A 144,179-nucleotide genomic window follows, 5' to 3' on the forward strand; every position below is an offset into this window, starting at 1 on the left:
AAAAAATAATTTATGAGTTTAAAAATTAGTACTTTCCTAAATTATTTATAGTTTGTCCCAATTAATTTGCAATTACTACTATATTATATATATATATTTAAAAACTTAATCATTAATGTATAACAAATGACTAGGTAACAAGATAATGAACTAATGAGTAATGACTGCTAACAGTGACATCTTGGGTGTTTGACAAACCTAAAGAAAGGTACTTAAATTTTTTTTTATTGCAACCAAACTTTTGAATGTATAAGGGACCTTTAAAAGTCATTATGCTAGCAGTAAAACTGACACTGAAGCTAAATATCTTCACTTAAAATTTTCAAAAGTAAAATCACTATAATTTTAAAATAACAAATATTTTATCTTTAAATTATAAAATAAAAAAATCGAGCATTTGCAATTACTTTAGTATAATTTTATATGTGCTGCTTTAACAAGAAATATAAGTAACAAATATGATTAAGATAAGGAGACAACTATACATGAAACATTTTAAGGAAATAATTTCATATCTATACATTTTTATTGCAAATAAATCTAAAGGTTATTTAAACATAAGTTACATAACAATGAATATAAAAACATAAAATTGTTTACCTGCTATAACAGATTTTTTTATAGGTATACAATAAATTAATACCAAATGGTGTTATTTATTGCACTTAAATACTATTAGGTATACAAATACAATTGTAGTAATTTATTTTTATATCACTATGGTCTATGATGCATTATATTATTTAAGTTGTATGCATTAATCTTTGATAAATTAGAGCTAATGGTTAAGTCATGTTATAATATTATACATGAATATCTTATAATATCTATAACCAACTTACAATAAGTATTGTTTTAAAACACTTATTAAATATTATCTAAAGAATAAAAAAATTAAGAATCTACATATTATTTTTGAATATATGTATAATAAAAGGTAATATATTGTAAACATATCTGAATTTTAAATTTTCAAGATAAAAGCTTTAAGGTTAGTAGTAAACATAATAATGTTGACTAGATGTTATGAATACTGTTAAAATGATTAAATAGAAATACTGAATTATAATTATTTGAAATTGATAAAAAGTTTTTAACTATTTCTTTTTTTTTTGATAAATAACCTTAGTGTTTTTTTAGATGATCTCCTGTAAGATCATGAATGGATTTGGATTTTATAGGTTCAGTTTCTTCTGGCCAGCTATATTTTGGTGGAAGTGGGTTATCGTAGTTAAAATCATACATCTGTGATTCAATAAACTTCTTTTTATCCTTTGGCTCTGGATAATGGGATGCGATTCCTAAGTAATTTAAATAATTTGGTAAATATAATTGTTTATATTAAAATAATTTCTAGCTACCTTTTTCATAAGCATACTCTGCTATTTTGATTGCGATTTGTAAAGAACAATCTTTAATCAGATTTAGTGGAGGATAAATGCTGCCTTTTTCCAAATCTTCTTCAGTAACAAAATTAGCCAATTCCTAAATTAAATTGGAAATTAATGCTATATTTTTCTACATAAAATTCAAAATTTAGATTGTAATTTAAATACCTGTGATGCTATTAAAAATAAATCTTCAGTAATGTGATGTATTCCAGTACTGATAACACCAAGAGCTACTCCAGGAAATATATAAGCATTGTTTCCTTGTCCAGGTGTAATAGTACGTCCATTTATATTAACAGGTGGAAATGGTGAACCACTTGCAAAAATACAACGACCCTAAAAATTTTTTAATTAATAACATGACTTGCACATTTTTTTTTCTGTATTTTACTTGAGTATGGGTATATGCTTGTTCAGCAGTACACTCAGCTTTTGCTGTTGGATTACTAAGAGCAAAAATAATGGGTTTTTCGCAATAAGAAGCAACATGCTCAAGCACATCTTTATTGAAAGCTCCTGCTGCTGCAGCAGCACCAATCAACACAGTTGGTTGTATTTCCTTGACAACTTCAAGGAGACTCTTCATAACTTTGTGGTCTTTAGCATAAAATGCTTTATCACCTTGTAGGTTTCCTTCAGGTCGATTTTGCACCAAAAGACCATCAATATCCATCATCCATATTTTACTACGTGCTTCTTCTAGTGAACACCCCTCAGTTAACATAGCTCGTACAGTTAAATTTGCAATACCAATGGCTGCCTGAATATTACATAGATACATTTTTATTGATAAATATAAATTTTAATATTAATAAATAAATAATATTTACTTCTCCTGCTCCCAAAAATAAAAATGTTGATTCTGAGATACGTCTTTTAGTCAAACGGCGTGAAGTTAGAAGACCTCCAACTGCAACAGATGCAGTGCCTTGAATATCATCATTGAATGTGCAATATTTGTTACGAAACATGTCCAAGAATCTAAAAGCATTATGGTTTCCAAAATCTTCAAATTGTATCAATACATTTTGTCCATATCGTTTAACTAAAGCTTCCATAAATTCATTAATAAATTCATCGTATAAAGGTCCCAAAATGCGCTTTTGTCGAAGACCAATATACAAAGGATCTTCTAAAAGTTGCTAAAAACATTTAATCAAACATGAAAATAAGAGTTATTTAATTAGAAAAATGATGTTATATGAATTAATATAATGCTAACTTCATTATTGGTTCCCACGTCCAGTGTTATTGGTAAACATTGATGAGGTTTGATTCCTGCTAAAGCAGTATATAATGATAATTTACCAACTGGTATACCCATACCACATGCTCCAAGATCCCCTAGGCCAAGGATACGTTCCCCATCAGTTACTACTATTGCACGAACATTTGGTTCTGGCCTATACCCAAAAAAACGTCCGTGCAAGTGTTAAATATCAAATTGAATTATAAATAATTAAATAGAATTAATATTAATTTAAACAAAATAAAAAAATCTAATAATTTTAAAAATAAAAGCTGTTAGAGTATTATAGTATTATAATTATTTATCAATTCTAATTGGAAAAAAAATTTTAAATAATAATAGTTTTGATTAATAAGCCCAACATTTTCACAGGTTATTACACATTTATATTTATACTACTTACATTTTTTAGTCTTTGTTAATAACTAAATAAATAATAAAATATACAATTCCATAAAAAATTAATATTGTGCCTCAAATAAGAGTAACCTTAGGAGGTAAACTTATGCATACAGTAGAGGAAATGGGTATGGCTAACATGCACCAAACCTTAAAAATGTAACTTTATTATTCAAACAACTTCCTAACTTCCATTTTGCTTGAGTTAATATAGTAAAAAAAATGTTTGGTCATGCAAACTGATTTGCAAACTGATTTAATTGATGGGTGTAATTTGACAAAAATTAACCACCACATGAGGTTATTTTTATTTAAGATGGAATATAGAAATATTAAATGTAGGTAGACAACAATTTTTAATATCACAGTGACTACCAACTTTTCTATTTTTTTAAGTTATTATAATATAAAAACTTAAATCTAAAAGCAACACAAATGCAAGAAATTAATTTATATAAAGTGTAATCTTGATTTAAGGTATCACTAATAACTCACATGGATGCTCTTATATTGAAATGGGGTTTTAAGTGAGTAAAAGGGGTACACATTACACATTTTCAGAAAATTTTAAATTGTTTTATGCATATACACACCAAAAAGGATAAAAAATTTGAAATTTGTCTGAAAATATGTATTTCTTGAATCCCTTTCTTTTCCAAAAATTCTATTTCAATACAAAATCATCCAGGTGAGATAATTATTTGTACCTGCAATCGTGATCAATTAAATCTATATATTAATTTACAATATATTTTACCAATACATAAATTATATATTCATAATATTTTTAATATTTTATTATTAATATGTCACATATTTCAACATCTAATTATTTTGAATCGTTTTGCATTTATACTAAATTAATTATTCTCAATTATAAATGGTTTTGGTTATTCTTTAGATTTAATATATATATATATATTGATTTTTATTGATATTTGAAGTATGTAGTATTAAATAGTATTAATTTATTATTTTTTTTTATTTCTTAGGTAGATAAGCAATAAAAATATATTCATTTATGAATATGAATTCTTATGTAAAACACAAAATATTAAGTAGTTTATATAGCTTCATAGGTAAATTATGATTATAAACAACTCATAATACACTAACTATATAATTTTAATTATGTCAGTGTTTATAAATGTCATAAATACACTTCAAATTACGTAAACAAAAAAAAATAATAATGTACATTAACTTTAGCGATTAGAATTAATATATTAATCTCGACACTTTTATACATTAGACATATACCACTATTCAAATTTTGGCTAAATGACGTCAGTACATCAAAGAATAAATGAAATTTATTTAATTTCATTGACGTTTCACGCATATTGCGAAATGTATTTAATTTATTAAATATTATAGTTAAAGTGTGAGACCCACTCCATATTTTTTTAGAATATAACATACTAAAATTTAAAAGTTTGTTTTAGTGTTTTTATCTCCTTAATATATTTAAAAAGAATTAAATAAATATTTTTTTTAATGAAATTATTACATTATGCAGTTTTAAATCAAATATTATGTTATTATATTATATGTAAATGTAATAATTCTGACGTATTGCGTGTATATCAAATAGTATACTAATAATTATGGAATGATATCTAATAAAAATATTAAATACTATGGAATAAAATCATACTGGTTAATCATTATGGTAAAAATTAGTCAAGTAGAATGTATAATGAATGAACTTTTTTGAAAAAATAAATTAATTATAAAACTATTTGATTTAAACATTTAAAATACGGTAAATAAAAAATATTTGTTTATAAAAAAAATTAAGATACTTAATCAAAAAAAATTGTATTTGTAGGTATATAAAAGATTCTTTTATATTCTTTTAAGTTATTAATGCATTTTTAAAAACCCTAATATTTATAATTTATTATTATATGTATATATTAATAAGCAACTGTAATTGTTATGAAAAAATTTTAAGCAAGTATTAAAAAAACTTTTTTAGGTGTACACCCAATAACGTTTTTACTAAAAATATTATTTAAAATTAATTCTATTTGCCATATAATGTAAGAAAATGTTGGTCAACAGCCAATAAATGTACCACAATAGCTTAGCCATTAATTTTTTTTTTCAACTGACCTACTTCATTAATATAGTTTTAAGCAGAATTAAAAAATGAAATAATGATGGTATTGTTAATACGTTATCTATAAGAAATATCAATTGTCGTGTTAATGATAATATATATATATTTCTTGAAATATGAGATATATTTAATAATGTATAAATACATCAACAGCTAAGTTCAATGACTACATTTTAAGATTAATTAATATAAAGTTATTAACAATGTAGGTATTATTGAAAATATTAATTTATGATTAATACTACATGTTTTTTTTCTAATAAAATTAATAAATAGGTAATTACCAATTTTTCAACAAGTCATAAATATGTCCTTTGTCATTAATAGTGATAAATAATCCTCTAGGACGGCGGAATATCAAGCCAAACTTTTGACATGCTAATCCAACAGTTGGAGTATAAACAATTGGTAATAACATATGAATATTTTCAGATAAAAGCCTAAAATAAAGCCTTTCATTTCGATCCTGCAAATCAGTTTTAAATCAAAGTCAGGTATATGCATAAATGAAGCAAATTGATTACTTGTAATTCAGCCAAGTATAAAAACTTATTCAAATCTTCCTGATACTTCATGACACTGAATCGACATACTTCAAGTTGCTCTTCTTGTGTTTTAAACTTTGGTGGCATCAAACCATGTATACCAAGTGCTTGTCGTTCTTCCAAAGTGAAAGCAAGGCCTTTGTTTAATCGAGGGTCACGAATATAATCAATTCCTTGAACTAAAGAAGGACATATGATATCTCCAGGCGTGCGTGAGGGTGATGAAAAATGAAATTTGCGGCATTTTGATCGATCAATACACGAAGAACTGGCACAGTATAAGGCTAAATTTCTTGAAGCCAATGATGTACTAGAGCTAAAAAATAAAAGTATAAGTTAGCATATACATAAAAAAATGATAAAAATCATTTGGATATTAAAATAGATTTATTGGAAAATTTATACTAATATTATCCAAAATATTTTGGGATATCTTACTATATAGATTTTGGTAAAAAGTTCATTTTGATTTATTTGCAAGACTTTTAAATCGTTAGCATTAGAAGGTATACAAAATAGTGTAGATCAAAGTAGTCTAAAGACAACGATGACTAAAACGAATAGCAGATAAAATAAAACTAAAGGATTTAACTATTTATCATATTATTAGAATTAGGTATATTTAAGTACTAAGTCTATATGAGTATATAGTAAAACAAGAAAAAATTAAAATTAAAATCAATTTGTTATCATTATTATATCATAATCAACCTGCTTGATGGGTTGGGATCAGTAAAGTTACCTTAGTTTGAAAACAGGCTAGCCACCGTGATAAGAATATAATGACAAGAAGCAAAGATAGATTACCGGCAAGCATAGAGATCGCGACTGGATTTACCTTGGTATTTATTATTTATCCAAAGCGGTATAACCTAAAAGATTTTAAATTTTGATTTTTGACATTTAAAATTTTATTTCAATTTTTTAGTTTCTAATGTTTCTAGTTTTCTATTAAAGTTAACCTGTTTAAAGTTAATAGTTAACAATTATTACTAGTAGCCATTTAATTAAACATTAAAAATGTGTATAAATTATGATAATTTATTGGTAAATTTTGGCCATTGTTATTAATGAAGATCTGTTTATTGAATACTTGAAAATTGATGTATGTATTTTGGTTTGTGTTAATATGATAAATATTATGAAAATTTTAATTTGAAGAGCTGTTTAATGTTTTAATATTAATGTTACATTTATGCATTAGGTTTTATTCCATCAAAAATATTAAAAATTGATATCCATTATACAGTTCTACTTGTCTTATTTCAATGTTAATATTGTATAAATTTGTATAGAATATTGTTATTGAATAATTAATCTCTGTAAATGTTATAAATAAATAGTAAACATATTGATCTGATATATATTATTTAATAGCCCATGATTGAGTCATTAAATAAATCAATTTTTATTTACATAGATATTTTTATGTGAGATAGTTTATTTGCCTCTTCAAGATTGTTTAGAAAAATTACATTATAAAAAAAAAAAAAATTTGATTTTATAACTATAATAATGTTTATAATATCTAATTAATATAAAATAACGAATCCGTAAAATTATTTTATTAAAATCAAAGTATAATGAGACCATTTAATACATATTTGATAATCTAATATTGTACCTGTATCTTACAGCAAACAAATAAATAAAGAAATGATTTGTTTTAAAGTAGTTTTTGTTCAATTTGAACTTAATTCAACACCTATTTGATAATCTAATTATCTATACTATTACAAAAATCAGTATCACATTAGCTATTTTCAAGGCTGGGCTTTAACGAGTTAAAAGTTAAAACGTTAAGTTAATTAACTCATTACATTTTTTTCAAATTAACTTTTAACTTAATAAGTTACTTTTTTTTAGATTAACGTGTTAACTTCAAGTTAATTTTATTCAAAAGTATCTAAATTAAGTTAATTTTTTTCATTAGAATAATGCAAGAATAATTCAAAATTTTAGGGTCTATTTTAGAAAAACACAATTTTTGATAGCTAATGGGTACTAAGATGTATTATTTTAAATTTTCCTGGTAATTTTCTCGAGCGTAAGAAAAACTATCTAATTAAAAAGATTATGTGTCTGGAATTTATTATTTTTGTATATTAGAAAATTTTAACTTTAAACTAAGTTAAGTTACTTTTTTTAAAAAAGTAAACTTTTAATTTAACTTGATTCTTTTTAAATTAACCTAACGAGTTAAAAAAAATCGTTAACTTGCCCAGCCTTGGCTATTTTAGCTAAGTGTTTTTATTTAGTGCATATTAAATATACAGGGTAATATTCCTAACATGCTTACGGATCACGACCATAAAATGGAAAATTTAATCATTTAACTATAAATTTATTAAATTTTTGATTTTTGGTATTATTAACTCGACATTGATTGTATAATGAGATATTTTCTTATTACCATATATCACTACTTATTTATTATCTTAAATTCATAATATACCTTATAATAACTTATCTTCTGTAATTGTACATCAAAGTAAATTTTAAACAATTATTGATTTTCAGTTTTCATTTAACATAATCAGTATTTACATATCGACAATCAGAGAAAAATTTCCTTTATCGAATAAATAATAATAACAATAATATGAACGATGAATAATTTAATTTTAAAGTTATCATAAAAACAAACTGAGAGAATTTCTTACTGTGTAATCAATTAAGTTTAAAATACTGGCTAATAATGAGTTATGTACATCTTAAAACAATACTATTGTTTTCTAATACTTAGATTTTGTTGGTCATTAAAATATTGTCTTATAGGCAATCAACAAATTAGGGGATACAATTTTTTGTTCAAATGAGAACTGGCCTTTTTATGATTGATTGTTATTTTTAATAAATTTGTTATTTTGCTGATAATGATTACAATTTGATTGAATAATTTAAATATTTTTTTTATGATAAAAATTTTTATTATTTATAGATTTTGATTGAATTAAGATTACATCTATCATGAAAGACTTTCAAGTAAAATTGAAAAAATGTATTGAAAAAAAAAAATACCTGGATGATCAATCATTCAAAAAATTTATAGAATATATTTGTGAAAATATTGTGCCCTATGAATTATTGGATCTTCTTTTAAAATACCTTGAAATTTATTCTCAGCAAATTTCACTTATTCCAAAAAGTAATGTATAACATTAAGTTTTTAAATTTTTTTTGTATGATTTTCAAGTATTTATTTGATTTTTTTTTTAAAGGTTTATTTATTCATCTTCTTTCAAACACAAAGAAAAGAACATTACATCCTTTAGTTTTATTTTTGGTATTACGACACGGTGATATTCACTATGATTTAAACTTTGATGATTTACCTGTAGAAAAATGGACTTACCTTTTGTCAGCGTTTTATCAAAGGTTCCCAGAAATGTTATGTGATCCAGTTATTGTAAAAAATATGAAGAATAAAATAAATGCATATAATATGTTGATAGACAGTCCACAGTGGTTTAATGAAAATGGAGATATTTTTATGGGTCTACATTTAATTGAATTTGGTAAGTTTAAATCAATGTTATATACTATTAAAATACATTTTAAAAATATCAATATTTTTTGATAAAATTAATTGACATAGAATTATTTTACCATCTAACTGCTTTATATTTAACAATATACAAATGGCCATTTACATCAGTTATGTAAATATGGTTTGGATTAGCTTTTACAAATGATGCGTCCACAGGAAAATAACTTTGTTTGACATATACTCTTCTCCTAGGTACTTTAACACAGTCACTTAAAGAGGATGAATCTCGTCTCTTGTGCTGTTCTTCCTTATCATACTGTTCAAAACTATGTAGAAATTCTTTAAAAATTTTTGAGGTTCGATTAAATGTTTGAGCGTTATCCAAATATTCATCCTTAAAATGTAATAAAATAAAATAAACTTTTAACAACATTTTTATAAAATAAACTACATACTTTTGTTGGAATTACACTTGATCTTCTAAATGGATCCATTATAGCTAAAAACTAGTAATTACAATTATTAAATTAAATTTATATTAATTTTACTGATTAAAGACGATAAAATAATATTTAAAAATGAATGAATATAACTCATGTAACAACAAACTGACGTGTTAAAGTCTGCCTAAGCCTTTTGTATTTTCATTGAAATCAATTTAGGGAAGGTTAAAGTATCTCATAATAAATAAATTGTTATTCTCTGTTTAAGATTATTTGATGAATCTAATAGGCATAACATTATGTTCTAGCTATGCATTATTTTTTTTATTTAATTTCCTGATTAGGAGCCAAATTATCATTTAAATTGTTATTAAATTGATTTTATCTTTTATACTTTGGTCTTAAACTAAAATACAAAATATTTTAATGATTACACTTTAGTCAGCCAATTTCTTTATAACTAAGAAGCTCTGTAACAATTTTTCTCCTATTATTACTTCCTTATTAAATATTACATGTTTATTTAATCTGTTTTTCTCCTACCATTTTTTTCTTTCGTTCTCAAACAAGGTTATAATTATTTAGTCTATTAGATTAAATATAAAACATTTTATTAATAATATTGTTTAGTTTTTTACTATAGTTTATTTACTAATATTAGGCAATTTATAATAAATAAACAAAACATATTATTAGCTTAATTTAATGATTATTCTCATGTTGTTAAATAAATAAATTCCTACTGTAGAATTAAGTGATTTTTGATTAAGATGTACAGTATACTGAAAATAAATAATAAAATATAAGTATTTAACATATTTTTCTATTTAATTCATATAATTCTTTATGGTTTTTTTATTCTTTAGATGAAAACGAATGTGATGAATTATTTACTAAATTAAAAACCAATTGGTCAATATTTAAAATCACAAAAACAGCAGTTTCTTTTGTAGATTTAGTTGCTGCAAAATGTAATAAAGAACTTGAATTCACTGAGTTTTTAATTACAACTCTTTTCTCTTTTCCTCCTGAAAGGTATAAATAACATATTTTATTATTGTAAACACATAGTAGGTATTATATTTTGCTTAACTTAATATTTATTATTTGTATTTTTTTCAGTGATGATGTTGCTTGGTTATCTAATCAAATCATTAATAATCTCAAATTGTTAGAAATCAACTGTCCGATACAAATTAGTGATTGGGATGCTATAATTATGAAAGCTATAAAATATGGTTTAATTGAAGAAAACCCTGAGTATAGTTTTATTAGAGTCTTGAGGAAGTTAGTTAAAAGAGCTAATATAAATAAATCTATTATAATAAAATCTTTTGAATTGCTTGCTGGCCATTCACAGTTCAGTAATATTATGTTAAATCGAGATGCTAAACAAATTCAAAAAGGTAATTAATTTTTAATATTAATTGGTTATAAATAAGGCTTAGAAGTCGATGGCCTAAAAAAATAATTAAAAAAATACTTCAATAATTATACTTTTTCTATTTATTTTAATGTGATTAATTTTAATCACAATTGTGTAAAAGTTAATATTTATTAATGATGTAAAAAATACGTAAATTTAACATAATTTTTTTAATGAGTAGTTTTTAAATTATTTTAATTAATTTTAAACATAAGAGAAATGCATTAAGAATAAACAGATGCAACTCAGGAGAAAATTAGAAATAGAAAATAGAAAACATATAATAAATTTGTGTATGGTGTGATGACAAGCTGAGATTAATAAAAATATGTATGTATGTCTATGCTCTAAAATATTTCTAAATGTCAAAAAGTTATACCAAAAACTACAAAATAGAAATTATCTTTATAAATACGTGTTATTGAAATACATTTTAAGTTTGAAAAAAAATGAAAAAGTTATCAATTTTTGATCTCTTATCATCAAATATTAATGTAACTTTTTTTATATGCAGAAGAAGTATTGCGATTGATTGAAACCTTAGTTAAGAAAGAACCATCAATAATGGCTGTGAGTCATGTTCCACTTTTTCTCTGTTCTTACAATGCATCATTATCAGTTGTTGATCAAATATTATTAAGGGTAAATTGTTATATTAAAAACCAAAACTACCAATTGGTTATAATACTTTTCTATGATTTTAGATTCTTTTTCATTATGAAGAAAATTCTATACCAATGTCTAATTATAGACCTTACTTGTGGGGATCATTTGCCATATCACATTATCAAGTGAAAAACCATCTTATATCAAAAACATTAAACAGTTTTCCATCTACTACTGAAGTGCTTTCTTACATACCTTTAAAAAGACTAAAAGAAACTATATCTTGTTTTCCTATTAACAGAACTTTACACATTAAAGTAAGTATTTAACTAATAACATTATAACAAAACAAAAATTGTATTTTAAAATTAAAAAATGTATAGGACCAAAAAATTGTACAGTACACTACCAAAGATCCGAGCCAAATGTTTGACCCTTCATTTTTTTTACCAATGATTAGCAGTTTGTTGGCCACTGAAGCACCATTAAGTATAGAAAAGTTTAATAGAAGTGGTTGTCTGTCAATGGTTTTGGCTTGTTTAGGCAGTTACGACTGCGCGATGCGTTCAGCTGCATATCATGTATTAACATTACTGCGATCTCATTTATTTTGGTAAATTATAAAACACTATATATCAATATACATATTTTATTGTTATCTCATTTTTTTTTTAACTTCCACAGTAGAAGAGCTGAAAATTTGTTTTGGGATCATTTTAGTTCTTGGGTTGCACAAGGCATCCAAGATTTGCATTTGAAACCTCCGCCTCAACTTTCAATGATTCAAGCATTATTTTTAGGTAGAATGGTTTTAAGTATGGCTAATCATGAAAAAGGCATTGAATCTACTTGCTGTAGAATACTATTGGCTCGACCAGCTGCTCGGCTCAATCATATTCCAGAGTTGAAAACATTTTTGACTGCATAGTATGTATCCTATTGCATTTTTGATGATAATGTGGTATTAATTATTCTATTTTCTGTGTTTATTAGTTCTGGATTTAAAGATAAATCACTTCACATGCGTTGGTTTTTTGAAATACTCGTGATGGTACACGTTCTTCGAGTGATTGGCAAGTCTTAAAAAATATGGATTTGTTCAATTTATTTTTGGTTATTTTCAAATGTGGCCATCAAAAGGATCGGGTAATTTTGAAAAATATTACCACCATTTTTATATCCATGTTTATAATGTTCTTGGTTTTATTTTAGTTATTGATTTTAAATATTATGGAAGCTACATTTCGGATTCATCCTGCAACGAATGGAGGAACTGGCCCTTGGGCCTTAAGCTTAATGGTTGCAATAAGTAAATACCCAAAAGAATTGTCTACTGAAGAAATACTTTTGACATTTAAATGTTTACAATCATTGAGTGGAAGCTCATACATAAGTTTACCAGCAGTTGACTTTTGGCTTTTCTTATTTTTAAAGTACGGAAAAAATTCTGATATTAGTCTTGAAGGGTTTAGTACTTTAAATAACCTTGTTTCCAAATTCCAAAATGTAAGCGAATTATTTGATGATGACAATCTTAAAGATATATTAAATTGTGGAACAGTTTCAAATGTTATATCTAATGATGAAGCTTTTAAATGCCAATCCGTTTTAGAATATGGAGTGGGTGGTATTCTAGTACAAGAATCAAATAACTATTTATTTTTACCTGCCTTGTTGAAAATATTGAAAGCAAGAGTTTAATATCATGTTTTATTATTTTTTATGAATATAAATGTATAATTTATTTATAAAGACAATGTGTTTGAAAAATAAATGAGTCCATGTTTATATAATTAATATATCTTCTATAATTGGCTAAAATATGAAAATTTGTATATCAAGTTTAAAAAAAAAAAAAAAAAAAATGATTTTTGTTGTTAAACTTTTTGAGTGATATTGAACTTCAATGATATTGTGTAAGTCAAATTTTAGTTCATGAAATGGACATATATTTGGAAACTCTTATTTTTACACTTTGTGTAATATTTTAAATTAATTACATCAATAGGTAATTTTTTGTGAAATCGTAATAATAACATTGATACGATAACATGAATCTAGTACCTTCAAATTGTAGGCTTTAAGATACTAAATAGGTATTATAGAACTTACTGTAGTACTGTTCTACATAGGTGTGCGCACGGAAGGCGTTTCGGGTGTTGTTGGGCACCCCCCGACATGTAATTGGGGCCCTAATATTTAAATCCTATAGTATATGTATGGATCCGTATTTTAACTAATGTTACTAAAATAAAAATGGTATTTTTTCTAAAATATGTCGTAAAAAAAATAATACAACGTAAACTATTTTAAATTTACGTGGTAAAACTTATTATGATTATAACAGCTAGATGTTATTGACTTACAAAAGTAAAAATAATAAATAAATATTGCAATTATCTTGAAAATAGATTTTAAATCCAACTATCTAATGAAATATATTATATGACTTGGTACTAGTAATACCATTGATTAATATGTGATATAATGTAAGTAATGTTTATTTGTGCATTATAATTTATTAATATATGTTCATGTCTTTTTAAGAGTGGGCCCAAATTAAGAAAAGGAGCCGAAAAAATTGTAGGCACCCCCCGAAATTACTAGTACCACATTCTCATTAGTTCACATTTAGTTTCGTTAACTTTAATATTAAAATAATTAATTGACTCACTAATTTGTTATGAAACTTATTAATAAGAACTGTATCTGTGTTCGTATACGATGGTTTCTTACAATAATTCTATTTTTAAACAAATTATATGATTATTTTTAAACTGCACTATTTTATTTAAGCAAAAGTTATTGAAAAATTGAATATCGTAAAAAACCAACATAAGAACACACATAAAATTCTTACAATTAAGTTTCATGATATGTTAATTCACTAATATTAAAGGTAACGAGCTAAACATCATGAACTACTAAGCGTAGATTTGTTATGTTACGCACTTATAAGACTGAGAAAATATAAATACAGGTGTCCTTTTATTTATTATAATTATTAATGAGTAATTATACTACTGATTAAATATTCGTTCGAGATTCTGTTTTTTGAATCGAAATGCTCTAAAAATATTCTAATTTAAAACGTCATTTAAAAAAGTTAAAACATGATATTTTACAATGAAATAGAATAAAAAAAAAAAAAAATGTTAAACTTTTCGATATAATTAGGTAATGTAGACTCTTAAATGGACCGCCTTGATAGGTTTTAGGTAAAAATCGGATTTATATGCATTTTAAATATTAAAATATGCATGCAAACATGTACTAAAAATAGTCAAAATATGCAAGAAAAAAGTGTAATTTAATTTTGAATCATTATCTAGGTAATACATTGTAAAAAATATTTTATTAAAATTAAATAGTAGGTATGTACCTACACTGGTGATATAAATAGGAAAAAGTATGATTTAGTACCTGTATAGTACGTTAATTTGAAAAACAATAACTTATCAAAGTATGTTCCATGTTTATTTCTTTATAGATATTATTTAAAAATTTTAAAACCTCATTAGAATTCAGAAATATTGTATGGCTCAATTCATTTTCTAAGCCAGTTATGAATTTGAAATTTTGGGTATTTTAACTGTTTAAAAATTAATTGGTAAATTATAAAATAATTTTTAGCAAAAAAACACGTACACTCAAACTACATTTAACTTGGCTACAACTTAATTCTTACTAACAAAAATTGTCTTGTATAAACGTATATAGCAGTACCGCAGTAGTTGTAATGATGTACCTATATGTACCTATTTATGTTTTTTCGGGTATTTTATCAACAAGAGTAAATAAATTAGGTAAAGCCACGTCTCCACTATAAAACTCGTACCTATATAACCAATGAACCAACCTATATGGAAGTTTAGTAACTTATTTTTAGCGTCTAAATATTTTTTGAGACGTAAAATATTTGATATTATACAAACGTACCTATAATCTTTTTCTTTTTGCTTAATACTTTTTGGATCGTTAGGTGTATATTGTACGTTTTTTTGTTAAAATATACAAACATTATCAGAAAATGCAAAAATATGCAGTATAAAATTTTGATATTTAATCAATCAATTAATGATTTGTGGTCTTGTGGACACTCATTAACTGAAACTGAATGTATATATGATGTTGAAAATAGCAACATGCATTTTATACAAAATCCGGTCTTTAGTTATAGGTTTTCGCCTACGTTCGGTTTTAACACAAATCCATCACATTTCTATAATGCGAAAACTAATATAATAAGTTGTGTTATAGTGTTATAAGTTATAAGTTATAACTTAATCTTATAAAAAATGTCTTTTATACTATATATAATAAATAAATAAATATATATTAACATAAATTATGTATTTGATACATATAAAATGTTATATTTATTATTAATTATTACCTATTTAAATTGTATATCCGAGAAAGTGAATAAGACATAGGTGTAAATGGTATAATAATGTATTAGTTAATAGTTGATATGTTGTTGGCAAACGTTAAAACAATAAATATGTTCGTAATTTCCAAATTTCACTAGTTGCTATATAAATATAGCTATGTGGTAATAAAATTTAAATCTAAGACAATAAAATATTTTACTGTAATGGTGTAGGTAATATTAGATTTTGATCTTATACCTACTTTATTAATTATTATCCTAACATAAAATAAAGTAAAATTATTTAAATACTTAACTTTTACTTTGAATGTAAATTGTAACCAATTAGGTATTAATATAGATAATATATATATATATACATATATTCAAGCTTTTTCCTAATAAAATTGTTGTTATTCATATTTACGTTTCTAAATTAATTTCTTAAACTGTAAATGTCCCATAAATATAATAATAGTATCCGGTTAGTCCTCAATATAAATACGATTTCGATTACTTTCAAAAAATGTTTTGTTTTTTTTTCTCTCGTTAAATAAGTAGATAAGAAGAATTCTAAGGTATCTAGTAACTAAATAAATAAAATTTATCTATCATCTAAAATTAATAGTTAAGTAATTATTTATTTTTAAATAAAGTTACTAGTAATTAGGTATGGTTTTAAAATTTAATACAAGTTTCCTCCTAAGATTTTTTCAGCAACTGAAATTAAAAAAAAATAGTGTGAAAACATTTACCTAGATTTTCTACGAACGATTGAAGTTCAAATTTTGATATAAACGGAAGTTTAAATTAAAATAATGATTTTAGTTATTTTTGATTAATGCTGTAATTAAAAAAAATATTAATCGTAGGACTCGTAACTCCATCACGCCATTACGTATAGTCTGTATAGAATATAGATGATACATTATTAATTTTTATACACAATGAAATTTTGAAAATATTTAGACTATAATTTATTGTAAGCTTTAGCTATGTACAAAACTGACAACGTATCTTTATAAAAGGACCATTGTTTGTGTGCAATGATATAATAATTAATAGGTATATATATTGAACTCAATGTCCAATGACGAAGTACACTCAAAACCTATACAGGTCCTGGTTTTTTTTTAATACGGACGCTTGATATAATGCAGCAGCAGTTCAAGCTTATACGGTTTTCATTCTTTGGCGTCTTGGCGACTATAATACGTATACCTATCCTCTTATAGATATGTGTACCTAGTGGCTAGTACCATTGATTATAAATACTAGTATTTATAATCAATGCTAGTACCTACACATATAATGTATAATATATAAGTATATATGTATTACAATATTATTAATATTAAACATATCATTTTCCTCGATTTAATGATTGTTATAATAAACCTTAACGTATCAATTAAAATCATTTTTTTTAATAATCGCCCGCATCACGTTAAAAAAAAAAACGCACGCATATAACCAGTTCAACCGCACGTATATATATAATAATATATGTATTTATTGTACGTACGGCGGCATTAAACCGGGGCATTGGCGATTATTGTTGTATATTTTATAGTTTATATTAATATTATATATGTTATGTACCTCCCGTCGATCTCGCGGCGACGACTCGACAGGACGTGCGGCAGCAGCGTATCTGCGCGGCACTGCTGGAACGTACGGGCGGCGGTGTACGGCGACGGCGTCGTCCCCTCACCGAAATTCTTTATGTTATTATTATCTTTTTACCTGTTTCCTCCCCCCCCTCTAATCACTCTCCCAGACGCCAACACCGGCACCGGCAGTCGGCACCTGTACGCGTATGCACCACAACGGGTATATACCATCGCCACTATTATACACTCGTATAATACAGTATAATACATCATATATTATTATTATTATTATTATACTCATTCCTGTTCAGCAGTTCCAGTGCCACTCGGCAGTCATATACGTACGCCACACTCCAGCGCACCACGCACGTAACCGTCTCTTTAGACCTCGATACGACCGTACCGGACCATGATGATGGTCATCGCTGCGAGTCTGTCGCACCGCAGTTGTTGTGTACACACATCGTCGCTGTAGTTTTTATTACTCGGTAATCAGCCAGTGTACCTATATGGTTTACCTTGGTCCTACCGTCGCCCGATCATCGTAATACGCCGACAATAACAATAACAGCAAAAACAATATTGCGCCTACCGTTTGCGTGTCCGTTGTAAAAATCGCGCGTTTTACTCGCGGTCTGTGTTATTGTCTCGAAGTGATCGCCACGATAATATATCGTTTAATATCATAACGACAAGCCATCGTCGCGATTTTCTCGTTTCGAAAAGTGTATCGCGCCCGCCAAATCCGCCGGCTACATATTATAAACACATAATAGTAAGTACGCGTCGTACATCGCAACATCGGAAATATGTGATTTCGTGGTGTACCTAATATACTATGCCAATCCGTCGTCCTTATTTCGTCGACCTCCGGATTTCTGACGCCGACGACGCTGCCGCCGCCGAACCGACGTGTGTGCACCACGCATTTGGATTTTTCTCCAACAGGTAGGTGCGTTGCACTCATACGACTATCGTTTGACATGTATTATCTTATAGTATTGTATCCGCCCGCTACACACAAGTTTCTCGTTTTCTGTCGAAAGTCCGCGTATCATTATAATATATACCTAATATAATTTGAATGTGAATACACCGCACGTTAATCCATCGCACGCGCACGTCGATCCACGACGAAATCTTTTCATTTATGCCGCGTACTTTCTAAAAATAGTAAAACAATATGATACCTAACGGTTATGTAAATATGATGTATAATAGTGCATTTTAACACAGAGAGTCCATAATAATTAAAAAAAGAACAAAGCGTTTGATTATGCACTATATAGGTATGTGGAATAAATGTAGGTATAATCAGTATAATATTAAACTGAATATGATGGGCATAATATGTAACACTATAATGCCTGCAGAATACTAACAACGGTATTGGTTTCAACAAAATCGAATACTATATATATTTTACACAGATGTGTCATATTAAATATATTTTATACGATATAGGCAATACACAGGTAAATAAAATGTATTGAATTACAGATATTTTTTCAATAATGACACTAGCTACGACAGGTATATAACTTAATTCTCAAAAACTAGTATTTTAATATGGTAGTTTAAATTCAAAATGGAATTGTTTCGTTGTTTATTTATTATAATAGATATATACAATATTGTATTTGATGACATTTATATATATATATATTTCTGTAACTTGATTTCATATAGGATGTTAATTTTTTAGAAATATTCGGTCCCAATGTGTGTAAGTGTGTATATATATAGTTAAATATTTTATAATTTATTTTAATTGCTTAACATTCAATGGTACTGAATAGTCTGAATACCTGAAATAGTTCAATTAACGTAGTACTTTAGAATAAAAATTAAATGAAATTAAAATAATAATTTATTTTTGTTTTTACACATGATTTTTGATATTAACTCATATTTCAACCGAAATTTCAACAAAGAAGTTATATTGTGTGTTCATATTTGATTTATCGATAAAATTATACTTAGGTACTTGATTATATAGTTTCTTCTAAGTTTGACCTTATACGAAAAGATTGTTCTCGTTCATAGCAATTATAAGTGCAATGTAATTTTCTTGTTATTAAACAAATTCTGAAGAGGTGTATATAATGAAATAAGGTTGACCTAAAGAAGTAAAACAACATGATTGAAACTGCATGCAGACTTATTATTTAAAAAACTAGTTTTTAAATTAAATGTTATTTTTAATGATTATAAACGTAGCTAATAATAAGGTCATGCATGTCTTGTATAAATATGTAACAACATAATTGACAAAATTTAAAATGTTTAATCATCGCAGTTTAAATAATTACTCACCTAAAGTAAATACTATGATATTTGAAACAACTAAGAGCTATTGTTTTATCAATTTTTTATACACGTTGTACAAACAACAATAATTGATTAAAACCTCGTTCTTATTGTTTAAGTTTTAAATTTTAAATTATGTATAGTACCTATAATATAGTATATAATATGAATTACAGCTTGAGAATTATCTAGTTTTCACTCATTAAATATTTATATTTCTTTTATTGTTCAAAACTTAAAACTGTTTTTAAAACGTTAAGTTCGATAATATGTATCTATGTTATATTATAGTAATAAACTATTAAATAATTATAGTTTATGTTGCATCAAATCCCACGTTTTTTTCGTCTTAATAATTATTATTTTTTGCCCGTATCGGTGCGATGTATATTATAGGAGACCGTTAGTTTCCCATCTATACTTTTCAATACTGTTAATCAATTCTTCCAATAACAATCGTTATAATGCCTATACTTAACAACCTAGACCAAGTCACAGAATATAACCAAGCTGTATCCCTATCATGGATTCGTTTCGTATGGGCGTCGTGTGGCGTCAGATCAATCTCTTGGCGCCAATGTTCTTATTCACATATTTATATTTTATACTATGGTAAAAGTACGAATATTGGGAAAATTTTGGTTTAATCAGTAAAATATAAAATTTACATACTACTGCCGGCGAAATCCGAATTTCAGGCTTTTACTAATTGATTTTGTTAACTGGTAAACTCTTAACTCTAAACTCTAAAGCATAAAAATTAATTTGGTCAAGCAAATGAGTAATTATTTATTATTTATTAGTCATATTAAATTTAAAAGCCATTTAATATTATCATTCGAGTAACATTAATAAACATATAATTACTAATCGATAGAAAGACCTATATAAATTAGGATCAGAAGGTTAGGTTAAACATTAGAAAAATAGATAAATTACAATTATATTTTTAATTATGTTAAATGTCTTGGATAAATACTATAATTAGTGTCGCTAATTGTTAATTAATTTAATTATTGTATAATAATAATGAATAATAATATCAAATTCACGTATACATTTTATATATTGTTATACTTGTATTTATAAATTAGGTATTTTTTAAATATAAAATAATGCAAATATATTTTATATATATATATATTTTTATTGATGCTTTAAATCCAAAAATAAATAAATATACTGAAATTAAAACGTTTATTTTTTACATGTAGGTACAATGCATGTACCTTATCATAGAGTAATATGTTGTATGATTTTATTGATTTAGTTGTAAATTTTATTAAACACTTCTACAGACTTAAATACTAAAGTACAGTATAGTATAGTATTATATATTATATATATATACACCACAGTATTTAAGTCTGTAATATACCTAACTATTATTATTATATATTATACATGTGAATCATTTTAAATTCATAATATGACACACAATTAATGTTTTTTTTATTGTAATATTATAATTAAACATTACTCTAGCATATTTATAAAACATAGTCATAAACCTAGATGATTTAGACCCATTTCTCCGAATACTATCTCGCCGAAATAAATCATAATAAAATATAATTTTGTTTCATTTTTTTTTAAAAAATATTTATTTTATTTTATCATTTTAAATATTCAGTAAAATTATATAAACATTCATCAAACATTGTTTGAAAAATCGCGGATTTAACACCCTTTTAAAAATGTGTCATAGCAAAAAGTTTCTCTAATAGAAACAATCATGCCAATTTCAAAGTCAATTTGAAATGTATTTGGGCTAAATACTAAGTATTTTTTGTACAGCAGCATCTTTTATTATTTTAAAAATTCTTGAATAAATTGATGTATTTTTCTTCGGTCGCAATGCATAAGTCTTAAAAGTAAATTTAATATGATTTGTTAATAATTATATACTAAAAAGTAATAATAAATTACTTTTATAGCAATAATTACCAATGGTATCATTATTCCTACGAAATAACTGTGCAATGTATAAATTTGAGTTAATAACTGAGGTGCTGGTGATTTAAATGTCCCGCATAAATAAAATTATTTTTATTACATGCACATTGCACATGCAGTCTTCTTAAAAATCTTTCCATTTCAAGTATAACAATTTTATTAATATTCTATGTAGTGTCTGCTTACCTAACTAAGCTCAATTGAATAAATCTTGGGCTTTATAAGCAAAATGGGACGAAAGACTTAGACATCACAATAAGCACTAATTAGATAATTATAGATATACCTATAATGGCTATAATTTATTAAATAAAATCAACGTATACAATACTCCTCCTGTATGACAAATTAAATGTGTGTCTCGTAGCTTATGGCTCTCAATGGGCTCATGATTACCCTACTGAAAATATGTACTTGAATAATTTCTAATTATACTTTTGCGTGTATAAGAGTATATTAAGACATATATATCTTATACACGCTAAAGTATATTTAAAATTTCATTTTTTACAGTTTATTTATTTTTATTCTACTTTAAATTTAATAATACAAAATTATATAAAAGTATTCATACACTAATACATTTTTGTAAATAGTTTTTATTAGTTATGAATTATAATTGTTTTAATATCAAATAAAAAAAGTACATCGAAGTTATAAATAAGACATTTATTATGTTACCAATGTTACCATCACTATGTTTGTCATTATTAAAATTAAACTACGTTAGCAATTATATTTATATAGATACCTATATGATAATTCATTCTATAATTCATTTTTAAATTAAAAACTAAAATTAAATTATAATTTAATACTTTACTATTTAACGTAATAATAATACTTTTTGTTTTTATTTAGAAGATACCTACATGATTATTTTAGTTGCATTATGAAACATCTTATACCACCCAAGTTGTTTTTTTTGATACAATTATTATCTGTATCTGTATGATAACTGATTGGTACAGATGGACTCACATATACATGTAGAAACGAGTATATACTAATTATTTAGTATATTATGTATAATAGTATACGAAATTATTAAAATTATGAGTCTGACACCCAATGTGTAGCATAATACTAATACATATAAGTATAATGTGTGTAATATAGGTACTATTAGTTATCGTTTATGTTACATTATTTAATGCATCATTTAAAATATATCTAACCCACGAGTGTGTACGTATACATTATTTTTTACTACAAGCTACATATTTAATAAAATAAAAAAGTAAGAACGATGCATGTTTACGCATATAAATAGATAATATGATATATATTTTTATATTTTTTTTTTTACAAACTATTATCATTATTCATTGTCATCTCAATACTCTTAAAAAAAAATCACTGTAGTGTTGTAACTTATATTAACTTATCTTGTATTAAGTATGAGACATTTCTTAAATATTTTTGTATTTGAATTATGATGAGCTTTAATTTTGATCGTAGTAAAAAAAAATAATATAAAATATTCTATTACACGTTTCTGTCAACTCTCTGATCACGTAAATTTATTTTACCATTGATGTTCAAATTGCGCGTATATGTACAACGCCCTGCGGTGACTTTCGAGTTTCAATCGCTTATAATCTCACCTAAAATACTTAAACGGTAACACGAAATACGAAAATATAGCTATTGTTCTCGTTAAAAAAAAATAAAGAATCTTTCTCTTCATAAAGTATTTTAACGCATTTCCAATTGTTTGACTGGGTATGATTATTCCAATTTCGAGCACATAGGCAATATATTATATTGCTGAATAATGAGAAAGTCGTGTTTTTTCAAACACAATATAAAATAAAATAATATAAAATCATTATTGCCTTATGTCATTACTCGTTGTGATGAACGCAGATAATGGTTAGGTATGTTATAGCGGATTTTGCGAGAAAATTAATAACTGTACAACAACTTACTATACAATATAGTGTTAAATGTTATCATTTTGCTCATCTGTTCCGCCAGTCAAACGCCTTCGATACAATATAATGTTTAGGCGTCCTGGGAAAATAGAAACGGAGTACATAACATTATACATAGTTATACCGTATACATACAAATGTACAATACATAATATTATATAGAATATATAGGTATAAACGTATCACATATATATATAGTATAACACATTTCCAATTTCCATAACAGCATTCAAATATTAGAGAAATTGAGCGAGAAATTATGTTATACTTATACACAGCATTTACATTATCCATAGACGTATGTCCATATGTGTGTTGTATATTCTAAGTACATTAATGTACTTAATATATATTTACTACATATTATTATTCATTAATTTTCTTTTAATAATATTTTAGTGAGTGGTTAATATTTCCATTATGTCGAAATTACCGTAAATGAAATTTACCAATCGTTACGCCTTATACGTATACATATTTTATAATATATTTTTCTTTAATCCTTGCTAATACATTTTAAAATTCACATTTCACAATACTTAGGTACTAACTATATGGCTAGGTATACGATTATCTATTCTCTCCCACTCGTTAATCTAAGCCTAAGGGACTTCATGACTAGACAATTTTCTACAAGTCTCATTATTTCTAAAACTTTATTTTAAGTCCGTAACCAGTTTCTATCAAATCGTTAAGTTCTGTGGTTTATTTTATAATCGAAATTACCATAGTTTGATAGTAATATAGTGATCAATTTTTCCAAGCTGCAGATACACAATAATATATAGGTATGGATTATGGTTTAAAAAAATGATTTTACAATGGCTATTATAAATATTTCATAAAAAATTACAAAATGTTATCGCGTTATAGTAGTATAATATTAAAATTAATAACATTTCAATTGTACGTGAATTTGTAATAATAACACACACGTACTGTTTGAATATATTTATATCATTAAGGAAAATCTATAAGCAAACAAACTTGGTACGTTTCTTTTTATTAAACACGCCGATGACCGACGATATCCACCTACGTTCACATTATAACTTCACATTCCCCACATCCCGATGACCTGATATTGTTATTCAAAATTGCATCAGCTCGCCATAGTTTCTGTCGATTGCCGATCGCTTTCTTTTCAGCATCAATTTACATTTATTTACCCAATGTTGTTCGTCTATCGCGAGTCGTATTAGACGTATAATTACATTAATTATTTCTCATATTTAAAGAGATAATTGGTTATACTTATGGGCGCTGCGAGAGGGGTGCAAGGGAGTGCACTTGCTCCCTTGGCTTTACAAAAAATTAAATTAAAACAATTGAATGGTATTGAAACTATTTTATTTTGCATAATTATCTACATTATATTATATTATATTACGTATTTAACTATTATTATTATTATTATTATTATTACGTATATAAGCATTATTTAGAAATTAGCGTATACCTACTTGCACGATGCACCCCCCTGATAAAATTCCTGGTGGCGCCTATGGTTATACTTAATCATATAATGTGTAACTAATGCTTTAATATTATATACATATATATTTGTATTGTAATGAGATATCCATTGATAGTATTATTATAATACTATCATTACTATCTGTTATTTAAAATAGGCATAACCTATATAGATGGCTGGATTGTTTCTCTTATAACCTTGATTTCACGACACATTATTTTAGTTAGTAGTTACTGTTTATTGATAATTTTCTTAAATATCATCAAAAAGTAGGTATATTATACCATTAATTTATGGTAAAATTAAAATAAATGTATTAAATACTTGTTTTATTTACCTAATAATAGATACACTTATTTTATATTCATTTTATGATAGAATGCTGTATAGTTGTTTTTTGATAAGATGATAATTATTATAGATGTAATTTAGAGATTTGTAACAGTTAAGTTTTTTATGTGTAAAATAGTTAAAACAAAACAATGTATTATACATATACACCATTAAGCGATATAGCCATATACTATATAGGTATTGTAGATACATCATAAACCGTAAATATAATACAAATTAATAAAACCTCCCAATGACTTTCATCGTTTACTTAAAAATAGTTTTAATATATTATTGTGATAAATGATTTTAACTGACAATAAAGAAATAAGTAAATATACTTTTAAGTAAATTATACTCTTTAATACTGATATTAAGTTCATATCATTATATTTTAGTATTTAATGACTGAGAAAAACTGAAAATGAATAAAATAGTCCACTTAAGAAGTTGAGACTCCAGACACTGTTTAAGTCCAAGTATGTTAATTTCCATAAGACCTAAGCCATTCATTTAATTTTAACACACTATTAATCAAATATAGTATCATAATGTTTTCACCTGTAATAGAGTCCATTCCTTGACTTCACAGCCTCATTTTCCTTGTAAATAACTAATAAGAACGCATTTTTAATATTTTTATATTCACATGTGTTTTAGTGCATAAAAACATGTTTAATTGTTTTAGGTGTGTACAATGTACATTATAAAATATATAGTCAAGTCACAAATTTCATTTTTAATAGTTAAAATAATAATTTAAAAAAATAACTATATTTAGTATTATGAGTACATGCACATAATATACATAAAAACATACTTACATAGTTTAGAAGTAACTAGGAAGATACCGTAAAAACATGTTGGTATGCGGCGATGTCGAGATAATAAATAAGTCCCCATTATTATTTAGACATCACATATTCATATCGGATAATATAATACTTTTTTATAAGTATCTAGGTAAAATGTATTTCTATGTCAATTTAAATTTTTACAACAGTTGTTTGTAGACACTGACAACTAAATTATATGAACGTTATTTTTTTATTTTCGCGCATTTTTATTACTATATTGTATTATTATTTTTATTATTATTTCACAGTAAGCTTGTTAAATTATACAGTTATAATGTAAATTATTATACTTAAACCTTAAACCATAATAATAAACATAATATTTTTTAAGATTAATATAAATTATATAATATACATAAATCAATGTTGATAATTAATATTTAAAAAAAGTATAAAAACAAACTTCCTCGTTTGAATTTATTTTCAAATGATTATTCATAGTTTTTTATTTCTATAGTTTTTACTTTTACATTTTATAAGACGCGCATAAACTTTACGTATCTGTTATATCATAGTTATTATAAATTACAGATAATAAAACATAAACCTATTCATATGGATTTACATTATGGTAAAATTTGCATATTGATACAATAGATATTTATTGTAGGAATGTACAATATATTATTGTTAGTCAAATTTAAACAGAATATGACTAATAGGTGTATAATACAGGTATATAGTATTAGTATAGGTGTTCCTTATTATATTATATACATATATATATATATATATAGGTTTATAATATTATAATAAGATCAATGAAGGTATATATCATGGTTTATTGCAAAAGCATTATAGCCTATAGGTACCCAACTAAAATACCTATCTAAAAAAACGTGCGCTAGTTGTGATAATAACGTTGGTATTTATACATGCGTGTCCAAATTTATTATTGATCACGTTCTTCTTTTAAACATACTAATCGAATTTGCCAGTCACTAGCGTTAATCTATCGTAAATTCGATTAATTTTTTTCCCGATAATAAATATTTGGTAGTTATACTTAGGTACGATTTTTTTACCTTGTAAAAAAAGAACAAATAAATTCACGCAAACGCACGTCGCATCCACTATTTGCATAGAAAATGATTGTGTGATTTTTTTCTCATTATATTTTACACACAATTATTAAACCTACGATCCCCCGAATAGGTACACATCATCTGCATATCCGTTATGTAATTTAAAAATATGCCGTGTGCCCTGGATACATAGAAAGAATAAAATGTACAAACAACGAGACATGAATGCCATCTACAATTTGTCACGCTACATCAACCGTGCGCATATAAGTACATAGGTACATATAGTTCATAAATATGTACAATACAATAAAAACATTTGCCGTCCACCCATGGATATTTTGAATCCGCTAAGAACCGTAAAAAGTATTATTGTTTACACACGTGAGTATAATGGAACGAAGAATAAATATAAACTCAAACGCACAAATGGTAGTTACCTATATTATAGGTATAGTTAATCAAATTGCTCACGCATTTATCGGTTTGACATTCATTTTGCTCGTCACATTTATCGGTTTGACAGTTTATATTTATATCTATATTTCTTAATAAAATGATTTGATTTGGTAATTAGTACAATTCAATTCAAAAGAAATTGTTCAAGTTCGGTACGTGTGTTCGTTCCAGATGGATTTTTCAACAGGAAACGCGATATAACATTATGCTTGACGAGTCACGGGTTTGAAATGAGAGTATATAACATGAATTGTAGTGGTTTCTCGAGAAAATAAAATAAATACGGATGTTTGGTTATGTTAAATCTAGAAGAAAAAATTTCTTATTGCAATTTATTACAATAAATAACATGAAATTAAGTACAATATTTGTATGATTTAAAGTTTATCTATTATTAATTCTAATTGAAACAAAAATTGACAATAGTAAAATTATTATATTATACAATGAGTAATATAACTTATGAAAAAATAAAATTGAAAAGAGAATATAAAAACGTAAATCCAATATTATGTAAATGTATATACATAATATGAGAAAATGTACAATTTAATATTTTATACATTTCAACATAGATATTGTTTTTTCTTGTATGTATTCCAAGTAATAATACATAGTTATATGCATAGAATTTAGTGTTATTTATATTTATGTATATACGACTCCTTTAAATTATTCCTTTTATTTAGTTATTTATAATATTGAATGTAAAATATTATTTAAATTAAAAGTATAAGTATTTATACTTATAAATGAAGTATATATTTACATATAATACTGTAGCATTTAATAGATACCTATAATTCATAATTCAGTGGTCATTTTATAGGTACCTCGTTTCTACGTAATTTATCTATAAACAAATCATAATTACAATTATTCATGAATTGAAATTTTACTTTTTTTGTATATTGAGAAGTTATACAGAAGTATAGGACGTTCGCATATGAGTAATAACTAATAGATACCTATACATTATATATGGCTATATGAAATATATTTATATAAATATTGAAAAAAGAGAAATTTAAACATAATCAGAATGGCAAAGTTGAACTATAAATCATAAATAGTATACATTTTATACAAATATAAGATACATCATATAGATCGTATTAGTATAATATTATAATCTCCGTCAGGCGTGTACACCGGAGTACCTATAGATATAACTAACGCCCGAGTCCCGAATACCCTATATACCAACGGTTCTTAAACTTTTTTGTTCACGCATCTCTAAAAATAATAATAAATAATCGCGCTTCCCACGAATAAAAAAATTACGATTTCATATTATTTAAATATTTAAATATTTTTAGTTTTATGACAAAAATCCAGCTATACATATTATTTAGTATAACAAAAATTATTTAAAAAAAAACGATATAATGAAAAATTTAATATGAATAATGTTTAATGTTTCCCGTTTATTAATTCTTCAAAATTAGGCATCAACGTTGTTACTGGCATTCGCATTTCATTTTCAACATTAAGTTTGAACCAATGCTTAAAATAATACTGTAACTGTCGAAATTTGTTGATCTAAAAATATCAATATTTACCTCGTGCCTCCCCTGCTATATTCTTGCACCTCACAGTTTGGGCACCGCTATTATTACTATATTGTTATACTGTGTGTAGCATACTTACCAGTTATTAATTGAATACAAAACGAATTAGGAACCCAATGACTACTACAGTACTACCTTATATATAACATTTATCTGTTCCCAAGGCTAATTCAAATAAATTAAAAGTAAATAATTAAACAATTTCCTACTGTATAAACTGCAGTGTTTAGGGATGTACAAATGCGATATTTTCCGTCAGTCATCAGTGTATTATAGAGAAACACTGAATCGAACTAGGACTATATAGAGTAGTTTACAATACAGTTTGTTATTATATAGTTGAAAGTCTTATTATCACATTGAGGTATAATGGCCCACTAACGTTTGAAATTTGATTCAATTTTCAATTATCTTTTACAAATAGGTGCACTAGAATAGTAGAATATATAATTTTGCTTGACACAAAATCTGAAATAAGCTTTTAAATGTTATTAGTTCTATTACATGTATAAATTATAACACAATTAAGCAAGCATAGAGATTCAAATTTAAGTGTAATCCATAATTGTATTGTTGTATTAGCCTCATCATATTTTTTATTATATTATATTGAGATACAGATGACATACATTATTTTAATTATATTTCATTGTTATGACTTTTTTTACATCGCCTACATCTATTAACAGTACAGACGTACCTAAATATAATGTAGACAAATATTTTTTCATCCCTGAACTATTTCTATAACTCTGCCTTCACAAATCATTATAATAAAATATTCAATATATGGCGTATTAATAACTAAAATAATATTTCATTTTAATAATATGTATATTATAAAAAGCATGATACTTATAAATATTAGAAATAAAAATCACAGACGTTTATATTTAAAAAAAATACATAATTTTTTAAAGTATTAATATAATTTCAACATAAAATTATGTTATAATAATTTGTCAAGTATAATACCTAAAGATAATTATTTAATGAGAAACGAAACATAAATTGTAATTAATATACAAAATTTAATTTTCATCTGTTTATTTTTCTGATGATAATATCATTCAATGATTTCCTAAATTCCTGTTTATTTATATATAGTAGCTCTAATCCATTTCACCATTGATTAAATATTGTATTTAATCAATGATTTCACTTAAGTCTTCGTAGCCGTAGAGGCGTGTCCAGCGGGCATGCCTGGTAGGCCCGGACCTACCCTGATTTTTAACCCTTAATTGTAGGTACCTACCCAGAATATGCATTTTAAAATTAAAAACAAGAATTATTTTATTTATATATAAGCACACTAAATACTGAATGTAACCAGGCCTGTCCTGAATTTTGGTCCTATATATATATATCAGTCCTCTCGGTGGGGTCCAATAATAAATATGTTTATAAAATTAAATTAAATTAAATAAAAATAAATAAATACACAACATAAAATCAAATATTAAATTAAATGACTAAAATGCAATACTAAATGACTATTTTAATATGTTTTTTGAAATAGCTATTTAAATCATTTATTTAACTTTAAGTATTATAATAGGTTAACACAATTTTTTCTGAAAATATGCATTTATTATAAATTAGTAGTACCTTATTATTATAATAAAATAAATTTATAACATATTATATTAATTTATATAACTCTAAATTTAATAATATTTTAATGTAAATAGCTACCGTAAAACAGCAAAAATAGATTCATAGTAATATAGTATATAAATAGATAATAATATCTTAAAAGAAATCAGAAATGTAATTGCCTATAGTAAAATATATAATAATAGGTACACGTAAAAGTTTCAAGTTTCCACGAGTAATGTCTTAAAACCATAATAAAATAATATTAACATAATTATTTATCTTTAAATAAGTAATTTTGACCAAATTTTAATTTAAAATATCTATAAAAAATTATTAACTTTATATATTTATTTTTATAAGATTTTATGGTTTCAGTAAGAACTACTTATGATTTATAATGAATCATGTATTTAATTTTCATAACTTATAATAGATAGTTAGATATAAAAAGAAAAGTTTTCATGAATTTCTAATTAAAAATTTACAAATAAGTTAGCAAATTTTTCGTTTTTGACGAATTTCGTCAACAATTATAAGAAAAAGAATTAAACATTTGTCATACACATAAAAAGCTTAAAAAAAGTTAAAATATTTTTAAACATTTTAATTTTAAATGTTAATACAGTGGATGCCGCTTATAAGACTTACGGATATAAGGTCTAATCACTTATTAGACTCAAAATCGTCTGGATGTATCCAAATATATTATAAAAAATTTGATTATAAGACTCAAATTTCGTAAAAAAAAATGGTAAAAAATAAACATTTTTGGTTAAAATTTAGAAATAGATTGGTTTTCAAAAATTACATTTTTTTGGGGGTTATTTCTGGTTTCGATTCATACTTTATAATGTGTGTATGTACAATACATTTTATCGCATTTCACATTTTTCGCAATTATCGTTATTGTAATATGAGTAGAAGAAATATATTTTCGGAATATTAGTTTATATTATTTATAACTCAAAACAAACCAAAATTACAAATGTTTTTCATAAATAATAAAAACATCATACATCTTTTATTATTTTTTATTAATATGTAATAATTTTTATAATATGTATTTTAATTTTAATTTTTTTAACAGAATTTTTAAATTTATTCAATAATATGTATGTAATATGTAATATTGACATTTTGTGAAAATTAGAGTAAAGTAAAAATTAAAAAAATAAAAGTATTTAGTATTTACGTTTACCTATTTCTTTTTGAGTTATACCTAATCTTGTGGAAGTAATGCGCAATCGATTCACTATATAAAAAAAAGTTACATCCAAAAAGATAAAATCAATTTTTTCAAAAATCTAATTTTGCGTAAAAAAATTTTTTTACCGTTTATAAAAATAAGTGCTAGGTTTTTTTACTTTTAGCTACCTAAAGTACCAACTAGATAATCTTTGCCACCAGAAACCACCATCATTTTTGAAAATTGAAACACTTTTACTTTCCTCAAAGGCAGTGGCGCATGCTCAGCATTTTTGAAAGGGGGATATTCATTTTTGATTTGTCATAGACCCTAATTTTTTTTTTCACACCCTGATCTCCTCTCGTTAGCACGCCACTGCACAAAGGTGATGTCAGATTGAAAAATAAAAACACACATCATTGTAAATTCAATACATTTATCGCTCCGCTCTGAATCTAAAAATGTAATATATAACATATTTTTCTCAATGTAACTTACTTAAATAATTTATCATACAAACCATGGGAGATGACATCTTATCCTCCATCCATAGAGCAGGTTTGCAACTGGGCCAACTGGCTACTAATAGGATATAAGTAATTCGTATTAAACAATAAATGATAATGGTTTTCAAAACATATAACTATATTAAGCATTATTACTATTATAATTTATAACGAAAGGTCGAAATATATTTATTTATTACTACCTATATATAGAAATAGACACTATTAAATATTTAAGTATCACTTATTTATGCATGTCATAAAATTAATAAGTAAAATAATAATGTTGTCTATAAAATAATTAAAGCTGATTCATTAATTTAAATTAATTATAACGAGTAAATATTATTAAAATAAAAATAAACATCTTTGTCATATAGCAATCTACATTCATGTCACATATACGCGCGTGATGCTTTCACTCATCGACTGTAGGTTACCGCCCCCTGGTATTTTCGGTATTCACTGGTTAAATACTGATGCTCTTTCAACTAAAATTATATCAAGTGTTTACAATCCATTAAACCGTCGAATACTTTTATACACAGAATGTTTAGTAGTTAATCGATAATATAACATATTATATTAATATAAATAATAATTTATTAGGTATATGTTATTCTTTATTATGCATCATAATCATTCTAAATAACATTAATTTTAGTACGTCATACTTATACTTGTTATAATATATTGTTATGATAATTGGCAACCTTCGTGATCGACCAACTATATTGTTTTATAAATATAATTAAAGTATACCTACATGAATATTCATCTACGTCACGTCATGGACTTCAAATTTGGAACTTTTGTAAGAAACTTTCTCAAGATTTTGTAACAAAGTACAACTACATTTACTTAGTTTGTAACTTACTAAGAAATTCTCTAGCGTAACGTAGCTTAAAATAAATATGCAAGTCTCATACTTTTGTAATCTTGTGTAGTTGTGTATCTATATATACAACAAACCTAGGCGCCGACTCAAAGGGGGCGATCGCCTTCGTGCATTGATTTAATGAGGGCAAAAGTATTATTTCGCCCCCGTTGTGTACAACAATAACTATTTGGTTAAAATACCAGATTATGACATGAAAATATTCATCAGAACGACAGAACATCGACGACTGTATATTTGTATATTACCTAAATAATATGATCATTGATAATGATTATAAACACTATAGATCGCTCACTATTATTTGGTTTTATAATTGGTCTAAAAATACATCTGTTATTTCAATTTTTCCCGGAATGTAGAGACGGAATTGATTTTATTATATAAAATTAAAATAACATACATGCATAATATTTCATTTTACACCCTAGAGAAGAATTAAAAGAGGGTTACCGGAAAATCCGGTAATTACTCCTCTTGATCAGCAAAATCCAATATACTTCAGAATTTTTTTTCGCTTAATAGAGGAAAAGGAGGTTGCCCCCGCTTTAATATATAAAAGTCGGCGCCTATGACAACAAATATATATTACAGTGTATAGTCATAGTGTTTAAGTATATAATTTTAATTTAAAGTTAATATCTTAAATTTTAATAACTAGAATCTTTCTAAATAATGAATATTAATTTTAAATACAACAATAACTTTAATTAGATATAAGATTAGCATTAACAATTGTTTGACCTTAATAATATTTAACTTGTTTACGAGACTTATGTCAGATTCTGTATCAAACTAAAATACTTTTATTTTAGTCGAATTATAGCTATACGATTCTAGTATGACTGTATAAGGTCAGGATATATATTATGAGAGAATAACAGATAAATGATTCAAATATACATTCATAATTCAAAATAAAATTAAGCCATTTAGTTAAAAAGTAAAACTAATAAATTATTTGAAAATAACATTACAATATAATATTACACAGTTTTCAAATATGCCACTATTAAATGACCGAATAAAAACTATTTATATATGAAAAAACTTATCTATAAATTTCCAATCTCCCTTTATATAAACTCTTCTTTTTGTATTTTAGAATAAACCTATATGAAGAAAAGGGATACTAATTACTAATTAATCACACCGTGTTCCGTTGTTCTGCAGATAATGCCAAAATCTTGGAATGGTGGATCTGAACCCGGTTAAGGAACCGATGCTAGACGATGGCCGAACGGCCCTGCATTACGCCGCGTCGACAGGCGACAGTGGCTCGATCGCCGAACTGTTGGCCACTGGATCTGTGGATGCCAACGCCCAGGACGCGGTTGGTTATTCGGCCGTACAAATCGCGGCGGCTGAAGGCCACCTGGATGTGCTCCGACTACTGTTGCGACACGACGCCAACGTCAACCTGCACGACAACCTGGTGAGCTTAAGTTGAGGTATTTGTATTAGCGGAAGGTGGGGAGAGAAACTTTGCTTAACTCCATATTATTTGCGGGATTTTTACTGCCATGCGTTATGGCACTTGCACAGTATATATTTCTATTTACTCGTATGTCCTGGCACAGTAATTAATTAACAGCAACAAGCCGGCAAAGATATTATATGAGTTAAGAAAAAAAAAAAAAAACAAATCCATGAACGAGCGCTATACGCTTAATAAAGTTTGATAGAAAATTTTGGGGTGTTAGTGGTGTTACTCTCATTTATATGTATTTATGTATATTTATTTTGGTATAGGTTTTATAGGTGAATCACTAACATAGTAATTTAATATATGACATTAATGTCTACTTTGAGGAAGGGGATCCAAACAAAAATCAGTCTCAAGTCAATACATACATGTTATACTCGTGTTACATGTTTTACAATGACATAGACAACTATTATATTTATAATAATTTTATTAAATCTGTAGTGGAATACAATTTTCTTGGACAATTTAAAATCGATCTCTAACAAATTTTGTTTTTTTTTTGAATGTACATATTTATAGTTATTTTTCAGAATCCAATCACGTACCATTCGTCAATAATTAATATCTAATATTCTTGAATATATAATTTAATACTTATTGTTACGTATCTGTACTATACCTTTATTGTATAATAATTAATAGTTCATATTTGTTATGACGCTGATTGTATTAATAGTTTATTGTATTTTATGTAGCATGGTAATACGGCCCTACACGAGGCTAGCTGGAAAGGTTATAGCAAAACAGTGTCGTTGCTCGCATCTTCCGGCAGCGACTTGGACCGTAAAAATTATGGAGGATCGTCTGCATTGCATTTGTGTTGCCAAAACGGACACAACCAAAGCTGCCGGGAACTCCTACTCGCCGGCTGTGATCCGGATGTCCAAAATAACGTATGCAAAGTTAATAATATATTAAAACTTATTTTGTATGCTCGTCAAAAAAAGTCGGGCTTTATTCACATATTTATATAAATATAAAAAACAGATAAATATTGCAAATGAATAATTACATTATAATATTGTAAAAATTATTTTTTATTCTCTATATAATTCCTATGCGCGTGTTCTTTATATATTTGATTTAACTGCATGGTGGTTTATGGCTTTGTATGCCTTATTGTCTTAGATTGTAATATACTGTACATGTTTTGTAACAATGGTCATCTTTATAAAGATGATATACTCACTGCGGGTTAGGTACAGTTGCCATTAGCTTATACATTTCGATTAATATACGCCTATATTATATTCGAACGATCGTGATTCTATGCTTTTGATTTATATTTTATATAATACCATAAACCGGAATTAAATGATTTCATAGCTCATACCGGTTCTTCTAGTTAATATGTCATATTATTTTAACCGAGTATATACTCCTCCACCAGTCTTTGCATCTATATACTATATACAGCATAATGCATCATATTCTTGTTTTCTTTTTCCATTTTCCTTTTGAACTTGTTCTGCATATCATACTATAATGATCGGCCAATTGTCGTTTAGCTCAAAATATTCAACAATCGTTATGTATTGATTAATTTTATAAGACAAACAATTTATTTTTTTCAAATCAATGATACATTTAATTTAAATAATTTAAATATGTATACAATTATTATATGTTGACTACAAAAATATGTACATTGTTAGTAGTAAGTACCTACTTCAATTTTCTGGAACAAATCCAACAGGAACTCAATTATTGATTCAAGTATCTCGGTTAATGTCTTCTATTTTCACTTATCCCCTCAGAGTATAGTATACCATTATAAACGCTTTGATAACCGTAATGAATGTTTTTGTTTCGCAGATTATAAAAAAACCGTTAAATGAGTTTAGACACGCCTGTGTTAATTCTGTACGCTGGGTGTGATTTTGTTGACATAATGTTTAAAATACTTTTGAACAGTATCTAGTACACTATTATTTATGTTTCTTAAAATGATATTTAAAAACGTACAGTTAAAATTGTTTTTTAATTGAAACCTAAAGGGCTAAAGATAAAATAATAACTATAAGTATATTTATATTAATAAATATATGAATCCAGATCTAATTGTTTAAAACTACCTATAAAAATGTAAATGTGATTTTACTATAGTAAATATTTTTGTTACTTTGCAATGTTTTAGTATGGTGATACGCCGCTTCACACAAGCGCCAGGTATGGACATGCCGGAGTACTGAGAATATTAATAAGTGCTCAATGTAAAGTTTCTGAACAAAATAAAGTTAGTATAAATTTATTATTTTTAATAAACACATGCACGCTTGAAATTGTAGATTGTAATACACTATAAACAGTAAAAGTCTTAAGTCAATAAATTAATATTTGTTTTTAATGTGGAACAGAATGGTGATACGGTATTGCACATTGCCGCAGCTATGGCCAGAAAGAAATTAACTAAAATAATTTTGCAAGCTAAGTGTAATACTGCATTAAAAAATAAGGTAATTTATTATTGTGTATATATATTTTTTTTTTGTTCATTCAAGCGAAACATCATATAATTATTTAATGATATTAATTCAGTACCTATTTGTTCAGTAAATCACATACTATTATAGTGTTATTATTAAACTGTATACCACCTAATGTTTAAAATATTATATTCAATGTTTTTATATCATGTATATATATAATTTTAAAACATTAAATTCTACAGTAACCTAATTGAATAATATTATATTATATAGTTATGTGGAAAAGTCATTAACAAATTTAATATTATTTTTAAATATAATTGTATAACCTTATTTTATTTTAGCAAAATGAAACTGCCAGAGATATAGCAGAACGTAAAAATTTGACTGATATTTTAGACATTTTAAAGAATCCCACTTATAAAAAGAAAGGTAGCAGTTCAAAAACGAAAAATGATTCAAAGGACGTATGTGCATTTATATACAATTAATCAAAACAAATATAATTAATTTTATAATAATAATGGTTTTAGAGTAAAAAACGAACCGATACGAGTATTAAAAAACAATGGTCACCTTACGGTTGCCATTATTTTCCGGATACTAAGGAATTTCCGAAACCAAAGTTGAACTCTTTGCCTGAAGAACCATTACATGCAGGTGAACAATATTATCTAGACTTGGCTGGAAATATAAGAAAAGGACCAGTAGGAGTAGGGTACACATGTTATTGTGCGCCATTTTTCAAAGAATTAGAAGCTCGGTTAGACCATAATACGAAAAAATTGAAACGGCAGATTTGTCGTACCGAGGATAATATTAATAGGAGATTGTGTTCCGTTGAGAAACAGCTGAAGCGATCAAATGAAAAACTTCAACAGGTAAACAATAATTATATTTATTTTACAAATTTCAATGTATAAATTATTTTTATAATGTTGGAAAAAAAGAGTAAATAAATTTCTGAATATTAAAAAATATAGATCAGAGCAGAAGATAATTTTGATAAAGATATATTTTTCGTGTAAATTACTATTGTGTAGTTATCTAACATCTAACGTATATTTTTTCAACTGGCCAATCTATAATTTTATCAATATTATTGTAGTCGTATATTTGGTCTTTAAGGACACGATGAGAGGTATATACTATATAATACCAACAATATATAGATTTGACGAAAGGTTTAAACAAGTATTGCCATTTCAAGGCCTAATTTTATGTAACTGTCATATAAATACATATAATACATATATAAATATAGGCAGTATCGTCTACTTTTACATACGAAATGATCTTCCTTTTACAATATCCAACTTAAGTGCTGAATTACACCCGTGGACAAATCAATTGAAGAGCAGATAATGAGATAAAATGAGCTACTGATTACAATAGAAGCAATGCAACGCTGTAAAGATCTTTTATCGAACATTAAAACACTTTCACAATAATTGTTCTTCACACTACCAGATGTTATTAGGAACTCGAAAACACACGTTTTATGCCCTCATAAGAATTAAAATTTAACTTAGGTAAACATTTCAACAATATCATAAGAAAATTGTATGACTTAGTTTTAACAAACATAAATCAGGGAAAAAATTTAATAGTAAGGGAAATAACACACGTTTTTATAACAAATTATATTAGAATAAGGCAACTACAATAAGACTGGTTAAAAAACAGATAATACATACTTATTTTCATAAAATTAATTTACCTATTTATTGTGTAAATTAATATATTTAAATATATGAATTTAATGTTTTCTTTGGCACTTCCCTCCCATTTATAGAGATATGCTACTGCCCTGCTATATTAGGTATGAATGTTTATTATATATTTATATTTATTATTTTATTTAAAGTAAAAGATAATTGTTTTATTCGATTTTTAAAATAGATTTAATATCATCAATCATCATGTATTTATATGGATTTGTTTAAATTTAAATATATAACAATTAAATTTACTTTTTTATCAATCAACTTCAATTCTAAAAAAAAAATTATTTTGAGTTACGTAAACGTAATACGTATCTATAATTTAAATAAAATGGTTTATGTTTTATTTAACAGTTAGGTTGAAACAATAATAATAGGTTAAAATAAATTATAACCATATTTTGTGTTAAATGAAAAATAACTGTACAATTTCAATAAATGACAAATTACCGTGTCTACATATAATCGATATTAGTTGACCGGAAACTTCTTATGAACTTGTAGTAAACAGTGGTACATAGGTAGCACTATATGAAAACTTGTGTTATGCAGGTGTCTGAAGAAGTGAGCGACAACGATAGTGAGTTGGAGAACCGGTTTCGAACAGAATGTGCTATTGATACCACGGTCATGGACCCAAACTTACGATGGCGATTGGACTATCTGACAGCTCGACGTCACGATGATATACCATGCAATGATTCTGGATATAGCACCAAAATGTTTAGTAACTCCCAAGGCCCATCACCTTCATTATCTAGTAAGTGAAATATATTTTATCATCAGCAGCACTTTAATTCGTTTAATACCTTTACGAAGATTACTTAAATTGGAATTAATAAAATAATGGGGATTGAAAAAAGCAAATGATTATCACCTTCGCTCCTATATTAATTTAATTGGCCATAATAAATACTGATTTTATACTAGCCAAATCTAATAACTTATAAACATAGGCGTGTCCAGAACTTTTTCGCTGGGGGTACAATATTAACCATTACCATTATAGAATTCAACCCACTCAATAAATTGTCTGTGTAGTATAAGTGGTTATGCCTGATCTCGCAAGGAACAAGTGCATACCCCCCCCCCGCCCCCGTGGACACATGCTTAAACTTATAAAACCTAGTCAAATGTTGTGTATGATTTACTGGGTACGTATTACTAATTAGTAATTACCTAAACTAATTAGTATAATACTATTGTCTTTTAAAAATTCCAAAAATTATACTTGAAATAAATAATAAAACTTTTTTTAGACGGTCCATATATAATGCAATGCAGTATAAAGCTGATTTACCAATATATCATTTTAAAACATTAGTGACAACATATTATTTTTATAACAATATTATTTTATATAATTGATAAACAATATCTTACTCCTATTATATACCTATGATATAAACTAAAACTAAAAAATATACTATTTAATTCTAAATAGATGTACATTTTTATGATTTTAGATTTAATGGAGAATGGTGCATTACCTGTCATAGAAAACAGTAAAATGCCAAAATCTTTAAGTGTATTACCTGACAATAACAACATGGAAAGTATTGTATGATCAAAACGTGCCAAAGCTATCTAAAAACTTTTATATTTCAATAAAACAATTAACTATAAGAATTATAATTTATCATAAGTTTTTTTATATTTTTGTATCTTAAATAGTTATTCAGTGCAATATACATTATATTTTGTTAATTTATTAATATATTTCCTGTTAATAAAATTATTCAATAACTATGTATTTTAAACATGATTTATTTAACAAAATACTATATTATTTAAAGGTGCAAAATAAATTATATTAGTTATATTTTTAGGGATAGGGTTAGATTATCATAGTATTATAGATAAAAATGTTATTTAAAATGAAAACACAATATTGTGATTACAAAATGATAGTTCACAATTTCATTTTGTTTTTTTTTTTTTTAGAAAAATATCAGATCATTTATTACACAACATAAAAGACTAAAAAATAAAAAATGTGTCATAAAAATTAGGATATAATTAACAAAAATGTTTACATCAACATACAATCAGTGGCGAATCCAGAATTGAAGTTTGGTGAATAATGGGGGCCTTCTAAAAAAAAAACTTCTGACTTTCTGAAACATATATACACTATTATGATATTTATGTTGATTATTTTGATCTTAATTTTATCTGTTTTCATTCCAATAATGGCAATAACATTCCCAGTGGTTTCCAAAATAGATATTATCTAATCAATTATAATTATTAAATTACCACATAATTTAAAATATCTGTTGTAAGTAAAAAGAATATCGAAGAGGTCTGGGGAGAGCGAGGTTCCTAGGCCTCCCCCCCCCCGGGATCTGCAACTGCATACAATATTAATATATTTCAAATTTACAAAGATAGAATATTTAATTAGTTGCATTATTCCTTATTATTATAAATCTGTTAATGACAGTATATTAATGAAATCAATATTCAACCATATGAAGAGACGTATGCAGACTACTTTAATATTATATGTCAAAGTAAAAAAAATAATAAAATTGCATTTTTTTACAAAAACACTCAACAATTTATATTAAAAAATGAATGATCTTAGAATGTACAATATTCACATGCAAAATAAATTCAACCTCGAAACTAATAATAATAATTGAATCCCCATGACCCCCCCCCCCAACAATATATTTTAAAAGTCCTTAGAATTATATTTGACTATAAAAATGCAAAAATTCCTTTAATTAAAAATTGAAAAAGCATGTTCCTCAATTAATCTTAAATATTCCAAGGTTAAAATTCTAACTCATATTAAGTAGGGAGTATCTTTCTCCACTTATTCTACAATACACAAATTATTATAAATAAATCATATTTCTTATAATTGAGTACAATACTTTTCTTATGATAAACGCAGAAGGAATAATAGCAACCGGAAGATTTTTTTTTGTAATTTTCAAGCCCTTATAAACCTGCAGATATGGTAATAAAAATATACCATTTTATTTCCGCAGATTAAGGGAAACCAACAAACCAAAATACTTCCTTAGTAATTTCTCATGATACTAAACGGATAATCATACTTATTACTTGATAAATCCATGGGCGAAAACAAAAAACCAAATTTTATCTAATTCAAATAAAATTAACTATTTTTTATTGACTTAACGAGAGTTATTTGTCATTTGCACCATGGTACGTTATCGAAAAAGGGATTGTAATTTGCACCAAAATGAGTAATCTATGTATTAGATTATTTGTTCCCTCGTTGACGTCGAGACAAAGAAATTACAATAATTTTATTATTTTGTTAAAAATAGCAACTAAGCACTAACTAAACTGATTTTTAATAAATGGAGAAAAAAAAATATATTTTATGTAATAATAATAATTAAACGTATATAAGTATATTAGAATTTTATTTTTTATATCAATATTAGTACATTTATTATAAAGGTACATATAATGGGTTAAAGTGCCGCCACACCAACATTTGTTTTCTTTGTCTATCTCCCACATAATATAGGTACAAAGAATAAACATATTCCGTATTTCGATGATTACGACTCTCTGGTTCAGTTTAGGGCAATTTACCTATTATATATTTTATTATTTTATAAAAAAGAATATTTCTTATGCATTGACTGAATAGATTTTTAATATTTACATGTTTTATAAATATATAAGCATGTTTAAATTTAAAATTATTTTTATTATTTTAACCATTAAACCATTAATAACTTATTCAAAATGTTGGCTTAAGGTTAATCGATTTATTGTAGAGTATTATAAAACAAACCCAACACTATAATGAACAGAAAAATTAGATAATAGAAATATTTATAGTATAAATAAATAGAGTAAAACCAAAATTCAGCTATTATTTTTTACTATTATTAATTATTAGTATTATTTAAGTTTATTACTCTCTGTCCAGCGAGAGAGCGTGCTGCAGACCTATCAAAATCAGTTTTTCTGCGCATTCCCCAATAATGCCCATCCATAAGCGAGCCAGTTTTGATAGCATGGTGATGCGGGGGGTTGAGCAGAAACGGCGCGTTTCCTCGCTGGACAGACTATTTTAAGTGTGTTATAATTATAAATTTTAAAATAATTAATATTAATAAAACATATATATTTATGACGGCGCGTAAGATAGGCAATTTAGAGACACCATATTATATTATCATATTTTTTTTTGGTTTTTCCTAATTTCAAATATAAAATCGCAGTTTTCGTTAGTTTATCAAGAAAAACAGAAAATTTAGCTGAAAACAGAAATTGCAGTACCCACTTATTACGTGTATGTTTCAAAAACTTGTTATAAAAATTACGACAAAAATCTTAATTATAGTTGCTTTTTTACAATGTAAATCAGGATGCTACTACTTTAAAAATGATGACTAAGCATGTATCTATGATTTGAACCTATATGGCTATATATTATATTCAAATAAATTAAATATACGAATACTCTAGTCGTCAAAGTATTAGAAACCAAATAGAGGAATTTCATTAAAATCGTCATAGCACAATATTTATATAATCCATAACAATAAATTAATAACAATAATCAAAATTCAGTTAAAAAGCGTAAGCAAAGAGTATTGAAAAATTAAAAAATGTGATACTAACGATATTGGATCGTCTTTTTTTACATAAATTACCCATTAATAAATCACAAAACAGAAATTAAATCTAATGAAATGGTTACCAGCCACGATAACGCCAGTAAATAGTTTCAGTATCTCTTATAGACTATAGAGCAAATAAGAAAAATTGAAATACCTAAATAAAATAGATAATATATTTTGTTGAAACATTTGTTATGTACAGAGCGGATAAGCTGTAAATTATTATTAGAAAACAATAAATGTATAAAAAACAGATAAATTTAAAAAGTAATTTAAAAAATTGGATGAAATTCGGTACCTAATAAAAAGTAATAACATCATAAAAAATATTGTATAACATAAATACAACAAATGATTACATTAAATACGTATCTAAATTAAATATAAACAAAGAAACAATTAACAATATTATATCAAATATTTCTATAGCGCTAAATTCAAGGCTAAACCTCCATGTATGGAGGACTACTCCCCGTCTCACTTTACCTTTACTGATACTAACTAGTTTCATGTGATTCACTATTCTGTTAATCGTTAATCCATCTCTTGTTCAGTCTTCAACTCCTTTTCTTTTCCTTAGCTTATACTTCCAATACCCATCTCACAGCTTCCGAGTTGCTCTCCTTATAACATGATCAAATCTTTCGAACCTTCTCAATCTATTCTTCTCATTAATAAGGTATAAACTGATTAATAGGGTATAAACTCAAAATTGCAAAAATTAATATTAGACATCGAGTAGGTACACGAGGCATGCGATAAACATAGTACATACTACATAATATATAGATAATAAATTATTTATTATAATATTTTTCTATAAATGTACACATTTATTCTGAATTTTTTATTTTCATTTTTGGAGGATTCATAGAGTAACTATAGGAAGATCAAACCATAGAACATATTATGATACAATATATATTACGTATTTTCTATGATTAAACGTCTTATCTACAGCGCCTAATACAGGCCAACCATGTTTACGGAACATTATTATGTATGGATAATATGGATTATCGATTAATAACACGAAACTGATTTTTTCCTCCATGAAATGTGTAATTCATCGCTACCAATCAGCCAATTTTTACTTTTTGTTAGGTTATGAGTTAAGTCGTCCATTCGATTTCTAGTCCTTTTATGTTGACGGGGTACGTTCGTTTTACATTTTACGTTTATCTTTAAAGTTTTTCATCCTTAAATCGACGTCAAAATGGTAAGTAAACTTAAATCAAATTATTACAATTAAGTGGTTTTTGAATTTTAATAATAACTTTTATAAGTATTCGGTTGTGTTGTGAATATAATACGAATAGTTGGATAACTTAAATGTCCATGTGTTCTGTTTTACATAACGTGCCATTTTATAGATTGTTTTATTATTAAATTATCTAGATACAACTCATCTTAAGTATTGTAACATTTTAAACTTTAGACTCGCAAGCGCCGTAATGGAGGAAGATCAAAACACGGCCGTGGTCATGTTAAGCCTGTACGTTGCACCAATTGCGCACGCTGCGTACCCAAAGACAAGGCTATCAAGAAATTTGTTATCCGTAATATTGTTGAAGCTGCCGCTGTCCGTGATATAACTGATGCTAGTGTATATACATGTATGTATCAAACAGTTGATGTTAAAAATCTTAAACATTTTAACTTCCACTAATTAATGTTTTCTTTGTAGCATACCAATTGCCAAAATTATATGCTAAATTGCACTACTGTGTTTCTTGCGCCATCCATTCCAAAGTGGTCAGGAACAGATCAAAGGCTGACCGTCGCATCAGGACACCACCAAGCCGTAACTTCCCACGTGGGGTAAGATTTACTCTGAATTGTTCATTTATTCAATAATTTAATAAAATTTCATTATTTAATAATAAAAATAGTAATAATAATTATAATAAACCTCTGTAATTTGATATAAAATATTAGTATAATTGTTTTAAACAATAAAAAGACATATTATAGGTTTATACTAATAAGTGTATATTAGGTTCAAGATTACTTTTAATGTATTGTGTTTAACAACCACTTATGATTTATCTTTTGTGTTTCAGGATAACAATCGTCAAGGAGGACAACCTCAAAGAAAAACGTAATTCTCATTGTATTATGGGGATACAAAATTATATTATACCTTCATTTAAGATATAAAAATACATTTTGATTCTGACGAAAATAAAAAATTGTATTTATGTTATCCTAACCTTCCTTAAAAGCTATATGATGGGTACCACAATTATTTTAATTATTTGTTTTGGTAAGTTTATATTCATGATATTTATAAATCATTGATTCTTATTGCCTGATTTAATATGATTCTGTAATCAACTCATCAAATTTACTAGACAATGGTATATCTCTTAAGCTTTTTCTTATAATTTTAATTTTAATGTGAGAACTAATACGTTATGATTTTAAATACACTTTATTTATTTTTAAATTTAAAAATCAATAATTTATTATAGTCTGTCCAGTGAGACAACGCGCTGATTCTGCTCGATCACCATGCTAATACAAAAATTAAATTGATTAATTTGTATGTTGCAACATTAATTTAAATACATAATAAGACTTAATACTTAGCATTTTTACTGTTGTAACATGATTACTTGATTTTATAACCACAACAACAAAAATTTACATCTATAAATTGAATCACAATTTTATTATTGATTCATAAAGATAGAAAGGTAGAAATTGAAAAAACAATAATAACTGTTAAATGTATATTTGAATATGGTTATTTATTATTTTATTCATAAACTGTATATATAGTGTGTTCAACCTAATACTGCTTTAGTTTGTACTGTTTCCCATTAATTGCTAGAAACAGTGGGTATGTAAAAATTGTGTTATATATACAATTTATATTAATATATAAAATGTACACCTGACTTTGGTGTCGGATTACCCTACAGGCTATGTAATTAGGTGATACGAGCAGCAAATTTGCCATACTTAATATTTTATTATAATTTGAGATTGTTTAATTCGTCACTGCCTAACCTATAAAATACCATTTCCTTGTGATACTAAGTTCTACTTGGCTTTTAAACCTTTTTAGGTTTTCATTAATAATAATTGCTACATTTTAGCATTGTTTTGAATGGAGTCAAGTAATAAACAGCATTGAAAGCTCTAGCTATATCTAGAAAAACGATTTTTACTTTTTTAGCCAATTAGGTTATTGAATAAAAGATATACTTATTGATCTATTTTTGACTTTTTTTCAAATATCGAACAAACATTTTATATTGATATTTTAAATATTTTACAGTTGGATAATTCTAAATTTCTTGATTTCAATAACAGTCTTGATAACTACCTTGAATGTATCAGAAAAGTCTTTGTACATATTCTTTGGAATAAGAGAAGTTTTATAACTTAAGGTCCAACAATAATTGGTTTTGATTTCTAGAATTTTGAATTTAAATGGTTAGATAATTTTTCATAAATCATTATAAATTATTAAGTATTTTCAGGGATATGTAGTATCAATATAAATCAATTTTAACTTAATTAAAAAATGTACCTATTATATTTTGTTGAATATAACAAAAAAAAATAGTAGAGGTTAGTTTGTATTAGTTACTATGAGAGATAAATTTGTATATGGTGGTAATTTATTAGTTTGACTAAAATATCCAGTTGCTTCAATATTTTCCATTGGTTTTAAATGTTTAATAGTAGAATCGATTTGACTGAAAAGCACATATTATTCAGAGAATAAAAATAAACAGTTCACATAACATAGATTGTAATGTTTACCTGATGAAACTATTAATATCATTAATACTTATAGAACAAAATATATTATGTAATATGTATTGCTTGTATATTTTATACACTTTACAGTTACATGAATAAAAAAAGGGTCAATTGATTGGACTAAGTGATAAATATCCTTTCAATAATTCTTTATAAATACACAGTCATGGTTATCTTAATTAATATTTAAAACTAATTCTGTGCAAAAAATGTAAATACAACATTCACAATAATTGTGAAAAAAAAATAATAACTATTTTTTATCATCAATTAGTGCATTTGTAGCTTCTTTAAGTGTCTTCTCCATAAGTTTGCCAGTATTGCAGAAACCATGCTTAGTTTTGCCAAATGAATTAGGTCCAGCTGACGTTGGCGTATCCCTACCAATATTTCTCATACGCATTCTAGCTTCTTTAGGCATTTCTTCAGGTTCGTCATCACTAACATCGCCAAATACTGCCGCGACAGACTTTGATGCTGGTTTTGGTAGAATAGGTGGTTCTTTCTAAAAGCACACATTGTGTAATCAAAATATGTATAGAAATAAAAAAATTCTAAGATTTTTAACATTAACTTAAATCTAAGAATGTATTCATAACATTTCACATTAATGAATATACTTACAGTGGCAGGGCTGTTAAGAGTTATCTTAATGCCGGATTTTGCTGGAAGACTTTTTTTCATCATTCCAAATGATAACTTTGGTTTCTTGTCCGGTTGTTGTTTTTCTTTGTCAATTCCATCTACGAGGAAAAGAATAAAATAAAATATATTGGTATTTTGTAACATGCAATTCTTTCAAACAAATATATACCTTTGGTGGAAATCTCGATTTCATTTGAAAGTCGTTTTGACATGGTTAAAAGCCAATACAGTTTCACAGACGCATATGAATAAAATTGTGTAAAAACACAATAAAAATAAAACCAAGTATTCTTAAACTTTAATCTGAACTGTTAGCTTACAAATGAAGGTTTTAAATATTAGCTAAGTACAATAAAAATTAAAAATAACCAGCGTTCAAATTTGAAATTTGAAATGTTATACTACTTTGTACTTATAATCGGTATTTACCATTTAGTGCTTCGTGTTCCCAGTTCCCACTTCCAAATCCAAACATTGTTATCAACAACTCACAACGTTATCATTAGACGTTGGATAGAAACGAAAAACAAAATCGTGTTCATATACCAAATAACTGGTGTTTGGTTAATACTTAAATAGTTCACTTTTAAAAAATTATTTTCTTTGTTTAATGTTTACATTTTTACGTCTACGTTAAATATACGTACGATCAACGTAGAATAAACGTTTTTTTATAACAAAAAATGTACGAATAAGTTTATACCTATCATCAACGTAGACTATACCATTATTATAGACCATAGAGTAAAATTACTAAAAAAACCCTATACTTTATACTATTATACTACTACTAGCATACCGCTATATTTTAAATGAAATTTTGTATTTTTATGATATGCCAGTATAGGACCAGTAGGTAGTAATTCTTTCCTCGCGTTAAATTTGTTGTCAATCATAAAATAGTAAATAAATAATTTATTAAACATTAATTTTGTTTCAAATTTCTATAACTAATTATATTGTTGATTTAACTGATATTTTGTAAAGATTTTGTTTTGTTACAATTTCAATAATAATAGACATAAACAACTCTCACAAAGTCGTCTATAAATTAAAATAAACTTCACGTTATGAAAATGATAACTAAATCGGGAATAGAATTGAAACTATAATAATTATCATTATATTTTATATATTAGAACATAGGTAACGTATATCTTGCACCCATTTTGACATCTATTGTACAAAGTGTTTTAAAAGTCTTCATCCGATTACAAATTTATATAAATCGGCAATCGTTAGCCGCAGGTAAATTACCCATATACTAATCTAAAGATAACTTAAAATAAACTTGATTATCTAATCTTTTCATTAGTATATAGGTCGTTTACTAGTGGCTAAGGTTTGCCGAGCTATATAAATTTTTAATCTGATGAAGACTTTTGATACACTCTGTAGTATACCTCCACAAATTCAATCAAAAATGTAAAAATTATATATCTTATAGTAAGAAATAGTAAGACCTGATTTTTTAAAAATAAAATGGCTAGGTTTACCTACACAATAATGCTACATTTTGTTTACAAGCCAAATATGCCCATGACTACTGTTAAATACATAATATATTATCATGAACTTAATTGAGCAACTGATGTATCTTATATTCTTATATATTTCAGTATGCCATCAAAGCACTCGTTTAATTAGTCAGAAGTCACTGTCCTTACCAATATTATAGATTATATGTACATTTTAGATTAAAAAAATATAACTAATAAATTAAACTATACAATATATTTTTTGGTAAAATGTTGCATAATATACAAATAAAATTGGATAAACCTGAGTATTCTAATAACTTACTTCATAAATACATTTAAAACCTTTGTTAGCTAACAAAATCCAAGACACAAATTTAAATGTATAGTTTATCTTAATTTGTTTATAATAATGCTTCATACCTAAAGATGTATATAATATTATTAGGAAAGTAGTTATAAATAATTAAGATTAAAAAAAAAAAAAAAAACAATATTCAAAATTTAATCCTTATGTTCAAACAGCCAAAAAGAGTCACAACACACGTCGTCGTACTCATTAACTGTGCGTCATTTAGGAGGTTCCAATGTAGCTGAACCAAAATCGGTCATATGAGGGAATTTTACTTTTTTCCTATCCAACTCATCTTGTGCCCACATTATTAGCTTCATGAGATTGTAAAGTTTTGGAGTAATTGTTGGTTGATTGTGAAATCTCAAAATAGCTGCATTCAGCTCACTAGAAACCTATTAAATATAATAAAAAATTATTAGATATAATATATAATTTTATAACATTTAATTTTACTTTTTGTCTATGTGTAGTTTGAAGAAGGTCAGCAAAAGGACTCTTTTGAGGTTCCTCAAATGCTAATAATGCAAGTGTTCTTTCTAGTTCTGTAAGTATAGTAGGATTTCCTTCTCCTACTTCTGATAGTTTAGCTTGGGCGAATACAAGAGCTTCTTCAATATTACCTTCTTTGATAAGTTCAATTAGATGCAGTTGCTTTAAAAATAAATATAAACATATTAAATAAAAAATTGCTATTGTCTTTTTAATTAGGATTTATATAGCTTAAGATAAATAATAAATTAATCATACTTCAAATGAGTGTGTCATTTAGAACATAACAATTTAATATCTATAATTTTAATAACATAACTATTCATCTAAACATGGCTTTACATTTTTAAATTACTACTGATACTTGAGACATTTTTAACATTGTACCTAATTTCATTTTTTTTTTTTTTTACAAGTGTAATCAGTACGTCAATCATTCCTCCCTCTCCCCCCCCCAAGAAACATTGTTTATTTATAAAATATTTTTATATAAGTGGTGTTAGAGAGCACCAAGCTAAACATTCCCATTATTCGTATCCTTAAAAATATTAACATATAGTGACATTTTAAGCATGACTAAATAAAATTATTTTTACACTACTAAGCCATAATTTTAGGTACAATAGAAACTTTCAAATATAAATAGTATGACTAAATTAACTAAATTATATGTTATATAAAGTATTAAAATACGAAACAAAATTTAAATATCTGTTAAATTGATTTAACAAAAACCAATAATTGTAAACTTTGACAGAAGTGAAGCTGAGAAAATTATATTTTAAGAGTATTTAAAATTGAAATGAGTATAAGGTTGCTTCAAAAGTCTAAAATGAATACCCCCAAGGCATCAGCATACCAAAATTATGAAGGATTCTAGAAAGCATACTTATCAGCTACTACTAAAGAAAAATCATAACTATGGCATTGTTTGAAACTATTTAATTTTAAAACATTTAACAAGGAAAATTCAAATTTTAGATCATTCTTTCAATCATACTTATTTTTTATTAGACATTTAGAATAAATTGTGATTATACCTATGGCTTATATGAGTTTCAATGATAATATTGCAGTATTTATTATTTTACAAGCAAATATATTTATACTTTTCATAAACTTTTTAGAAATACTATTTCTTAAAAAAAAAAATTAATTAAATTATACAATTCCTTTTGGTCAGTTTTTTTTTTTTAAAAAGTTATTTTAAAACAAAATAAAAACTAGATCATTTTTAATCTTAACAGTTACAAATAAATGATAAACTGGTACTTATAATTCTATTAGACAGAATATAAATTGTTATAAATACAAACGCAATTTAATTAAATTAAAAAGCTATAATACGCATTGAAAAAAATTAACCTGTAAATGAAAGTATAAATCACGATCATCATCTAAAAGACCAGGGTACAATTGATTGATAAGTGTAATGGCTTCTTGCATTTTTCCTGATTGTACAGACTCTATCACTTTAATACGGTTTCCCAAGGTATTTAACTTGAGGGGAGAACTAATACCAGCTTCTTGTTCAAATTTTTCGGCCGCTTCTTTGAATCCTTCTACAATACATAACACAATTCGCACCCATTGTTAAGATGTACCAGTGGACAAAAGGCATTTGTTTATACATACCAGACACCAAGTAGTTCATAATAAGTTTGTTCATGTCTTTACGGTTGACTTTCATATTTTCGATTCGACTCAGCCAATCTGGCTTGGTAACATTGGGCTGTGTTGATGGTGAATAGCTCATGATTGCTATACCAATTAGTTAACGCACAATTTACGTACAAGTCAAAAACACCGGGAAACAATAAATGTAATTAGACGGCAGAAACAACTAAAAATATTGTTAAGTGTCACGAGAATTGTAAAAAAATAATAATATGATGTCAAAAGCTATGATATCAATATTATATTATAGTCATATGGTCATATGGTTACTTTTCTAGATTTTAATCTCAGTAGTGGTAACAGTGAGATAATGCTATCACATTTGTATCCTCAAATAATATTAATTATTATTACTCTATGAATAATATCCATATTGTTGTCCCCCAACTCGAAACTGGTCGAACTTCACACACGTTGAAAACAATGGGAAAAAAAATAAAAATTATTATAGGTAGATTCGTGAAGTTTGTGCATATTCTATCACCATCATTCACCAATAGTCACGATTCACGATTGATTATGGTAGTTATGTAATGTATATTAGTGTCTGTGATTTGTGGATCGTAAATGATCACCTTAAGCCATTGACTTAAAGTTTTAATTAGTATAAAGTCAATGCCTTAAACGGTTAACAGTACGAACTCTCGAGACAACAGGTCCACAGACCATAACATTTTGCAATATGTACAGTTGAGGTATATATTATTATTATAAGTCTGTGCCTAATAAGTACCACAGAATAGAACATTATAAATAATATAATATAACCTTCCATAATGCTTATACCAATGACATAAAAATACATAAATAATATTATAAATATAAAGTTAATAAATAATACATATTCATAGTTTATATTATCTATAAATAAAGTCCGCCTTCAAAGTGGATTTACATCATGATAAAATATTATATATTTATATAATATTTTGTCATGGGCCTACATAAAATATTGTTTTGTGATACAATAGACCTTAACTAAGTATTGTTCTGTGGTATAAGGCTATGTAGGCTTTATGTCGCTTATAATAACTACAGAATATAATATAGATAATATCTGTGATAATAATTGATAACAATTTTTCTTCAAATTTCTCTGCGAGTTTTAGCATTTTGATATTTAAATGAAGTGTTTAGTAATAGAGTTATATAATGTTATAGTACCATAGAAAAGTGTTAAGAGATAAATAGTGTAACACTTAACTGTGAGAGTAATTGTAGTGTTATATTGACTTCCAAAATCGAAAATATATATAGTGTATGTGTTTAAATTTGTGATATTTAACCAATAGGATTCAAAAATAATGTAAGTGATCATTTATTTTAAAACTATTAGGTATTTCATATTGGATGTCAAAACCGCAAAGATGAGTAATAATCTCAATAGCACTTTTAACTATGTGTATAGTTGTTCATTAGAGACAAATGTTCAGATAAAAATTGGAACCCTTGAAGGTATCAAGCATAACATTGATTATGAAAAAATACTTAATGATCCAATGAAAAAATTTTCTGGCTTGTACCAAAAACAAATTTCTGATCTGGTAGTATACTGTCAAGTATACAGTGACAGTAAACCACTTAGTTTACCAGTTTCGACTTCCTACAAACATTTTACTAACCGTTGGAGTTGGAATGAATGGGTTATATTACCGATTCAGTTTAGTGATCTGCCGAGAAATGCTTTATTAACACTGACAGTATATGACTGTGCTGGACCAGCTTCTATGACGGCAGTTGGTGGTACATCTATATCACTATTTGGCAAACACGGTGTTTTTCGACAAGGTATGATTGATCTCAGAGTATGGCCTGATAGAGAAGCTGATGGTAATGTATCTTCTACACCAGGAAAGTGCTTGTCCGACACTAATCGTATGCAATCGCTTGCTAAATTAGCCAAACAGCATAGAAATGGCAATATTCCTGAAGTTGACTGGTTGGACAGGTTAACATTTAGAGAGATTGAACTTATTAATGAAAAAGAAAAAAAGACCTCCAATTATCCTTATTTAATGATAGAATTTCCAGAAATTATATCTAATGGTACTGTCTATAGTGTTGTGCATTATGAACAAGATGGTGATGAAATATATCCATTTAGAGTTAACCCAGATATAGTTACTGTACCGGATGCTGAAGTAATGCAAGAAAATTTGGTAGAAAGTAAACATCATAAACTTGCCAGAAGTCTAAGAAGTGGAATATCTGACAAGGATGCAAAACCAACTGCAACAATAAGAGATATGTTAAACACTATTGTTGGATATCCGCCTACAAAAATTTTAACAACTGAGGAACAAGATCTTATATGGAAGTACAGATTTTACCTATGTAATCAAAAAAAAGCTCTAACAAAATTTCTAGAGTGTGTAAACTGGAAATTGCATGGAGAGGCTATGCAGGCATTAGATATGATGTATCAATGGGCTCCAATGGACGTAGATGACTCATTGCGTTTATTAAGTCCAGCTTTCAAACATTCATCAGTACGCAAATATGCAGTAGAACGATTACAACAAGCAACTGATGAAGATTTACTCTTGTATTTACTACAGTTGGTTCAAGCTCTTAAGTACGAAAACTTTGAACATATTAACAATAGTTTAAAGCTAATGGAAGATAAATATCCTGTAACTGATAGTCTGACAGAGTCAGTATCCGGATTAAGTTTGAAAGACAGCAGTGACAGTAATATTGTTTGTACAATTAATCATTTTGAAATGTGTAAGCCTGAAGATATGGACTTGGCGCGATTTTTAATTCACAGAGCAAGTAAAAACTTTAGTTTAGCTAATTATTTTTATTGGTATTTGATGATTGAATGTGAAGATCAAGACTCGACTATTAAACAAGATATACGTGTTCGTAACATGTATTTAAGTGTTATGAAAACATTTTTGATGACTTTGTATAATGGTAGTGTTGAATGTCAAAGAATACATGGAATGTTGACACGTCAACAAAACTTTATTGATCGTTTGGTTAGAATAATTAAAACTGTTGCTAGGGAGAGTGGTAACCGTAAAAAGAAAACCGATAAGCTGCAAGCATTATTAGGTGAAACAGATACAAAATTTAGTTTTATGTCTTTCGAACCTTTACATTTACCACTTGATCCAAGTATTCATATTACTGGAATAGTTCCTGAGAAAGCAGTCCTTTTTAAGTCTGCTTTAATGCCTTCAAGACTCACATTCACGGTACAAGACAACAAAGAGTATGTAGCTATTTTTAAACATGGCGATGATTTACGACAAGATCAACTCATATTACAGATCATAACGCTTATGGATAAACTTTTAAGAAGTGAAAACTTAGATTTAAAACTTACTCCATACAGAGTGTTAGCAACAAGCACTCGACATGGTTTTGTCCAGTTTGTAAATTCACTACCTGTTGCTGAAATATTAGCTACTGAAGGTTCAATACAAAATTATTTCCGTAAGACCCATCCAAATGAGAATGCACCCTTTGGAATATCTTCAGATATTATGGAAAATTATATAAAAAGTTGTGCTGGTTATTGTGTTATTACTTACTTATTGGGAGTCGGTGATCGTCATTTTGATAATTTATTATTAACTTCAACGGGTAAACTGTTTCACATAGATTTTGGATACATACTGGGTAGAGACCCTAAACCATTGCCCCCGCCAATGAAATTAAGCAAAGAAATGGTGGAAGCAATGGGTGGTGTTAACAGTGAACATTATCATGAATTCAGAAAATTATGTTATACTGCATTTTTACACTTAAGGCGCCATGCTAATCTTATATTAAATCTTTTCTCATTGATGGTAGATGCCAGTGTTCCAGATATTGCACTAGAACCAGATAAGACTGTTAATAAAGTTCAAGACAAATTCAGATTGGACTTGGGCGATGAAGAAGCTGTTCATTATTTCCAAAATTTATTGGATGTGTCTGTTACAGCTGTGATGGCAGTACTTGTTGAACAGTTGCATAAATTTGCTCAATATTGGAGAAAATAAAATATAAAATTACACAATTAATTGTTGATTATTTATTATGCTATTTTTATTTAATTAATTATATTAAATATATATATATATATCTTTTTTAATGATCTATGTTTTTTTTCTATATCTTAAGACAAATGTTGTTTATGAATTGATAATTAACTATATCATATTATTGTTATCTTATCTTTAAAAATGTGTAAACTTTAAAACTACGTCAGTGAAATAATTGTTTATTTTTTCTCAAGTACCCATCTTTTAATTAGATATATTATTTATTTGATTCATTCAACAGAAAATAAATTTAAGACACATCATGGAGTTCAATGCATCTGGTAATTATCTCATTATCTCATTAAATGTCATTTAATTTACTAATTTGTTATAGATAATGAAACACTTTAAAACATTTCTCTTTTAGTCATTTCTGGTAAAATGATTTGTCTGCTATAACGGCTAATGTCAAGTTTAGTCAAACATTGCTTCTGAAATATTAAAATTGTAAATTAATGATAGGCAACATCGTTCAATAATAATATGTTATTTACTGAAATACTTGAATAATAATTTAAAACACATATTTAACTTATCATTTATAAACCTTTTAATGTTTTAAGATGGTATTAGGTATATCTTCATGATATTACAGTGAAAATGTTGTCATGAGTACAATAATTGAGAGTATACAAATGTTTCAAGTATTAAAACATTTCTTTTTTATAAAAATTTCATTAAAAATAATATAAGCTAATAATTATGTATTTATATAATTGTTTTATATTTCAGATAGTAGTTGAAATTTTTTAACATATTGCCTAGTAAATACTTAATTAAGTATGTTAAAACCAATATAAAATGTTATTTTTAGATTTATTAAAAGAAATTGTAAATCTCAACTATAATTTATAATTATAATTACTTATAACACCTTTATATTAACTATGATATAAATTTGGTATTTGTAACTATTTATTTAGCGAAACCAAATAAAACCACTTGTGATAATAATTATTTTTTATTTTTTAATGTTTAATAAAATAACTAGGGGATGGTATGACTTGATTTTGGGTAAATAAACATATTTAACTTAATATAATATTAAAAAAATACATTCAAAATTAAATAAGATATTGATTGTAAGTAATCTTCTCAATATTTAAGTTCTTTATTGTCTATATTTTAATCTTAAGAAACTGTAATATACATTTTGAGTTGTAATTATAATAATAATAACTTCATGCTGAGCTGAAAACAAGAAAGTTATTTTAAAAGATAATAATCTAATTAAATTTGAAATTTTCAGTAATATACATATAGGTTATAATTAGTGGATTACACAAAATCACAATATTATCTAATTATATTGTTCAAGTGTTTGTAATGTTTATTACATTGGTCTTTTAGTATTATAAATGTATAAATAACAGGTCATTCTAAAGATAACCTTGTAATATATTTGTTATTTATAACTTTAAAAATAATTAGTATTGGATAGAAGTTTGAAAAGACCTATGTAATAATTTTTTTTTTTGTGAATCTAATTATTTTACTTAGTATGATAAAAATATAATACACTATTTTATGAAATTCCTGATAATAATTACTTTTATTTAGAAAATACTCAAAGTACTTATCTAATAATAATAAAAAAAAAATATATTTATCAAGATTAAGAAAATATATAAATACACTTGAAAAATGTTTATAACATAATATAACTTCATAAGCTCAAATAAAAATAAATTTTAATAGACAAAAAAAAATTAATATAAAACATTAAAGTTTGTTATGAATATTAATTTATGAAAATATATTTTTCATATTACATTACAAAAGTTAAAATAAAAATGAGTAATAGTTGATTTATTTGTTGATACTTACACACAAGTCTTCTAAAGTTAATAGAATTATAATTTTTTGGTATTTAAATTATAATATCTTAAAATTTAAATTTAGAACATCCTCATAAGAGGTACAATCCATTAAAAGGAGAATGGATTTTGGTTTCTCCTCACCGAATGAAAAGACCTTGGGATGGACAAACAGAATCTGTGCATAATGACATGGGTCCAGAATTTGATCCTACCAACCCACTTTGTCCTGGAGTAGTCAGGAGTAGTGGTATTGTTAGTATATGAACATGTAATATTTTAATCAATAATATTATAGTTTAAAATACTTTTAGTTGACTCCAGATTATAAGTCTACGTATGTTTTTACAAATGACTTTCCAGCCATGTTAGAGGATACACCATCACCTCCCCAAAGTGATGATCCTTTGTTTCAAATCGAAGGAGTTAAAGGGACATGTCGTGTTATGTGTTTTTATCCCAAATCCAATGTAACTATTGCTCTCATGTCTATAAATGATATAGTAACTGTGATTTCAAGGTACAATTTGTAGTATAATATATACTAAATGTTAAAAAAATGTTGTTCACTTTTGCTACTTTTGTTTCTACAGTTGGATACAGCAATTAGAAGAATTAGGAAAAATCTATTCTTGGGTGCAAATTTTTGAAAATAAAGGTACTATGATGGGTTGTTCTAATCATCATCCTCATTGCCAAATATGGGCTTGTTCGTTTTTACCAAATGAACCACGAATAAAAGATATGCATCAGAGAGAATACCTGGAAAAGCATGGAAGACCAATGCTGATGGATTATGTTAATCGCGAATTAAAAGCAAAAGTATGAAATATTAAATATTATAATATTATTTGTGCTGCATAATAGCATCATTCTGCCAAAGCCTGCTTCAAGGTTATAATGGTACAGACAATAGATTACATTATTTCGACTAGTTCTATGCTTACTATCTTTGGCGAGGCATTAAGATTTGACACCCCTATTGAATATACATATTAAAACTCGATTAAAATTAAAAATACAAATGTGCAATAACAAACATCAACTCTAAATAATAATAATTAAGTGGATTGGAAGTGGTGATTTTCTGTCTTTGTCTAACACACGTGGAACATAGCTATACGCCTGACAAAAATTAAGGTACTTCTAGTTGTTTGATTTAAAATATGTAAAGATGTTTTACTTGGTATACAAGTTTACTTTACATCGGTCAAAGCACTTTTTCGATTGTTTTATTATTTAATATAAATATTTTGATGAGAATAAATATTTTAAATTTTATAAATTTGTCAATTTTTATTATTAAATATATTAAAAATATGCTTCGACTGATGCAAAGTAAACTTGTATACCAATTCAATCATGTTTTAAATTAAACAACTAGAAGTACCTTAATTTTTGTCAGGCGCGTATAGCTATTTTTATATGTTCCACGCGTGTAAGACAAAGACAGAAAATTACCGCTTTCAATCCCCTTAATATATATTAATTTGGATAAATATATTTTACAAATTTCACATAAAATTGATATCTAAATAAAATAAAAATTTATTTTTTGAAGGAAAAAAATAGTATTATAGTATTATATATAGTATATATAAAATTATATTTTTTAAAATGAGTAGTACCCTAAAGCTCTTAACCTAACCTCAATTAGTATACAGTGGCATAGCCTCAAGGGAATAGTCCCCCCCTATTGGCTGTACTTTTTATATTTTGAAATATTTAAATTTAAATATCAAAAATGTTTTACAAATTTTAATTATATAAAATAATAAATATGTTAGTGGCAAATTAACGTTAATATGTTATCAGTATTTTTGTTTTGTTGTTTTTGATTTTCATTAACTCAAGTTAAAAGTATTTAGCCCCCTCCATAAAAAATCCTAGCTATGCCTCCGTTAGTACAACACTGAATATGACTATAAAACTTTCTTTTTTTTTACACAATATACCATTGTTTATCCTAATCAATAGCTTTTTTTGAATTAAGTAATATTTTTTAATCAGTAACTGTATTAATAAGTCAAATTGGGAATAAATTATTTTGTAATTTATTAAGCTCAAAATAAAAAGAGTTAAACTTTTGTTATTGTATTATGCTAAAAAAAATATCTGTAATTATTTTAAGTATAATTTAAATTATATTTATAATTTATTTTTATTTATTTATATTACTTATAAAATACAGTCAAAAAGAGAGAGGGTATGATAATTATTAAAGTATTTTAATATTAATTTTTTAATAAAACTTTCATAAGACCTGTCTTTTTAAATAGATAAGAATTGTTATTGAAAACCAACATTGGGTTGTTTTGGTGCCATTTTGGGCTATATGGCCATATGAGACCATGGTATTACCTAAAAGACATATAAAAAGGATGAATGAAATTACAGAACACGAAAAAACGACTTTGGCATCAGTAATGAAAATATTGACAATAAAATATGATAACATGTTCAAAACATCATTTCCATATTCAATGGGTTGGCATGGTATGTTTAAAATATTATTACAACAATTAAGCTTATAAACAATACCTGCTTACTATATAACCAATGTATTGTTAGGAGCACCAACTGGACCAAATTGTGAAAATAATGAGCATTGGGTATTCCACGGGATTTATTTACCACCGTTATTACGTTCAGCAACAGTGAAAAAATTCATAGCCGGGTAAATAATATTAATACTTATTTTTTTTAAATAATTGATCATAAATTAATTATACTTATGTGTATATGTTTAGATTTGAATTGTTGGCCCAATACCAAAGAGATTTAACTGCAGAACAAGCTGCGGAACGATTAAGGTCACAATCAGATGTTCACTATTTGCAATAAAATCAAATAAACATACTTAGTTCAAGTGTAAAACTTAAAGGGATTTTTTTTATTACCAAAATATTTGCCATATGATTACAATATAGTTTATTACAATATTTTATTTTTAATATATTGGGAAGTTTTTGTCTACTTGCATACTCCATTCATATAACCCTCCTATGACATCTTTTATCCATTTAACATTGTTTGTTATCTCAGTGTATTTTTTCAACTCATCTACAGCTCTCTGAGAGTCGTTACCTCGACGACAAATAGTAATTACTGTAAAAAATTACAATTAAGTATTTTTTTCCTGTATATGTATCTAACAAAATTATTATTGTTAATTTTACTTACAATTTGGTGCTATATTACCAAATGAATTGATTTTTTCAATCAACTTAGAACGTGTATCTTTACTTTTTAAATCACTTAGCTGAATATTTATCGAGAATGGTAAATGACACATGTCATATTCTACTTTTTTACGTACATCTATCATCAGAAATGGATTTTTTGTAGATATCAATTCATTTAAATCTAAAACTGTTATGCGTTCATTTTCTTTCAGCAAATTAAGCACTTTGAACTAATAAACAATCAATAAATTAATATTTAAAAAATATTATGCATATTATATTTACTTTATCATTTGCTTTTGATCCACAAAATTCTTCATAATCCATGGTTATTGTTACATCTTCTGGATTTTTAGTACATATACATCCACTTCGTTTTATGTTAGTTAATTTAATTTTTTTAAACTCACAATCTCCTCCATCGTACAACAGTAAACTGTTGTGTAATACATTTGGATGATCAACAATAATTTTGATAGTTTCCATTGCTTGAAGAACACCAATAACACCAGGAACTATAAAAAATAATTAATACAAATGTTTTATTTATACAAGGATAGCTATGATATACTGTTATACCTGGTCCCAAAACACCCGCTGAAGCACAATTTCCTACAGTTTCAGGGGATTGTGGTGTTGGATGTAAACATCTAAAGCATACTGATCCTTTGTAGTTATAAACAGTCAGTTGCCCATCACAATGTATAGCTGATCCCGAGACTAAAGGTTTGCCAGCTTTTACACAAGTATCATTAATTATATATCGAGTAACTAAATTATCACTAGCATCTATAATTACATCATACTGTTTAAAAATATCCAATGAATTATGACCGTCTAATTGAACATCATGGACAATAATGTTGACATCTTCATTCATACTGAAAATGTCATAGATAACAATTATTTAAAAGTAATAAAAATAGTAAAACAATAAGATAAATGTTCTTATAAACAATTATTTAGATAATAAATAATATTAAATTACAAACCGATTTAATGACAATTTGCCAGACTCAACTTTTCGCATACCAACATTGCACTGTGCATGCAACAACTGTCTATGCAAATTACTAAGTTCAACTTCATCATAGTCTACTAGCCCGATTGTACCCACTCCAGCACTTGCTAAATACATTGATGATGGACATCCTAAGCCACCAACGCCAATTATAAGAACACTTGATCTTTTTAATTTTTTTTGTCCTAATTAAATTTTAATAGTTATTGGTTTAAGTTATCATAAAACTAAATAAATAAAAATGTTTTTACCTTCAACACCAATTTCTGGTAAAATGATTTGTCTGCTATAACGGCTAATGTCAAGTTTAGTCAAACATTGCTTCTGAAATATTAAAATTGTAAATTAATAATAGGCAACATCGTTCAATAATAATATGTTATTTACTGAAATACTTGAATAATAATTTAAAACACATATTTAATTTATCATTTATAAACCTTTTAATGTTTTAAGATGATATTAGGTATATCTTCATGATATTACAGTGAAAATGTTGTCATGAGTACAATAATTGAGAGTATACAAATGTTTTAAGTATTAAAATATTATTATATTGCAACAACACATCATTACAAAGTACAACATTTGATAACAAACACAAAAATTAATAATTTAAAAACATAATTTGTATGTATAGATAATTAAAAATAAAAATTATATTATAAATAGTTATAAAGTTGATACTGAAAAATAGATTAATTGTAGGGAGAAGTTATATTTATTTTTTGTGGCAAAAACATTATTCTGGTTTTATTTTTAAATTTTACAAGCTTTCTTAAATTTTTAAAGAACAAATAAAACCCAGATTGACGGATAACAAAGTCTCTTATGTTCTATAAAATAATTATATTTGAGAAGTTTATATTTAAATTTTTGTTTTTGGAAACTTATTAGTTTTATAAATTTAAATCTTGAAACTTGAAATTACAAGTTTGATATTTTTTAGGTACCTGTCTTTTTTTCAACAATGCAGTTTTTTTATTCAATTCAATATTTAAAAGTGCTATCTCGGCCGATAATCGACTTATTTCTTCATCATTGTTTAGGACGTTCATGTCTTCATTATTATCTAAACACGATGTCATTATTAATACATTCGACAACCTAAATCAACGTTTTAACTGATTTTTAACAAAATAATGAAGTTTAGAAACTGTAGTCCACAATCCACCAAAAATAATTCTTCCAATTTTTCAGTTAACTTTAAAATTATCACTTAAAACGAACTTGTGGTAATTTACAAGCACGAAATAAATAAAGTAATTTTATCTGTGACAAAATAGATCTATTTTGTCATGATTTTAACTACATCCGACATCGTGTACACAAGTGAACTCTTTAAAAATTGAAATTTGAATTATCATAATGAACTATGACGTATATAGCTTGAAAAGCAAGTTGATAACAAAAACGCGATTAAGAGGTCTACATTTTGATAACATAACGATAAAAAATTAGAGTTCAAACTTCAATATTTTTTTTTTATTTTAAATGACAAATTATTTAAAATCGAGATAACAAGACCACTTTCATACTTAATCTTTTAAATGACACAACTCTCGAAGACACAAATATAATGTTTTTATTATACACAAATCGTCGTTGTATTAGACCAACAGCAAGAAATCTTGTTGTGTTTCAAGTAAGATAATTAGAATAGTAATTTGTTACCAACTAAATAAACGTATTTTTTAGGTGTCAAATTTTAGTTTCAATGTTAGTCTAAAAAAACAAAAAATTTATACATCCGTCAGCCATGCCTTAGAGGATATTAAACCTGGCAGTTCAATTCTATTTGGCGGTTAGTTAAATGATTAATATTATTTAATAGCTTATAGTTACCTATATGCTCTATTAGTTATTGGACATAAAAGTAGGTACATTTTTATTTAAATAGATTAACAATATGTATAAATATGGGTAATAAATTATACCTTTTTATAATGAATTTAAAAATATTGTTATAATTGGTTTTAATTCTTGATTGCAAAATAATTATTTTGGTTTATTTAACCAGTTAACCTACTTTTGAAGTATTTTATTTTATGTCACATTAAAACAATGAGTGTGTTATAAAATAATGTATCAAAAACAATATATTTTACCAAATTATTTTAATTTTGGAACTTGCATGTTAATTTATAAAACTATCAAAAACATATTATATATATTAAATATTAAAACTACAATATTTTTAGAATTAATGTATTATAAATAAAACAAAAATTTAAACCAATTAATTAGACTTTAAAATTAACATGTTTAAGTGCATTTTTACTGATTGAAATTCAATTTGGTTTTAAATTTTTATATTATTCATTAAGAATTACAAAAAATAAATAATAACAATGAAATAGGTTAATTTTTAATTTGATATTTTTTTTATAATTACAGGTTTTGGTCTTTGTGGTATTCCTGAAAAACTGATTGACGGTTTAGTAGAACGAGAAGATATAAAAGACTTGACAGTAATAAGTAATAATGCAGGTGTGGATAATTTTGGCCTAGGAAAGTTATTGAAACAAAAAAAAATATCTAAAGTAATTGGTTCATATGTGGGTGAAAATTCTGAATTTGTTCAGCAATATCTAAATGGAGAACTTACAGTAGAACTCACTCCTCAAGTTTGTAGATTAATAATATTAATTAGTTTCATATTGGTACGCTAGTTCCGTATGATTTTAAAATATCATTTTTAGGGAACACTAGCTGAGCGTATACGGGCTGGAGGTGCAGGTATACCAGCGTTTTACACTCCAACTGCCGTAGGTACACTTGTGGAAGAAGGGGGTATTCCACTAAAGTATGCATTGCATAAAAAATCAGCTGAAGATGAGAACAATGAAGCAAACAAAGAAAACCCAAGTAGAAGCGTAGAAGTCTCCAGTGATGTTCGAGAAACCCAAGTCTTTGATGATAAGACGTATGTTTTGGAAAGAGCAATTACTGCCGATTATGCTATCATTAAAGCACAAAAGGCTGACCATGAAGGAAATCTTGTGTTTAAGTAATACTACTAACTACTAACAAGCTGTTGACATTTGTAATAATAATTTTAATTTTGATAGTAAATCAGCTCGAAACTTTAATTCAGTGATGTGTGCAGCTGCAAAAACTACAATTGTAGAAGTTGAAGAAATAGTTGAAAATGGTGATATTGATCCAGATCAAGTTCATGTTCCTGGAATATATGTTGATAGAATTGTACTGGGCAAGGATTATGTTAAAAAAATTGAAGTAAAATATTCATCTTCTATAAGTTATAAATTAAATATATTGAATAACATAAGAACCAATACACATTTAGAAAACAGTTTTGTCCAAAAAGTCTGATGAATCCATTTCTATGTTAGTTTCTTCACCTGCAGCTCAATTAAGAGAAATTATTGTTAAGCGTGTAGCTCTTGAATTCAAAAACGGCATGTATAGTATCCTTTTGTTTTACAATATTATATATTATTTTAAATTTTATTTTTATGTTAGTCCACTCACCTTTTTCAATTGTTGCTTTGTTGTTATGACTATACTACATGTTTAATAATTAAATACCCTTAACAAATAGTTTAAACAGTTAATTTGGGCATAGGCATGCCAATGTTAGCTAGTAATTACATCCCCGAGGGTGTCCATGTAATGTTACAAAGTGAAAATGGTATTATTGGTCTTGGTCCATATCCATCATCTAAAAAATGTGTTGATCCAGACTTGATAAATGCTGGTAAAGAAACAGTAACTGTTATACCCGGTAGCAGTTTTTTTGGTAGTGAAGAAAGTTTTGCAATGATAAGAGGGTAACTATACTGGAGCTTTCAATTATGATTTACAGTAGGTATAATAAATTGTTTTTAACATTATTCTTTTGTGCTATAAATTAGAGGTCATTTGGATCTAACTGTATTGGGTGCAATGGAAGTATCTCAATATGGGGACTTGGCTAATTGGATGATACCGGTAAATATTCAATATTACTTATATATTTATGATTTACTTGATTTTTTTTTTCAACTAGGGAAAATTGGTAAAAGGTATGGGTGGTGCAATGGACCTCGTGTCAGCTCCACATACCAAAGTCATAGTGGTCATGGAACATACAACAAAGGATGGTTCACCAAAAATTATATCAAATTGTACACTTCCGTTAACTGGTAGTCGATGTGTAGACAAGATTATCACAGAGAAGGTAATTTATTGTTTTTGATATTAATTAAATATAGCATGCATTCTAAACGATGAAATCAAATTTTCAGTGTGTATTCGATGTAGACCCCGAAAATGGATTGACTTTAGTTGAAATTGCTGATGGTGTTGAAATTGTAGATATAGTTCAAAGTACTGGATGTGAATTTGTCAAAGCAGATAACTTAAAAATAATGGGACAAGTAGAATAGCTCTAAATTATAATTACTAAAAATGTATAATTTGTTATGTTAATAAAATCAATTTTGCATTTAGTGTGTATGTGTATATTGAAAAATTGTAATACCATAAAAACACAATTAAACACAAGTTAAAATACAATGTATAATATTATTAAGTATTTAGATATATTATAAACAAGAAAAAAAATTGAAAACAATTTTCATCACAAATGCTGTTTAGGCCTCAAAAATCCAATCATAATAATAAATGTCTGTTGAATGTAATTTAACAAACATTTTACAATTTACAAAATCAATAATGAAAAAAAATAGAAACAAATCATTGCACAAAATGTCATATAAAAAATGTAGATAATATTTAAGTCTTTGGGAATTAATAAATAAAAACACCATCTACAAAGTGTAGGTAAGTATAAATAAAAATAAAAATTGCAGTGCGCACAATAACAAAAAAAAAAAAAAATCGGTTCAAACAATAACTATAATTTTATGTGAATATGTGCCCAAAAATGAAATATAATATGGCATGGCGACTAGTTCATTTTCATGCGTTTTCCATTGCAATTAGTGGTATACTCAGTAGAGTCATAATCAATCAGAACTGTAGTGGGTATAGTTTTCTAGAACAAAATAAAAACACATATACTACATATTACATAAATAATTATGTAAATTATATATTTTGAATAAGGATTAATGACATAATCACAAAGCAGTATGTACATTATTTTTTTAATGTTTATGTAATAATTTATAATTGTTATTTTTTTATTAATTTATAATATTTCAGTCTTTAAAACTGATAAGTTTTATTTCAAATATTTTTAATAGCTTAATACTCATTATTTTAACTTGGATTTATTGAAGTACTGATTAATTCAATAACAAGATTAATAATTTATAGTTACTGAAAAAAAGTGTATTTGATATTTAAAAAAGTATTCTATACTTACATCTCCTGAACCCATTACTGCAATTGGTGTTTCTCCTGTGACTAGAGCCACTTCATGTTCAATTAAATAGAACATGTACTCATCATAGAGTAGGCGTATTAGGTGAAACGAACCAAAACTAGCAGCTGAACGTAAAGTCAAATCGCGTATTACCATTGAACTGTAAAAAGTAACAAAGTATGAATGTAAGTGATAAATACATATTTAAATAAAGAATATAAAATAGTGAATATTTACCTATAAAATGACCATTTTAATAAAAACTGTCTAGCTTCTTTCGTGAAATTAGGTGTATCACGATATTGTTTTAAACAATTATCAACAACACTTTTTAACCATGTTGCCCATTCTTCTAAAGAATTTTGTTGTTGTAATGTATGCTTAAAATCCGCTTCCAATTGTTGAACTAATGTCGAGTCACATTGACATACCCAAGAAGCCTTTTTTATAACCAATTATTTGAATTAATATACCTATATTTTATACATTTATACAATAATTGCAAAATATTTTACTTGTTCTTGGACATTACGGAAGTCCACACGATTCAAATCAGTAAGCATTTGATTGATTTGAGTATAATTCTGAAGCACAGCTCTCGCAGCTTGGGCAAGATGATTAAGCGAAGTGTATCTGCGTAAGGTTTGTGCAAAGGCGCTAACAGCAGTCACCTATAATTAAAAATTATAAAAGTAATGATGAATGATTAAACAAAAATGGTATGGAAATACTAACTTTTATTGAGATCATTTCTTCTGGGCACCCTTGCATTGCAGATATAAGCCATGACTCTAAGCCTTTGGAAAAATTTCTAATGGCTTGTGTTAATGTTCCTGTACATAATTTATTGATAGTTATACCTTTAAACATAAATACACAAAATATACATACCAGGAACAGGTCGAAGAACATCGGGAATTAAAACTTTCACCAAGTTTTGATAAAATAGAAAATCAACAGTTTTCACAAACAGTTGCAATGTTTTGCACTTTGATAATGAATATAATTTTTCTTTAGATAAATATTTTTCTTCTTCACATTCGTCATTATTATTATCTTGACTACGCCAAAATTCACGCCAAAGTGACTCAACAGTACCAAATTCTAAGTTCAATATAGCACCTAAAAATGCCTACAAAAACAATATTATTTAAATAAAAATAAATAAGCTTCAAATTGAAAAGAATTTAATACTTCATAATGTTCACGGTATAAATTTTTGAATGTATCTACATCTTCTAAAGTACAATTATCATCCAGTTGTATTTCATCCAATATAATATCAGGAAATTCTGGTACAGCATTAGCACCATCACCTAAATATTCTTGATTTTGTGCTTGAGGAGAAGATGGAATACTGTTTTGTGAACAATTAGCAGAATCTGAACTGTTAGTGGTGTATTGATTGCTGTTTCGCTCTTCAGTTTTAATAAACTTAATTTTTTTCGAACTACTACTTTGATTTGTTCGCCCTGGTAGGTTTTCTTCTGAGGAAAAGTCATTTAATAATGAACTAGCCTTAATTCTAATACCATAATAATGATACTTGGAATTTCCACTAAAATACAAAAAAGTGTTGGTTAGATAAATCAAATAATTTAGTCATCATACAATAAAAAATAACAACATACCGAGTTCCTAGACGCCTTGTACGTAATCCCATAAACACAGATCGGATAAGTTTACCAAATGACGCTGCATTTACAGGATCAATTTTAGTTTCCGAGCAATGTGTTAAATAATGATTATATAATGTTGATCGAGGTAACGACACTCCTTCAGCCATTTCATAATTTTCCATCAGCCAGTTGACCTTTAATAATGATATAATATTGAATTATTTATTATTCAAAATAAAATTTATCAACTGCTTACAGTTGCAGGAGAAATTCTATTTGCATGCATAAGACCGGAATTTTGCATTCCTCCATCTGATTCGACACCATTCAGTTGATCTATATTTGTGTTTGTTGTGCCAGATTCAGTAGCGTTTACTGTAAGATATGACACATCCTAAAATTAAAATTAAAAATTAATAAACATACATTTTTATAAGTTAAATGCAAACATTTATAAAGATTTAGGCAATGCATATAACAAAACACAGAGGCACATTATTATCAAAACTATTATACCGAAGATATAGCGGAATTTGGGCTGTCTCTTTGAGCAGTAGCAATAATAGTATGATCATTGTCAACATTCTGTTGTATAATATAGGTCCCATTACCAATAATTTGTGCCTGACATGTTGGTTGGCCTAAGGTGTTTGTAACCTTTAACATATTGTGCACGTTTTAATTTCAATATGTTATTATAGTAATGTAATTGAAATTAATTATACAAAATGATCCAAAGAGTCCTGACCATTAATTATAAACAGCAAAATGTGAAATGGAAGAAAACTTTCTTCTATATTATATTATGTACTTACATTACACAAGAATATAATTGGTAAGGACTTTTTGGATAATTCTGATAAATAAAAATCATGAAAATTTCATAACAAAAATAAACCAGGATTACTTGAGAATAAGAATTTGTGCTTGGAGTGTAATAATGGGTTTGACCAGTCTGATACATTGTTCCACTCTCTCCCACAGTATAAACTGGGTATGCCCTAAAAATTAAACGAATATAAATATTTATACGTAAATATAAATATTAATTAATTAATAATAACAAATTTACATTTGACCATTTGTGAAAATTGCTTGTTCACCAGTTCCTTCAACATATTGTACATAAGTAGAATGGCCAACATCGTCAGAACCAACAGACTCGGCTTCTGGAACTAAAAAACAGGTAATTAAATATGATAAATAAACAATAAATTAATGTAATCAAATATTTTTAAGGAATCAGGCTAAAATAAACAAAGAAGCCACAAAGACTCCACATACCATTTTACTAAAATTTAGCATAAATATTAACATAACACGAATAAATATGGAACATAGCTTAACTTTAATGAAAACATCTGTACCAGTATGAGGAGCCTTTTAAGCAAAATAAAAAGTACATCAGAAAATCTAAATAAATAAAATTAAATTAAAAAAATACAAACTAGAAATTTTAATTCAAAAAAATTGAAATGAAAATTAAAACAAATGTTTCACTAAGTCTTACCCAATGTTGGTACTGGTGTAAGGGAAGTATAAGATCGTCCTTGAGTCCCTTCTTAATTGTAAGCGTGTAATTTTATAATCACGATATATGATAATATGCATTTTATATGAAAAATGGAGACTAATATTTTATAAGAATAAGATAAAAATTTTATTTTATCTTAATAACACTGATTTTATCATACAAAAATAATTCTCCATTATTTCTTAAATAATATTAATATAATTTTTTTTTTTACTCACCAGATGCTGCCACAATATAATGACCATTATCAACAGTAACTGTAGAAGAAATCCTATCTTTATGATCTAGGTGTTCATCGTCATCCATTGATTTATCAGATCCATCATCATGAACTGGACTAGTTCCACACAGTATAGCATTTTCAAGTTGTCTATTACTACTGACATTCTGAAAATATAAATAATTAAATAATTACAATACATATAGAACTATACAAATTAATTATGTACCTGGTCAATGGATGTACGCACCACGGAAGTTTGTTGTACTGGTTGTACAACAAGAGTTTGACCAACACCACCAGCCGTTACAACAGTTATAGTACTAATTTGGGAACCAGTACCTGCTGACCCTTCTAATTTGATACCACTCCTTACTGAAGTCGCCATGGAATTATCTAAACACACATTTAGTTTCATAATTTTCTTATAAATTGAAAAATAATATAAATTATAAATTACACTTGCAATTAAAAACTACAAACAAAATAAAGAAATTAAAACATTTAAATTAATATTTATTAAATACTAAAAGAATTTTTGATAACCAATATAATTTAATTAAAACCCATAAATAGATACTCTTACACCTGAATAAATTTTTATTATAAATTCAATAAATTAATAGTTAACCATTTATTTTAAAACAAAATAGATAGTATCGTTTAATATTTCAAAACAAATTATAATCATACTTACATAATTTATTAAAAAAAAATATTAACTGTAATTTTAAAAAATTGGTAAAATATATTTCACTAAAATATTAGAAACAAAATTGAGATTAGTTAATAAATTAAGATCTCTTTTTTTGTGAAAGATTGTATCTTTTGAATTGCAAGGAAATAATTATTATATATTATTAACATGTTCATCACAGAAACAAATGATGTTACCATAGCAACAAATAAAATCAAGTGTAACAAAATTTGAATTATGATTATATTATAATTAGTACGTTCATCATATTAACAAATCATTATGTCATCATAGTGTAATAAAAAACTATTTTAAAAATTGCAAATAGACCTCCAGCCAAAATCCATGTTCATATCAACAAAATCTAATTAGTTTTAATCTTTGTTAAAAGTATAATGATTTTTCTTATAATTGTTTCCGTTTAAGATCAGAAAATAAAAATAATATTTAATTATAATTACAATTTATTTTTAAATATATTATTGTACCATTTTATTTAAAACATTAACTTATATAAATAAAAAAAAACCTAATATACATATTTTAAATAGCTAATTAACAAAAATAAGTAATAATAGTTGTTCAGTAAACAATAAATACACAATAAAAAAATGTTAAATAAAAAGACATTTATTTAATTTAGGTTTTTATAGTATAATAATTTAAAAACTAAATTTTATAATTTTAAGTAAGTACTAATTATTTAGGTATTAAAAATATAATCAAATGATTACTATATACATATGAATATTAACTAAGTTATAATTATCTAATAAAGGTATATTATAATTTACTTATATTAAGTTGTGAACAATAAAAATTTTTTTCCATCACTTAAAATTATATCTCTATTATTAAATGACCAAGATATGTCAGAAACTAATAAACATGTACCATCAACAAGCTTTGGTGAAGTCTGTAATTTAGGAATTTGTCCTTCTGTCCAAAAAAAAATTAAATCTGTACCATAGGCTACACACAATTTATTTTCTGATGGACACCACTGCATTTTTTTAATTTTCTTAGATAATTCTACTACACATATCAATTTGTATTTCTCCCAAATACAAAGAAATGTTGAATCTACTTCATAAGTACTCAAATAATTGCAATTAAAGCTCCAAACAATAGAAGATATTTTTGCTGAAACGTTATTGATAAAAGTTTTTGAAGGGTTTGTTTTGATCAATATTCCATTGGATTCTACAAAAAAATCATAATCTTCATTTAATGAAGAACGAGATAATTTAAATTCTACATTAAACTCATTAGAAGACGCTAATACAACAATGTCACCCAAGGAACACCCCAAAGCTAAATATTTACTATTAGGTGCCCAACTTACAGTGTTTAATGAAATATATTCAACTGAACCAATAATGTTACCAGAGAGAAAATCGAGAATTGCTAATTTTATATTATTATAAACACAGATATAACGATTATCTGGAGATTTATTTAGACCATTACAGGGTCCTATTATATCTTGAACGTAAATAATCCTATCTAAACTTTGAGAACTCATCATTAGCAATTTCTCATAACCATTTATCTTGGAGACAACAAACATATGTGTTCCATCGCTATCAAATACTGCACAAGGCCAAATAGGTTTGGGGATTTCAATATATACAGTGGAATTTTTCAACAGATTAAACACAGCCAGAGCCATATGGAATTCAAGAGTTAGCAAAATGTTGTTGCGGCCTATCCATTCGGCAGCAACAAACTTGAAATAGCCACATCTAAGGGTACGTATCCATTTTCGGGCACGCACGTCGTACACCTGTACCACACCTTTGCTGAACTCTGTACACAGTATAAGATTAGATGCTAAGTTCCACTGCAGACTGTCAATGGCATGATCGGCTGTGGCCACGACGTGCGGACCGGTGAACGGTTGTGTCTTGACGATCAGACGGTTGTAAACAGCGGACGCCACATACCGACCATCAGTAGAAAACGCGCAAGCATCATAGTCTAATGATAGGACGTTCATTTTTATAAAACGGAACAAAACACTTACTGTTCGATTTTCGGACGACTCTCACAGAAGCGTTTCTTCATAGGTTTCGATCGGGATGGAACGTCAGTGATGTATACCTGCGAATATACACATACACACATGCATACACATACAAGAACGTATACAAGTGTACACACAAACACACACACACACGCGCGCACACACACACAACGGTTACTATTGGTTTTGTTGTTGGGACGGAAACGATATTTTTTTGGCTGTTTAACGTCAGTTATGTTCTGTTGGTCGTAAACGTCGTGTGTGTGTACAACGGACTAACCAAACATAAATGCATTTTTTTTTGTTTATTTATTATTATATTTGTTTTTTGTTCGTTTTAGTCGTTCACCTGAATTGTTGACGGAAAAAGGCGTTCATGGTGACTATGGCTACGGCTTCTCTCCCGTTGCTAGGAGCGGTGTCGGTCACAACAAACGCGCAACAATAAACGATCAATAACAAGATTATAGGAATAGGGCACGCCGCCACCGCCACCGCCGCCACCGCGTCTTGTCTTCGCAGATCGCTAGTCGCTACGCCCGATGCGCCACCGATGTCGTGCGTAAGCTCTGTCGAGTTGCGCGTGCGCGCGTGTGTTTCGGGCACGGCCGGTCAGAGTGTGTGCCGGCGTTCTTCGTCCGGTCCGCTAGACGATAATGCGAATCCTATACTGTCATTGGCTTCCCGCTGGGACGGCGATCGCTGTGCACATATTTGCGGCTCGTCGGGCGTCGGCGACGGTGTAGCGAGATCAACGAGAATAATGGCACTAATGAGAATGAGACGTTCGTTCGTTACGAAAAGGATTCCACAAACGGAACGATACGCGAAAATACACAAATAATGTGTAAATTAGTGTTAATCGCATACAGTACAATCGGACCATCGATCACCCGATGGACATTCGTCAAAGACGTTTAAAAACGTCGTCACCGGCCTCTCGTTGCTTGCGTTTGGCGCCTTTTAACTAAAAAAATAAACAGTTTTTTTTTTCTTACGGGTTAAGTTCAAATTTGAACGAAATTAGATATTTAATAATGTTATTCACGTAGAGGTAGTGGGTACTAGACAACTTGAACATAATATATTATTTTACTTTGTATACACAATGACAATTTACAATACTTGACCTACTGCATACTACTATTAGTAAAATAAATTACATTAATGGCGATACAAATATACTTAGCACTAGGATTGGCATAACAATAGGTCAAGTGTATATGGACCAAGAATATACAATGTGTAATGAGTCCCATCACATTCAACATATAATGAACGAAAACAATTTAAATTATATTAGGTATTAAAAAATAATTATTTTTTTAATATAAATATGATTATTTTATTAATTTAATGTTACTATAATAATCTGAATTTATGATTTTCACTATATTTTAGCCATTCTATGAGTGGTAAATGTACAATGTACTTATAGATAAAATGTTGATATTAACGTAGAATTTGTGTGGCTTAGCAGTATTACTTTTAAGTTAACGAATTTTGAATAAATAAAATTGTTAATTGATATATTTGTGAAAAAAAAAGTTAAAAAAAGCAATTTTAAAAATAATTTAATTTGTATAATAATACTTATATAATGTTTTTTTTTTTTTTTAATTTAAATTTTATGAATATTTTGCTATTACAAAAGAATCAAAATTATTTTTTCGAGAGGACGGGTTTCACAAAATTAAATTCACCTTGTAAATCCTAGTTCCACCATTGTATACTGATACTTTTATGGGTTGGAAATATATATAGGCTAATTAGTACATAATACTTAGTAGACTTATATATTATTTTTGCACAGAATTATCATATGCAATAATTTATCGTTTAATTAAAATTTTTACCTATTTAATACTTTCAACTTCTATATTTTTCTTATTATTCATTGATTCGTATTTGTACAATTATATTCGTTTTTTATATTATATATTTATGATTATACAATATAGGTACTGAATTGACATTTTTAATTTGTATTGTTCTTTCTGAATTTTATCTTCCCTTTCTGTGTTAATTAATAAAATATTTCCACATTGTGTCATTGTATAATAATATAATGTTTGTTTTAATAGTGTATCTACTCGTATTTTTAATTTAATTACATCTTGTGCGTTGTGTTTAAATTATTGTTAATTAATAGTTATTACTGTTATTAATGTTAAGTGTTATTAGTTATTACTCTCAATACTTCTCCGAGTTTTCCCTTGCTGTATTATTTTTTTGTAAATTTTTATTTTGCAGTTTCAGCGATAAGTCTTTATACTTATTCGTCTTATTCTATTGTTTGTTAATTAAATCTACATTCATTACTTTCCTAATGTAAATTGTTCGTATTTATCTGTGATCATGTTTGATCAAATTTTAATTTGATATTTTACCAGATTTTTAACTGTCATATGTCATAATTTATTTAAAATTATGATTCAACTTACCTATCGTAAAAATAGTGTAATATCTGAATCCTGTTATGTAGGTTCGTGGTATTAATAAATTTTAAAAGGTATGTGATGAGTACTGGCAGTACTGCTCTGCTGTACATTAGGTGTTATGTGTGTTACTATATTTTAGGTCTATTAAATTGGAATTCAATAATACATAATTTCATCATTATTTATGAAATACAATTTTGAGTGGACTATTATAAGCCTTTATCACCAAGTGATACGTTTTTTGAAATAGGCAATAGCTATTATAATAAGTAATTTGTTTTACTTTTAGTATTATAGTAGGTTAATATAATTAATTAAAAGTATAAAAAATTTCATAAAATATATAAGTTTAGTTTGCCATGAATAATATTTTTAAATTATAAAAAATAATTAACATATCATTATTTATCGTTTAAATAAGTAACTTCGTCAACATTTTTACTTAAAACAAATGTAAAAATAATTTGTGCCTATATGTAGGTATATTTAGTATTTTTATACAGAAAAAACTGATAAAAGAATATATCTTTTGTAGAATTTTGTAATGAATTTTCAAGCATTACAACCTAGCAAATAATGTTTAATGTTTTAATCAACATTAACAAACAAACCAAAAATGTTGAAAATTTGATAATATAATGAAATTTATAATATAAACATTTGGTGAAAATTTCAATTATTTATTGTTTTTTTTTTTTTTGTTTTTGAAATATAATGTTCAATATCAAAAACTGTTTGAGGAGAAATAATTATTTACGAATGAAAAAAAACTTTTAAGTTTAAATACTCATAAAAATTGGTATGGCTTTCTGATAGAATTTTTTTCATACATATAGATTGTAAAACTAATGAAAACTTGTACTATATTTTTAAATCTTAAATATAAATTACGAATTATAAATAATTTTAGTAATTTTTACGATTTTTAAACATTTTGTCAAAATTCCAACTTAAATTCTTATAAAAAAAAATTGGAGCAATAGATTTTCGATATTATTTAAATGAGAAATTAACAATTTATGAAGAGCTTTGTATTAAATTTTCAATCATTTCTAATTTCTACTTAGCAAATAATTTTTAATCGGCATTTATTAAAAATTAAATGATAAAAAAAAAATTTTTTGATGCTTATAAATATAGCTTAAAAATAGTTGAAATAATTTGAAAATTTTATTTTTAATAAAAAACAATAAAATTAATATTTTTAAAAGTTTCAAGTTTCTATAGTTATTCGTTTTTGAGTTATATTAAAAAAAATAAAGTTGATTTTGGATTTGTGAAAAATATCCGTTTTTCATCATAGCTTTTTGTTTGATTTTACCGATTATAAAAATAAGTGAATTCATTTTTAAATTTGACTTCTCCAAAATACAAACTAGATTCAATTTTGTATCCAAAATCACCCCCGTTTTTGAAAATCGTAACATTTTATTGACAACTTATCAAATACTCATCCATAGAAAAAAAATAAAAAACACCTCATGGTAAAAATGAATGCATCTATTTTTGCATCAATTAAGGCGCTTCGCTTGGAATCTAAAATAATTTCAAATTTTAATTATGTAATAAATTTATTATAAAATAAATTTCATAATCCTATATAGTAAATTTTAATATACCTATATACATTACACATTTACACAATAGTGAATTGTAAAAAAGTAAAAAATTCCAAATTATTCCAATGACTAATATTTTTCGAATTACAAAATTGTTATTTTTTATTTTATTTTAATTTTATTATTTAATTTTGATAAGATTTGAAACTGAAATTTCTATAGCAAAAATGTGTGCATTGTATGAATTATAAATATTTTTAAGTTGCTATTAAAACATTTTATTAATTTTTAAATATTCGTGATGATTTTGATGAATTTCATAAACATTAGAATATTAAACTATTCACAAAAAAAGCCTAAAATTTAAATTTCTACAAATAACAGAAAAAAAACTTAAGTATTTTGAAAATTATATTATAGAAAAATTTAGTCTAAGGTTATTTTTTTTTTGAATTAGATACAACAACGTATAAGAAAATACATTTTATTTTCCATTAATATTTTTTTTTGTTTTTCTAAATTTTTTTAATTTACTCGAAATTGTTTACTTATTCAAGCATCCATTTAGATTCCAATTTTCTACTAATAACTACTTTCAAAATTTAAAATTCTATAGCATTTTTATACTGCTCCAAATCCAAAAGACGATGTCAAAGATTTCAATTTTTCCATTTATATACATAGATGGATGAAAATCCATCATATTAGGTATTATATAAAGCTATCGATATATTATTATATAGTAACTAAAAAAATATAATAAATTTATTTTATTTTTTTTTTTAAATACAATTTTAATAATTTCCGTGTAGTTGTGGAAAATTATTAAATACTTAAGTTATAACATTTTATTAATAAAATAATAATAATACAATTATTGAATAAAAAAAAAATAATTTAATGGTTATACAGTCATTACCGAATAGGTACAGATTATCTGTATTGGTGTTAAAAATATGGCTACCGTGACTTAAACATATTATAGCTATAAACCATTTAATTAAAATATAAGTAAACACTTAATAACATAAATTAATGTAAAGCCATAATAAGATATCAAAGGTCAACATATGATATGACAGTAATTATTATTATACATGTACTTATAATATTTCATTTTATAAACAGCTGATAATTTGTATGATATATAGAAATATAGAAATATGCTTAAAACTGAATGCATATTATTAATTTAAACTCGTGTATTACAAATGTATAGTAGTACACCATATTGTTCTGATATACCTAATTTATTATTATTATTATTTATAAATAAATTGTTGCATCTCTAGAAATGTTTTCAAAAACAAAAGAAGATGAAGCAGTTTCCAATTTTAGAAAATATTTACAAATACCCACTGTCCACCCTAGTGTTGATTACAGTTAAGTATTATTTTTTTTAGACACTTATATGAAAATCAAATACATTATACATTATATACTTAACTTACCCATTTTTTAAAATCGATATACCTATTAAATTAAAAATGCTATTGAAAATTTAATTTTGAATTTTTTGATAATACATTTCACCTTTAATACTAGCATTATATAACTAACATACTTTTAGAATTTTAAACAACTAAGTTAATTTATTACCAGAATAGTATATGTATAAATAAATAATATTTATGTTTAAAAATACAAGGTAATCTTATAACTATTTATCAGATAGTTTGATGATAAATTTGCAGGTGAATGTGTCAAATTTCTACAGTTCCAAGCTGAAAGTATTGGACTACCATTTAAAATTTGCTATATGGCACCAAAAAAACCGGTAGTTATAATTACATTACATGGACAAAAGCCTGAATTACAATCCGTGTTGCTTACATCTCATATGGACGTCGTACCAGTTTATCCAGTAGGTACAATAAACTAGTAACTTAACTAAACGTTACGTAAATATGAAAAAGGGAACTGTATATTTATTTTAGTTGTAATTGTTATTCGTAAATATCGTAAATTATTGACTTTTTTATGGTTCATATTTTATGAAAGGCTTACCTTGGTTTGAATTCCATAACTGAGCTTATTAAAATTTCAAATTTGGCTTTTAACCAAGGGTAACTTTCGGGAAGTTATTATCTATATTGCTATGTTGATAATCTATTAATGCTGCAGCTGGTTTTCGAAGTTAATTTTAAAGTTTCTTCCTTCCATAGACCATAGATACCTATAAACTTTACACTTTTATAATCCCAAAGTATTCTACAAAATATTAATATTCTAATTAGTCGTTTAAAATTAATGTGTGACGAGCCAATAAACATAATTTGAATATAATTCATTAACAATATTTAAATTATTGTATCTATTATAATATAGTATTATTATTTATTATACAATTATGTTATATTTTTAATTTATTACTATACTTATATAGGTACAAGTTATATATCGTATATATATATATATATACTTGAAATTTGTATTGGGTTTTAATAAATAAATAAATATTAATAATTATTCCTAGGAAAAATGGACATATGATCCATTTTCAGCTTACAAAGATGAACAAGGAAATATATACGGTAGAGGAGCACAAGATATGAAATGCGTCGGTATACAATATTTAGAAGCAATAAGAAGATTTAAAAATAATAAGTTAACTCTTGATAGGACCATTCACGTTTCTTTCACGCCCGGTATACCTATCTATATTTTAGTAATTGAGTATTTCCCAGTGGCGGGTTTAAGGGGGTGGCTATGGGGGAATTAGCCCCCACCCCCCTTGGGACTAAGAAATCTTTTTTTTCTAAGACAATTATTATGATTTATCAATAATAATTATAAAATATCGTCATAGAACCATAGAAGAATAATATGGTTATTTATGCGCTGACACACAGCGCTGTCTCTGTAAAATGATATATAATTGCTCACCTCGATCCGCGTACAGCTAAGTAAATTCTTGAACCTCAATAATTAGCCCACTCCTTAGTGAGTGATAAAACCCGCCTCTGGTATTTCCACAAACAAAAAAATGACGATAATTAGTCAAATTATAATTATATTTTGTCGTATTAAAGATGAAGAAATAGGAGGAATTTTAGGTATGGCCCATTTTGTTAAGACCGATGAATTTCGTTCTTTGAATATTGGATTTACATTAGATGAAGGTTTGGCAAGTATAGACGATGTTATTCCTTTGTATTACGGCGAAAGAACCATTTGGCGTTAGTATATATTTTATACTAGTACCTACATACTAAAATATACCTATTCAAATTGTTTTATTTAAATTAATTAAATAGAATTCTATATACGAAGCACCGGCACTCCAGGTCACGCCTCACTACTTCATGATAATACAGCTGCCGAAAAATTGTTATTCGTTGTAAATAAAATATTGAACTGGAGGACAGAGGAAAAGTTAAAATTATCCCAAGGTATGGATATCGGGGACGTTACATCTGTGAATATGACGATTTTGGATGGAGGATGTCAACTAAACGTTGTACCCCCGGAGCTTTCTGCTGGTTTCGATGTTCGATTGGCTTTAAGCACAGATCGCCATGCTATAGAGAATATCATAACTGAATGGTGTCACGAAGCTGGCGAAGGTGTACGGCTGGAAGTTTTTAAAACAAATGAACAGACCACACCCACTAAACTAGATGATTCAAATCCTTGGTGGTTAAAATTTAAAAGTGAATGTGAGAAAATGTAAGTTTTACTTTATTAATTGTATTCTGTAAATAAGTTCAGTATTTATAATTAAAATTTATGTGATAACAAGCTTCAATTACTCAATGCTAGTCATTATATTTATCTACGAAATACCTGAATATTAAATATGTGTACATGTATTATATATTTAATCCAAGATAATAATATACACAAACACGGTTAATGATTATCAATTAAAAATATTTAAAGTTATTAAAATTAAAATATTTAAATTTATAATAATATTATATACAGGGCGATTCTTTTATCGAACACTCATTATTTCAAAATGTATTTACGCTTTTTAAAATATTTGTTTACATCATTTCCAGTTGAAATAAAATAACATTCAAGAAATATAAATATTTTTTATCGTTATAATATTTTTAAATTTTTTACTCTTTTGAAAGATAACCTACATTATTTTTATATTCTGAAGCAGAATATTTTTTGGAGTATTTTAATACATAAAATCGAAATTCGGAAGAATAGTTGAGTAGTATGAGTTATGACTTTAAGTATTTCAAATGTAGTTGAGCTAAGAGGAGTATAGTACAGAGATATCTTAAAATATGTTGGTCTACTATTTCACTCACGGTTAGCAGATTACCTGCAGATTATATAAATAATGTATTGATAATAATGATATAACCATTTTTAATATTAATCATCTTATTGTACCTATCATAAGTTAATACGCCTCTCAGAGATGACCTTTGAAAAAAGTACATATCTCTAGTAGATATAGGCTTTAGCCTTTAAGTACACTATTTTTAAACTAATATATAATTTCGTCTTTATATTTGTAATTGTTTTTTTTTATACAACGAGTACTTGAATATCGTATATATATTTTACAGGAAGTTAAAACTAAAACCATCTATTTGTCCTGGGGCCAGTGATAGCAGATACATCAGACTAGTAACTAGACAAATTTTAACAAATTTAATTAATAACAGTATATTGTTTATAATATTACACTTACTACTGTAAGTTCACACTACCTACTTACCCATTATTTTTGTATAGCGTATACTGTAGAATCTGTAGTATTAGTTTCTAAATTTTTTAGAATTATGGTTAAATTACATACATATCGCATATAATATAATATAATATATATTATATATTATGCTTTTGATTACAGATTGGTATTCCTGCTCTTGGATTCTCTCCAATGATGTATACACCTGTGCTTTTACACGATCACGATGAATACTTGAATGAAAATACGTTTTTGAATGGAATTCATATTTATTATAACATAATCAAGGGTTTAGCAACTGCATAAAATATGTTATCCATTATATATAATTTAAAAGTTTGAAACACTCGTTTATTGAAAAAGATAATCCATCATTAAAATGATAAATTAGCGTTTAAAAAGTTTACTTAATAAAAGTAATATTTTATAATCTATTCTTTAAGTTATTCAAATTTAGTAAATCTATGAAATTAAGCTTTTAAGTTGCTATAAACTTACTATCGAACCTCTAAGTACCTAGATATTCATATAAATTTATACGATAGGAACATATATAGTAATATAGTATTAAAATATATATATTTAGCAAAGAACAAAAAACCTTCTCTTGTAAATTCAAGTTTTAATATAATATATATAATATTTTATAAAATCTAAAAATCATCAACATTATATAACGAATATATAATATAGGTTATACATTTTTTCTGCATGTTATTGTACCATATTTAATTATAAGTTTTATAATAGCTATATATGTGAAAATCTATGATTGTTTTAGGCTTTAGTATAGTTATTTAATTAACAAACACCCCATCTAATTAGATTAATACCAGATAATACGTATAATATTATTATCAGTTTTTACTTTTTCAGTGATGTCGTATACCATACATATATAAGTATAAAAAAATAACAATAAGTCAATAAACATTTAAAATATAGTTAAATTAATTCTAAAATATATTAAATGTATTATTATATTACATAATATTATAGCGTAAAAAAATACACTAGACATATTATTATAATATATTATGTATATATAGGTCAAGTTCGAGATTCGACAGAAGAATAATTTGGCCAGTGAGTTTTATGTGTAATATAGATGGGTACATATATAATATTATATACACACCTTGATGGTTTGACCTTTACACGGAGTAGTTGCCAAAGTACATATACACTAATATATTTAAAAAATGTATGGTATATAAATATGTATTTTTATGACATAAATATTGGTGTCTACTGTAGTACTGTCTATAGTCAAAAGGTAAAAGTGCTTTTCTTTCATTGCCATGCGTATAGACATATTATGTATTGTACATATAACTAATTATTACAGCTATATACAGTTATATGTTTATAACAATTATAAATTATAACTATAATTATACTACATAGGTACTACCCTTACATCTTTAAAAATAAAATTTACCATTCTAAATATATTAATTATAACTTTTACAGTTTTACGTACCTACCTACATATAAAATATAGATTATTTAGTTATATTAGTCAATTAATCGTGTTATTACTTATTATTATTATTTTAAATTAATAATTAGTCTTAACTTATCATCTACTTAACCTTAAATTTCTTAAGGACAATTGAACTTATTGGTATGATATAAAATCTAATTAATATAGGTATACTTTACTATACTTTAGTAGTTAGTACTTAAATTTATTACTATTGCATGTTAAGCTTTATAGGTTATAGTCTACGTGTGACTTATAGTGTTATTCGTTAACAATTATTTAACTTGGAAACTAAATTTAAAACAACAAATACATTTGATGAATAAAAAATAAATATTATTAAAACAAGTAACAATTATACAATTATAACGTTATTATATTTAGTAATGTATTTACAAAATTTACAATTTACATATCTTCTAAAAACAATAGGATCATAGCCCATAGGTACAATTAACTCGAGCCCTTAAATATATAATAAGTACAATAAGTAATAATATTCACGTATAATGTTTTCTTCAATGGACAATATGAAGCAAATTAAGCAAACATTTAGCTTAAAAACTACGAGTATGCTGCAAACTTGCAATACTGCAGTAACATTAATTTGGATGTTTTCATCTTAATGAATAAGATATGTTGTCAATTATTGAAAAAAAGACGATATATTGAAAGTATATAATTTAAAATACAAGCATCTTGTATTGAATTCAAATTTTAAGTATTTATTCAAATTTATATAATATACACTCGTACAATATAAATATAAATGTACACTAGTACACTTATAATGAGCTATTCGCAAGTATACACACTTAGAGGATTATGCTTATACCTGAAAATACTGTTGAAAACTGTAAAGAAGAACGCTTATTATCAAAGTTGGCTTTAATTAAAAATCGACTATAAGATTTACATAGATTGAAGACAGATTGACTTCATTAACAATATTATGTCAATTTAAAATTACATATGTAAAAACTCTCATTTGATAACGTTTTAGATACTTTAGCATCAAGTAAATCTAGTAAAATATATTTTAAATAATCATTTGTTTGTATTTTTGTATTATTACGATATATTTTATATTTTAACAGTTAATAATTAAATTGTATTTTGTAATAAATTAACTATATAATGTAAATTTGCTCCCTGGGGGAAAATATTTTACTTATTTAATTTATAATTATCAATTGACATATTATTATAAAAATACTTTTTTTGTAAAATTAAAGCCCCCAAAAATAAATTAGCCCAGGGCCACTAATTTCATTAATCTGGCTCTGGCTAGAACAATACAACTATTATGGAGCTGATAAACTTTTTATAAACATTATTTTATCATCAAATCATACACTACGACCACAGTACCCCACTGTGGAAGTTTTAAATAACATTTAGATTTAGATAATAGTAATATAGATGAATAAACTTAAAATTTAAAATAAATAGAATTAAAAAACGAATTTAATTACGTTTTAAGAATTTTTTTATTATTCATTATGAATTAGGATTTAGCGAATTTTCGGAATATTAGTTTTGAACTCTTGAATATACCTATATATGACAGGTGATTCATGAAGCATGTTTGATTAAATGCATAGTATTTAAAAAATCCTGTGAATTTTTTCTTTTGATCCCCCAAGCTTTGAACTAGATCCAATTTGCTACCAGAAACCACTCTCAAAGTTAAAATGTCTTTTTACTACTCCAAAAGATGACAGCAGACAGAAAAAAACACATGCCATTGTAAAATCCCAACATTCTTTGCTTTGCTCAGAATCTAAAATGGAATAATTAGTTAACCGTTAACCACTTCGTTGTACAGTAGGGTACTAAGGTCATTGTAATTTGTTGTGTTATATTGTATTCATTGAATACTTACTTGGCTACTTACGAATAACGATTTTGAGCGAAGACGATCCGTAATCATATGTTACTTAGTAGGTATACTTGTATTTTACTATTTTAGGGTAAATATATAATGTTATTATAGTAATTTACTTTACTATGAGTAATGTGGTAAATTGACTAAATTTTTTTCCGAAATTATTACGTTTATTTAATATCGTGTATAATTATTATTTAATAATAGTTATACATTTTTGGGTCAATACCACTTACCGTACAATGGTGTGGATAGATTCGTGGTATAAATAGGCAATAGCTTAAAATAAATCTAAATATTTTGAAAATAGCATTGTATATATAAAATATAGTTATATACGTAAAAGTTTCAAGTCTCAGCGAGGCCACGAATTACAACAATATAATTAAAATTTATTCATATTGCAATTGGACATTAGGAATTTTTAATTTTGACCACTCAAAAGTATAAGGACATAAGGTTATGGTATTGAATTGTTTGAATAAAACGGTTAACCAGATTTAATCCTAATTAACCTAATTTATACGTTTAAATAAAATAAAATACATAAACTGTTGGGTCATCTATTTCTGGACGGTAAAGTTGAGTATAGAATTGTATATAATAGTGCCCACGACCCAGTCGGCCCACCCAACCGTTGTACACTGTACGCCTATTGCCTATAGGCTCTCGGTTTAATCGGTCTATACTCTATAGGCATTCTACAGTCACATCTCACAAACACATTAATTAACCGGTTTTGCATCGATTTAGTAAGAAATTCATGGTTAAAAATAAATTAACCAGACAACGGTTTGTTTTCTACGTATAAATCAGCCAAGAGTAGTACATTTCTAAATCTTAAGCACATTTATTTTTTAGGAGAATCTACACCAGTTTGTGTCATTGAATTTTTGACAGAAAATATGGTAGTGGTTGGTCAAATTGGAACATGACCAAACCATTAATTTTTTTTTAGAGATTAAATAAGATTAATTGCGAATATTATTTTTATCGAAAATTAGGTTTCTTGAGTTTATTTTAGACATTAAATATTATAAAAGATATGAACAATAATAATAATAGCTTTATATGTAGGAATATAGTCATATAGGAAATGGTAACACAACTACACAACAAAGTCCGTGCCCTAATGCCCTGCATTTTAATAATAATCACAGAATAAAAATGAAAAATAAAGTCCATAATTTATTCTGTATAATGATTATGATTTATGAACAACTTATTTTTGCCTTATTGTGGCCTAATCTAAGGTAAGATGCGTAGTGCGTACCGAGTTTGTAGGGATACTCAAGGAGTGAGGAAGGGCGGATAGCGGATAGAAAACTGCGACGGCGTCAAAATATGATAATCAGAGGATCATGGTCGCAAAAAACGACCGTTGATAACGGTAGTTAACGATAACAGTAGAGAGATAAATAATAATTGAGTTATTTAAATTATTATAATAATTGCGCGGGCAGACGAGTGACGGCGTGGCGCAGGAAGCGGACACAATATGACTAAATTGTCTAAATCAAATGTGTAATTTATCATGGTCGGACTCGAGACAGTTTGTAGTCCGCCAAAATTCTACAAGTTACAGCACTACAGCCGAGTACAACGAGTTACGAATACGGCTACAAACAACAGCTTATACATCAGCATCAATCAGTAGAGTAGTGGCCACTGCCACCGATTAGTCGGCACTCAGCGTGCGAGGTGTTTGTAATCTCTAATCGTTCTTGACGCTCTTGTTCTTAGTCAGTTCGTCGTAAACCGTTGTCCTGTTCTGGTGTCCTGTATCGCGGTCGGTTGAGGATTTTACGTAAGACACGTATTATATAATATAATATTATAACAATAATATGCGTATACGTTTTATGAGAGAAACAACTATTGTCTATTGTTCTGTTGGCGGTGACTATTGTTGGGATGATAACGTTAACGAACGAATATAATATATAGTATCATTAATACTTAAAATATGTAGAATTTTAAGTGGGCAATAACGATTAAATTATATTACAATACCAATTAACTACGACACGCACGCACACACACGCACATACACACACACACACATACAATAATACCCATTCATTAAATCCATACCTACATTTAGTGATATATGTGAATTAATTATTGTAATACTGTCGAACCTAAATTGTAGTTGTAGGTACATGCAGTGATTACTATAATATTATATTATTTATAAATTATCAATTATTTACAAACGTCTTCTGATGTGGTGATTTCTAAACATATCACACAGTACAGCATTCTCTGTAATAACAATTAACAAGTAAGTTGTGCGCCGCAATATTATGTTATGTAATGTTCAATTCGATATTAAGATTTATATTAATATATACTTTGTTAGTATTTAAACATACTACAATACAAATTCAATTTATGAAATTTTATGCTTTATAATTATCAATTACTAATGTTTTGTAGTTGACTGTTTTTTTTTATTTTAGAATTATTTGTTAAAACTTAATTTCATTGGTAGGCTGCAAGGAAAATTTTTTTGTTGCAATTTGATTATAGGGATTTTGAGTATATTCTTATTTATTTTAATCACAATTGAAAATCATTGCAAGGTTGTACATTTTATTCAATTTTAGGTTTATTTAATATTTTCTTTTATCATTCATATTTGTTATACAGGCAAACACAAAGTGCTGACTTGTGTTATGATCAATAATGGAATACAATCGGCCAAATAACTAATGTATAATTTAAAACATAATATTATTTTAATACTATCATGGTGAGAATATTTTTTGAATTCCATAATATCAATATTATTTTTTTTTTTTATAATAAACTATTAAACCTAACAAATAATTTTTACACTTTAAATTATAATTATATACTAAACAAAATATTATATCAATATTTAAAATTGATTTTTATGAAATTCAAGTATAGGTAGTTTGAATTGCTTCCATTTTATCATATTATCTAAATTTTATATTTGCACTGAACAGTATAGATCTAATTTCCAGAGGCCATGATTAAATTGTCTAATTTTTATAATCAAAACCAGCATAGTACTTTATTTGTAGTCTAATAACTAATACAAAATTGTATGTTTATAAGAAAATAAATATGTAATATGTATTTTGGAAAATATATATGTATCTAAAGGTTCATTGGAGAATGAATAAATTATTAAAATAAATAAATAAATCATCCTAACTGTAACAATTTTAATTTTAATTAGTACTATTTTTATTAATTTTAATCAATATATCTGTCTTGGCATATTTTTTCTTTGGTATTGATTAAACTAATACAATAGTTAATCATAGATGTTTACAATTTGTTTTGTTAAATTAATTATAAATTTATTTTTGTATTCTTGCTGGCAACATATTTTTTTATATATTTATTATTAGTAATAGCTATGTATGGGAATTTGGCTAGGTTTAAAATTTGTCTTAAGGTTACATTTAATTATTTTTTGCACAAAGTTTAAATATTTGAAGTAAAAAAAAAATATTATTAGCAATTATTCATTTTTGATAAAAAAAATTATCAAGGAATAAATAGGTATCCTTGTTAGAAAATAACTTATATTTTGAAATAATTTTAAGCTATAGTTGTATAATATATTATTTGTACTATGAAGTGTTAAATTATAAAAGTGTATTTTAGGTTTTTTCTAAAAATTATGTTTAATTATTATTATTTTTTTAAATTAATTACTAAAAAGTTAATTAATATTAATACATATTATGATAAAATAATACAATATACTAGTATTGTTTAGTTTGTACAATCGATAGACAGATTAATAAGATAAAAATAAATTGTGTTTTGTGGTAAGTTGCTCAGTGCATGGTTATTTTATAACTAATACATATTAATTACTGATAAAATAACATAAGTATTTAATTAATTACAAGTTATTTATCTTCATAAAATAAAACATATTTTCTAATCTTTGAGAGTTTTTAATGCATGTTAATCCAAATCTAATTATTTGTAATAAAATGTATTAACAACAGGCAATATTAGAAGTCTATTAAATAGAAATGAAATGATGGTTATTTTAATATTATTAATTTAGTTTATTTGATGATAATATAGGCTGAACTTTTAAAAATCAAAAAAAGAAAAATGGCTTTCAACAAAGATTGTGATGAAAATGAAGCTGTAACTAATTTTCGCGAATATTTACGTATTCCCACCGTTCACCCTGATGTTGACTATAGTATGTACATTTTATTATGGCTATTAATACTATAAGTAAAAAATATTTTTTATTTTCTGTAGGTAAATGTGTTGAATTTCTATTGCGTCAAGCACAAAGTTTAAATCTTCCATCAAATATTTATTATATGGCCCCTGGAAAACCAATAGTAGTTATAACATGGCTTGGACAAAAACCAGAACTTCCTTCTATACTACTTAACTCTCATACAGATGTTGTTCCAGTATATCCTGTAAATATTATTACATTATAAATTCTTATCCATCATTAAAGAATTATATATTTTTTTAAGTTAAATTATTAATTAGCATGTATTCTAACAAAAAATTTTTGGAAAATAAATATAATTTTAAAATTATACAAATTTAATTAATCTACAAAATCTAATGTTCCTTATCAGATTGTACAATTTAAAACATTTTGATTTAGTTAAGTTTTAACACGACAATTTTTGTTTATAATACATACTATCACTTTTTACAAATTTATATAATTCCCTTGTTTTTGTGTATAGGAATGTTGGACTTATGATCCATTTTCTGCACACAAAGATAAAAACGGAAACATTTATGCCAGAGGATCACAAGATATGAAATGTGTTGGAATACAATATATAGAAACAATACGAAAATATATAAAAGAAAAATTAGTTTTTGATAGAACTATACATATGTCATTTGTGCCTGGTTTGTGTGTTTTTAATTTGTGCTAACATTATGATAATGAGTTTTATTTATATTTTGTTTTAGATGAAGAAACAGGTGGAGATTTGGGAATGAAATTGTTTGTTGGGTCACCTGAATTTGCATCATTAAATGTTGGTTTTGCATTAGATGAAGGATTAGCTAGTAGCGATGACAGTTTCAGCGTATACTATGGAGAGCGAACTTTATGGCGTAAGTAATACCAAATTATTATAATATGTAAACACCATATTAACAATTTTTTTTTTATTGATAGATCTTCAAATAAAATGTTCTGGTACACCTGGACATGGTTCGTTAATACATGAAAATACAGCTGGAGAAAAGTTACAATATATCATAAACAAATTTATGAATTGGAGGGAGCATGAAAAATTAAGGATGAAAACTTGTAAATTGAATGTTGGAGATGTAACATCAATAAATTTAACAATGTTAAGTGGAGGATGTCAAGTAAATGTGGTGCCACCAGAGTTGTCAGTTAGTTTTGATGTAAGATTGAGTATTGCTGTAGATCCTACAACAATAGAAAACATTGTTAGAAAATGGTGTAAGGAAGCTGGTGAAGGTGTATCTTTAGAATTCATCAATAAAAGCGCATTCATTCAGCCTACACTACTTGGACCAGAAAACCCATGGTGGGTTACATTTAAAAATGAATGTGATAAAATGTAAGTATTAAAAACAAATTATAGTTATTTCCTAAATAAAAAATTGTTAAAAAAGTTATTAAAACTTTTATCATAGTAAAATATTATTACTTATACTCTATTCGAAATGAGATCGTACCTCAGTGGCCAGCTTGTGCGTATGGGCGTGGCTTTACTACACGGCAGGTCTACAGATAGTTGACTCGGTAGGGTGGACAAACAGGTGTTGTTTGACTGCCGCTGAGGTACGAACTCATTCCGAATAGAGTATATATACTTTTACTACATACCAACAGAGCCATTATGGTTACCATTTATTGTGAAAATGTGTAGTGAAAGATGAGTTTTTCGGTAAACCACTTTAAGTTTTAATAATTCTATGATTATTTTCTCCTACTTACCTAGCTTTTAATAAAATATAGGATAACTCAAAGGATTACTGAAATATGTTATAATATTGGTATTGATTACAATACTACATAAATATCTTAATATATACTCTAACTTAGTATAGTATTAATAGATTTAATCCAATTTAAAACGGTAATAATATGAATTGTTAAATTGTATCAAATAATATTTTTATGAGAAACTAATATTAATTTTTTATTTCAGGAATTTAAAAACAAAAACATATGTATTTCCTGGTGCAACAGATAGTAGATATATTAGAGAGGTATTTATACAATATAATAATACATTTCTGAAATGTTTAAAAGAATATCATATCCACATGTGTTGTCTTTGTCTTACTAATACATAACATACCAAAATATACTTTTATAGTGAATTGACAAATTATCAAACTTAAAGGTAAGAATATAATCTGTATTTTCCTGTTGGTTTTGTATGATATTTCAATTTTAAAGTAAGTTATGATCACTTTAAAATATTAATATTTGATATATTTGCTTAAAAACTAAAATAATGTAAAAAACTAACAAAAGAATACAGATAATGTTCTTACTTTTAAGTTTTATAATAGATCAATTTACTTTAATATTTAAGCTTAATGCACAAATTTGAACTTCAAAGCATGTACTTAAGTATATTATTGAGAAAGAAATAACACATGCATATGGCAATATGTCATCATTGAATAATGTTTATATAAAATTAAAATTATATTAAATTGTTTCACTTAACTGAATATTTTTTGAAAGTTATTTTATAGTATCTAATTATAGACTTATTTAGGTCTTCTATAAAAAAGACTGTTGTGCATGACACAGTTGTCAGTTATTAAAAGTGATTTTATTAATATTGATTATTTTTTTATTTGCAGGTTGGTATTCCAGCTTTAGGATTTTCACCAATAAATAATACTCCTATTCTTTTGCACGATCATGATGAATTTTTGAATGAGAAGACATTCCTGGATGGCATAGATATTTATTATAATATTATTAAGAGTCTTGCATCTGTTTAAATTACAACTATTTATTTTATCTTCATATGTTAATTAATTTTAAAAATGGAAATTATAATATGTGTTATTAATTCTAAGAATATTATTTCTTATTTTACTTTATAAAAAAAAAAAAACCAACATAAATTGAATATTAATTTTAGTGACATGAATATTTTTGTTCCAAATGTGATATATTTAAATAATATTTAAGGAATATATCATTCTTTAAGAAATTGAAATAAAAAAGAATTATTGACGTATTTACTAAATAGTAAATATATCAATTTTAAACATTATTATTTAATTAGTATGTTATGTTATGTTTTAATAAATTGTTGTATTATTTATTCAAAATATATTAAATGTTAATGACTAATTATTTAATTTAAATATAAATTCTAAAATTTCCTGAATTCAAGCAAAAACCAAAAACTATTGTTTTTGTGTAAATTGAATTACATCACCATGATATTTTATAAAATACATCAAAACTTAATTTGATGTTAGCGTAATTTTTATCCGATACTTAACTAAAAATTCTAACAAAATGTATGTCTTCACAAATGTTTTTTTTTTTTTTACAAGTAATGAACAATCTATATCAATTATACTAGACAATAAGAATATGTGATAAATGTTACAAAGTCAAAACAAAGTTTTGTTGTAAGAAGCCATCTATTAATAACAATTTCTGTTAGCTTGATGTTAATTTAAGAGATCTTGACACCAATTACGCTAGAAACGTCTCAGAGAAATACCAGGTATTGTAGGAGTGGCCAATTTTTTTTATTAATGGATTTGGATGATTATTTAGGCGGCTATTGAATCTTTTATAAAAGATTTTTGCTTCATCATTTATTGTTTTTAATTTTAAGTCTGAATATAATGTATGATTTGACGCTGAAGCATTCATAAGTTTTCTAAGAGCAATATTTTGTAAGGTTTGGATTTTCAATATGTTTGACTTTTTCACATAGTCCCAAAGTTACAGGCCATAGTGGTTTCAAAAGTGTGTTGTTCTAATAGAGGTATATTTATTATTGGTTAATAAAGGTTTAAGTATGCAAAAACGATGATTCAATGCTAATCATTTAGCTTTGATGTGATGAGCCTACATATGCAGCCATATAATATTTATTTCTGAAAAGTGTTATTACTGTGTTGGTTGTTTTTTACTAATAGCACTTGAATATTTTCTAAAATTCACAGAGAACCACGTACTGGCTATATTTAATTAATATACATGTATAACGGTCACAAAATAGTATGCCACGAGATATTGATTATGATTCATAATTTATGAATAACTTTTGTATTGTAGTGTACCAACTGTACCAATTTTGTAAAGTTTTATTCAAATACTTTTTTTAAGTATGGGAGCATACACAATAAAAATAAACTAAGATTAGTTTATTTTAGATTTATTTTTGTCTAATATTAATATTCTAACGTTCAACTTGGTATGCAGAAAATAGACAAATTAAAAATTTAACCAGTTGCGATAATAACAATTGAATGTAACATATTTACAAGTTATAATATATTAGTATCTTAGACATTATTAAAACTGACACTTCAATATATTCGCAGAACATGATAAATATTTGAATATGTACCTCGTTAATCATACTGTTATCATTATTAAACACAAAGTTAATGAGTATTAAAACACATTTAATTTCATACATAACTAATTGAAGAAGTGATGACATTATAAATTAATACTTAATAATATTGTTTATCTAGTTTTTTCTTTATGCTATATTAAATTTATCAAGACTATTAACTCAAATAGTGTAAGGTTTATTTCATCATATATTCTATATAGTGAAATTATTTTTATTATTATTCATTATCAACAAGTTATAAAATTAGTATTTCATATTTAGCGATAGTAAATACTTTGTAGTGAACATTATTAAAAATATATTTTTTTATTGTCGTAGTGAGTATTATAACATACAATCAAATGTTTAAAATAAAATAGTATTGAAAATTTAAAATTGTAAGATGGCTTCAGCCAATCCACTTGAACATGAATCAGTAACCATATTTAGAGAATATCTACGGATACCAACAGTTCAACCAAATGTCGACTACAGTTTGTATTTTTAGTTTTAATCTAAATACTTAAATATTATAATTTTTGAATCATTTAATGAATGGATATTAATTAGTTAAATCTTACAAACAGGTGAATGTATAAGGTTTCTTGAACGTCAAGCCCAAAGATTAGGTCTCCCATTAAAAGTTTACTATATGGCCCCTGGCAAACCAATTGCAATTATTACATGGGTAGGACAAAAATCTGAATTACCATCAATATTACTCACTTCACATATGGATGTTGTTCCAGTGTATTTAGTTAGTAATATTTTTTTATTGCCTATTTTGAATTTGTTTATATAGACTTAAGTTTGAAGATTTTTGTTTAGGAGAAATGGACACATGACCCATTTTTTGCATATAAAGATGAAAGTGGAAATATTTATGCTAGAGGAGCACAAGATATGAAATGTGTTGGCATTCAATATTTAGAAACGATCAGAAAGTATATTACAGAAAACCTTAAATTGAAAAGAACTATACACATATGTTTTACACCGGGTAAATATAATTATTAAATTGTTCTTAAAAATAAAACTAATGCATTAGTGAATTTAGATGAAGAAATTGGAAGTAAGTTTGGTATGGCTAAATTTGTTACAACTCGGGAGTTTGCAGAACTAAATATAGGTTTTGCTCTGGACGAAGGGATAGCAACACCGAATGAAGTTTTTGATGTTTATTATTGTGAAAGAACTTCTTGGTGTAAGTTATATACCAGTTTACAATACAATTATTATAATCTATTTTAAAATAAGAATTACATTATTTTTTGTAGATTTAATTATAACTTGTACTGGCCAGACTGGACATGGTTCAATACTACATGAGAATACAGCTGGAGAAAAGTTACAATATATAATTAATAAATTTATGAATTGGAGAGAATATGAAAAAAATAAATTAAAAAACAGTGATTTAGAACTGGGGGATGTGACAACTATAAACTTAACAATGATTAATGGGGGGTGTCAGATAAATGTTGTGCCAACTGAATTATCAGTTACTTTTGATATACGGTTAGCAATTGATATAGATATAGAAAAAATGAAAGAAACTGTACAAGAATGGTGTCGTAATGCTGGTCCAGGTGTCTACGTAAAATTTAAGGATAATCCAATTCGTCTTAAACCAACTAAAATTGATAATAGTAATCCATGGTGGATTGCATTCAAAAATGAATGTGATAAAATGTAAGTTTAAGTATAAAACGATTTTGACTTTAAATAAAATCAAATGTTGTTTTAGGGATATGAAAATCAATACTTGTATATTTCCCGCAGGAACAGATAGCAAATTTATAAGAAACGTAAAGTATAAAAATATTTAATTACAAGTATTATAATAATATCACATATATTAAAATTTTAATAGATTGGCATACCAGTTTTGGGATTTTCTCCAATGAACCAAACAAAAACTTTATTACATGATCATAACGAATTTCTAAACGAGAAAACATTTATTAGAGGTTTGGATATTTATTACAATATAATTAAAGGACTTACATCGGTTTGAAATTCAAATTATCAATAATAATTTTAATTATTATTAATTAAAAATTTATTCAAAAAAAAAAAAAAAATATATTAATTAATAAAATATAAACAATGGTTTGAAAATCTATTTGTGATTTTGTCATACGCATATTTAAGTATCTTACCTACCAACCAAACAAATATTCCAAAGTTTTTGTAACAATACCATTTGAAGTTGTAGCTGAAGGAGAGTTCTATTAAAAATTAAAACAATTTATTTTTAAATAATTATTTAAATAGTACAGTTAATTTGTTGATAAATCAATAAGGAAACTTACATCTTTTCCTTGAATAGGTATAGGTTTTATAGCCATTGGTCTAATATTGTTTCTTTTGGAAATTGAATCGTTTGGACTTGAAAATTGTTGACCTAAAATAGGTGAACGCATAGATTTCGATAAAACTTCAGTATTTTGTCCTGGATGTGATTCAGTAGGGCTAATATTTTCATTTAAAATTGTCTGTAAAGTAACATTTGTATGAACATTAAATGTAATATAACTGTTGACTGTTGAGTAATAGTATCTCTTACCTTATCATTACATGGAATAACTCCAATCATAGCTCCATTATTGGTTACATGACCATTAAATAACAGAGCTCGGTGATAATCTGTAGAATCACTAAAACATATGTGTGCCCAATTTGGCCCTGCTTGTCTCACATCAACACAAGACACCATGTGTATAAATTTAGATAATATTTCATCTTTATTTGAAATTGAATAGCCAAAAACTGTAATCCAACATCCCGGGGCAGTTTTGGGTTGTTCCAACAAATTGTTTTTATCAGAGTAAAATTGTTTGTTTTCTTTATTGTTACACCTGCATTAAAAAAATAATAGTTTGTATAAGTATGACAAACGATTGCTAAAATTAAATTTAGAATATAATATATTATTATATTTACTGCTCTTCTCTATAATCAGAAGTATTGAGCATATCAAATAAATCAATTGTTGGAGCTTTTGTTGGTTCATCATTGACTCTATTTAAGATAGGAGTGGAAGATCTGAAAAAGCAAACAAAATGTTGTAATGAAGTATTCTTTTAGACCAATCATTGTAGTATAATACGTACGGTTTATCGCTTAGTTCGTGATGAAAATTTCGCATTAAAAACGTAGTGTGTACATCCGAGGTATGACTACGATTAGCACGTAACGGAGACATGGTGCTGATGGAAACATTACCAATCGGCGATTGAGCACGCTCACCCATCAAGTAACCTGGAAGATAAGTAGGTTTCTGTGGACTGTCGTGCGACGGTGATCCCAGAGCCATAGGTTCCATTTCACAATTCTGTCGCTTGGATACGATATTACAACAATTTAAGATATTACACAACGATTTTCTAATGAAATCCAAACGAATAGATCTGAACACGGATTGATTTTAACGGTGTCGTGATTTGAATATATAATGTCAAGACTTATAAAGAATAGATCTTGATATAAGTAGAGTAAATAGTAAACTCTAAACACTGATTTCGAATTTTTGATTTTTGAATTGTCAAGATCTTTAGTTGTATACCTAATGATAAAAAAATAAAAAATCACAACAAGGGATAACGGAAACTACCATCTACTGCAGCTTGCTGTATAATTTGTTAAATCTTAAAATCACTTCAGTGGTAGGAATGAGACAGAAGCGCCAACTTGATGAATGAAAAAAAAAACGAAACCGAAAACACAAAAATCTTTTTATTATCACATGGACGCGTTCCGTTTGCTTCCCTGAAGACCTTGACACGACGTTATCCATAAATAGCAATATGCAGTCGTGTAATCGTAAATCGTGATTCTACGGCATTAGTGTGCGTGTACAAACTAGTAAATACGAGTGTGGAGTGTTACGATACTACGACGCCCGTGAGTCGTGACTCTTTCCTGTCGTTCCAATAGTTGTAGGTAGTCGGTTTCCGGAACGTTCTAATTTTGGAGCGTGGGAGTACCTGCCTGAAACGCCTACAGTTAACTGAATATGAAGTGAGTAGAAAAGAAAATCATAAGATCGAGCGCACCCATTTATTATTATTATTATCGCAGTCCTCGTTCGCGAGTTTCATTCAATTGCGTATCTATTAACGTTTTTCGTTTTTCTCCACAGGACACCACCAGCAGTTTCTACGGCGGACGAATAACGACCACATCAGATCTCAATGCCTGGGTAAGTGTCATATCTCCGGATCGCGTTCACGAAATCAACCCATCTTAACTGATACCCCGTTTCAGCGTAACCATGTCGTTTAGTAACATGTCGTGTTCCCGTTGTGGGGATGGCTTCGATCCGCACGACAAAATTGTTAACTCGCAGGGCGAGTTATGGCATCCACAGTGTTTTGTGTAAGTAGTGATTCTGGATTAATTGTCATTTCGGAGTAAGTATAGTGGAACAATTTATTAATGATGTTTTATTTTCCGTTCACAGATGCTCTCAGTGTTTCCGGCCATTCCCTGACGGTCTTTTCTACGAGTTTGAAGGTCGCAAATACTGTGAACATGACTTTCAAGTTTTGTTCGCACCCTGTTGTGGTAAATGTGGTGAATTCGTCATTGGACGTGTCATCAAGGCAATGTCTGCTTCTTGGCATCCAGCCTGCTTCTGCTGCGCAGTATGCAACAAGGAACTAGCTGACCGTGGGTTTGTTCGCAACCGCAATAGAGCTTTGTGTCATGAATGTAATGCTGCCGATAAAGCGGTTTTGTCGGGTAGACACATATGTTTTAAGTGCCAGTATGTGAAGATATGAAAAAAAATTAACCATTTTCTACTGTACTCTAAATTCATCTTATTGGTTTTAGTGGTGTTATCGATGACAAACCATTACGATTCAGAGGTGAGGTTTATCATGGTTATCATTTCAACTGCACAGCTTGTGGTATTGAACTGAATTCAGATGCTCGTGAATTGAAACATAGATCTGGTTATACAGCTAACGAAATGGTATAAAATAAACATTTATAAATATTAAAAAAAAAAAAAAATGAATATGATAATATTATTTTTAGAATGAGTTGTATTGTTTGCGATGCCATGACAAGATGGGTATTCCAATTTGTGGTGCATGTCGGCGACCCATTGAAGAACGGGTAGTAACAGCACTAGGAAAACATTGGCACGTAGAACATTTTGTTTGTGCAAAGTGTGAAAAACCATTTTTGGGCCATAGGCATTATGAAAGAAAAGGCTTAGCTTATTGTGAAACTCATTATCATCAGCTATTTGGTAACTTATGCTTTGTTTGCAATCAAGTAATTGCTGGTGATGGTAAGTACAAAAATTATATTAATTAGATAAATTTGAATTAGTTCTCAATAATTATTTTAATTTTCAGTGTTTACCGCTTTGAATAAAGCTTGGTGTGTGCATCATTTTGCTTGTTCATTCTGTGATCAAAAAATGACACAAAAGACAAAATTTTATGAATGTGACTTAAAACCAGCATGTAAAAAGTGCTATGAAAAGTTTCCATCAGAATTCAGGCGTAGATTACGCAAAGCATATGATAATACACCAAAAAAATCTACATCTGCTTGAAATTTCCCATAACTTTTATAAGTTATCACAGTATTTTTATCGGTAACATAATAAATCAAGAAATTAAAATATTAACAAATGACAATCACAAATTCTAATAAATTAGCAACTTTGCTACATATATTATTGTTATAGTCGCGTTTGGCATTAAATTGTGCTATCTGTGTAAGCTTGGTGTTTTCTAAACAATTGGCAAATTTGTTAGGTTGCATTAACTTGAATTTAGATAATTATTTTTATACACATAATTTTTATTAAATATTTGATGTTTATTCTTTAAGAAGATTATTAATAAATTCATACTTTATGTATTAGATATTTTTTGTTTCATCATAATTTACATAATTACTATTTTAATTTGATGTAATGATTTATTTATTAATTTTATAACAATATAAATTCATTTTATTATAGACTAATTATTGTGTTTTATTTTTTGCATTTCATACTTCATATTACTTAATTGTTTAAACATAGACCCAAAAATATTTTCTTGGGTATATAAATTATTTATATGCAGAAATTTTTTTTATTTATATTTATAATTCTACTCGATGTGTTATAGACAGTTATAAATACTTTACTTTAATTCAAGAACATATGATATAAAACATGGAGTACAGTTTATTTCAATGCTGTGTTATAAAATACAAATGAAATAATAGTATTTGATAATAACTTACAAGTAGAATTTATTAATAAAAAAACTCAAATAAATTTCCCATAGTAAATTTATACTTGTAAATGTTATCTATTTGTATTACACTACATATAGACTAATTTATTTAGCTGGATTCATAGTTATGTTACTTGTTATGGAGATAAAAACCACACTATGCGACTATGCGACAGACAACATATTCTAGAACAGAGATTGGGTACCTTTTTGTAAGAAAGTCATTTTTTCAAAAAATTACAAAACTATGATATCCAGCGAACCGCACAGGTTTGAACAACCTCTTTTTTTTAATTGTGGTGTATAAATTATTACTTTATTAGTACATATATTAGAATAAAGATAGTATTATAATTTCATTAAAAAATTTAAAATAATAAATAACTATTCATAAGTTTTACCATTTGGATTATAATAATAAAAACCAATAACTTTCCTAAGCTGTACTCCTATACTGATTGTAAATTTGTAATACTTATGTCTTTCATGAATCATAATAACTATAAACTCTAAACAAATTTACTGCCATATTATACTATAAGCAAATAATAAAAATATTTGTTTAAAATGTATGAATTTTGTAATTTTAACATCTCACCACTATAATTATTATTTATACAGTATATATATTATATAGTAATGGTCAGTCCACATTCTGCACGAGAGAATGCACAGCTAGTGTGCATACACATTTTATGTCGCGACTGATCCTTGCCTTAATATCTCTTCTATGCTGACAGCGATGGCCGTTGCTCAGAATATGATTTTTTAAAGTAACACATTTTTATGCAAACTAGGTATTTAGATGTAAAAATCAAAAGAATGTTATTAGGTGTCGTCATAAATTAGTATTTAGTTGTAGGCGTTGTAGCACAGTCACACAGAATAATTATTATGTGGTTGTAGTCTAAGATATTCAGATGAAAAATATTTTGTCATGTATATTCATGATAACAAATAACAATATAATATAACTAGCTTGATTCGTATATAAATTGGTTATTTTTTATTAAAATTAAACTTTTTAAAGACTAGCCACATAATATATAATATTTTTTAGAATTTAACTTAATTTATGATATTTATAATTGAAACTAAAAATAATAAGAGTGATTTACTCGCAGGCTCATTTGGTACACACTTGTGAAAAAAAAATCATTAAATTATTTAAATACACCCAAAAACACCGTAACTTAAATACAAACCCCCACTCACCCTCTCTATAGACAAAAAAATCGGGTGACGTGGTGACAATTATGAGAGTATTTGAAACGACTGAAAAAAAATTGGAAAAAAGTTAAATACTAAATAGTGTCGTTATAATAAACGCCAGTTCTTCTTATATATATATTATAGAAGAATAATCATGAAAATCTTGTCATAATAAGGATAATATAGTTTGTCAGTCCTGTCACTACTGTTTGGAGCGCATACTACGGATCGTCAGTTCGTGCGGTGATTGGCGGTTGTCTGAAAAATGATAAGGACATATTCCATATTATACTCTTTACTCCATACTTCCTATCGAGGTGGTTTCCTATCATTCAATTATTCTCAAGATTAAGCAAAAACTAAAAAGTCGTTATTCGTTACTCCAGAAGTCGTTAAACCACCACGGTTTTTATTTACTATTTTTATTTGTTGATAACATTTGTCTTGAACGTTGTATAGTGCGAGTGTAAAGTGTACACTGAAATAATAAACAGTAACAATAAATACTTAATAGTTTAGTAGTTAATACTTAATTTCATTCTATTGCTTAATTTATTCAACTTTTCTCATGGCTGATGATTGTGAGTATAACAAAATAATATAATTGGTTATGTTGGTGGTAGCGATGGCGGTGTACTTACTATTTAGGACTAATTGAATAAAAATTAATATTTAAACATATATATATTCATGTATTATTTTGTATGTTAACATTTTAAATTTCAAGTGTATTATATCAGCACTCTGTCATAACCTAAGGAGATTGAAAAGTATTCCAGATAGTACTAAGTGTGGGCTTGTAGTTTGTTTCTGTTATTGGATTTTTAAAGCCACGAATTATGATAATTATGAAAATTTTAAAACTGCAGTATTATTATACTATTGTTTATTTAAACTGATTACTCATAAATTGTTTTAATTGTTTTTTATAGTTGATTTATCTTGTACCAACAAGTTTGAAGTGGAATTGGGCTCATCATTAAGACATTGTTGTAATGCTTCTCGTAAACTAAAACAGTTAACTTTAACTGCTGCTAGATTAAAAATAAATAATCAAGTAAGATATTAGCAAAATTGAAAGGACTCCTCATTTTCAAATTTATTCCAAGTTACTCATTTATGCAATTGAATTTTATCACTGATATTCATAACATCTATTTTTTGTTTATAACTAATTTTTTAATAAATGAATCATAAAAAAATGTACAAAATATGTTATATTATTATTTTATATACTTATTAATTTATTATAAGATATATTTAGGTAGTAAATGTATTTATTTCAGATAAACCTGACATGCAAAGAAAATGACATCGACCTAAGCGTAAAGAATATTTTAGATGAAGTACAAAACGTACGTGGTAAATTAAGTACTATTGAAACAACATTTGATTGTTCGGATAAGGTCAGTATTACTTATGATAAATATTAAATAAATATTTGTTCTATGTAATTGAATCTTAATTTTTATAGACTGTATTCAATCTTGGAGAAACAGTTCAAGAGCTGGAGAGTGTTGTAAACATTGTATCAAAAAACAAAAATACAATTTTTTCTCATCGTATGTTTATTTTTGTTTGCATTACTTTATTGATAATTTTCAATTATTTTTTTTATTTTTTTCAGGTAATCTTTTATAATTTATTTAATTTAATTTAGTTATATTTAGTAGCTTAAAAATAATCACATTTATAATGTCATTTAAACGTGTATGTGATGGATCTGGCAGTGATTTACTCAAAAGTCTTGAGGTACCTTATCAATTTTAATTACTTATTTATTATTAAATTCATAGTGTAATTATAATTTTATAATTATTATGTTAAATAATAGTCTCAAAGAATCAGAGAACTACTTGGCATTCAAATACCAGATGGTGAAGCTAAATTATTGTCCAATGGGAAATTGACTTGTATGATTTGTATTCAAAGACCAATTTTTGATACTATTAATGTGCTCTCAATTCACAGAAAAGGAAAAAAACATTTAAGTGGTATGTTTAAAAATAAAATCTTAATGAATTATATTTTCAACAATCTATTGACATGGTTAGGTATTAAATAGGTTTAAGCTGACAAGTTCCTAACCCTGTATCAAAAGAGAATAATCACTTTCATGCATATCGATTGACTGCTCAGGCAGTGGTGAGGCCAAATTTTCCACACCTTGCTATCCGATATTTCCTGAAGACATTATACAAACATACACAACTAATATTCCTAATTAGTAATATTATTATATTTAATTTGGAGACCATCCAATAGTATGGATCATTGGTAGGAGATGCGCAGAAATAGACAACATTCGGTCAATTAACTGATTATTCTCTGTTAAGATAGGGTATATGTAGTTTTAATAAATGAAACAAAAAAATTTAAAATTTAAAGTAACTTAATTGTATAAATTAAGTCAAATTCATAGAAATTAGTTATTTGGTTATACTTGTAACTCATTTAAATAAAATACTTAATTGTTGTTTGCTGAACTATTTAAGCCACCTATCAATAAGTAATGATAGTCAACTATCACTTATAATTTAATAATAATTATATTTTAAATTTAAAGTAGTATACTAAATACATTTTTTGTATAAAAAATTTAATTATTTTTTGGAATTTACAAATAATTTTTATTTAATAATTATATTTTTCTATGTTTAGAACTTAGTAAATATTTAGAAAGAAAGGAAGAATTGGAATTAATTAAAATTAAACAACAACAAAAAAACTGTGTTCAATCATTTGGTTCATCAAAATGTCATGCTAGTTCAACAGAACGTAAAACAAAATTGGAACTACCAGAAAATGGTAATAATATTAATTTACTTAAAACACTTTTGGTATTTATTCTAATTATTATTATTTTTTTAGATTCAGATACTAAAGAATCTTCCATTGTTTCACGTTATGTATCTTCAATGAAAAAAAAACCATCTTTACAAAATGTTATAAACCGTGCAAAAAAGCATCCATATCAGCGTTTGGTTTCTACTTCAGATAGCCCAGTGTCAAAAAATGTGCTGATGAATATCTCTCAATCTACACAGACTTCAACTAAAAAGGAAATTGAGTCAGTATAAAACAAATTTTTAATATATTTCTGAAGAAATGTTTTAAAATAGTAAACATAAAAATCATAAAATATTGACATGTCTTTTTATTGCTAACAATGTTCACAGAATTGGTTGGATTAAAAATTCTGATGGATCATGGTCTAAGGATCCACAAGCTGAATTTGATTCTGATGATGACTGGTAAGCATTAGATATAATTGTCTAGTAACAATTTTTAAATATTAAAAATATATTGCTTGAAATAGAAAATAAGTGTCAGTCTAAAATTAATAGACAAACTAGACGACTATATTATCCCAAAAACTGGAAATCTAGTGACTGTTGTCGGTGATACAATGATAAGCCACGATGTTCCTAAAAAAATTGTTTACAATTTTATACTTCTTTCATCAATTTATTGGTATAGGAAAAAAATGGAAATTTTTATATATTACCAAGCACTCTTTGTCACCAACAAAATTTGATTTTCTTTCTGTTGCATGAGAATACTTTTCATCGTCACAACTTTTACTTCTCCTGTAAGTTATTCATATAACAAATGAAATATAACATTTTAATTTAAATAACTTAGGTAATTTGTTTATTTACATTGATAGTTTTCTGATTTGTAGATTTTCTTTAGTACTTGTTTCTGTTATTTCATGATTATTTGGAGTCCTATAATATATTATAAATTCATTATTAGTAACTTAGTATATTTATTGAATTTTTGAATATAAATATTTACGAGTCACTTTTGCTACTATTTCTGTTTCTAACAGTTTCTAATAACTGTGATGAGGAAGCTGTCATTTTGGCTTGTAATAGCTGCAAATGTATGCAAAAGAATATTATTTATGTATATTAGTTTTAAACATTTTATGTACCAATCATAAAATATGAACTATTATTTATAAATACTCACAGGCCAAGATGTTGCACGCATTTCTCTGAGATCAATATTTCTGAAGAATTCAGTCATTACTAACTGTTCAATTGTAGGAACTTGACCCATAGGATTTTTAAACACATAGTTCATAATTTCAACAACCTGAAAAATTATAAATATATAAAACTGTGTTAAGTTACATTTTTTCAATTAAAATGCATAGCTAAAATAAAAATATGCAAGTTTTCATGGTGTTTTAAATATAATGTACATTATTTATTTTTTTTTACCTGAGGGTAGTGAGCAATATCTTGTAAATTAATTTCACTGGGTTCTGGAGTAAGCAATTCATACCCAGCTGCCATTTCAAATAGAACATGACCTAAATAAATGTATATTTTTTCAGATTTTTGTGCAAATTATATCTAAGACAATTTTATACCGAAACAAATTACATCAATTGCTGAGAAATCATCTAATATGAAATTACCACTCATAACAATGGGTTGAATTCTTGATGTAAAACCAAGTAGAGAATTTTCTAAGCCTGTGATTCTTTGTAAAATTATTAATACATTTTTAGTGATGATTTTGCTGTTTTTTTTTTTTTTTATTACCTGGCCACACCATTCTGAAGAATTACATTACCAGAATGTAAATTACAATCATGTGGAAACTTTTTTTCCTTAAGAAATAAAAGTGCTTCTAAAATCTGACGACCAAGTCTTTGTATCTGTGACAATGGCAAACCTTCACTGCGCTGTCCATACTTATCGCTCCAATCATCATGCCAACAACTCTAAATTATTTGTATTAATGTATTATTTGTATCAATAAATTATATTTTCTATATTCAGGATATTGTTATAATAATTAAAAAATACCTTATAGATAAGATCTTTGAGACTTCCTTTGCTGTTAAAAGGTAATACTAATGTAATAAATGTTGTTTCTGGATCTGTTGCACCTTCAACAAACTCAACGTCCAATACGGGATATATGTATGGATGTTGTAATGTTAAAAAAAGATCTAGTATAGTACGTCTGGTATCTGGTGTACACTCGAGAACACTTTTGGGATTTTTGGGTACAAGTGTTAACAGACGTTCTGTTTTGACAGATCCGTCGCGTACTACAAACCAATGTTTATCGACTCTAAGTACAAGCACAAAGTTTTTTTATCAACCTTTTTATAATATTATTACGAAATCAATTTTTTGTAAACTTTATGACTAATCAAACAAGTTATTATCACCTTGATCCAATATCGTTGAGGTGTTGTAAAAGAGCATATCGTGGACAAAACCTTAAGTAATGCTTGCATGCATTTTGAGCGTGTTGTCGGGCTTTGCGTTCCAGTTCCATCCGTTCCTGCCCCATAGAATCTGGTTCCAACGCTGTGTACTGATACCGACTGCCATTTCTACAATGCATAACAAACCGAAAGTGATCGATCGTTATATTCCAAGTTATTATTCATTGACAATAGAAATTTGTCGTGAGTTTGTGAGGGATAGGGGATGAAAAAAAAATGAGGATAAAGTTTCCCTAACTTGTGTCCGCGATCGACTTTACAGTTGTCGCACAATTCCTCGAAAAGCTTCGGAGGTTCGGGCCTGGACCACCACGCAAACCGGAACCTAAACGGACACACAGGCCTCGATCTGACCACACTGCGATCAGGTTTCCGGGATGCTACGCGTCCGTTCACCCTGTGAACGGGTCGTCCGGATCCCGCATCCGATGACGATGGGATAATGTTGACACAATTTTCCGATCGAGGCGAACGTGGTAACACGGATATGATCGTACGAGTATTGTTGTTATTGTTGTTATTGCGGTTACCGATCGGCCAAGGCATTTTTCAACTTCGCGTTTCACTGTTACTGTAACACTATAAGTGCGTGCTGTTGCTCGTTCGGTTTTCGTAAATATTAAAACTGGCTGTAGTGTTTTATAGTCGTCGACATAGTATAATATGTATTATTCTATTTATTCTGTATTTTAATATAAATGGTGTTGTGGGAATTAACCACGGTCATTATCTATGTGCACACGAACACAATAGCCCAAATATATCGCGTGAGTTTTAGCTTTATACAAGTCAAACGGTAACGTTGACTTTGGACCACACATGAACACGTTGTACGGCGTACGCCAATGGCTATTATATATTTATGTATATAATATATAAAATATACACGGCTGTAGGGTGGGCCACATGTGTGTTAATATTCATGACACACGATATTTATATTACCAATTAATAATTTATGAATTATTATTGTTTTGGTACAATAATTATAGGATATTAGTTTAAAAATCTATAAATACGTATAAATATATTCAACACTGTTAAAATAGCTTAGGTTTAAGTATTTGTATAAACTTAGGACTCGGAACTTAATGCACTTAAAAAGTACTAAATATGCATGCACTTACACGCTTATAGTTATAAATTATAACTTATAATAGTACAAATATGTTTTAAAAATATGCACTTATTTTTTTCTTCTCGAAATTTTTATAAATACAAATATTTTTTAGTTAAAATGGCTAATCGTATGATAACTAGGGATTTGAAAAACACCTATAATAATATCTAGTGAAAACTCTCAAAATAAATGTACATAAAAAAGTTTTATTGTCAAATTGTATTATAAATATTATTAATCATCAAAATATGCGTTTAAAATTACAAAACCACTAAATATGCTAAAATATGCACTATTAACTTTTAATATTTTTTTCATAGTGTCGTAAAATTAATTTCAAGCTTACTTGACAATAAATCTTAAAGCTCAATAAACATGCAAATCAAATAAATTTACAGCATAATAACTTTTATATTAACATTATTTAACTGATTTAATCAATTAATTTTTGGTTGAGAATTCGAGTACCTATAGGTAATTTTGGGTGTAGTAGCAGTAGATAACTTTTTTTCACATATAACTATTAACTATGTAGTTGCATTATACTTACGAGCAAGCTTTTCTGATCCAATAAGCTAAAAAACCTAGAAGGCCGAACCCACTGACGAGTGCCACAGTCATTACCTAAAATAATATATACTATGATCATATATACTAGTATTTAGATAAATATAGAATAGTTACAAGTAAGTTAGTTAAAAAATAGTCTTATATCAGGTATATTTTTACCAATTAAGGGTTACTAAATTTAATTTTTTCTCTCTAGTTATTACGTCAATACATCATGATTAATTACAAATGTACCTCTATATAATACCATATAATAATATGCAATTTAAAAAAATTAAATAATTTTTATACTTAAAGTAACATGTATTTCAGTTAAAAAATATTCATTCATTGGGTATTTAAATTTGTTGGTATATTTAAATTTTAATTCTTTCGGATAAAAATTAATCATTTGTTTTATTTATTTATATAAATCAAAATATAATTTAATTCTACGATATATTTTTAATTTATCACAACAATTTGTACCAATTATTGTTTATAGATTATATATAATTAATAAAATAAATAGATAGATATATTAGGGAGTTCAATTCCTGCTTGCCTGCAATCCTGGATTTGGTCAATCACCTTTTAGATGCTTTTATAAAATGCATTTTATAATTTAATATAAATGTAAATTGGGTTATCTATTTATAAATAAATTACTGTAATTATTTTAGAAAATTTTTTTAGTAGCTATAACAACTGGAAATTATAAAACACTGAATAATATTAAATAGAAAAATTATATATTATAAATAATTATCATACACACTGATTTCTAAATTATTGTTCAATGATTTCTGCAGTTTTCAGCATGCTTATATGTGTGAGAATAATACTTATAAAAAATGAAAATAGACCTTGAATCTTGACATTTACCGCAAAAAATAAAACCTTTACGAGACTCTTCAATCTATAATTAAAAATATGTAATATTGTCATCGCACTATTTATTTTATTTCTTTGACCCCGCATACGCAATACATAATACGTATCTACATATAGTGAATTTGTGTTCAGGAAAACTAGTGGTGTGTACTGTGTTTTTAGCTCTGATATTATAGTTTATTATTATCTATGTTTGTAAGTTGGTTTTTTTTACATTAGGTATCTCTATTTTTCTGTCGTGTATGATGACTGATGAGTATTTTTAAATTTTAATGTTTTACAATTTTACACACTCATACCTCGCATAAAAATAAAAACCAATTATAAACCTATGTTCGTAAAAACATATAGTACATAGATAATGTTCAAAATTCATAAGACTTATAACATAAAATTTGATGGTAGGTTAATTATTCACTGTAATATTAAAATTAACAACATAAAATTGGTTCTGGCGTTCTTTATCTTTTTATTGCCAGACTGTGTGAGAGAGAAAACAAAATATTTTGCTGACTGTTGACGGTCTATATTAAATAATTATGAAACTTTATAATAGTTGTTAATTTAAAATAAAAGCTTTTTTTTGCAAGTATACCAATAAAATAATTTTAAATAAAATAAATCATATTTCCAATCTAAAAAATAATCCTTTTAAGGAAATTGTTGGTTTATGGGTCAAGGCTTAGAATTTAGTATTTACACAAACTAACATATCTCGAGAATTATCAAAGGCTCGTATAGACAGTTCCATGTAATGATGATCGGGGAACAGGACATTCATTTGAATGTAGGTATATTATTTTTATTTGAACAATTCAACCATCTGTACATATTTGATACAATAAGCCGAAAAAGTTCAAATTAAAATTTACAGTCGTTTGGCTTGAGTGGAAACTGGAGAGGTCGTATACAATGAAGGAACACACAGTCCGGGAATACTACACATAAGTACCTATCAAATTTACCACTTGCACTTATTGTTAAATTATGATTTAGAAATGATGTAATAAATATATATATATATATAACAATTATAAATTAAAGCATTATTATAATTTTTAATTTATTAATTTATTTTTTACCTAACCTTACTTTTTTTTTATAATTTACTTTATTAAAAATGTCCGTAAGATCCAATAAGTGTATAAATTATGAAATCTAAATGACACTGTTTTAATAGTTACATTATAATGTTTAAATGAATAATTCCCAATCGCACTCACTTGATCAATGAACATTTAAATATACATAATATAAATAATATAATTTATATAGGAAATATTTTCTTTCTGTGGACCATGGCTATAAGGTATCAACTACATAATACATAGATAAAAATTTATAGTATTTGTTTTATTTAAATTGTTTTAAATTTGTTTAATTACCTATGAAAGAACCTAATCAAATAGATTGGATATTTAAAAAAAAAAATTGGAATTACGTAAATTTGTGGAGTGAACCTTGAGAGGTTCAGACTAATTTTTACATTAGTTAAGCAAAGTTAGCAACAGATCAGCTAAAATTTCAATCTTGAATATAAGTTAAGTTTACGTTATAGATTCAATTTTAACCATTTAAAAATTTAATAGGAACCTATAGTTAAATAAAAGAAAAATAATATTGATTACCTACCTATTTGAATAAATCCTAATTAGACATTATTGACAATTAAAATTTATAATAGTAAACGTATTTATTTTTAATTGTGGGTTATTGAGGGTGCATAAAAGATTGTCAAAATTCATTTTGTGTAGTTGCATATTCTTTTTTAGTATTTTTATTTGTACCTGTCCAGATATAGTCACGCCAATAACAGCTGCTGTCCTGGGTCTGAATACTCTGAACCATAAAGTAATATATAGAAAATAATTAGGGTCTGAATTTGAATGAAAAAACATTAATTTTTGTGAAGTCACGGACAATGCTTTCAAGAATAAAATCTATTTTTTATTATATTTTTATTTTTTAATAATCTTAGCCTTTTTATAGAATTTTTTTTTTAATTTTTAGAAGTATTTTTTATAATTTTGAGTGAATATTTATACATTGAATGAATTTTTAAATAAAAGTTAATTGGCAATTATTCAAATTTTAGATCAAGGCATTTTGTTCAAATATTTATTATTTGTTATTATCAGGTAAAAATTAAATTATTAATTTTGATATACTTAGAACGATTAATTTAGACAATAAAGTGATGTTTCCACTGGTCAAGGCTCAAACCCATCGCCAACGCATCCATTGCAATTTTTTTGATATTTTTATAATAAAATAAAAAATGTTGGCAAATTTAGGGTATTTAAATTCAGATTATAGTTATACTACGTATATATTGGTATAATATTATGATTGATTCGTAATACGTGATTCATACGTATTCTTAGTTCCTACCGTATAGTACGATACGACCAAATCAATTCCCACTGGCTGGTCGATTCTCCTTCCGGGCAGAGCTACCTGGACCGTCATTCTAATACGCCGGACGTGGTCGTTTGCCGCTCACAAAGCGCGCCAACGGTCGTCTTACTCCTGGTGTCGTCCACCATCGCCTGTATAATATAATATGTTAAATAGTTGATAGTTTTATACTTTAATAATTTAATGTATAATAATAATAATGTATATACATGCAGGTAATGACCAACGATGAGCTTTTGGTACAGCATGATGATTTAAAGATTCCTAATATTTATATTCATGTATATTATTAACGTAATAAGATAAATATACTACGGAAGCTGTCAAAGTAATGGCGGAGAAAGATGGGGTCTGTTTAGTGATAAAATACATAGGTGTAATGAAATATAATTATCATCCCTCTACATATTTGGTCATTTCATCCACTTATTCAAGAATTTCACCCTACAGTTGGCATCTCCTTCGAATACATAATAAATGTATAATATTATGATTATAGTAGATTCATACATTTATAGTTACCTATTTTTATTCAATATTTCAGTTCTAAAAATGATCAAATCTGTGTATATCAATGCTGCAGAGTACAGGTTATTATTTATTAATGTTCACACGCGCATATTGTAACAAATATTCAAATTAAAATACTACTTAATTTACCTAATATATTGCATATCTACAATAAGTGCGAAGTAGGTAAGTATATACACACATTGTAGGACGTAAGTGCCTACGCTTACCCCACGAAAACGAAGTGCCTTCAAATGTAGGTCTTATATACACAGTTACTCACCCTTTATCGATTCCATGAATAAAATGCGCATTTTTGTATGATTAGGTATAGAATATAATGTATATACTATACTCCTGCAATGTGAGTGTATAATATTTATGAATATTTAACGAACTCAAATGTTGGTCGCGATCGTATGCTGTAGGTATGTATCATCGATCAATTGTTGTTTTCGAACTTAAGGAAAACAAAACAAGCGTTTGTAAATACGGACGGCACTGACGTTATATATATTGAACGCTGCTATTTCCGAATAAGCTGCAGCGAGTGGGAAGGGCGCAAGTCTGGTTTGGACGCGAGTGCGCCAGTGCGATGTCCTAAATCCCGCCGCGCGGTATAGTGAGGTACTTACTATGATGATAGTGCACCGGCCGAGCTGGTGGCTATACAGGGTTTTGGGGGGAAAATTTTCCGGAAGAATATTAATAATTTATTCGATTGAACGGCGATAAAATAATACATGCACATAATACGAATATATAGTAATTATAGTTTAAAACGTCAATGTCTGAATTATTTTACCACCCATTTTAATTTGTTTACGAATCCTGCAAAGCGCGTATATTCTAATAGCTATAGTTATGATCAGGTCAGACGTAATCACCCATTAAAATATAATACCCATAATCAAATGGGTATAATATTTTAAAGTGGGAGATTTAATGAAAAAAAATCGAATGTAAATAAATTAATTCAACATCATGAAAACGTCAAGTTATAACTATTTTTTTTATTATTTTCCAGTATAAACTACGGACTTTGACTCAATAATTATTAGATTATTATATATAGACTCTGTTATACAGAGTAATATAACTTATTATATAAGCTTTAAAGTTATAAGTTCTAACTTTATAAGATGATAGTTGATCAATAATAATAAGAGTAACTACTATATTTAACACTTAAAGTTTTAAATTTTAAACTTTCACAATGTTCTACCCTGTACATTCATATGTCCTTTTAATGCTTTCGTGTTCCCAAATTTAAAAATAATTTCATAACAAATGAGCTGATGAGACGCTATTACCAATGAAGATCCCACGTTTCTTGTTTAATCAGTTTACTTTTTGTTTAAAGTAGCTGCAGTAAGACAAAATATTACAACTTAAAAATGCTCATATTTATAGCTTAAAAATTAAAATATTAAAAAAAACACTGCATCATTGATTATGTTCTAACCTTTAACTTTAACTAAGTATAGATTAATTTACTCTTATATTAAAGTTAACAACAGTAACAACATATTGTGGGTTCTATTAAGCGAAAAATGTCCATGTTGTATGCAAGACTGATACAACATATGTGGGTATGGTGTTCTCTTGAACTTAAAAATATTTAAATTCTTCTATTGATACGAATGCGATTTTGATTAACCTATTTCAGGTTTTTTCAATTTTGATTTTTAAAATTTCTTGAAACTAAATTTTTTTTATAATTAACATATACTTATTTAAAACTAAAATGTTACTAATTTTAAACGTACAATATATAGTTTTTTTTTATAATATTTTTGACTGTTGTACAATATTTATAAAACATAAAGTATATACTTTAACATTTAAAAAAATTATAAATGAGTTTTCCTTAGATTTTTTTTAGTTCGTCCTTGTTTTATTTGATCTATAAGTTACGATAGGTACCTTATGGCTTACCTTTATTCAGTTATTTATTTGTTGTATTTTTAAATTGTGTGAATTTGATAAGAATATAAGATCAACAATTGTTGGTAAAACCTTAAAAACTTGTGGACAAATATTTAATTGTGAGTAGTAGTAAGTTCAAAGTTACTAGTGTTGCAACCAATTTCAATTAGTTAATACATATATATTTATCAATTATGGATGTTTTTAATTGACCATTACTATTTGCTTTACTCGAAAAAAATTATGTGAACTAACTGAACTAACAAAACAATTTTATTTTGATATTGCATGTAAAATTACACATTTAAATAGATAAGATAGTGAAAATATTAAATTGTATGATTGATACCAAATAATTTAGATCCAACCTTAATAATTTAAGACCGTATAGAATAAACCTGTACACGTTATTATTGCCAAGGGGCCAAATGTCTAAATCAGGCCCTGATTAGTTACTTGGTTAAAATGTTATAATATTATACAATCTTGTAAAAAAACTTTAAATATGTATCTAAGTATAAAGTATACTTGATTAAATAATATTGGAATATGAAAATAGATAAAAGGTATATATTATTATAAATCTGCAAATATATGTAATTGCTTTAAAACATTCTTTTATATCTAATGAAATAAAACTGACATTTTTAGGTAATAAACTTATAACTAATAATTTCAAGATAGTTTATAATACAGTAAATACAGAACAGGAGTAATGTATTTTTATTGTCACACTTCTTTACACCAAAAACAAATTTGAATAAGTGTCCAGCTGCACAGCTATGATTTATGTATGTTGGTTATTCTGATAGATTAAAATTGTATTTAATTTGTGATAAATAGTAATATTATATTAATTATATATGACCATAATATTATATTAAAGAAAATATTGAAGTTTCAAGGTTATCCATTGACCATTATAACATTATATTATTTATATTCTTCTATATGAGTTTATAATTTAACCTTTAGGTACATGATTAAATCGCAGCCTACTTCGTAATTATCACGATTTAAAACAAATATCTTAAATTGTAGTTATCATTCAAATGATCCGAAATATTTTATATAAATATGAACTGAACACGGTCTACCGTTGCCGGACGGCATTGTCGGCATTTATGGTGATGATGGCAAAGATAATGAATGTGTGTACCATAATATAGGTATTATCTATGGGTGGTAGGCGACGACGAATTTCTTACTAAAACTACGATAGACATAAAATAAAAACTACGAAATAGGATTTACTGGATTTAGGTATTTATCTTTTCTGTTATAAGTTGAAATATTTGCACCTATACACTATATTTTAGTACTTGATAATGTCATTTGTTAATTGTTAATTGTTAATTGTTACTACTTACTAATTACGTAAATAAATTTATTTTGTCTAAGGCACTGTAGAAATCTTTATAGGGCCCTAATTTTGTCATGTTATTAGCATTATTATTTAAAGATCGTACTTGACGGTTATTGTTACTAATCTAGTATTATTAGTTATCAAACAGCTGATATCCACTGCTCCCCCGACAACTGCTAGCGTCTGATTGTACTTTATCATGTTAACGTTTTATTATTATCTTTCCAAAACCACATAAATTATTGTTATAATACGTTATAATATATAATAATATAAAAATAAACTAAAATACCAATTATCCCAGATTATTTATTTTTATAGTTGTTATTAAATTATAGACCATCGTGGATGTGTATATTTATATATTATAATTTAATCATATTAATCCAAGTGGGTTAATGGTTATTGCATTATTGTGTTCTGCCTTTCTTTTTAGTGTCACTGTTTAATAACCAATGTAAAATTACAATATATTTACACGAGTACGTATACACACTGGCCAATGACGAAAATTGTCTTGCAAAAAAATGTTGATTATTTGTACCTATTTAAGTATTTATTGGAATTTTGAATAATCGTATGTCTGTATCCGTATCCCAACTGAATATTTTGTGTATTTTGTAGCGGAAGAATAATACTTTTTAATAACTAAGGTAAACAATCTATTATTTAAAAACCTTTTAACCTTTAACGTTAATGAATTTTCAATTCTAATTGAAACTTTAAAATTTGAATTTTGGTTACTCAGATGGTCACTTCTATTATTCACTCATCTGCAAGTGGATTTAAATTTTAAAAATACAATATTTGTATTTCTAACTATAATTTAATTTGTTATATCATGCATTACTACAATATAGGTAATCTACTTTGAAACATTTTTATTTTTTTGGCTAGGTATTATTCAATTTAAATAACTATATAATAATAGTTTCATATTCAAATTTTGCTTTTTTGAAAATTCATTATTAAATCGACTATTTTTAATTAATAGCTGTGTTAAATGTTTATCATCGAGTAATTTAATATAATATTATTTATAACTTATAAGTATTTGGAAGCTTAGTAAATAATATATTAGTACAATTACTATTTTTTTTAAATTTTGTATACATTTTAGAAATTAATAATATTAAATTAGCCAAATAAATTGATTTACCCGGCTTCAAATACATTTTTCAATATTTCTATTGTTGAAATTTTGTTACAAATTTATTTGTTAATTAAGAAAAATAATTAAGGTATGTCAATTTTTTTTAATTTTAAGTAGTATCCTTTTAAAGTTTAAAAAAACTTTACATCTCTCATGAATTGTCTTTCTCTTATTAATATTCTGAATAAACATCTGAATTGAAAATATTATGTAGTGAATAATCATAAATTTTGTTGTTTTTTTATTTTAAATTAAGTTAAGATTATTTCAAAATTTAAAATTTAAAATTGCCCATAACTGCTATTTAAATAGAAATGTATAAAAAGAAATCTTTGATATTGACTATATAATAATTTTATATTTGTTAATAGGTCAGTTCACTCTAATATTGAACATAACAGAATTAAATGAATTATTCAGAACATACAATTTGCTTTATAATGTGTTTGTAATACCATTGATTTATTTGATTTTAAATATTATAAATTGCTCACTGGGCAGTTTTTCGGTAGCTCACTATTTGAACAGCACTGTTATACAGAATTTCAGATGTGTTATTAGTTAATAGACATTATTTTTAATCAATGGTAATACGTAGACAATGTATGTGTATACAGAATTCTTTTAATACTATTTATATTTATTACCTTTTGAACTATTGATGTAATAAAATAATCTTTTATAATAGTTATATTATTTTTAATAATTTGTGATTTACTTACCTAACCTGAAAAAACTTGTATTTGGTTAGAGGTAGGGTTAACAAATATTGATATAAAATAACATGATTTAATAAAAATGGCTAATAAATAATAATGAACCTCTTAAGTGTGTAGATACTAAAATTTACACTCAGTTAACATTTTAGTTTTTAAAAGATAACAGTATGAACAATTAGTTGTATCTACGATATATTCTCCACTTATCTTTGTATATTTTTTTATTATTAACAAATTTAACATTTTTCATAGTAAATATTAATTTTAATTCTTGTAATAATTTTTACTTGATTTAATAAAATTACATAATCAAAAACAAATAATATAATTTATTGTTTTTATTGACCTATAATAATATGTCATGAACTGATAAATGTATAACATTTATGTTAATATTAGTTTTAACTACAAGTTTTATTGTTGTGTTATTTATATATATTATAAATCAAAAAGAGAATTTTATAAAGTTATTAATTAATAGTTTGATTTTAGATAGGTAATAGTTGAGTTTTTGTTTTTCTGTTAGTTTTCTGTAAGGAATTTTGAAAATGCCATCAGTGACTAGTGAAACCTAAAGTAAAATTTTTTTGTATAATTGCAAAGTATCTTTATTAAATATATACTAATACTATATTATTTTATCAATTGTTATTAATTTAATAACATTTAAATAAGATTAATCACTAATTGTTGTTATTAAATGTTCCAATAGTGTCCTAATTGAGTCTGTTAAAAGAAGTCAATGTATCAAACTATTAAATAGTGATTATAAGATGTCAGATTTAAAATATATTTATATAATTTATATAATATTATTTGTTTGAGTTTTATTTACAATATGAAATATAAAATTACATTTTATTTTATTTAGGTTATTACCATTCATTATGACGAGAAAAAAAAAAGAAGACTATACACTTCAGTATAAATGGTTAGAAAATGATTTGTCAAAGTCATCAACGGTGACATCTGTAAGTTGTTTTGACGACTATAGACGTATTCCACTTTACCCCACATTAGAAGATATAACCAACGGACCACCAATATTATATGCAAATAATGTTGATCGTCCATATAAAAATTGTGATGAATATCTAAATAATTTTTTCCGTCTTATGCGAGAAGATTTTGTTTCGGTTATTAGAGATATTTTAAAAACTATAAATGCTAATAAAAGTGTACTCGAACGAGAAATGGACAGATTATGGTATTATAGTAATGTTAAAATTGAAAAGAAAAGAAATTCATCTGTAACAATGTATTTGCAATTTGATACACCTAATAAAGCTAAGAATTTTAACTATGAAGATAGTAAACGATTTAAAAATGGTGCTTTGTTGTTACTTTCAAAAGATTTATTTACTACATTCAGTTTAGGAATCGTAACTGATACATTTAAGTTAAATAAAGGGATAGTTGGTGTCGATGTTGTTGATTTTGAAGAAGTAAATAAATGGAACTCAATTGATTTATTAGAGCCAGATGTTTTTTATGAACCTTACAGATATGTTTTGGGAGTATTTCAAGACTTGTGTGAAACAAATTTCCCAATGAAGAATTATATTATACATGGTATTAAAGAAATTTCATATCCTAGTTATTTAACAGGAAATTCTGTTTATACTATTAATGGGATTACATTTGATATTCTTCAAAATGACCAATGGCCGTCAGCTGAAATACTTAACATGGATATCAATCAATATGAAGCATTTAAAGGGGCTTTAACTAAAGAATTTACTATGATTCAAGGACCACCCGGCACTGGTAAGACTTACATTGGATTAGAAATTGTAAAGGTTATTATTGAAAATATGTATGATACAAATAAACTCAACCATCCTATTATGGTTGTATGTATGACAAATCATGCCTTGGATCAATTTCTTGAGGGTATATGGAAAATAACAAGAAATATTTCAAGATTTGGGCGTGGAACTAAAAGTGATATTTTAGTGAACTATATTCCAACAATGAGTGTTGCTCGCAAGGATGAATGTGCCAATATATATGTAGATGCCAGACGAGACGTAAAAGCTTCAATACAAAACGAAAATCAGCATCTGCTTAATATTAAAGAAGTTGATCACAATAAAGGTGTAGTTGATTTGTCTTTACTTATGCAAGTGCTTAACGAAAATGGTTTTAATACATGGTTTCAAGATTCATATGATTTACTTGCATGGTTGTTACATGGTATTTCATCCGTGAATGGTATAAATCCAATAGATTTTTTAAAAAAAGATAAGTTACTTGCTACCCGATTCTCAAAACTTGATAAAAATAAAACTAATAAAAAAATATATTGTATAACTTTGAAGAGTATAAAACTGTATTGTACCCAAATTCAATGTCAACTAAATAATACGAGTTATAATCTAAAAGATGATTCTAAAAAAAAAGATTTAGAAAATGCATTACAATTAATGAGAACCATAGAAGATTACATAGCCAAACATTTAAAATTGTATAAATCCGGATCTTCTGAAAAATTTAAAAATCGGAATAACCGTGACTTATTAGAAAAAAGAGATCGATGGTTATTGTATTATTATTGGATTCGTTTATATATAACAAAAGAGTATAATAATATTGAAAATATAAAAAGTACTACTCGTCAATGTAGACGAGATATGAACAAGTTTAAGTCGATTGGATATTTGAAACCAGTTCAAAATAAGTATGTGATTGGTATGACAACAACTGCCGCTGCTAAAAATAGATATTTGCTTAAAAATCTTAAATGTCCAATTGGTAAATATAATTTATGTTTAATCATAATAATTATATAAAAATATTTCTTTCATAATTACTTATATATTTATTAGTTATAATTGAAGAAGCAGCAGAGGTTTTAGAACCTCACATTGTGGCATCATTGTCAGAATATTGTGAACATCTTATTCTCATTGGTAAGGCATTCAATTTATGATTTAAACATAGAATATTTTTTGTATATTTTTAAAGTTATAACATTTATAATTTATATTAATTCTGTAGACTATAATAGGGGTGGCCAGCAAGAAAAGACTCGTGAGCCACCAAATATATTAATAAATATAAAAGAGCCAAAATGTAAAAAAAAAAAAGGTCATACATAAATATACAATAATATCATATTAAAACATTTTTTTTTTGTAAAAATATTACGATAAGATGTGAGCCGCAAAAGTCTATGACGGTTTGGACATCCCTGGACTATAATATAATTATAATTGTGTGAATTAAATTAGTAAAATTTCTAAGTTTGCTTGTACTGTTAGAAGATGATTGAATGTTGAAGTTTCATAAAATATTATAAATTTTGTATTTTATTAGGTGATCATAAACAACTGCGTCCTCAAACAGCTAATCATATCATAGGCAAAAAATATCGACTTGACATTTCATTGTTTGAACGTATGGTAAATAATAAAATTCCATCATATGTATTAGCAGAACAACATCGCATGCGACCAGAAATTGCAGGCTTAGTTGCACCAGTTATTTATCCACATTTAAGAAATCATGCATCTGTTATGGAACGACCAAATGTTAAAGGAGTTTACATGAATTTATTTTGCATGACTCACAATGTTCATGAAGAAAAAGTAGAATTTTCAAACTTAAATTTTATTATTAAAATAATTATTTAATATGTTGATTTTATTAGAATTATGAGTTGTCCAGTTTTGTTAATAGTGCTGAAGCAAAATATTTGGTTGCATTGGCAAATTATCTATTAAAGCAAGGATATTATCCAGAAGATATTACTATTATGGCAATGTATAATGCTCAAGTTGTATACATTTCTAATGTAAAATAAAGCATACATATGTCATTTTGTTTTCCATTTTTAATAATATTGTATTGTTTTAGTTGATTAAATCACCACCTTTTGAACATTTGGCAGACATTAGAGTTTCTTCAGTGGATGGTTATCAAGGCGAAGAAAATGAAATTGTTTTATTGTCATTGGTGCGTAGTAATAATAATTACAGTATTGGATTTTTGAAAACCAACAATAGAGTATGTGTTGCCTTATCTAGAGCTAGATTGGGTTTTTATATTGCTGGTGATTTGAAATTACTTGCTAGAGTCAGTAAATTGTGGAGTAGTATTAAAAAATACTTGAGTAATATAAATGCATTAGGTAAGAATTTATTTGTATTTATATATTGCCATTAAATTATTTAACTCAATAAATTAACCTTATCTTATAAGGCAATTAATTGTTAAATAAAAATAAATTATACATTTAATCTATCTAAAATTGAATGCGTATTGAATACATGATTATTTTTACCAAAAGGTACAGTTTTTTTTACTATGTATTAAGCTAATAAATAGGTGATTATTTTTGTGTTTATTATATAGGCCCAAAATTATTGTTGAAGTGTCAAATTCATAACAAATGTTTAGGAAGTGTATCAAATCATTCAGATTTTCAAAGGTTGACTGCATGTCAATTAAAATGTAATGTTGAACTTTCTTGTGGCCATTTATGTAAGAAATTATGTCATGTTGAAGATAGGGACCATTTAATGGTTAAGTGTTCAAATGTCTGTAATAGGTAAGAATTTTTAATTAATGGCTAATAAATATATTTAAATAGCATTCTTTTATGTTATTTTTATTTTATATTTTATATTTATATTTATTATAATCAACGCCAGACGGCTTTTACAAAATTAACAGACAAGAAATACATAGATAACATATAAAAACATATAACAATATATAAAATGCATAACTTATACTAACTTTAATATTAGAAAGAGGAAAAAATAATAATAAATAAATAAAACATGGTGTAAATGATATGAAACAACATTTTTTTTTTTTAATGTGAGCCTTTGTTCTAAACATGGTTTAATAGTCTATATGATTATTTGCATTATGCATCATCCTTAAAAGTGGGGCATTCCTGGAGAAGTTAGATTTATTGGTGGGTATTTAAAAATACACTGAAGCCTAGTGTTACTAGGATACGAAAACTAAGTTCTCTAAGAAGCCTTGGGGCATCAACTTAACCTTCAATCAGACGCTGATTTATTAAAATTATCACACCTAACTGAAAGGGGAACAAGACTCAGAGCTTGATTTATCAAACATGTTATGTTTAGGAAATGCCCTAGAGATCATAAATGTCTTAAAATGTGTTATGAAGACTGTTCATGCCAAGTGTTAATTAATCAAATGAGTGATTGTGGCCATATTGTTCAAGGAAAGTGCTGTGATATAGAAAATATGAAATGCTATATGAAGGTTTATTCTTTTTATTCAATATCCATTTAACAATTTTTAAATTATCTTAATTTTTGATAATTGTTTATGTTCTAGGTAAAAAAAACATTAAGTTGTGGGCATACACTCGAGAAAAATTGCTTTGAACAATTTAATTGTAACCAAATATGTAAAAAACCCAACTTAAATTGTTTATTTAGGCATTTATGCAAAAAACCATGTGGTGTAAATTGTGGTTCATGTACACATTTGATTCCTATAATAATGAAATGTGGACATATTTCAGAATTCTCTTGTTCTCGAGAACCAGACACAGTAGAATGTTTAGAATGCAAGGTAAAATTAAAACAAATACTTAATTGTATAGATTATTAACTAAAATTAATATTAGTTCTATTAAATATGTTTTAAAATTGTTGAAAGATGAGTTAACTATCTACAATAATTTTATAAGTGTACATTTTTGAAAAATGTAAGGAAAAAATCAATGCGATTAACAAATTATTAACTTGTGTGTATTATAAAATACTGTTTACTATCATTGATATACTAATGATAATATATTTTGAATATTAATAGTTTGTTTCAACAAACTAAAAATTGTATTTTAATTAATAGTCAAATGTTATGTTTATGATTAGGGTTATCAGAAACATTTTATGTCAAGGAATGATGTAAATAGATTAGTTCCTGAAAAAAATAATTCAGGCATTAAGGTCCTGTAAGAATATTTGAATAAGTAAGATTTATGAAAATTATATTGCTTCATGCTTAACCTTCTCCTAAGCATGCTTGATAATTAATTATTGCCCACGCATTAGTTTATTGGTGTTTGTTTTTAATTAAATGCTATAATCTATCTAGTTTTTTAAACATAAAAACATTTTCTTTATTAAAATACTAAAAACAAACCTATCTAACACCTTCCTTACTTATCTATAAATATTTCTCTAATACTAAGTTTTACCATAAATCCATATCTATATTTTTAAATTTTGCATTTTCATCTTAAGCTTTTGAGATACATTTTTATTTAATTTTTGTTTTATTTAGGTATATTTTAATATGTAAACAAGGTCCAACATAAATGTGATTTAAACCAAACAGATTTTATTGATTGATATATATTTTAATTAATCAAATTGTATAAAAATTGTTATTTTGTAATTTTATTTTATAACACACCTTTGTGTTCTATATAAGTTTTGTGACTACTATTTTAACTTATATTATATTTGAACCATTTAAATAATGTTTTATTGTTTTAATTTTATTATTTTTATGTTAAGAAAGATGATATTAATTTAAATAAAGGTTTTGTCAATCACTACAAATTAAATCTTAGTTAAACTTTTATTATTATAATTTGAAAATTAATAAAATACAGCAAGTTTATAGTAGACCAGGGCTTTAAACCGTGATGATTTTTTGTGGTTAATGGTTTTAGTTCATATACTATTTTTTTGGTTTTAAAATCTGGTTAATATTGATCTCATATTTTATATTTTTTTAAAACCAGGTTTTAAAATTAATAAACTGGTTAATTTTGTTTTTTTAAAAATACATTTTTTCATGCCAACTATAATTAATAACAATGAAGAGAACAAAATATTAAACTTAGGGTTAAACTTGAAATTGTTTGGTGAAAATTCAAAATTAACTTAACCAATGACAGTATACAACACTCATATGAATAATATAACTGGATTATTTATTATTGAGTAAAATAAAAGAGAAAAAACGAGGTAAAGTCAAATTTTTGAACAAGCATTTGAAAAAACCATTGACGACAACACCATGGTGATATTGTAACAATTTGGTTACTGGTTATCATTAATTGTGATCATGAACAATCTATAGTAATTAGTAATATAATATTATAATCTTAATTTATTATTGATTGCATACCACTATTATTTTTCATGTAACAAACAATAGAAATACACTGACCAACTTAACAAAATGTGAAAAATTAAATATTAATTATTATTCGAAAAAAAGAATGAAAAATATTTCTGGTTAACTATTTCGTTTTCGGTTCATAAAATAACTAATAGTGGTTCCGTTTTTGTTTTTGTTTGTAAAAATTTTGCAATCAAACCGGTTAATAACAAAAATTTGTTTTAACCGGATTGAAGCCCTGAGTAGAACAATAACATTCTATATTTAAAACTGTATTGTAAAATGCGAATGTAAATTTTTGTATAAGGAGCTGAAATCATACTGAAAAAAACTGGTGTAGGAACTAGAACCTTTCCAAAACCCTTATTTAAATATTTTAGGATTTTGAATATCGTCGGAACTTAATTCAAACCAATATAATATTTAGACAAAGGTTTTTTAAAATTAATTTTACAATAAATTTTTTTTTTATTTGTATCTGTATAATGCTAGTAAAAATTAAACACAAGCACATAGTGCACATTTATGTTATTATTATTTTTATTTATAATTAATAATATTTAAAAATTATCATTGGAGTACCTAGTACCTATATAGAGTATAGGTTTTTAGATTGTGTCACTGAGTTTAAATTATAACATAAATTACCAATTATAAAATAAGAATCATCAATGAACATACAGTTATTATTATTAGGTAATTAAACATATTTTAATATTGCTATTTAAAGATTATTATAAAGTAGCCGAAAAAATCACCAAGGTTCCAGTCCTTGATTAAAACATTAGTGATGGGATACTATTAAAGTTGCTTAATAGTTGGTATACCTAGGTATATCTTAGTCCGTGGTTATAAACCATCATAATATACAATCTGAGCGAAGTGATCTAACTTTTTGGTTACAAAGGTTACTAAATAATAGTTTTTATAAAATTAATGTTATGTTCTATTTTTTGTAATTTCCAATTATTTTGGAAAGTACTGAAATATTTTTACTTGGACCCTCAAAAGTACAAGCTAGTTTGTTATCACAACCACCCAATTTAAAACGGAAAATCTAAGACTTTATTACCATAAAAAGTGTCGTCAGATATAAATAAAAAACACATCATTATGCATTTAATATATTAATCGCTTCGCTAAAATCATTGAAACAAAAATGTTTAAAACTGTACAATTGTCCTATGACAACTACTGGTCGTTATCGGAACTGAACGTGTTAACGTTAAATCATACATTTTCTTAGATTTTGATACTTACCGTATTAGTTTTTATAAATAATTAATAATTAATTATTATGCTTTATTAATATTCTTTACCTATGTTCATTTTATTTTTGCTTTTTAAAATTAATTTACCCGTGGGCGTCTCTATTTTATATTTTTTATTATAATACCTACATGCTAAGTTTACTAATTTTGTATGCAGTTAAAATACATTTATGTACTATCCCTTACTAATCTCATAAAATTTTTTATTTTTATACATTTTGTTTGTATTCAATATTTATGTTTTGTTATTTGAGTTTTAGCCATTTTGAGCTTCTATGTTCTACCAACTACAACTTAATTTTATAATTAATTTTTTTTTCTTAAATTCTTAAAACGTGTATTTGACTGCCACTGCAAAGGTTGTTAAATATAATGTGTTTCATAAACTGTTCTGCAGCAATTATTAAAACATATCGAAATACATACATAGTCACTATACTTTTAGCAGGTATAGTATACTTACTGTACCACTAGTACTCACTTATCAGTTATCACCCCATTTTATATACCTACCTGGTATTATAATATATATTAAGTACCTACGTTTTAATGTTTGTTTTAACGTCCGAACAGCAGTGTTTAATTAACCTCGTTGTCTGATTTCAGTATACCTCTACCTACCAACGTTATTGCTCTCTATAAAGTAGAAGTTTAACGTATAGGGCCCACACGCCCCGCACCCAAACAACACATAATTGCGTGCAAACATTATTTGCTATCCTTGCTTATGTAAGTTTCTATGCCCGACGTTCGTGCGCGAATTACTAATAAATTATTATGTACCCCTTAGAAACCGCGGATATTATTCACATTATGCATAATTAAATTGCCAAATGTTTCATGCGCGGGAACTACGGAAAACAAGGCAAGACTGACGACTATAATAATAATATCTATAGCGCAGACTCGAACAGTAATTATAAAATTGGAAATGTAATATTACCGTAGGTGATAAAAGTCAAGTATGGAAAATCTATTATACAATTAATCAGGGTATAAAAAAATGTAAATTATTAGATACACTTATATTACCTTTACCTAAATGGGTTCTGCAGATGTCGTTCAACTTTCCAAATATTAGTCAAAATTGTGTTTTTTATACAAATTATTAGTGTATTATATTTTATCACCAACAAGAGCAAAGTAATAGTATATCAGCCATTAGGATTACATTAGGATACGCGGAAAGCCGAACTATAATAAGTGTTATTCGCGCCCGTGTCAGGTTCAATGTGTGTCAAATGACAATCTTTGGGTCTTATATTTAAAGTTGTCTGCAAATTGTTTGTACTTAAATTTAATGTAGGTAACCGTTTTAAAAATAAGAATGTTTAAGTACAAATATATACTATATGAATAACGTGACCATATTTTTTTTTCTTCAAAGCGGGACACCTGTACATTTTAATAAGAAAATCATATCATTTTGCGAAAAATAACAATTTTTTTCGTCGTAAAGAACGTCAACTAACTCGAGGTACAGTACAGCGCGTGCCAAGGCAACGGAACTACTAAGATAATAATATTATGTGTAGGTATTCGGCCGTATTCCATTTATCGCCGATTCCCGCAGTTGACGCGGTGGCAGCGACAATAACAATAAGATAGTTATTTTTGTACCATTTTTATCTATGGACTATGGGTTTTAGTGTTTTACGTAATACATTTATATATATATATATATATATATTACGTAGTTATACTATACGACTATACAGTATAATAGTATAAATAATGTATGATTGTGATTTGTGATCAATAAATACTTACCACAACTCGACTTTTCTTAAAGCGGGACATTTTTGGGTTCTTTGGGGACAGCGGGACACTTAGCTCGAAAGCGGGACTGTCCCGCTCAAAGCGGCATGTATGGTCACGTTATATATGAATCTACTTTATATTGTAGTTCCGCGGTTTTTCGTTGTAAAAAAGACGGGAAAATCAAAAGTTCACTTGTAAAAATTACTTAAGTTAATACATAGTTAAATAAATAGGACATTTATTTATTTATATGGAAATAGTCTTTAAATTTGTTGATTGCATTACGAGAAATCAAAATTAAATAGAATTAAAGTTTCAAAATATTGCGCTTTGATGATTATCCAACGTAGCGACGCGCCTCTCCGACCTAATTCTGCATTATAGTATAATAATTTTTCTTTGAAAACTATTGAAGAAGGAGTACTTATCTGTATCTTAAATTATATAGGTGACTTAGAAATCGTAGTACAAATAGTACAATACGTCAATATGAATCATTATCAATAATATCAAGAATTATCCTCAAATTTGTATGATCAATAAATAATTTTTATTGATTTGATTACCTATACGACAAACTGCATATATGTGTATAGTGTAACATATATTCTTCCGACTATTTATGTTAGATTAAATCAATGATTAATGGCTATGGTAATGTTCATATTAGGTTAGACTGATGAGGAAAACGTAACTAGTAAGTAGTAACCGGTGCAAACAGGTCGGTTGGCCGACTCTTCTTGTAGCGAAGTCTTTTTTTACCTATACTTTATAAAGATTATATAATTATATGATTTATAAACATTATAATTTATATCAATTATATAAACATTTTAATATTTTAAAAAAAATTGCGGTTGATTACAGTATAATATTATATGGATATGTGTTTTTGGACTCTTTATTAGTCTCATAGAGCGCGTGACTAGTCTCGTAATTTTGTAATAGGCCGAAGGATTAAATTTTGTTGTAAGTAATCAAAAATGGTTATACTTAAATGGAGAGATTCTGTGATAATACAAAATAAATGTAAGATGACACACGTGTCTGGGATATTATGATAATAAAATATTAATACTGTAGCGGTGTTTCACGCCATTGCACCCTATACTTTATATACTTATTTGTACATGTATACATAAACACTAACTTTTTATTACATAATATAACATATAAGTAAATACACGATACACGAACACGTGAAAATCGTTAACTCGTATGATTGATTTTATTATAAATAAAACAAAGTTACTTAACTATTTTATAATTATGGTTGAATAGAAAATATAATATTATGATGTTCTTATTACATTTATATTATTTAAACCTTTATAACGATTAAATTATTAATAAATTAGTAATAATTAATATACATGTCGATTTTTATCTTTCTTTTCATATCTAAGATTTGAAAATTTAATACAAGGCTCCTTATAAGTTGTTTTTACAGTTCTACCAATATTTTTTATGAGGGTATGCAGTTTTAATTTTGATAAAATAAAATGTTCGCGAGTAAAATAACCATTTCTCATCATATGATTTTTTTTGTCTTTCTGTAGCTCACTGTATGCTAGAAATCTTCATCATCTGTTTACCTATAATACAATTGTCTACACTCTACACAAGGTATAATTTCCAAAATATTTTTGTTCTTTTTGAGCTATTTATAAGCATTTGGGGATTTTTAAAATTTTTTTTTTTTCTATAATTATCGATAAAAATTTTCCGCTCGATCTAGAAGATTTGAAATTTAATTCAAGATTCATCATAAGTGATTAGTAGTGGAATCAAAAAGTCTAAAAAAAATACATAAACATAGTTTGTTTTTTTTGCACACCCCCTGGGTATATTTTCATCTCGCGAATGGATTTGGTGATCATCATTAAATCGAACAAGAACGGATACAATAGGTTATACCGGGGGCCTGGGGATTGTTGTGTTGCGTATCATGGCACGTGATGTATATCAGATGAACTCAGACTCACGTGTGTGTGTGTGTGTCTAGAGCAAGAGAAAGGCTGGGCGCGATAACAAGTTTTGCGTAGTAGCAGCGGCGGTGGCAGTACAGCTTTTGGTATTCCGGCTGCGGCTCGGGCGTCAGACGTGACGGGTCATCTTCTCTCACGACGATGGGAAATATAGAGAGAACGTCGAAATTGGATAAAGAATACCCCGTGACTGTAACATTGTGTGAAAAAAAAGAAAAAAAAAGTGCGATATATAAGCCTGCGCCCGTGTGTGTGTGTGTGTGTGTTGTGTGTGTGCGGTGTACGAGATTGAGATAACCATATAGTCGTGCGTATAGACATCATATTATATACATACATATACGGTCACCGGGTCACCATGGCTACGACGGAGCGACCTTTATTTGTCGTCCGTCTTACTATATCGTGCGAGAAAGTCCTTCTTCTCTGAGTGTGATCGCGTATTCCGAGGGATAAATTAAAAATATCTGTTTACCGCATTACTGCTGCAGGCAGCAGGCTACTGCAGCTGCATCACCCGTCTATAGGATTTCAATAAAAAGCATACTCTCGTATTACTGTCGTGCCATGTATCCAGTGTTGGATTTAGCGCGGAAGTGCATATTGCATTGGTGATTTAAAGCTTGAGATTTTTCTTTTAAAGGTTTAGGCCTTACATTTTGTTTAAGTATGCGTATCCAAAAAAAAAAAAAAATTCACTCTCAGACAAAGTTCATATTAGTATTGTCTTGTTTTATATTCTATAAAAATGTTATGCATGTCAATAATATAGTAAACACGATCTATAGCTGTAGAGCACTTACGGTTTAATACCTACCGTTAAAATAGGTATGTTGCATCTTCTTAACACTGTCATCTTTTTTTTTTTTCATTTTGACTTATTTAAAGAATAAAACCTTAATTTTAATTTACGTTTTATCACTTTATGTCTTTATATGTATAAATTTTATGTATGTGAATGGCGTACTAACGTATAATTTAAGACTTAGCTGCAATATTTATATGATTGACATTTGTCATCCTTCTACCTATTTGGCGGTTTTAGTTATTCTGTTAAAATCAATTTTAGTAGGTTACTAATATTTGTTGATAAATGAGCGTAATCTGAACATTATTAAGTTAGTTGATAGTTTGCCAACTATCGTTCTATTAAGTATACGAATAAGTGAGATAATTCATTTAAACAAAATAAACAATGAAAATTGAATAAAAGGGAGTAAGTAGGTAACCGCTCTACTATATAGTAAGTGTCGAGTGTATGTCGTCATCGAGAAGTAATTCACTGTTAATGTATGTGTTAAATTAATTTTATGTGTTTTTAACTTAGTAGTTTAAACAATGGAGTGTTTAGGCTTTAGAGGAATATGATAGCGCCCTTTAGCAAGTATTATACACAAATTATTTTGTAATTAAGTATACAAATACTTATATCATTAATGTTATTTTTTTTTAAAACATTAATTATATTTTAATTTATATATAATATGGCTTTAATATATGTATATATATGTTATATTAGTGATACTTAAAAAATCCAAATACACTACTGTTATTCGTAAATTTATATAAATTGTTATCTGAATTATATAATTACCTGTAGTGTATATAAATATAAAACACTTTCTCAGTACTCACTATTATAGATATCTACTCACCAATAAAATTTTAGTTGTATCACAATATTGTCTCACTATTACCATCTTGCACTTATTTGAGACCCAGGGCTAGGAATATGATGATTTTGTATATCAGTTGAGTAATTATGAAATAATTAAGATACATAACGAGGTTTTCACACAATCACAGTATGAACAGCAATTTATAAAATAATCAATGACTGTTGTGGTGATTATACACTATATAATATGTTATGTATAATATGATATATTGACAATGATATATAAGAAAATGGACAAAAGGTGCTCTATTATACAAATAATCTAAAAAAATATATAATATATAAATCAAAAATAGAAATATTAAGAACTGCGTTAGCAAAGAGTTATTAGCCATTTTTTGTATAGATTGTAAAATTGTTAATAATAATAAAAATAAATATTAATATTTATGTATATTTTATAATATAAAAAATATTAAATAAAACACGACTTAACAATACACTTACAATATACTTCAGATTATTGCAAATGAGCCGTCGAGTGAATCGTTTTCCGCGTACCCGCATCAGTTATGTACTTATGAACATTTGTACCTACGATCGAAAATATTAATAATTAGTATTAGGAATTTCTTGTATTATTGTGTTTATTTCGCTGGTTGTATAAGTAGAATATTTTACATAAGTTATATATAATTTTTTTTGTGAAATAGCAAAATTAAACACAAAATTAGACTGTATATTTTATATAATATTTCGTTGTTTTAAAAGAACGGTATTAAATAAATGTAAGTATTTTTAATAATTACTGGCATTTTTTGTGCATAGATTTTACTGTTTTTTTTCACTTTAATTTTTAGCTGCATAATTTAAAACATTTTTTTTTTTGCTTATATTTTGGTTATATTTTAGTATAATTTAAAAAATCTTTACTTTTCGATAAAAGATAAGAACATTAAAACTTGGATTACAGCTCATACTCTTTAAGTGTAAATATTATTTATATTATTAATATTTGTTGATAAATAACTCGCTATCTGGACATTATTAAATTAGCTGAAAGTTAGTCAATTGCCACTCTTTAATTCAAAAAACTATTAAACATTTTCAAATGTCTATAAATAGAACAAATAGGGTTATTTTTAAAAATTTTATCATGTATTAAAAACTAATATAAATTTACATCCATAAAATTGATTTTGTTTTTTTGTTGTAACTCAAATTTATCATTGGTGCGTTATGTTCTAGAGTTTTGTTTGTGGGTATAGAGCCTTCGACAATTGTTTTTAATTGATAAAATTGATAAAGTTTAAAGAAGTTTTATAAAAATGATTGATGTTAAATTAAATATATTTAGTCTATCCATTCCTGATATTAAAATGATATGTTAGAATTTCTCGTCTGTAAGTATAAGGCGTAATTTATATAATTATATAGATTCTTTATTTTTACAATATCAACTATTAAATGGATTAATGGACCTATCGATTACCATGAGATTTTGAATAATATCGGTTTTAAGGTTTTCTCAATTAACACTAGACACAAAATCAGTGGCATGAACAGACATTTTCATCGGGGGAGGGAGGCGATATGTATATACCCCAAAAAACTAGCTAATTTTCGTAAAAAAATTGATAACATAAGATTATAATTTTTTTCTAGTATCGGTATAGTTTATAAAGTATATATATAAAAAGGTGATAGAGGGATTCATTTATCTAAGTTTTATTTAATAATCACTTAAAGTTTAAGAATTTGTGATATATTTTTTAATTTTATTTGTGTATAATATTTTATAGTGTGAATATGTACTGTACTCTCTGCCCACGCGGACGTTACTTTAAATATAAATAATAAAATAAATGAATAAATGAAGAACTAACAGTGCATTTTAAGTTTAAAATGAGTTATTTATAATTTAATATAAGAAATATTTACTTTAATATTTTGGTTTTAATTCTTAGATATTAATAATAAAATTTGATAATAATGTTTTTAATTAAAAATTAATTTAAAAACGTTCAACTTAAAAGTAAACGGATAGGGATGAAATTGATAGTTTATTAATATTTAAAACTGATATTAAATAACTTATTTTATAAAAGAGAATAATATAAAATATTTGGAAATATAACCTTTTCAAATACTATTTATTTGACACTTTTTGAAAAAAAATCATAATTTTAAGAAAGTTCCTTGACTATATATTTTGTATTTTTTGGAGAATCCGAGTTATTTAAAAAAGGATATTTAAACTTATAGAAGAATAATAAGTTCTCATTTTGGGTCTCTGTTATTTATTTATTAATGATTTACCTGATATATATATATTTATATGCTTACACAGAGCGTCGGAATTACTTAAAATTAAAATGAATAACTAGGATCAAGGAATATTAGTTAATGAATAATTGTACGACTTTCACTTGCATACGTTACATGTAAATAATGTCTGTTATGATAATATTATTATACTGATTGAATACACTTTATAATGTAATTAATATCATAATTTATATTTACTTTGTAAATATCCATCCAGCATATTTAATATTATTAATTTATGTCGTTATTGTTTGAATTTAGTTTCTATTTAAACATAATATTATTTTCTATTGCCTTATCAAATGAAAATTGACTGAAATTGATAAATGGATAGTTCATCTAAGAGAAAAATGTATAACTTTATCATGTGATACTATCAATAATTTGTATTTGGTATAAATAAATGGTCGATTCGGGTGCTCGGGACGATTATATTTTTTATGTATAGTTAAAAACCAAATATATAGTTTTTTAATTGTCAATCGAATTTTAGAATATAATACGATGGAAAGCCGTCAATATCATTTTTGGATCGCTCGTTTTGTTAAAAAATTAAATTAAAATAAAATTATAGTCGTCAATCACATTATATAGAACCAAACCGGAACATTTCATATCGTGTAATTGACCTGGCTTGAAATTCTGATAGTGGACGATGCTGTTTCACAGAGATTTTGATGGGTGGAAGGGTGGGACGAGAACGAGTAGGCGATTAATAGGAAATGGGGTATTTCGGGGAAACATAAATCGCGCATTTGGTTTGTGACAAACGGCTGTTGTAAATGCAGCGATATACATAGGTACCCTCTCCGAAGACCATTTACTAATGCTAATTGATAGTGTTGGATTACACCTGATCAATTGAAAGCCATTTTGACAGATAGGAAGTTGAAGATTTGTGGATCTATTATGCTGGTTGATCTGCACCACCACCCTAATATATTTGCTTATGTATCTAATCGTGTGTGATGTAACAGTGTTAGTTGTTACAAGTTATAGCCATTTAGGTAGGATTCTTGTAACCGTCGTGTACAGTCTTAAAACAATCTTCAATATGTCGCGTGTATGAAACATTGAAGTTGTAATGCATTATTTGTTCAGTAGATATGCTGACATGTTGTGTTTGATATTATGTCATAATATCAAATAAACAATAATATTTTTAGGATATAACTTAATTGTAGCAATCATTGCATATTATTGTTTTAGTTAATGGATATTAAAATATGATGTCGGTTAATTATCAATACATAACCATTTAGCATTTATTAATTATTATTATTGTATCTACTTACTAATGTAATTATTACTTCTTATGAAGTACAACATAATAAAATCAAAGCGATTTTGTTTAGTTGCAATTTTTTGGTAATTTAAAAAATGATCTGTTAAAGTTAAATTATGTTTATTTTATAATCTATTATTATAAAAAATCTTAATATAATAATGTTTGTCTAATATTAACGATAAAAATAGACCAAAAAAACTCTGTTATAAAATTAATAGAATTTAAATTAGGAAAGGATTTTAATTTTATAAAATACTATTTTGACATTGCTATTTTGATTGTATGTTTTATATAGGTAAGTACATGTCAGAAATCTATAAAAATTTAAAAGTTATACATTATTATATGGTATTTTAGATAACTTATCTTAACTAATGTATTTATATTAATAAAATATAAGAAATGTATTACATGAATTACAGAAATATAGTTTTTCAACGATACCATTTTTTGACAAGATTCAAGTTATTTTTTTTCTTCGTATATTGATACAACAAAGAAACCAGATTAAATTGATTTTTTGATTATCTTTATAAGCAAATGATTTATTTTGATTAAGTAAAGGTATAAATTATATGAAATAATGTTTATTATACAATATGATTCTTCAAGTTTGTTTTATGTCCATCCCTATGTTTTTCTTTATAATGAATTTATTCAAGTATTGGTTTTGATAATTTTAAAGTGTACTATATTTTTAAATGTTAAGATTTTCTATACATTTAAGTTTCATGTGATGATATAAGCTGCTTTCTTCTAATGAGAATCAACATTTTTTGCTATAAATTGCTAAGTGGACGATTAATTTGAAAATGTTGATATATCTAAATTAAAATTTGAACGAGCAGTTTTGAATTTTTAAAATGTATGTATTATAAGGTTAGTAAAATTTTAATATATTGGTATTTAATACTTACTATTATTTTTAAATAACCCTACTTCAATTATAAACCAAATCTATTATCCTTATGACATAATACACAAAGCTCTCTAGATACATCATATATCAACATTATCAATAAAGTCATCTGCTTAAAAAATGTATAGAAAAAAGGTTAGTATTTGATAAAATAGAAATTGTTATCATCTCAGAATACTCCTTAATGGTTTAAACAATCTAAGTAATTTAAAATTTGGTACTTAAGTACTTACAAGTTATAAGAGCCAAAATTTAAAAAATAGGGTTGAGCATTCATGATGAATAATTGTATATAAATATTTTAGGTTTATGGTCTTAGAGTTTTAGTTATTTAGTGCATTAGTGTGTTACTTTTATAAGTAGCAAATGATTTATTGTATTGTATTTAAGCATTTTATACAATTCATATATTTATAAATTTCTCCATTTCATAAATACTTAAGTTTAAAAATTTATATTCTCTATTTTTTATTTTATACGATTACGTAATAGCTAGTACATATTATATTGACTTTAATTATTGTGTCATATATTTGTCTTGTAAGTTGTATTTAATATAAATAGTTTAATAAATTGTGACCATAATTTTACAGCAATGTATAATATACATTACAACGCGTACATTACAGTTATAACTTATAATGGGAAGAATTATTGTAATGTGTGTTTTTATTTCGATCAATTTTACACAACTGAAATACTTTGCTGAAACTACAATTTGAGTATTTATTTGACTTTTTGCCTTTTCAAAAAGTTTATATTCAAGATACATGTTTTGTACAATTTGTCCTCATAGAAAACGATATATCGTTATATTAAAGATCATCAACAATTTTGTTTTGTTTTGATTTTAAGTAATATGCAATAGTATAGTGTTATGTTTTAATTTATTAGAGTGTATATTGAATGTTCTTGTACAAAGAGAGTTTATTTCAGACTCAGAGATGAGCGGTAAATAGTGGTAAACCTTCTTTACTATATATTAACTTTTTATTTATTTTTTGGTCCAAAAACTGGTATACAAAACATTTAAAATGAATCATGGAAAAAGTTTGTGTAAAAAATCTACGAAACTATAGTTTATGTTCATATATTATAATATATTGTTTACTGGTAGAAAGGATAAATTGAAAGCTCACCTATAAATCGAGCGAATAGTAAATGGTACAAAATCTGTAATGATATGAAAATTAGACTTTTTGTTGCAAATGTTCAAAATGACTATAAGAAATCAATAATTTTTAATATTTTTTGTTGATATGTGAGATTGAGATCGTTAAGTTTCCCAGTATCCCAGACAATGAAATATCTTAAGTAATTTGACATAATGGTGTATAGCTTGAGTATAGCTGTCTAACAATTATGATTTTTTTGAGGGGGGGCAGTTGGGCTGTATAAACTCTTTAAAAATTAAAAACTATTGATAACGATGCTTAACTAGGTAATTATTAATTATTGTGTCTATTTTACTATAATATACTTTGAGACGAATAATAAAAATTAATTTAACATAATTTAGGTACATGAAATGCATCTAAATAACTATATATTTTATTCTTCGATATTAAATGCGAAAATGAGTAGGTACAGATTTACCTACATATTTGTTGTTTTAGACATTCTAAAAATATTTTTAAAATCGCAGATAATTAATTTCTCTATAATTCTTGTCGAATTAATTTCGATGTTGTTGCGTAATATTCATTTATAAAATCTGAATGAGTAGACATGTAGTTTTAGAAATGTATGCATTTTAATTTTCTTACTATTAAAAATTACAAATATATAAATAAGTTTAAGTGTTTACGAATGAAGTTTTATTGTAAATACATTTTTTTTGTTTGTAGTTTAAAATTTAAGAAAAAATATTTATTTTCAATTATTAGTATTGAGTAGGTAAATATAATAAATATATTACATTGTTTTTTATTTGTTAATGAAATCAAAAATTTAATAATTATAGTCATTATTAGTAACATAATACATAAAGAAGCGTAGAATTTCAACTTATTCACTGTTTTGTGATTTGAAATTAATTTCTCTTTTATTAATAATAATATCGTCATTGCCTTTTGCTACTGTCTTTGTTTGACTTGACGGAATCTGAAATTCCGAAGTATTATCTTTTCACCACAAAGTTTTAATAAACCTTCAAAAGCGTCACTAGACTAAGGAAAGACACGGTGGGTAATGGGTATAAATGCGGTAGTTCTTTCGATGACGGCGGATGAATAACTTTCTACACTATATATAGTGTACAGGTCGGTGAAAAAAATCGGCGATAAGAATCTTTTGATTTTAATTAATACTCACTGATCCCCTTTATTTATTTCTGATATATATATATAGAATGGAGAGCGTATCGCCGAGGGCATGGAAAGGCAAAAAGTGGGTTACACGTAAAACTGGTGATAGGATCCACGATCCTTTGGAGATCCGGTGACCGGAACAAATCCTTTTGTCTGCAGTGTTCGTCCTATCAGGATAGACGCAAAGAACACACCTACTTGCCCATTCTATTTTCGATCCACTCGCATCAACAAGCTCGGACCCATCCAAATATTATTTATTATGGTAATCCAAACCCGAAGCTATAATTTCAGGACGGTGTGGGAGCACCGTTAATCGGGGATTACATATTTCCCAACGGTCAGACTGTATGTGTAGTAAAGATGAACATTTTAGAGACATTTTACTTAAACATTGAAATAAAAGTAACGTGAGGACTTTAAAGGGTTAGGTCCTTTAATCCTTCAATAATTTTCATCAATAGTTATCTTGTTTAATGCCCATTGAAAACAGATAAGTCGATTGTCAGAAAAGTGTTAAAAAAATAATTTACAAAATGTTTATTAATAGTATTATGCTAAAATGGTAAATGGTCAATTGATACATTTTTATACAAACTTGAAAACATTTATAATTTATTAATAAATGTTATTATGATTTTAGGTAGTTTATTATAATTTAGACGATAATTATAGAAATAATATAAATTGGTTATTATGTAAGTATTTTTTAAATTTATTATGCAAAACAATTAATGTCTAGTATTTTATTCTTAATGACAATGAATTTCAGTTGAATTAAATAATAAAGCTAAAAAGTGTTTGATAAATTTGTTGATGGTGTGTAAGATTGTATACACAGTATGTCAAAATTAGAATTTACAAGCACTATTATCGGTGCAAAACTATTTTAAAGGATGCCCTTGCCTTGTAGAAATGATCGCAGTTATATGTATATTGTATATCTAGGGTGTGGCTCAGTTCTTAATTGATAATCGATCTTTAAAATATTGATCGAAATAAATATCGTGAATTATATTTTTTAAGATCGATGTAAGGCTTAACCTATTCCCTCTCATTTTTTATTTAATATATTTTATAGTTGCAAATAAGCAGATAAAGTTAGTAAAATTACATTTTTTTAAAATGTAAATTAAGTTAATAATAATCAAATCATTTTTTAAATACCGATATATCATAATGATTTGGTAATAACATTTAAAATAGACGAGAATTTAAATCAGTATTGTCCTGACCAAGACATTTGATGTGGTCAGGAAATTAGGAACAGCTGCTTTTTAATTACGAGCTTGTATACAAATTTGTATGCGGTTAGTCTTATAATACGCATAGGTATAAATAAACATAATATTTTATAATCATGTTATATAATAAATGTTTTTTATAATTTTATGAATTATACTAGTTTTTGAAGATATTGTAATCCAATATTCTTATGTTTTATGTATTAAATTGGTTAAGAATGTTAAAAAAAATCTTCCGGAAGTTGTGATCTTGTCGTGGACTAAACATTACAAACTATAGCCAAGGGTAAGTTGTAACTTGTGACATATCTATGGAAAATATTTTACCATCATACTTTAATAACCAGTTTGATGACTTTCATTTCCGTTATAATTTTTTATCATGTTATGGGAATATTTTTCATTTGTTTTATTGTTTTTTTTATTTTAAGATTATATTTCAAACTTATGAACGTAATGCGCCACCGATGAGACACATGACTCATGGTTTTTAGAAAACTGTGGTTAAAACAGATTTTATATATATTTGATATTGATTTAATAACAACATTTGTGTGATTTAACAACTTCCAAATCAATAGCGTTATTAGAGATAAATCAATATAAATATTTCTATGATTTTAAATTGTCTTTATATATTGATAATTATTTGGTTTCAAAAATTTCATAATATTAAAAATATTGATATTTTATTAACCATATAAATTGTTAAAACGTATTTGATTGATTTAAAAATCCAATCTGCAGAGTGCACAATTTGAGTGGTTTTTTTTTATTTAAACAATTACCGCAACAATAGTGAACTTTTGTTAAAAATCAATTTCTGCAGTATTTTGACCTGCAGCGTATACACGCTTAATGAGAATGTATATAAAGTATTATACGGAACGGCGTGGCGTGAAACGCAGTACCACGAGTGTACAAAGGACCAATAATTAATAAAATATAAGCACAAAACGTCGTTCGCGGGCTATGTACGATTAATGCATAACATTCTGACGGCCGCTTTTGGCGACAACGTGACAACATTACTAGGAAAACCCATTCAAACATTGCACATTTTTTTCTTACAAATAATTAGCGTGTATTTTGTTTGGAATCAGCGTACCGTACCGAATCGCGAATTCGTTCTCGTATTTTTATTTGTACGTCCGCTTTTTGCAACATCGGTGCAACGGTTAGACATTTTCGGTATTATGTTTTAAAGAAACTTCGCGGGAGCGACGTTTATTCGCATAAAATATCTATTATAACTACGAAGGTGTCAAAGTCGGTGTTTGAAAAGCATAAAGTTTGTTAAGCGGGCTGGAAAAACGTACCAACATCGACGGTTATTATCGAAAGTATTTGTAAACGAACAGAAAACATATTATTGTTGCTGCAGTCGTTTGTGAGGTTGTGACGGTCTCGCGGGGCTGCTCGAAGATAAGACAAATTTAATACTGTAATGCCACGATACATTGAAAACTACATGCATTGACCGCACTATAGACCATTACTGCGTTTATTAATGCGAAATAATTTAATGCGCATTAGACTTTCAGTACATATGCGTACTGGAATCAACTATGAAACCACATTATCGATGATGCTTACCTATGTTTTTTTTCATTTTAAGCTAAATAGTTTATTCCATGGTATAAAATTGGTAGAATTTACAAATTCCCGTCAAAAATATCAACGCACATTGAACTGTTAAAACGCATATTTCAATTTGGAGTATAAGTTAATTATAAATGGCGAATCACATTCAAAACTTAATATACTTATTCTCGTAATAACTAACTTCTGAATTAAGTAAATACACCAATGGGCAATGACCAATGTAAATAAAATTGTCCGTTGACCTCAACGTATAATATATATTACGTTGAGTTCGTAAATTTTAGTCGATCGTGAATCCTTTTCGTCTTTTATAGGTTTTTTATTTTTATCTTTGTTTAACCCATGAATGTAAAAATGTATTGGGACTATATGAATTAATTCAGTTCTACTAACTATTGTCTAATAAAAATTTGCAAGAATAAATAAAAAAAAGAAGGATGACCACTGACTCAGGTCTTAGGAATTAGGGTAAGTGGATCGTGATATCACGAAGTTGCTAACTAAATAATTGTCGGTTTGACGTATTCGGTGTATTGCGTAACGTATACATAATTTTAGTCACCTCTCATACCATTTCCATTTCTTATATATGTTATATATTTATTAAAGAAAATCAATATATTTATTAAATAATAGTTTATTTTTTTTCGTTTAATTTGTGTTACCTATAATTAAACGTATATAACATGTCTAAACTTAATTTTTATTGTAAAAATGTACATATAATTAGAATATCTTAAACTAATTCATATAATATTTTAAATAAATATCTGAGTAGGATTATAAGTATTAACATTTTTATATTTATTTTACTTATATCAATAATATATAATAATATATTAATATGGCGTTTGATATTGTGCAGTGCACATACACTCTCTATAGATTTTTCATTTAATTAAATATTAGCAAATTATATTATTAAACTATTGTATTATATTATACGTAAACTATAAAGATTAATAACAAGCTAAATTACAGGCTAGTACTTACTAGTTACTACATATAATTATAATATCATAATACTATTATAGTTTTTACGGTAACATTTTATATATAAGTGTTACTGTGGTTATTGCAAGTATGTCTTTTTAAATATACTCTTTAGTCTATATATTCCTCCCCCGCTTTTGTCAATTTCATTATTTTTTTTTTGTCAAAAATAGGCTTAAACCCTCTCTTGATGTAATTCTCTACGTGTATTATCGCATAATTGTGTAAATTGTTTGTATTGTGATATTGTATAAAAATTGATGACCAATCTATTTTATCCGAATAAGATACGTACGCAATACGTCCTAGGAATAACAATATGATTGGAAACTACCTATATTTTATTTTTAAATTAAAATAAACTCAAATATACATTTTCTCTAAAACGGCATGATTAAATATTATTGTTTATACTTTTTTTAAAAATATATATGATAAGGTTCATAATGAATTGTGGCGTTGATGGTATTATACATTTGAGGTCCAGCATGTGGTGTTAGAGTTCGACAACGTCGTTGTGGTATTTCATATATAGAAAAAAAGGTAGATAAGTGGGTACCGCTCTATTGTACATTAGGTATTTGAGTGGATAAAATTATAGGTGTGTTAACGATTTTGAGCGTAAACGATCTATCAGTCTATATCACCAAGTGATATGTTTTTTTGAAATAGTTATTTAAGTCATTTATTTTGCTTTTAGTATTATAGTAGGTTGATATAATTTTTTTCCAAAAATATTGCGTTTATTACATTATAAATATTTAATTATTATAATAATATATATGTATACCATATTATATCAATTTATTAACATACACTTTAATAACATCTTTCTGTAAATATCGTAAAACAGTAAAATAGATTTAAAGTACCTATAAACAAATCAAAAAATATGTTATTGCATATAATGAAATTCATAATTATATAAAATACATAAAAGTTCAAGTTCCCGCAAATAACATTTTTAAATTATAACAAAATAATTAACATATCGTAATTTATCGTTTGAATAGGTAATTTCGTCTCAATTGGAATTTAAAATGTCTATAAAAAATAATTGTCTTTATACATCTTTTAGATTTTGTGGTTTTAGTATTTAGTATGAATTTCTTATAAAGAATCTTGTGCACAATTTTTAAAGCTTAGATATAAAAAGTTTTTATGAATTAAAACTACATATAAAACTACTTAATAGTTTGAAATTTTTTTTTGATTTAGACGAACTTCTTCAAAATTTTAACTTAAAATGCATATAAAAAAAAATGTGGTGATGTAATATTTTTATATAAATCTTTTTTATAGGATCTTTCGATTTTTTTTATTAGAGAAATTAAAAATTTATGAGGAGTTTTATAGTAAATTTTTAATATTTCTACCCAACAAATAATTTTTAATTTTTATTTTTAAAAAAAAAATTGTTTTGCTTATAAATAGTTAAAAATAGTCGAAATATTTTAAAAATTTTTTGTTAAATAGAAAATAATAATTTAAATATTTAGTAAAATTTTAAGTATCTATGGTTATTTTTTTTTTTTTGAGTTATATCAAACAAACAATCTTAATTTTGTCAAAAGTTGGATTTGCGTAAAAATTCTAATTTTTCCTGATTTTAAAAATACGCACTAGGAATTTGTAAATTTGATTTCTCTAAAGTACAAACTAGATTTAATTTTTTTTTATCTTAAACCACCCCCATTTTCGAATTTCGAAGCATTTTATCGACAACTTATCGTGTACTCATCCATGATAAAAAAAAATAAATAAAAAAACACAAAACTGCAATATATTCATCG

The 144,179-nt window shown here is 26.3% G+C and overlaps 21 protein-coding genes across 33 annotated transcripts; 12 read left to right on the plus strand and 9 right to left on the minus strand.

The window, feature by feature from the left end:
• Positions 1-933: 933 nt before the first annotated feature.
• On the minus strand, positions 934-6,374 carry LOC113550596 (NADP-dependent malic enzyme). Its single transcript, XM_026952531.1, has 9 exons — positions 6,148-6,374; positions 5,689-6,025; positions 5,449-5,630; positions 2,614-2,794; positions 2,222-2,533; positions 1,783-2,151; positions 1,557-1,727; positions 1,362-1,485; positions 934-1,301 (listed from the first exon to the last, which is right to left on the minus strand). Exons 1-9 carry the CDS (start codon positions 6,171-6,173, stop codon positions 1,126-1,128), a joined length of 1,878 nt encoding a protein of 625 aa, XP_026808332.1. The 5' UTR covers positions 6,174-6,374; the 3' UTR covers positions 934-1,125.
• A 305-nt stretch (positions 6,375-6,679) lies between these two features.
• On the plus strand, positions 6,680-13,443 carry LOC113560992. Its single transcript, XM_026967152.1, is given in 12 exon segments — positions 6,680-6,814; positions 8,651-8,857; positions 8,931-9,227; positions 10,509-10,677; positions 10,765-11,048; positions 11,583-11,710; positions 11,773-11,991; positions 12,058-12,287; positions 12,359-12,601; positions 12,668-12,714; positions 12,717-12,820; positions 12,887-13,443. Coding segments are annotated over 11 exon segments (2,388 nt in total). The 5' UTR covers positions 6,680-6,814; positions 8,651-8,679; the 3' UTR covers positions 13,376-13,443.
• Positions 9,154-9,869, minus strand: LOC113560993. The gene is made up of 2 exons (XM_026967154.1): positions 9,655-9,869; positions 9,154-9,593 (listed from the first exon to the last, which is right to left on the minus strand). The coding sequence occupies exons 1-2, from the start codon at positions 9,691-9,693 to the stop codon at positions 9,315-9,317; spliced, it is 318 nt and encodes a 105-aa protein (XP_026822955.1). The 5' UTR covers positions 9,694-9,869; the 3' UTR covers positions 9,154-9,314.
• Positions 13,444-17,866: 4,423 nt separating the features above from the next.
• On the plus strand, positions 17,867-41,097 carry LOC113560595 (ankyrin repeat domain-containing protein 6-like). 2 transcript variants are annotated; one of them, XM_026966572.1, is made up of 9 exons: positions 17,867-18,611; positions 34,947-35,208; positions 35,958-36,155; positions 37,400-37,498; positions 37,620-37,718; positions 38,036-38,158; positions 38,225-38,572; positions 39,968-40,175; positions 40,882-41,097. In XM_026966572.1, exons 2-9 carry the CDS (start codon positions 34,966-34,968, stop codon positions 40,980-40,982), a joined length of 1,419 nt encoding a protein of 472 aa, XP_026822373.1. In that variant the 5' UTR covers positions 17,867-18,611; positions 34,947-34,965; the 3' UTR covers positions 40,983-41,097. The 2 variants fall into 2 exon arrangements, with proteins under 2 accessions (XP_026822373.1, XP_026822372.1); XM_026966571.1 differs by having other exon boundaries at positions 17,868-18,607.
• Positions 41,098-45,117: 4,020 nt separating this feature from the next.
• LOC113560622 (40S ribosomal protein S26) lies at positions 45,118-46,229 on the plus strand. The gene is made up of 4 exons (XM_026966611.1): positions 45,118-45,256; positions 45,476-45,653; positions 45,725-45,858; positions 46,101-46,229. Exons 1-4 carry the CDS (start codon positions 45,254-45,256, stop codon positions 46,140-46,142), a joined length of 357 nt encoding a protein of 118 aa, XP_026822412.1. The 5' UTR covers positions 45,118-45,253; the 3' UTR covers positions 46,143-46,229.
• A 1,630-nt stretch (positions 46,230-47,859) lies between these two features.
• LOC113549212 (PEST proteolytic signal-containing nuclear protein-like) lies at positions 47,860-48,919 on the minus strand. The gene is made up of 3 exons (XM_026950404.1): positions 48,629-48,919; positions 48,439-48,557; positions 47,860-48,319 (listed from the first exon to the last, which is right to left on the minus strand). Exons 1-3 carry the CDS (start codon positions 48,669-48,671, stop codon positions 48,068-48,070), a joined length of 414 nt encoding a protein of 137 aa, XP_026806205.1. The 5' UTR covers positions 48,672-48,919; the 3' UTR covers positions 47,860-48,067.
• Positions 48,920-50,422: 1,503 nt separating this feature from the next.
• Positions 50,423-52,684, minus strand: LOC113551679 (glucose-induced degradation protein 8 homolog). Its single transcript, XM_026954073.1, has 4 exons — positions 52,417-52,684; positions 52,147-52,343; positions 50,746-50,943; positions 50,423-50,684 (listed from the first exon to the last, which is right to left on the minus strand). The coding sequence occupies exons 1-4, from the start codon at positions 52,535-52,537 to the stop codon at positions 50,508-50,510; spliced, it is 693 nt and encodes a 230-aa protein (XP_026809874.1). The 5' UTR covers positions 52,538-52,684; the 3' UTR covers positions 50,423-50,507.
• Positions 52,685-53,463: 779 nt separating this feature from the next.
• LOC113551622 (phosphatidylinositol 3-kinase catalytic subunit type 3) lies at positions 53,464-56,545 on the plus strand. Its single transcript, XM_026953975.1, has one exon. It carries the CDS (start codon positions 53,826-53,828, stop codon positions 56,451-56,453), a length of 2,628 nt encoding a protein of 875 aa, XP_026809776.1. The 5' UTR covers positions 53,464-53,825; the 3' UTR covers positions 56,454-56,545.
• A 78-nt stretch (positions 56,546-56,623) lies between these two features.
• LOC113551672 (probable galactose-1-phosphate uridylyltransferase) lies at positions 56,624-61,259 on the plus strand. Its single transcript, XM_026954060.1, has 7 exons — positions 56,624-56,776; positions 58,398-58,567; positions 58,627-58,832; positions 58,906-59,134; positions 60,592-60,808; positions 60,884-60,989; positions 61,063-61,259. Exons 1-7 carry the CDS (start codon positions 56,758-56,760, stop codon positions 61,154-61,156), a joined length of 1,041 nt encoding a protein of 346 aa, XP_026809861.1. The 5' UTR covers positions 56,624-56,757; the 3' UTR covers positions 61,157-61,259.
• LOC113551664 (adenylyltransferase and sulfurtransferase MOCS3) lies at positions 61,177-63,871 on the minus strand. Its single transcript, XM_026954047.1, has 7 exons — positions 63,472-63,871; positions 62,770-62,842; positions 62,490-62,703; positions 62,077-62,378; positions 61,783-62,012; positions 61,496-61,727; positions 61,177-61,420 (listed from the first exon to the last, which is right to left on the minus strand). Exons 1-7 carry the CDS (start codon positions 63,604-63,606, stop codon positions 61,263-61,265), a joined length of 1,344 nt encoding a protein of 447 aa, XP_026809848.1. The 5' UTR covers positions 63,607-63,871; the 3' UTR covers positions 61,177-61,262.
• A 120-nt stretch (positions 63,872-63,991) lies between these two features.
• LOC113551656 (succinyl-CoA:3-ketoacid-coenzyme A transferase, mitochondrial) lies at positions 63,992-66,972 on the plus strand. The gene is made up of 10 exons (XM_026954035.1): positions 63,992-64,163; positions 64,217-64,322; positions 64,916-65,145; positions 65,221-65,528; positions 65,590-65,758; positions 65,829-65,949; positions 66,093-66,312; positions 66,397-66,472; positions 66,531-66,701; positions 66,769-66,972. The coding sequence occupies exons 1-10, from the start codon at positions 64,098-64,100 to the stop codon at positions 66,907-66,909; spliced, it is 1,608 nt and encodes a 535-aa protein (XP_026809836.1). The 5' UTR covers positions 63,992-64,097; the 3' UTR covers positions 66,910-66,972.
• Positions 66,973-67,303: 331 nt separating this feature from the next.
• On the minus strand, positions 67,304-74,563 carry LOC113551630 (DNA-binding protein RFX2-like). Of its 5 annotated transcripts, XM_026953987.1 has the most exons (17): positions 74,299-74,560; positions 73,950-74,026; positions 71,456-71,622; positions 71,225-71,393; positions 70,983-71,033; positions 70,545-70,647; positions 70,380-70,473; positions 69,989-70,129; positions 69,729-69,866; positions 69,485-69,666; positions 69,048-69,411; positions 68,745-68,985; positions 68,589-68,686; positions 68,369-68,524; positions 68,091-68,293; positions 67,854-68,013; positions 67,304-67,520 (listed from the first exon to the last, which is right to left on the minus strand). In XM_026953987.1, the coding sequence occupies exons 3-17, from the start codon at positions 71,612-71,614 to the stop codon at positions 67,434-67,436; spliced, it is 2,346 nt and encodes a 781-aa protein (XP_026809788.1). In that variant the 5' UTR covers positions 71,615-71,622; positions 73,950-74,026; positions 74,299-74,560; the 3' UTR covers positions 67,304-67,433. The 5 variants fall into 5 exon arrangements, with proteins under 5 accessions (XP_026809788.1, XP_026809804.1, XP_026809796.1 ...); XM_026954003.1 differs by having other exon boundaries at positions 71,477-71,622; positions 73,950-74,563; XM_026953995.1 differs by having other exon boundaries at positions 70,983-71,030; positions 73,950-74,561.
• On the minus strand, positions 71,786-73,922 carry LOC113548746 (WD repeat-containing protein WRAP73-like). The gene is made up of 2 exons (XM_026949792.1): positions 72,818-73,922; positions 71,786-71,814 (listed from the first exon to the last, which is right to left on the minus strand). Exons 1-2 carry the CDS (start codon positions 73,920-73,922, stop codon positions 71,786-71,788), a joined length of 1,134 nt encoding a protein of 377 aa, XP_026805593.1.
• A 4,581-nt stretch (positions 74,564-79,144) lies between the features above and the next one.
• Positions 79,145-83,017, plus strand: LOC113548242 (aminoacylase-1-like). The gene is made up of 7 exons (XM_026949022.1): positions 79,145-79,331; positions 79,644-79,813; positions 80,426-80,597; positions 80,982-81,128; positions 81,207-81,618; positions 82,482-82,542; positions 82,769-83,017. The coding sequence occupies exons 1-7, from the start codon at positions 79,244-79,246 to the stop codon at positions 82,910-82,912; spliced, it is 1,194 nt and encodes a 397-aa protein (XP_026804823.1). The 5' UTR covers positions 79,145-79,243; the 3' UTR covers positions 82,913-83,017.
• A 4,831-nt stretch (positions 83,018-87,848) lies between these two features.
• On the plus strand, positions 87,849-93,157 carry LOC113551944 (aminoacylase-1-like). Its single transcript, XM_026954542.1, has 9 exons — positions 87,849-88,264; positions 88,633-88,735; positions 90,061-90,184; positions 90,247-90,416; positions 90,699-90,870; positions 90,934-91,080; positions 91,145-91,559; positions 92,154-92,214; positions 92,824-93,157. Exons 2-9 carry the CDS (start codon positions 88,733-88,735, stop codon positions 92,965-92,967), a joined length of 1,236 nt encoding a protein of 411 aa, XP_026810343.1. The 5' UTR covers positions 87,849-88,264; positions 88,633-88,732; the 3' UTR covers positions 92,968-93,157.
• A 1,617-nt stretch (positions 93,158-94,774) lies between these two features.
• LOC113556514 (aminoacylase-1-like) lies at positions 94,775-96,588 on the plus strand. Of its 3 annotated transcripts, none has more exons than XM_026961520.1 (7): positions 94,775-95,050; positions 95,144-95,313; positions 95,388-95,556; positions 95,614-95,760; positions 95,834-96,248; positions 96,304-96,364; positions 96,430-96,588. In XM_026961520.1, the coding sequence occupies exons 1-7, from the start codon at positions 94,960-94,962 to the stop codon at positions 96,571-96,573; spliced, it is 1,197 nt and encodes a 398-aa protein (XP_026817321.1). In that variant the 5' UTR covers positions 94,775-94,959; the 3' UTR covers positions 96,574-96,588. The 3 variants fall into 3 exon arrangements, with proteins under 3 accessions (XP_026817321.1, XP_026817329.1, XP_026817314.1); XM_026961528.1 differs by having other exon boundaries at positions 94,781-95,050; positions 95,385-95,556; positions 96,304-96,369; XM_026961513.1 differs by having other exon boundaries at positions 94,783-95,050; positions 95,385-95,556.
• Positions 96,589-96,629: 41 nt separating this feature from the next.
• LOC113556539 (nucleoporin NUP35-like) lies at positions 96,630-98,328 on the minus strand. The gene is made up of 5 exons (XM_026961555.1): positions 97,673-98,328; positions 97,503-97,604; positions 97,126-97,417; positions 96,872-97,054; positions 96,630-96,787 (listed from the first exon to the last, which is right to left on the minus strand). Exons 1-5 carry the CDS (start codon positions 97,882-97,884, stop codon positions 96,719-96,721), a joined length of 858 nt encoding a protein of 285 aa, XP_026817356.1. The 5' UTR covers positions 97,885-98,328; the 3' UTR covers positions 96,630-96,718.
• An 8-nt stretch (positions 98,329-98,336) lies between these two features.
• On the plus strand, positions 98,337-100,445 carry LOC113556532 (LIM and senescent cell antigen-like-containing domain protein 1). The gene is made up of 7 exons (XM_026961541.1): positions 98,337-98,579; positions 98,701-98,760; positions 98,826-98,936; positions 99,022-99,327; positions 99,396-99,537; positions 99,603-99,861; positions 99,929-100,445. Exons 2-7 carry the CDS (start codon positions 98,753-98,755, stop codon positions 100,129-100,131), a joined length of 1,029 nt encoding a protein of 342 aa, XP_026817342.1. The 5' UTR covers positions 98,337-98,579; positions 98,701-98,752; the 3' UTR covers positions 100,132-100,445.
• Positions 100,446-103,341: 2,896 nt separating this feature from the next.
• On the plus strand, positions 103,342-106,550 carry LOC113548542 (sodium channel modifier 1-like). 2 transcript variants are annotated; one of them, XM_026949484.1, is made up of 8 exons: positions 103,342-103,425; positions 103,494-103,581; positions 103,647-103,771; positions 103,854-104,013; positions 104,681-104,827; positions 104,891-105,089; positions 105,199-105,273; positions 106,368-106,550. In XM_026949484.1, coding segments are annotated over exons 3-8 (639 nt in total). In that variant the 5' UTR covers positions 103,342-103,425; positions 103,494-103,581; positions 103,647-103,714; the 3' UTR covers positions 106,369-106,550. The 2 variants fall into 2 exon arrangements, with proteins under 2 accessions (XP_026805285.1, XP_026805284.1); XM_026949483.1 differs by lacking the exon at positions 106,368-106,550 and having other exon boundaries at positions 105,199-105,277.
• LOC113548541 (slowpoke-binding protein) lies at positions 105,162-113,286 on the minus strand. Its single transcript, XM_026949482.1, has 13 exons — positions 113,051-113,286; positions 112,231-112,388; positions 108,947-109,020; positions 107,217-107,384; positions 106,846-107,116; positions 106,579-106,760; positions 106,404-106,516; positions 106,252-106,343; positions 105,998-106,123; positions 105,821-105,900; positions 105,682-105,750; positions 105,528-105,609; positions 105,162-105,447 (listed from the first exon to the last, which is right to left on the minus strand). Exons 2-13 carry the CDS (start codon positions 112,306-112,308, stop codon positions 105,385-105,387), a joined length of 1,398 nt encoding a protein of 465 aa, XP_026805283.1. The 5' UTR covers positions 112,309-112,388; positions 113,051-113,286; the 3' UTR covers positions 105,162-105,384.
• A 3,045-nt stretch (positions 113,287-116,331) lies between these two features.
• On the plus strand, positions 116,332-124,380 carry LOC113549689 (NFX1-type zinc finger-containing protein 1-like). Of its 5 annotated transcripts, none has more exons than XM_026951097.1 (11): positions 116,332-116,715; positions 118,806-120,688; positions 120,763-120,846; positions 121,253-121,524; positions 121,587-121,730; positions 121,793-122,066; positions 122,291-122,486; positions 123,040-123,181; positions 123,257-123,496; positions 123,802-123,899; positions 124,214-124,380. In XM_026951097.1, the coding sequence occupies exons 2-10, from the start codon at positions 118,822-118,824 to the stop codon at positions 123,883-123,885; spliced, it is 3,303 nt and encodes a 1,100-aa protein (XP_026806898.1). In that variant the 5' UTR covers positions 116,332-116,715; positions 118,806-118,821; the 3' UTR covers positions 123,886-123,899; positions 124,214-124,380. The 5 variants fall into 5 exon arrangements, 4 of the variants coding, with proteins under 4 accessions (XP_026806898.1, XP_026806899.1, XP_026806897.1 ...); XM_026951098.1 differs by lacking the exon at positions 116,332-116,715 and adding an exon at positions 116,872-116,922; XR_003404946.1 differs by lacking the exon at positions 116,332-116,715 and adding an exon at positions 118,289-118,309 and having other exon boundaries at positions 123,361-123,496.
• Positions 124,381-144,179: the final 19,799 nt, after the last annotated feature.

The sequence above is a fragment of the Rhopalosiphum maidis genome, chromosome 4 (genome assembly GCF_003676215.2).
Source record: "Rhopalosiphum maidis isolate BTI-1 chromosome 4, ASM367621v3, whole genome shotgun sequence".
NCBI lineage: Eukaryota > Metazoa > Arthropoda > Insecta > Hemiptera > Aphididae > Rhopalosiphum > Rhopalosiphum maidis.

Coding starts and splice junctions, on each gene's coding strand:
- LOC113550596 (XM_026952531.1), bottom strand. CDS start 6,173: ATGAACTTTTTACCAAAATCTATATA. Junction 5,631..5,688: donor TATACTTGGCTGAATTACAA/GTAATCAATTTG, acceptor ACTGATTTGCAG/GATCGAAATGAAAGGCTTTA. Junction 2,152..2,221: donor TATTTTTGGGAGCAGGAGAA/GTAAATATTATT, acceptor TGTAATATTCAG/GCAGCCATTGGTATTGCAAA.
- LOC113560993 (XM_026967154.1), bottom strand. CDS start 9,693: ATGGATCCATTTAGAAGATCAAGTGTAATTCCAACAAAA. Junction 9,594..9,654: donor CAAGTGTAATTCCAACAAAA/GTATGTAGTTTA, acceptor TTACATTTTAAG/GATGAATATTTGGATAACGC.
- LOC113560595 (XM_026966572.1), top strand. CDS start 34,966: ATGGTGGATCTGAACCCGGTTAAGGAACCGATGCTAGACGATGGCCGA. Junction 38,159..38,224: donor CGAAAAATGATTCAAAGGAC/GTATGTGCATTT, acceptor TAATGGTTTTAG/AGTAAAAAACGAACCGATAC. Junction 40,176..40,881: donor CCCATCACCTTCATTATCTA/GTAAGTGAAATA, acceptor TTATGATTTTAG/ATTTAATGGAGAATGGTGCA.
- LOC113560622 (XM_026966611.1), top strand. Junction 45,654..45,724: donor TGATGCTAGTGTATATACAT/GTATGTATCAAA, acceptor TTTTCTTTGTAG/CATACCAATTGCCAAAATTA. Junction 45,859..46,100: donor GCCGTAACTTCCCACGTGGG/GTAAGATTTACT, acceptor TTTGTGTTTCAG/GATAACAATCGTCAAGGAGG.
- LOC113549212 (XM_026950404.1), bottom strand. CDS start 48,671: ATGTCAAAACGACTTTCAAATGAAATCGAGATTTCCACCAAAG. Junction 48,558..48,628: donor AATCGAGATTTCCACCAAAG/GTATATATTTGT, acceptor TTTTCCTCGTAG/ATGGAATTGACAAAGAAAAA. Junction 48,320..48,438: donor CTCTTAACAGCCCTGCCACT/GTAAGTATATTC, acceptor GTGTGCTTTTAG/AAAGAACCACCTATTCTACC.
- LOC113551679 (XM_026954073.1), bottom strand. CDS start 52,537: ATGAGCTATTCACCATCAACACAGCCCAATGTTACCAAGCCAGATTGG. Junction 50,944..52,146: donor ATTTATACTTTCATTTACAG/GTTAATTTTTTT, acceptor TTATTTTTAAAG/CAACTGCATCTAATTGAACT. Junction 50,685..50,745: donor AAACTACACATAGACAAAAA/GTAAAATTAAAT, acceptor TATATTTAATAG/GTTTCTAGTGAGCTGAATGC.
- LOC113551622 (XM_026953975.1), top strand. CDS start 53,826: ATGAGTAATAATCTCAATAGCACTTTTAACTATGTGTATAGTTGTTCA.
- LOC113551672 (XM_026954060.1), top strand. Junction 58,833..58,905: donor ATAGTAACTGTGATTTCAAG/GTACAATTTGTA, acceptor TTGTTTCTACAG/TTGGATACAGCAATTAGAAG. Junction 59,135..60,591: donor ATCGCGAATTAAAAGCAAAA/GTATGAAATATT, acceptor CTTTTTAAATAG/ATAAGAATTGTTATTGAAAA.
- LOC113551664 (XM_026954047.1), bottom strand. CDS start 63,606: ATGACATCGTGTTTAGATAATAATGAAGACATGAACGTCCTAAACAAT. Junction 62,843..63,471: donor CATTGTTGAAAAAAAGACAG/GTACCTAAAAAA, acceptor TTAATATTTCAG/AAGCAATGTTTGACTAAACT. Junction 61,728..61,782: donor GATCAAAAGCAAATGATAAA/GTAAATATAATA, acceptor ATTGTTTATTAG/TTCAAAGTGCTTAATTTGCT.
- LOC113551656 (XM_026954035.1), top strand. CDS start 64,098: ATGTTTTTATTATACACAAATCGTCGTTGTATTAGACCAACAGCAAGA. Junction 64,164..64,216: donor GAAATCTTGTTGTGTTTCAA/GTAAGATAATTA, acceptor CGTATTTTTTAG/GTGTCAAATTTTAGTTTCAA. Junction 65,529..65,589: donor GAAGGAAATCTTGTGTTTAA/GTAATACTACTA, acceptor TAATTTTGATAG/TAAATCAGCTCGAAACTTTA.
- LOC113551630 (XM_026953987.1), bottom strand. CDS start 71,614: ATGGCGACTTCAGTAAGGAGTGGTATCAAATTAGAAGGGTCAGCAGGT. Junction 69,867..69,988: donor CAAATTCCGCTATATCTTCG/GTATAATAGTTT, acceptor TTTTAATTTTAG/GATGTGTCATATCTTACAGT. Junction 67,521..67,853: donor CAGTAATGGGTTCAGGAGAT/GTAAGTATAGAA, acceptor ATTTTGTTCTAG/AAAACTATACCCACTACAGT.
- LOC113548746 (XM_026949792.1), bottom strand. CDS start 73,922: ATGAACGTCCTATCATTAGACTATGATGCTTGCGCGTTTTCTACTGAT. Junction 71,815..72,817: donor TTCACCAAAGCTTGTTGATG/GTACATGTTTAT, acceptor AAATTTATTCAG/GTGTAAGAGTATCTATTTAT.
- LOC113548242 (XM_026949022.1), top strand. CDS start 79,244: ATGTTTTCAAAAACAAAAGAAGATGAAGCAGTTTCCAATTTTAGAAAA. Junction 79,814..80,425: donor ACGTCGTACCAGTTTATCCA/GTAGGTACAATA, acceptor AATTATTCCTAG/GAAAAATGGACATATGATCC. Junction 81,619..82,481: donor AAAAGTGAATGTGAGAAAAT/GTAAGTTTTACT, acceptor TATATTTTACAG/GAAGTTAAAACTAAAACCAT.
- LOC113551944 (XM_026954542.1), top strand. Junction 90,185..90,246: donor TCACCCTGATGTTGACTATA/GTATGTACATTT, acceptor TATTTTCTGTAG/GTAAATGTGTTGAATTTCTA. Junction 92,215..92,823: donor ATAGTAGATATATTAGAGAG/GTATTTATACAA, acceptor TTTTATTTGCAG/GTTGGTATTCCAGCTTTAGG.
- LOC113556514 (XM_026961513.1), top strand. CDS start 94,960: ATGGCTTCAGCCAATCCACTTGAACATGAATCAGTAACCATATTTAGA. Junction 95,314..95,384: donor ATGTTGTTCCAGTGTATTTA/GTTAGTAATATT, acceptor ATTTTTGTTTAG/GAGAAATGGACACATGACCC. Junction 95,761..95,833: donor TTGTGAAAGAACTTCTTGGT/GTAAGTTATATA, acceptor TATTTTTTGTAG/ATTTAATTATAACTTGTACT.
- LOC113556539 (XM_026961555.1), bottom strand. CDS start 97,884: ATGGAACCTATGGCTCTGGGATCACCGTCGCACGACAGTCCACAGAAA. Junction 97,605..97,672: donor CACGAACTAAGCGATAAACC/GTACGTATTATA, acceptor TTGCTTTTTCAG/ATCTTCCACTCCTATCTTAA. Junction 97,055..97,125: donor TTATTCCATGTAATGATAAG/GTAAGAGATACT, acceptor GTTACTTTACAG/ACAATTTTAAATGAAAATAT.
- LOC113556532 (XM_026961541.1), top strand. Junction 98,937..99,021: donor TGGCATCCACAGTGTTTTGT/GTAAGTAGTGAT, acceptor TTCCGTTCACAG/ATGCTCTCAGTGTTTCCGGC. Junction 99,538..99,602: donor GTTATACAGCTAACGAAATG/GTATAAAATAAA, acceptor TATTATTTTTAG/AATGAGTTGTATTGTTTGCG.
- LOC113548542 (XM_026949483.1), top strand. CDS start 103,715: ATGTCATTTAAACGTGTATGTGATGGATCTGGCAGTGATTTACTCAAA. Junction 103,772..103,853: donor ATTTACTCAAAAGTCTTGAG/GTACCTTATCAA, acceptor GTTAAATAATAG/TCTCAAAGAATCAGAGAACT. Junction 105,090..105,198: donor TCAACTAAAAAGGAAATTGA/GTCAGTATAAAA, acceptor CAATGTTCACAG/AATTGGTTGGATTAAAAATT.
- LOC113548541 (XM_026949482.1), bottom strand. CDS start 112,308: ATGACGGTCCAGGTAGCTCTGCCCGGAAGGAGAATCGACCAGCCAGTG. Junction 105,751..105,820: donor AATAGTAGCAAAAGTGACTC/GTAAATATTTAT, acceptor AATATATTATAG/GACTCCAAATAATCATGAAA. Junction 105,448..105,527: donor TTGGTGACAAAGAGTGCTTG/GTAATATATAAA, acceptor CAATTTTTTTAG/GAACATCGTGGCTTATCATT.
- LOC113549689 (XM_026951096.1), top strand. Junction 122,487..123,039: donor TGTTCAAATGTCTGTAATAG/GTAAGAATTTTT, acceptor TGTTATGTTTAG/GAAATGCCCTAGAGATCATA. Junction 123,182..123,256: donor ATATGAAATGCTATATGAAG/GTTTATTCTTTT, acceptor TTTATGTTCTAG/GTAAAAAAAACATTAAGTTG.